The sequence below is a fragment of the Thunnus maccoyii genome, chromosome 7 (genome assembly GCF_910596095.1).
Source record: "Thunnus maccoyii chromosome 7, fThuMac1.1, whole genome shotgun sequence".
NCBI classification, from domain to species: Eukaryota; Metazoa; Chordata; class Actinopteri; order Scombriformes; family Scombridae; genus Thunnus; species Thunnus maccoyii.
Window position 1 is genome coordinate 14,165,342 of NC_056539.1, and position 116,151 is coordinate 14,281,492.

A 116,151-nucleotide genomic window follows, 5' to 3' on the forward strand; every position below is an offset into this window, starting at 1 on the left:
AAAGCCTGATTTAATTTAATTCTTTTAACATATATGCTGCAGTTTAGTCTATATCAGCTGCAAGTCTGACGCATCAACTCTGCAATAAATAAAAAAAAATTAACGATTTTGGGCTTGTTTGTTTTTTTCAAATTCACCAACATTTATTATTCTTGTCATTACAACAAAAAATGACCTATGAACATTTAGGTGTCTCTCTCTATTGGCAACACATGACATACTGTATGTCTCACAGATTCCATTGTGAAATAGATAGGAACGAACAACAATTAAAAGGTTGAGAGAGGTAATGCGACCTTTTGTACCAAAAAAACCACATAGCCTACATGTCCACCGACAACATGAAATGATACTGTCACAAATTCACCATGTAGAGGAGATTTGGGGGGGAGTGATGGTGGGGAAATGGTTAATTTTGTATGTGTGTGTGTGTGTGTGTGTGTGTGTGTGTGTGTGTGTCTGTGTGTGTCAGAAACCCCCTTTTGTCTCCATGTGCTTTCTAAGTAAAACCTGAGTTTGCCGTCTGTCAGAACTATATGTCAACAACAACAGTGCCATTTTTCTCACGACGCACAAAATAAAAACAATATAAATCATAATATAATTCTCAATTATATTTTTTAAAAAAATTGGAAATCATCCCCGCAGTCATGGGTGACACCTTTAACTTATGTTAAAATAACAAGATCTTTTTCTTTTCCCCCCATCGACCATTGAAGGCCACGTGCCAGATTTGCAGGCCAGTATTGTTTAAAAAGATCCCTCTCAGAGTTTCTCTTGCTTTTGTCTCTCAATATTATACACATATTTACAAACCATAAATAAACCTTTCTCTCCTCTTACATTGGGATGAACCGTGGAGAGCCAAAACACTCTTATTTCACCAAGAATGCTCAGCCTACCTTCACATAGGACGATGCCACAATAGGCTTTTTAATAAAAGATTTTCAGCGGGCATTCTTGTTTTTTTTTTTGTTTTGTTTTTTAGAAAGGACAACTGTTCATAGTCGGGGTTTTGCTGGAAAAAGTCTGACTCTGTGGCCCGGGTTGTAATATGCTGTCCTGTGATAGGCTCAAATGGTTGGAAGCAGAGGCCAGTGCTGGGGTCAACATGGCCAGGATTTGAGCCTGGCTGCCCGGCTGCGCGCTGTAGGAAGAGGCGGTGGAGTTGGCCGCACCGATGATATTGTCAATGGAGAATGAAGGCCGGCTCGGGGTGCTGGAGTCTGTCTTGAGAGGCGGCAGAGACGGGCTAAGCTGAGGGTAAAAAGGCTTTCTTAAATCGGCCCCTAAAAGGGAAGGCAGTGGATGCGGCGCAGGGAATATGGATGAGGGCAAGGTGCAGGGTGCGTTAGGGAACGGGAATGAACCACCTGTGTGGTGTGGGTGATACGGGTTGTGGGCTGCGTGAAAGTTCTGCAGCTGGAGTCCATAGTTGTATCCATACGGGCCGTATCCAAACCCGGGAAGAAAGCCACCAGAGTCCCTAAGGATTTCATTACTTTGGTGCCTCTTGAAGCGCTTCCTCCTGCGCAAAAAGCTCCCGTTGTCGAACATGTCTGCGGAATCCGGGTCGAGGGTCCAGTAGTTGCCCTTTCCGGGGTTGCCAGGTTCCCGTGGGATTTTTACGAAGCAGTCGTTTAGGGAAAGATTGTGGCGTATCGAGTTTTGCCAAGCTGGGAATTTCTCCCGGTAGTAGGGGAATCTGTTGCTGATGAACTCGCAGATCTCACTGAGTGTGAGGCGCTTCTTGGGGCTCTGCAGGATGGCCATGGTGATCAGGGCGATGTAAGAGTAGGGTGGCTTTACAAGTGCATTTTTTCTCGATTTGTCCCCAATCACGGTCCCGGCCTCTGCGTTGGAGCCCATCTGGTCTGACGGGCAGTCGGAGCTGCTGAGCCCGGGAGAGGAAGCCCTCTCAGCCGCGTTCTGGGAGTAATTATCGTCCGAGTCATTGTCCAAGTTGAACTCGTGGTGAATGTACTTTCCGTCCTTTCCAACGGATATATCGCCCCCAACCACGTCGATGTCCACATCTTCGGACAATGCAGAGCTGTCGGACATATCCGTCCCTAAAGTCATCCTTGAAGACGCCGCTTCTTTTACCCCTCTTTCCCAGATTTCCTCCTCCTCTGGTCCGATGAAGTTTACTGAGCGAGAGCGCGCACACACTCTGCCTCTCCCCCTACAACCACACCAGACTTTTGCTGCAGCTTTATCTCCAACTACTGAATGCACACATGGCTAGAATCTATTTAAAAGATAAATAACTCTTTGACCTGTGGATTTGGCGAGTCCTGGCCGTCCGAGGCTGGTCAAGCAGGGCCGTGCGAGGTTCTCATCGAGCAGAAAACTTCTGATTTTCAGGCGTAAAAAGACAAGTCAAAAATCATCGATCTTGCTCCGATATGGACTTGTGTTGTCTTCAAATGCGATGGTTCCCGTCTGTTATCAGTTTATGCTGTTGGCCATTTAAAGGGCCACTTTTGGATATCCAAGTACCTTTCCAAAATATCTTTTACGCACAGGATTGGGTAGGTATCCAGCCAGACTGTCACACTATCCTCTTTAGCTCTCAAAAGGTATTTATAGGACCACGCTGATCACGTGGTCTTTGAGTCACTGTTACCAGGAACTGGACGAAATCACCGTGCAAAAATTAATATTTCAACCTGCCCTTGAATCTTAAAACCATATTCGTTTTTAAAAAAGATTGATTAAACTGAAATCACGAAAAAAATCTCGGCTCTGGAAGACAATCTCTGTTGTTTCCATGGATACAGATTTGTTTCAAGAGTTTCAAATTTTCATTTACTTTGTACATGTTGTTGGAGATCTTTCTTATTCTGTGTCCCATCAATATATGGAGAATTTATTGAGACAAACTTTTGGATAAACTGGATAAAAATGCACCAAAAGGAAATAAAATTGTCTCAATTTACAATGATGATTTTTTATTTTTTAAATTCGCACGCATTTAAACTGCGATTTTAAAGCAGCGAGAGGCAGCGAGACTTCTTTAAGTGGACATTTGTTCCTTTTTTTATTTTCTCTCTTTCTTTCTTTCTTTCTTTGCAGTGTAAGGTGAGAGAAGTATATTTTGTATGTGTTGTATTAGCTACTGGATGCCTAAATTTCCCTTGGGATCAATAAAGTTTCTATCTATCTATCTATCTATCTATCTATCTATCTATCTATCTATCTATCTATCTATCTATTTATAAGGTGCACATTGATGGATGACGGTGATTGATCATTATGGAAACAACCTGCAAACACAAGCATATACTGAAGACTGTTATTCATTTTATAATGTGATTTCAAAAATATCAGCAAAATATGTGCATCTTAAGCGCAGGTAATGACATAGGTCAAAAGGCATTTATAACTATTATTATTATTATTATTATTATTATTATTATTATTATTATTATTATTATTATTATTATTATTATTATTATTTTTCAGTTCCCTTTATCAATTTGTGGAATTCAGAAATTAAATGCATTTAATTCGTTATGAAATAATAATGAAGCTTATAATAAATATCACGATGTTGTCAAATCCACTAAAATAAGTCTATAACCATAAACATATGAACATATTTTGTACGTTTTTAAATTATTATAAATGTGTCGTTCTGTTGTCTAATAAAAAAGGCTGATTTAAGCGTATTGAATTCCACCTCAAAGGTTTTGGCCAGCGGCCTAATTCCCTGATCACTTCCCACGGGTTTTGTGTTTTCCTTGTCAAGAAGTCACAACATTATCCATCTGCATTTTCTGAATAATTCACAGGGGTCCGCAGTCAGCTGCAACCTGCTCCAATTCGTCTCCGTCAGGAGTGAAAGGCCAGCAGATGACAATATGTAATGTGTGTGTAATGTGTGCGGGCTTATTTAGAGCAGGCGGACATTCCAGTTCATTACGCTGCAGAAACACTGAGTTATTGTAATGCTTTGACGTCATCACCCCATTCATCTTACAGGTCAAACAACATACAGCTTGTCAGATTTTTTTTTTTTTAATTTTATTTTATTTTATTTGGTTCGTCAGGGAACAACATGGTTTCATTTAATCGCAGCAACAATATTTTGTTCTGTGTTTGTTTGCTTTCGTTTTAAGTCTGCATTGTGTGTTTTTTCTTCTTTAAAGGGAAACGACTGTTCCACTGAGGAAACAAGTTCAAGTCAAGCATGCAGCATCTTAAATATCCCACATAAGCTCTGACTGAGCCTCGTGTCCTCTTCTCTGACCTGTCTGTCACTTTTCAAGACTTTTAAAAATCAAAAATCTGAAATAGACTCGCTGAGACGCGCGTGACAGCTGTCTGACAGAAGTGACACAATTTAAGCTTCTTTTTTTTTTTTTTTAAATTTCACTTTATCATTAGATTTCTCTGAATGTTGTCATGTATCCCACGTTGTGCATAGATTCACATGACAAAACACAACATTTGGCCAGACAACAAAACAAACACATCAGACATTATTAATATTCAGCTGCAGTGCAACCAGTTCTGCTTTCACATCCATTACACCACACAGGCCTTGCGAGAAAAAAGGCTCATCAGCTGGATCCAAAACCAAACCCAAACTCTGATTTAACATTTTGACAGACTGAGGAACAAAAGATTCTGTAATTTGTTCAGTCTAACCCTGTCTGATGAAGCCTGCATTTATAAAACTTGATTCTAATTTCCAGGTTTTCCAGAGGATCTGGCGCCATGGGGAGACCACACTTCCCACAAGCGATTGATTTATCTGTCTTCTCACACTGTTTTCCACAACCTGGACCACAGAGGTAATGAGACACGTGACTAATTTACTAATTAAAACCTCACATTCTCTATGCCATAACTGTCAATTAAGGAGCGTATTGATTTATACTGAAGTGGAATAACAATTGATCTATATCTTATATTGTATTTAACAATTAGTAAATTAAAGATAGACTCCCTTATCCAATTAAAATGATGTTTTGTGTATAATATTAAATTCCAAATTATAAAGCTGCTTTCAGTTCAAACTATTTTTTCTAATATTAAGCATCAACAGTGCACCGGCACAGAAATCTATATAAATGTCATTTGGTTGTGGCACATGGCTCAAAAGACAGATATTGGCCACATTTTATTCTTTTTTCCAATTACTCATATTTCCTCTTGAGTAACCTACAAAACGGACGCTGTGGGATATTTCAGCTTCTTCAAGTTTCCAAAGGTTCAAGAGGTTTTTGGCTCATGAGTTGAGATTTGCGGGGAAAGCTTTCTTATTTTTGCAGTTTGTGGTGTTGAGCGCCCTCTGCTGTCGCTAAAGTACCGAAAATGAAATCTTTCCCAAACACTAAGACTGTCAAAGTGTTGGGTTACACTTGTGCTTTTTCTCACATAAACACAGTGGAAATAATAAAACTGAAACGTTTCTACTGAACTGAAAAAATGAAATGCTGAGACGGTGTTTGTTAAAATGCAGTAGCCTCATGACAATGTGTCCCAGTAGGAAATCTAACTGGAAATATTGACTTTTTTGAAAATATTGAAGCACAGGTGGAGGGCAATAGTATATAAAGTATAGTATATAGTGTAGTATGTGCAGTATTTCTGTATGCACCAGAATTAGTATGACAGAATTAGATTCAGGTGAGATCAGCATTATGCAGCATGTTGCATAGGACGGTTAAATGAAGCAAACTGTCCAACATAGAGTCTAAATGAGGAGTCTGACTGCACTGTGATTATCATCATCTGAATCCTCAAGAAATTAACACAAGTGGTAACTACAGTATCCAAATCTCTCACTATATATGAAACCAAGAATTGGTAAAATTACACAGGAACACCTGAATATTCTATATTCTATATTATTATTATATATATTATATGTGTTTCCCATTTATCCAGGCTAATCAACTAATATACTCACTTAAAAAAAATGCAGTTATGGATGCATTCTGTTGTTTTATGCTGATGTATTTTTCTTAGTCCATCACATTATTGGCCAGATCATATGACATCACACCGAGATATTTCCAATATGAGTATGAATTTTCAGCTATTAGAAATTCTTGAAGTAACCATCAAGTTCTGATGCCAGATTCACTGAAGCTTCAGTCTTGAGTCCCAATTGTATAAATGTCTTTTCATTACAAAAAGATTGAATTTAGCACAAGAAACAAGAAATGATAGAGCCAAGCTTTCATCAGCTTCTTCATGATATTTAATGTAAAATATCATGAAGAAGTTTATGATGATGAATTCTGTCTACACTGCCTCTTTGCACCGACATTCAAGAGTCATAAAGCTATAGCAGTTTTGGAAGAGTATCTTTTTTGCTTGTCTTGTTGTCTTGCTCCATCTGTATCACTATTGTCTCTTTTGAAGTTACACCAAAGCTTAGTACAAAATAAACTCACTCCGATTCCCTGACGATGAACAAAATTAAGAACTAACCAAGTATGAGCAAATAAGGTTGAAACAATAACAACTGTGAAGTCTTTTAAGTCAAATTCATTTAATTCAGCAAAACAAAAATACAAAATCCAGGTCAGGCCTGATTATAGGGTTGCTTGTTTCTCAGGTTCAACCACCATGGTTGTAGATTCAAAATGAGTTTGGAAAAATGATTATCTGCTTATTGTAGTTGTGGTTTTGCTGCTTACTGTTGTCCCTAATCGGTGTAATTAATCATAATCACAACACACTCACAAACTGAAAAAGAAAATCACAGTAAAAGAGTGAAAATCATCCCACAAGCTGAGCATCTTGTTTTTGCTTCCATCTAGTGGTTGAAAATTTGAACCTGCTGCAACTGTATATATGATTCCTTCAGCACTTCAGTGTCGAATTCACCTTCATTCATACTGAACAAACAGCTCTTTAAACAGAAGTAATGATGTTTAGCTAATGAGCAGACCTACACTTTGAACTTGACCTTTCTGACTAACAGCTTAATATATCTTGATTCAAGCTAATGAAATATCTGACCGTCAGAAACAACTGGACTTGCTGTTTGGTCTTTAAGATGTTGTCCCATCCGTCCAAGATTACCTTCAAATCAAACATCCAGTCCAACTCTGACTTTGACTCTTCAACCCAGTTTATGATCATGTGCATAACCTGATAGACCCACCAGGTGGCAAAACTCTGTCCTAGGCCTACTGTACCACAACAGGAGGTGCTGCAGCTGAGACTCCTATGAAAGACTGGAGTTTAATCTCCTTCATTTAAACAGTATATAATACATCCCTTCCATAGGTAGCAGCTCGAGTTCAATAGTTGCAATGGCTAAAGGCCCCTGTGCAATAATGTTGGACTGTGAACGATTTTAATATTATGATCTCACATTATCAGAACCCGGATGTGTCTGAATGTCCCCTGATTGATCTTTTAAGATGTAGTAAGGACTGCCACCAGCAATATCTTTCTGACAAGTTGACAACACACATAGAAAATGGAAACTTACTGAACACATTCATAACCTGAGCAAAATCAAAGTCGGAGATTTTTATAATCAAATAATAATAGGTCTGTATTTTTCTATATTTTTCTATCTCTCTCTCTCCCTATTTTTTTTTATATGGGATAGAATTGTATTTATACTTTTAAATTACTTTTAATTAAGAACATAAAAGTACCTCTTCATGAGAGAAAAGTGTCCCAGTTGAACTTGACAAAGATCTTATTAGCACTTTTCTTCACTGACACCAACTAGATTTCAGCAAATGATGAGGGAAGTAATGTCCATGAATTGTATTTAAACTGTCACTGTTTCTTTTTTATTGATTATGCTTTTCCAGGCTTCACAAATTAATATATCTTTGACAACTAGTAGCTGGAACATAAATTCCTTCAGTCAGAATAGCTACTAGTTGTTGATAAAGTTGCTAATAGTTAAATAGTGAACCATGAATGGATTTGTTCATTTTGTTAATATGATTCAATCAAAAAAATGATGAATATAAAATTGGAGGATTCAAATCTATTTTATTAGTAAGAATGAAACATTTTTAAATAAAGCATCCAGGAAAAATAGGAAAGACAAGCTGAATACAAATTAATGGACATTTTAAAGTGGAAATCTGGAAAAATAAAGCATTGCTATGAGGAAAAACAGATGAGGACTAAACTTTAATAAAGATAATGATGCCTGTAGAGATGTTAAGGTTGTAAAAGAGACTCACACCAGAAATATACGAATAAATATAAGTTTATTCAGCATTCTTCACTTGCCTTTGTGTTGCTGGTAGTTTCTCAGTTCTGACAGTAAGATGTAGCCTGATGCAGGTTTTGAACGCAGTTAGAACTAGAACGTGAACCACTTTGCATTATTTGTGCTACATTTGATTGATTATGGCTAGTTCAGTCAATATGTTCAGTTAATAATTGCTAACGTGGGTTTTCTGTGATTTCTAGGCCTCTTTGCACCGAGGTCACTAAATTGGTCACTAAATTCATGTGTGATCACGATGAATGTTGTGTTTATTTTTTGCGTCTAATTTGCAGAGTTATTCTACTCGATTAGAATAAGGGGGGGATATTTATACTTTTAAAATTCAAAAAGGTTGAATGGTAGTAATATAATTAAATCTAAAATTATGACCCTACATGATCATAAAATAAACCAAAATTAATCAATTGCCTATAACGTGCTCATCGTCTATAATGAAGATTGCTGTTTAGCCTGCTGGTAGTAATATGATACCTGATGACCCTAAAAAAAAAAAAAAAAAAAAGAAAGAAAGAAAAAAACAGAATTACAGTTTTTTAATTGGTCTCGACAACCAAGAAAGGAGCCACTTTCATGAGAAAAAGATTTCAATTGTCAAAAATAAAGACCACGTTTATTTTAAAAAATGAATTTATTTAAACGATCTGTCGTCAGCAATGATAACACTCTTCTTTTAATAAAGATTTTACACCAAAAAGAAACTATTTACATCAAAAAAACAGCAGACATGAGTGATAACAAACACATGTAAACTTGAAAAAAGAAAAAAAAAAACAACTAAACACCAGAAATATGAACGAAATGTGGCACAATAAAAATACATTAACGCTCTCTGAGATACAGTCATGGAATGTGTCAAACGGATCTAAATGGCTTTACACCTTTCAAATAGGAATGTCTTATCATGAGGCTCGGTCATTGTCATGTTTCATGTCGTTTCTGATCTTGGCTAAAAGAAAAAAAAAATCACCTTTTTTTATTTTTTTTTTATTATTTTTTTTTACAGTGACTTATGAATCTGTCCTAATGAGTCCATTGTGACAATTTAGGGCATAATAGGCTGCTGTAATACAAATCCCAATAATATTCTGATAGGAATTTGTTATGCAATTATGTGTCATATTTCTTGAATAAGGGACCTTGCGGCAGCCTAACTTTTTTATGATTAATTATGATCTTTTTTCTCAAGGGATGTCTCACATATAGCGCTCTAATCCTGACGCAAAGTTGGCTTGTCTCATGTAGGAGTTGTTGTAGGAGTTCATGGGGCTGGAGAGGCCCAGCAGCTGCTCCGTGTGCTCGGCGCAGGAGCCCGGGCGCAGGGTGGGCAGGGACAGCCGGTTCCCGGAGCAGTACACTTGAGAGCTCCCCGGTGAGAAACCGGACTGGGTCATGGTGGGCAGGTTTGGGGGAGAGGCCGAAGAGGAGTACGGGTACCCGGCGGCCAGGTTGGAGGGGATGTTCCCGCTGTTTCTGCTCAGCATGTTCGCTGAGGGGTTGACAGTCTGGGTCTGGAAGCAGGCAGACGGGTCGGTGCCGGTGACCGAGCAGCTGGAGGTCATGGTGCCCAGGTCACCTCCGCCCAGCCCCAGCGCCTGGGTGTTGAGCTCTCCCCCGGGGCCGCTCTGCACCGCTGTCTGCTGGCTGATGATGTTGTCGATGCTGAACATGCGCGGCTGTCCTTGGCCGACCCCGGCAGACGTCTGGTAGTGATGCAGCATGGCCGGATGCGGTGATGTGGCTGTCAGCTGTGAGCCATAACCAGAGCCTATCCCGGCGTACAGGGTGTTAGGGTACGAGGGCCTTCCCATCGGGGTTGGGGTGAACGCGCTGGAGCTTTGCATGTACCCTGGGTAGGTGCTCACATCTGTGCGCTTGAACCGTTTCCTTCTCCTCAAAAAGCTCCCGTTGTCAAACATGTCCTCAGCTGCGGGGTCTAAAGTCCAGTAGTTGCCTTTACCTGGTCTGCCGGGCTCCCGGGGGATCTTGACAAAACAGTCGTTGAGGGTGAGGTTGTGGCGGATGGAGTTTTGCCACTTCTTTGAGTTCTCCCTGTAGAAAGGAAAGCGCTCCATGATGAACTTATAAATGCCCCCAAGGGTGAGCTTTCTCTCGGGGGAGTTGGCAATGGCCATAGCGATGAGAGCGATGTAGCTGTAGGGAGGTTTCCCCCTCTGGACGGGCCTCTTCCTGCGGCGGCTCCCGGTGGGCAGGTGCTCCTCAGTCTGGCCCAGAGCGGCTCCATCCTCAGTGTTTGGGCTGTTTCCCCTGGGCTCAGACTTGATCAAAATATTGTCCTTTGACCGGGCCTGCAGCATCAGAGGCGGCGGTGGCAGCGGCGAGTCCAGGCTGACATTTGGAGACATGACAACAGGACTGGCCTCGGCGGGCGAGTGCTGCGTCTCTGCGGTCATGTTGCACATGCCAGAGAAGTAAGAATAATTTGCCAGATTCATAAAAGAAAAATGTAATGGTCTTCTTTTTTTGTCGAAATGGATCAGCCGGAGGAACGTGTCCGTATTTTACCAGTGAGTTATTCCTTTGCTCTGGCCAAAAATAGCCTCTGTCCTGCCCTGGTGTTTGGGGTGGTGTGTGTGTGTGTGTATGTGTGTGTGTGTCAGTCCAGGTGAGAGAGAGAGGCGTTGACAGTTTTATAAGGCAGGGCAGGAATGACGCCACTGGCTCTCTGATGACGATGGAGGCAGCTGGACAAAACTCTAGAGAAAATTTCAATATTCCTCCAATAGACAGATAGGGACCTGTGGTGTAGCTAATAACTCATATTTAAGCGGTTATGGTGTTTTTTGTATGGTGAGGTTTCTTGTGATGTTGTTGTGAAGTTTCACCTAGCTGTCAGTCTTTCAAAATACATAACAGGATTAGATTTATTTATTTTTTTTAAATGTTAATTTTAAAAGGACAATTGCAGCCCAGGCTAAGTGTTGACTGTAAAAGACAGGCTCTTCATTACCCATAAAGTCTGACATGGTGATGTGCTAAACGTCTTGCTTGGCACATCATCGAGACACTCACAGAGATTTACTGATGACCCTTTCTATCTCTCTCTGTCCATCTCTCAGGGCTTTCACCAACAGCTGTGTGTATATCCAGGGCAGAAACAACACTCGCAGAGCTGCTCTGTGCTACTCCAAACCCAACAGCCAATCCACCAATTGAAAAATAATAACAAGCCACTGAAAGCAAGCAATTGAGCTATCAAAGCTTTTGGGGAAGAAAAGTAAATATCCCTTCATTTCATTTTCATTTTTGGAGAGTGATAATCAAACAGTCCCTTGGCTGAAGAAGAGAGGTGTTATCTTATGGATTTTGAAGTCAAAACACAGTTCTGCACACAACTGCTACGCAGACAACACCCTTTAAACACAACCATGTGATAGTGGCTCTAATTGATTATTTAGGCAAAGAGAGGGCTGAAGTTAATTACAAAAGGTAAGATACACAGGGAGATGACCTGCTGCCATCACTTTTAACAACATGGAGATGAGAGGTGTTGTGGACTGCTGTGAATACTACAATACTATCAGTCGATAGTATCAGCATGGTGCATGCACATTCAAATCTAAGTGACAAGGAAGAATATGAATAAATGACAAATGAATATGTTTACATACAGGGCACCATGGGTCACTGAGTGGTTTGATCACTAAGAAAATGAATCCAATGGCCTTACTGGTATTACCAGTCACCACATATCAACCGGAATGAACATTTTTGGGAAATTTTGGACCAAATTGCATGATCAAAATACCAAATGAGGGTATATATCTTTGAAGAATGGTGAAAGATATATGCCAAATTTCACTAAATCTGTTCAGACTGCTAATGTAGGCCAAACATCTTACTAAGAAACATTATGTTTTTTATTTCTTTAAATTGTCTATGATTATACATTCATGTACATGGAAAAAGGGCCAGATTGCCTAAATAGAAAGAAACTGAAAGATAAAGAAAGAAAGAAAGAAAGAAAAAAGAGAGATTATGTCCACAATGTTTATGACAACATAGCTAATCTAATATAAAAAAAATAATGTGGTGCCAATAATGACACCAAAGTCATTAATCATAACCGCCCACTGCTCTACTAGATGCCTGTTTCCCGTCACCCTCAGTCCGCCAACACAAAATAGGTGGCACCCCCCACAGATGACTGGACCCCTCCCGACCCAGCCGCAGCTCAGACAACACTAAGCCCAGCTAGCTACTCACAGCCAGTGGCTAACAGCTTCAGACAGGCGTGGGAGCGGGGCTGTATCCAAGCAGGATCTGCCCCCAGAGCTGCCAGGTCAGGCAGGACAAACAGGGGCTCAGGCCAGGAAACGGGCCCTCTGCCTCGGGGCCTGCGGCCTCTTGCTAATCCCCTCCCCTCCCCAAACCACCCCGCCACCCCACCAGAGCCTCCCTATACCTCTCTGCACCTCTACATTCCCTGTACACTCATCCTGTTCTGTGGTCATTTTATCCATTGACGATCACGTTCACATACGGGCTCGACACTGTACTTTACACATCCATGTACCAACATGCATGTGCATTTCTGTGTGCAGTGCAAACTTGCTTCAGTTTCACCTCGTGTTACAACGATTACAAAATGGCTGACACTGTCCCCATGGCCAATGAGTAGAACATGTAGAACATTCTTGGATGGTCCAGCATCCCAGAGTGCAACTGCCGAAAGAGAGCCTGATATAGCACTTATAGTGAAACTCGTGCAGTAAAGACATCCAGTGTTTCCGAAATACGTACTTAACTCTGCTGTAAAGTTAGAAAAAATAGCTAGTTTCTCTACTAAGATTGACACTATAGGTAAGTTGTGACTTTTTTATTAGATATAACCTTACACAACTGGATGCCAACAGGAAAACTAGCCACCTTTCTAGGATACAAAAACACAGCCAAACACACATATACACACACAGTACATCGCATGGTTCATTACATGTAATTAAAGAAAAGAGGCAATAAAATAATTAGGAAAAAATGCATCATATTATTGGAAACCCTTTAGCTACACTGTGCACAAATAGCTGTGGTTACCCGCAGAAAGATGGATTCACTCAAGTTAAAGAGCTGAGACGGCTGTTTGAGTTTCATGTTGATTATGAGAAATGTAAGAAAGAAGAATATGGGTACACCTCTCTGTAAAATACCCCATAACTCAAAGTATTTTCTTCTCTAATCATAGCTTGCATAGGACCTCTATATACAATTAAAGAGAAATTATTACGAGTGAAATATTTGTTGATTTTTTCACGCTGTGCACAGCCAAATGTGAAATTTACATGGAGAGAGATTCTCATAAAATACGGTTGATGAAAACAAAAATAGCTGAAACTAATGATTAATATTGATTTAGCAAACCAAGGACTGATATGTTTCAGCTCAGCAATAAGAAATAGTTTTAATAAAAGTTTAAAGAAAAAAAAGAGTAAAAAAAACACTTACATTAGATACAATACAAAAGCACAAGCGTCATTTCTATTTCTATGAGAGAGTGAAGCACAGTAATGCATTTCTGTAAAAGCAGTTTGGTTTGTTTTCAAAATATCCCTGAATGCATTAAAGAGAGACTCATTCAAGTGTTTGTGACAGACGCCCATCACAAGATGTGTTTCCTTAAATCTCGACTATGCTTCCAAAAATGGATTTGAAATCACAGTTTCATGGAAAAGCATAGTATCCCTCAACATGCACTTCTCTCCATTGTTAGATTTTCATCCGTGGTCTCTGATGGTAGCCGGTCTGCAGCTTCTCTTCCTCTTTTTGATGAAATCCTGAGAAATACAGAGGATGAGCGGGGACAGACGGAGTTGCTGAGTAAACACTTGGAATCCATTCATTCGCAAAGTGGCTCCAGGGGACGGGGAAGAGGGGGGGGGGGCATGAGAAAAAGAGGGGGAATAAAAGAGTGAGAGACAGAAAGAGAAAAAGAGGGAGACAGAGAGAGAGAGAAACACACGAGAGAGCGCAACCTTTTTCTTGCTCAAGCTCATCAAGTACGGGCCAGGGCTCCTGAAAACGCAGGGATTACCAGGGTACTGGGGCTGTGCTGGCCTGGGCCGCCTCTGCTCACTCCTGCACTGCACGCTACACTGCCCTGCTAAAGCACCGCACATGGTTCTCACACACACACACACATACACAACCAGTCATGCTTGCTTATATGGTGCTCATCTCTCATTCGCAAAAATTCACATAGATACAAAAAGACAGATAATCACACTCACACACAGTCCTCTCATCACTGAGTAAATTAGTTAAAAGTATAGTGCGCTCATCTCCAAATGTACCTAATTTATATACCGTAGATATCTAAGCAACACATACAACTATCTCTAACTTTAAGTGTAATTTATGCCTCAGTTTAGCGTTAGCCATGGAGAAATACTGTAGACTCCACTTGGTACACAACATTTTCTCCTGCAATTGTATATTCATTGAGGAACATTAAGGAATGTTCTGCCTGAATAAACATCCCTCTGCCCCCAGAGACACCTTAGGAAATCCCCCAGACTCCTGCACTGTAGCCGGGGATGCTACCAGATCATCATCCACAAGAGCGAACGCCAAATTGAGGTCACATCCTGCTAAGATAAGCACTGCAATTAAAATATTAAGAAATGAGCGGCACATGCACGAGGTGGAAAACAAGGCTCCAGGCCATCGGAGTCTTTGGTGAGGTGCGTTGAGGCTGCTGATCAAGAGCTGAGGTTCTTGATAATGCTGAGGCAGTTTGTTAGAACAAAACTGTAGGTTCTTAAGGAGGAAAAAGGCAACTGTATTAGCTTTAGGCCACCTTCAAAAACTTCTTTTTTGTGACATCTGAGCTAAAGGTCAACAAAATGATGACTGACAACATAATTAAAATTATATTCTTTCCAGTGTTCATAAGAGTGGATTTTCAATTACATTTTTTTCCCATTTATAAAGTTTCTGTGGCTATCATTATTACACTTTTGCATATTTTTACACTTTTCTTTGTATGTACACTCTATATACTAATAGAAATTGCATTCCAACTTAAAAGATTTCTAAGATAAATGACCGATACAACCAATGTTTGGATTTGGACATTTCAAAAGGCTAAAATGACCAGGAGAGCCGCCAAGATAGTGTGAAGGGAATAAGTAAACACTGTGATAATACTCCACTGCTTACTACAGTGAGCCAACAGAGAGAAGCTTAATGACTTAGTGCTGGGAGCTGTTGTAGCTTGTTGGTTAGGCCCTGCTGCTGTCCTCTATAGCAAGGGCCACCAAGACAAGAGCAAACAGAGGAAATCATACACCCGTTTGTTCTGGAGAGCTAAGGTGGCCCTCAACAAAGGTGCACTGCTGTCCCAAAATGGACAGGACATGTCTGCTGAATCAGAGGAAATATACCCTCTGCTCAACAATGATTTTGGTAAATATATTAGCAATAACTCATTCAGTAAAAAGTTAAAAAAAAAAAAAAAAAAATTAGATATCAACTTGAATGCTGAATAAATGATTGCATATGCACATGAATAAATAAACTGACCAGACAGCTTATACTTGACTACATACCATAATAAAATTTTGAGTGGTTTGATTTAGTTCAGATGTCCATCTGAATGCTGCAAATGCTGCCTGTTGGCCTTACTGTATAAGGCACTGTGTATTTGAAGCATTCCTGGAAGGCTATGTGGACCAGACTGGCAGACTGGGTAGTGATGAGTAACAGCTTACCACAAAGGGAAGAGGGACAGGGGTGTGGGCTGCATGGCTCGGTTGTGTGTATGTGTGTGTGTTTAATGATGTGCACATACATGTGTACGTGTACATGAGCTGAAAACAATTGTCCTGTCACTTCATTCAGAACACAAGTCGTTTCATCTTGCATTTTTATCACCCTAAAAAAGTGGCAGAGCTGAGTATCAGTGAGGTCACAGTGACATAGACGGATCCTTCATTAGACGTCAGAGTTTCGGAGCAGAGAGAAAGAGGCAAGAAAGGTGGGCTCAAAACAGAGACAAGGACTTTCATTCAGTGACTCCATGTCTCCTCACACCGCTGTCTTTCAACGTGCACTTCACCTTCTTTCACTTCAGCTCCTCAGCCTCAGACTGGATCTTTTACTCCACAGAAAAAGTAAAAGGAAACCAGCTATCCAGTAAAACATTTATATTAATTAGTCAAAAGTATTACTGATTGAACCCACAAGAATCCATATTGCTGATATCACATTCATCAACGGCACTTGTTGTGCACCTCAAAGGACCTACTGGTGCTGGCATTGCTTGGTGGTGAGAGATGGACAGCCGGCATGCAGACACACTGCAGCCAGCCTCGAGGCTTTATTACACTGAGAGAGAGAGAGAGAGACAGAGAGAGAGAGAGAGGAGAGCAATGATAAGACCCGGCCTTTACACACCGATAAAGTAGAACACGCACACAGATATACACATACATCCCAAGCTTGTCACACACAATCACACATCACATACTGTACACACACATACACACACACATAAATACAGGCATGTATTTGTGTGAAAGATTGATTTTAGTTCCAAGCCCAAATGTTCAACCTTTATCATGAAAATTCATTAAAGCAGAAAGGTCAGAATAAATCAAGTTTCAAAGACTGGATGTTATCCAGCAGACACACTTTATAAAAATCTAATTCAACTAGTGTTTTAAAAAATCTATTTAAAATACCACACTGGGACACTATGTAGGATATAGAGTAAAATTCCCCAGAAAAAATTTAATATAAAGCCAAGATTAAATTTCCATGATGAATCCTTAGTGGATACCGTATCATTAGGACATCTTTGTCATATTTGTGGATAATTTTAGATTCATCTTAATGTAAATTTCTCAATGTTAATAATGGCTCTCTCTTATTTTTTTAAGTTTTGAAAAGCCACTTACAACCACCAATATTCTCATACTCTCTGGTTTATCCATTCATGTCTGTGGAAGTGACTGTTTACCATCCAGTCCCACACCCGCTCTCCTCCTATTGTCCTACTGTCATCCAAGACCAGCTCAGATGGGTAGGATCAGCACCCATTATGTTCTTTAAGACTTGTGCGCACAAACAGTCAGTACATGCAGGTAGGAGAACTTTTTAAGCAGATATCCACACACATGGGATGAAGACACACACAAATAGGTTCATGCACACGAGTCCTATGTTTACAACACCAAAAAGAAGACTTGAGTTTGCATCTTCTTTCAATGTCTGTGGGTTACTTTGGGTGCTCTGGGTGCAACAGACATGCAACTTAGGTGGACTGGATATGAACAATCTTGCCCGCAGGTATAAATGAATAAGTTATAGTCTTGTCACTTCATCTCCTTGTGATGGCTTGGTTACCTGTTCAGTGTTAGCAAAGCCCTTCAACCATTCATCCTCCATCCACCCCTCAATCCTGAGGAAGGAGAGGTGTAATAATTATATATAAATGCAAGTTGTTTTTTTTCCATTAACATAAAGCAGAAAGATATAGTCTTAAATGTAATTTAAGTTTGCAGTCTGGAATTGTATTTAACTTGAAGAGATTGCCTCCAATCATGTATTTTACCCTGATAGTGAATGCAGACCCTTACACCCATCTAGTGGTTACCAGATCAACTGTAGTTTTCTATGTCCTCTAAGGTCCATGAGCAGATGTTGCATTCTTTCTCTAACATATAACTTTTACTAGTTCTCCACAGAGTGTAGACACAATAATATGAACATCTGTACAATTTAATGTAATAGCCCATCATATATCAATCAGCACCTCTCTGTCACAGTCTCAACAAAAAAACAGAATAAGCCTCATCAATAAGACTGAAGATTGCATTCACTTTATTGTATAGGTGTTATTGCACCCACATTATGTCCGCTACGTGTATGAGAAAGAAAGCAACACTGCGGAAGAAGAGAGACAACACCCATATAATGAACAGTTTAAAGAGTTATTAAAAGTCAGAATTGGGGCTCAAGTATGAGGCTCAAGTATGGGTATATTTCATGGGTCGTTGACACAAAGTTAGAAGAAAAATCAAAATAGAGCTTATCTAATAAGTTTGGGTGGTAAGCAAGTATTGCAATATAAAAACAGCCATCTGCCTAAACCTGATATCAGTAAATCTTGACAAAGTCAGCATCTTCCTTTTTTGAGTTTGAAAATTGACAATGAATTAGTCAGTGGCTCTATGAGATTACTTTAGGTTCGAGGTAGGCTATTACATGTAGGACTTCAAGCAGTGAACTATAGTAAAATCATCATAGGTGCTGTCATTTCTCAGGATGTTCGTTTTTTCTTTTTTTTCTTCTGTCTCTCTGGTGCTCACCATTATGAAAGAAATGTAGTTAATATATAAAAAACTGAGATATAAGAAAAATATCTTTGGTTTTCCTGTTCCTGACTGTAGTGCAAGTGAGTATGTGTGTAAACATCACTGTTATGAATGTAACAAGTTGCAGCATAATTATTAATTGCCAGGTCCATGGACTGAACAATTAAAACAGGTCAAGAATCATAGACAGGAATGGACCTTCAGAGGGCTGCTGTATCAAAGAAAACCTGTTGTGGTGCCATTTGGAGACAAGATTCATATTTATTTATTGTCACAACCCCTCTCTGTCTGTCTGCAGTGGTTCAATTGGCCACTTCCTGCAGGAGCTGGCAATTGGGGAGGATGTAGATTTTATTTACAATAAAACATTCAATTGGCACTTTAACCTGACTTGTCTGTCACATGAACTGAGTTAGTTTGTGACATTATTTATAAACACAATCCAGTTGATTTTGTGCCATCACTCAACTACAGTAGATGTCAGCATACACTTTCAATGTTCACATAAGCTCTACCACAAATGTACGAAGAAGAAGAATGGCACAAATCATCATAGACATGTAGACCCTATTGTTTCTACCATAGTGGGCCTACATGTTCTGTAAAGATGGGAGAAACACCACTGGCAGTTTGGCAAGCAAAATTGCCAATGAAGTACATAGTTAAACTAAGGGGTCATCAAGGAGAGCATAACAGTAGTGTTGAATAATTCTTGGGATCGGGGAGCAGGGAAAAGGAAGAAAGAGTGTTTCATTTTCAATATGAGAAAAGAGGGATTGGGTAAAAGCTGGGATTGGGAGAGGTGGGAGTGGCCCCTCAAATACACTGGTTAGTTATACCACCATGGATTTTACCCACACCAGGAATAGACTTCAGTATGTAAGAAAGCATAAGAACACATGATAGTACTGCATGTCTAGGCATGGTAAAGAAAAGGCTAAAAAAAAAACTGGGAACATTATCTCCAGATTTATACAGATGGGGCCCAAGATCCCAAAAATGGAAAATCAGGCTCTGCCTTTTACATCCCAGACCTTGAAATCGTAAAGCTTAAATGGCTGTCTGAGGGGGTTTTGGTATATACAACAGAGCTAATAGCTATAATGTGGGCACTACAGTGGGTAGAGGAGGTCAGGCTAAGGAGACTCAGCCTCAGTCCTAATGACAGAAAGAAAACAAGTTAGGGGCCCAGCCAGACCTTGTGGTGGAGCTGTTGGTTCTGCTGTATAAAATTGAACAGGCCTGAGGTTCGATGGGTTTTCATCGGGTGCCAGCCCATGTTGGGGTAGAAGGGAATGAGGCAGCAGACATGGCACTAAAGAGAGACATTGATCTGAGTGTAGCTATGCATCAGGATATCTTAAATGTCGATCTATCATCAAGGAAAACAGCTGTGTGGCAGCAACAGTGAGAAAATGAAAAGAAGGACCGTCATTACTTCTCGACAAAAGAGTGTTAAGAGAGAGCGTTGCTATCTAGGCAATGAGAGAAGGCACACTGTCAATATGACCAGACTAAGACTAGGACACTGTAGATTAGCATGGAATCTAGTAAAAATGGGCAAGTATGAGGATGGACTGTGTGGAACCTGCAGAAAACAAAAAACTATTAAACATCAATAAACAATAAACTATTAAACATCTACTGGTTTGAATCCTACTTAAAGGACAGGGACTACTTTGTGTCTATACGTTATAACACATCTGAGCAGTCAAAAATGACATGCCTTGAGTTCCGCAAGGCTCCATTCTGGGGCCTTTTCTGTTCAACATCTACATGCTCCCACTGGCTGAGGTTATGTAAAACAACAAAATATGTTACCACAGTTATGCAGATAACACTCAAATTTACATAACCATATCACCAGGGGACTATGGTCCAACACAGGCACTGAGTAAGTTCATTAAACAAATCAACGATTGGATGTGCCAGAATTTTCTTCAATTCAACAAAGATAAAACTGAAGTAATTGTTTTTGGAGCCAAGGATGAACAATTAAAAGTCAGCGCTCAGCTTCAATTGATAATGTTAAAAACCACAAACCAAGCCAGAAGTCTGGGTGTAGTCATGGACTCAGACCTGAATTTCAACAGCCACATTAAGGCAGTTACAAAATCAGCCTACTATCACCTAAAGAATATATCAAGAATTAAAGGACTTATGTCTCAGCAGGATTTGGAAAAAGTTGTCCATGCATTTATCTTCAATAGACTTGACTACTGTAATGGTGGAATTCGATCAGACAGCTGCAGCTGATTCAGCTCAAGTCCTCACTAAGACTAAGAAAATGGATCATATCACTCCAGTTCTCAGATCTTTACACTGGCTTCCTGTCTGTCAAAGAATTGATTTCAAAATACTGCTGTTGGTTTATAAAGCACTGAATGGTTTAGGGCCGAAGTACATTTCTGATCTGCTGGGACGTTATAAACCAAACAGACCTCTCAGGTCGTCTGAGACAGGCCTGCTTTCTGTCCCCAGAGTAAAAAACTGAACATGGAGAAGCAATGTTCAGCTGTAACTTTTATTCTCCTGTTTTATCTGTTTTATTCTATTTTAGCCTCTTTTTTATTTCAAAATGTAACACTTTTTAATTGTACTTAAATGTGTCTTTACATTGCCTTATGTTGCTTTTATATTCTGTCTTGATGCCTTTTATGCTCTATGTAAAGCACTTTGAATTGCCTTGTTGAAATGTGCTATACAAATAAACTTGCTTTGCCTTGCTTTATTGAATGCAGCCTATATGAAGAGGACAGAGCACAGTTATACACCACATGATCACGTATGGGAATACAGACAGTCACAATGAGGAGCCTCCTTAATCCCACTGAGAACCAGTCAAAGACTGTGAAAACAGGATTACTATTTCCCCCGAACTGCAACCTAATCCTGACCTGCGAGAGGCAGCAATGTGCCGTAAAGCGTCTAGCCTGCCGGAAACGTGCGAGAGGAAGAAGAAGGACCATATTCCGTTTGCAGGCGGGCTGCTTCAAAACATTATGGCGTCGAGAAGAAGAACGACGGCAGTGCCAAGCACTTTCAAAAATGCCTCAACCGAGGCAAAAAGGTAACGTTAGTCCTCGTCGTGTTGTTATTCCTTACGCGAGTGTCTTGTATTTCGCAGATGTGCGGCCAATTTAATTTCAGCAGCTTATATCGTTAATTTATAGCTTAGCTCACTAATATTTCGGGTTTAGCTCGTTTTTTCAACAAAGTAAAGCTTATCAGTTGTAATTTGTGCTCTCATTTCTACATTATTGGCTTAACTATTCAGCTTCTCCATTTGTTTTCAGCAGTAAAAGTGGAAACGCCACTAATAAAGCCAACAACAGTGGAACTGGAAAGAAAAGTGTTAAATGTAAGTATTCACATAAGTTCACAATGCCAAGTCTGTGGACCAAATTATTTGTTAGTTTTAGTTGTGCCATATATTTCATCTAAGTTAGCTCACAATTCCCATGAAGTCGTGTCCCCCCTCCACCTCCACCCCCACCCACCTTTTTTGTTTAAAACAAACAAACAAACAAACAAAAAAACTTTATCTTTCCAAAGATTCTCGACAAGGATGCCCTTGTAGTGACACACCAACCTAAAATCAGCTTGTATTGTGTCAATCATAATATCCCAGTGTGAGAAGTCACAGTATTTAAATCAGTATTTAAGTGTAACACGAATAGAAACGTCTTAAGCCATTTCTGTAACATAATGCACTTCTTTTCTGTCTATCCATGTTCTTAATATGTTTCAAAGACTAGTGTTGTTGCCTAATACAGCTAAATACACTGTTCTGTCTTTGTCATTATCGTTAACTTAAAATGTCTCCATCAATATTTAGCAAGTGGGACTGTTGTCAAGTCCCGATATATGCAGTCTGCTGAGAAGACATCTCTTTCAAAGGTAATGAAATATTTAAATGATTAGTTAAATATTTACTCCTCTGCCTCCCTCTTAGATGCAGTTCAGGTGTTCGGTATATTATCACAGTTGCAATGTCACACATTTTTATTTCATTAGACTCTTGTAACAATTTACAGAGTAACTCACGGAACAATGAATCTGTCGCTCTGCCCTCCTCGCCTAAAACCAGTGGTGTCAAACCAAAGGTGGGCAATCAACCAAGACACACAATGACCCCGCAGGCTCTTGGAACGTGTAAGTGTGTCTATGATTATTAGTGTGAATGTGTAATTGTGCATTATGTTATGTTAGTGAATAGATTATAATGGGAATACTTCAACAGGCTTTAAGCATGTTTTCTTTTGTTGTGTAAACCAACAGCGATGATGTTAACTTACAAAAACTACTGTAAATAAGGTCTCCAGGATGTTGTGGTGGCTTAGTGCTGAAAACTGTGATTATTTGTTCTTCCCTCTGTTTCTCCCGTTATTCACTGTTACTTCTACTGTACACCTTTGAAGGCAAAATGCCCCAAACTACTTTAAAATAAATGTCTTGGACTTAAGTATATTGTTTATACTTGTGAATTTACAGGATTGTGTATGATTCTACCATAGGCTGTATCAATTGTTGATATCTTGAGTTGAAACCCCACTGTGCAATGACTGAGAACTATGAATAACCTTTGCATATGTTCAATGTTATGTTCCTTACAGCAATTATGTCACGTGAAACTGAACCATCACTGCTGGGAAAAAGTGTACTTCAGTCCACTTTCTCAGATGGACACTGTTTTCGCCCAGAATTTGATATTTCAGTCATTAAAGGTAAACTGATTTAAACCCCTAAAATATCAGGATTTATTTACAAATTGGTCTTTCCTGTAACAATTTTCTTATCTGTCTCTCTAAGATAAAACAGTGATAGAAAATGCAGTGGAACCTGAGAGAAACCCAGAGATTGAAAAGAGGAACATAGAGATGCAAACATTCCTACTGGCCTACCTCACAGCTAAGGTGAGCCAGTCTTACAGATAAGTGTATCTGAGAGGCTGAACCCTGTCGCTTTCAGTGTACAGTAAGATGTTAACTGAAACATTATCATCAAAGTAGTTTTTAGTGAGTCCACTGTGTTTTGTGGTGAATTAAACATCTCATTATATTTCAATGTCTTTGAATGACCTGGTTTCTATCTCTTGAATGTTTGACTTTAAGATGGAGAGCAATACTGCAAAGCTTAAGGCCGAGGCAGAGGCAAGGATACTGCAGGTGATGGAGGAAGAAGAAGCTCTGCGTAGTGAAGCCCATGAGAAGAAGCGTCAGTACCTCCTTATGGAGAACAACAGGACAGTGAATGAGTTGCTGGATTTGCAGGTCAGGAAGTGTTCTTTTTGTTTTGACCTTTTTTTTTAGTGTGTGTGTGCAGTTTTGAATGACACTGCAGTTATTTGAGCCTGCTGCATAATTAAGAGACATGTTGAAATTGTTAGGTGAAAACATTAATTTCCTGGGTTTTTCATCAGTCTAGTTGCTCAAGATTGTAATAAAAGACATAATGTAAATGTCCCCTCCTTGCCAAGCAGCCTAGCTGAACATTGAACCCAGCATGGAAATGCCTTATAGCTAAAATCATTGTTTCTTAGATTATATTTATTTAATATGTGCATCTGTATGGTGGCGTATCATAACTCACAATAACTCAGACATTTATTGAGTTATTGAGATTATTTATTTACACTTCTCATACCTTTGCATACACATACTCTGTACTGAGGCTTGCTGATTTGCATCTGTGCTGATTGATAATAATGTCTGTTCAAACAACCTGGCCAATAGTTGGTTTAAATAGTTTAAATAGCTTTTAAAATGTAAAAAAAAATGTATGTACTGTGTGCTTGTGTGTAAGAAAGTGTGAGTACATGATTCTAATCCTACTAATATTATCATTTTCCATTAGATTTCTGCACTGACTCCTGTGGCAGAAGTTGCCAAGCATTTCACAAAGGAATACAAATCTTTCGCCACAGCTATTGACACGACCCGACATGAGCTGCCTGTCAAGAATTTCTACATTGACGGAGACAGACGGGAATTTCTAGGTGAATAATGTTTTTTAAAGTTACAAAAAAAGAAACTGTAGTCATGAATTAATGACTTAAACACTCAAACTCCTAATTTGCTTCATCAGGACTGTTTGCATATGGTTTTGTCAGACTTGATAACTTTTAATGATAATCATCTACTCGTTTTTGTCCATTTTAGATAAAGCTGAGGCTTGCCTGATGGAGAGTGAGACGTTGCTGGTGGAGTGCACAGAGGGAGATCATAAGGACAACAGCACCTCTCTAGATTGCCTTAGGGAGATGAAAATTACTTCAAAGGACATCAGTCAGCAGCTATCAGGGTGGGCGCATATCTATAGAGACGCTGAAAATACATTGTCTGCTCTTGATTTATTTTTCTCTTGTCATAATGCTCTTTCTCAGAGGATATCAATGTATATTATGGCTGCTTGGTAAATAACTGTTTTTGTCACAACGGTGAAAAAAGACAGAAATTTAATTTTAAAGACTTGAATGCTGGCAAGTATTCAGCAACACTTAAAAAAAAAAAAAATGCTGCCTGACTTTGACCAGGTTGCACTTGTACTCAAACGTTTGTTTTCCGTTTTTCAAGTGCATTTTCCGAGCTGCTGGAGCTGTCATCATTGGTCTGCCGCCACACAATCCACGTCCAGCAGGCTGCAGAGGAAGAGCAGCTCGGCATTGCAAGAGCCCAGGAGCTCTACTGCCCGAAACAGTGAAGAATACCACACAGCATGGGATACACAGTACATGCACTTTGGATAACCCCACCACCCTAAATTTCTCTGGTTTGGGTTTATTTGTACCATTTGTGTCTGTTTTTATTTGTACTGTCTGAATTTTGTCGCAGAGAAATTTTAAATGTAGCAGAATAACTGGTATACTGTTGTATAGCTGCAACTTTTTATTAATAAACAGAAAAAAAACAAAATGAAACAGTTGACACTGGCACTTCAATGAAATGAATATGCAAAAATAGTGATTTCCACTTCCATGTTGTGTTAAATGGCAAAATAATATCTGAAGCTGAATGCAGTCTTACCTCTGTAAAAACAAGTATATGAGAGGTTTTAGGCTTTAAATGCACGTCAGATGTATGCTTGATAGATAATGGAAATGAATCATAAACTTACTGATCATTTTAAAGCAGTGTTTTCAAGATTCAAGATGTTATTGTCACATGCACAGCAACACGGGAGATGGCAACATTGAAGCCTTTGGCTTCCTCTAGCTCCAGCTCCAATTAGAGTATATAATAAAATGAGAGAAAAGAGAAACGTAAGAGAGAATTTATACAAATGTTTTAATTCGTGTGAAGTCCGATTTAAAAGAAAAAAAGTAGCTTTTTCTCACGCTTGAAGAGTTCTCTTTATACATCATGGTTTGAAGGGTGTAAAAATAAAAATAGAAAAAAGATGCATAATTTCCTTCAAAAGTTTCTGCTTTCAACTGTAAACAAACCATCGCGTCATATTCCGGATATGACGTAACATTTAAACAAAGACGACTCATTTCTGTTGGCTGATCCCGGAACGTGACCGACAGTGACGAGCTGCATTCTCAGAAGAGCCAATGAACCGCAGGAGAGCACCTCGTCGCATGTGAGTGCAAACAGGATTTTATTTCACATGAATTAAGCATTTCGCAGAAATGGCATTGAAAGCCAAATCTTATATTGTATTGTTGACTTTTTGCTTTGTGTAACTTATGTATTGTTTGGTAGTAGAAACGCCATTCGCGCGTTATGTTGTTGGAAACTAGCTAACTGTCGTTTGTAGCTAATAGCTAACGGCTAGTAATGAACTTGGTAGTGTAGCAATCACTACTAGCTATTAAAGGCTAACTTACTTGTATATGTTGCTGTTGTGTCCTTTGTTGCTGTAGTTTAGAGAGTTCAGCGAAGAAAAATCAACAAATCAAAAATAATGTTAACAAACGAGGTTAACGTTACTAAAACATTGTGCTTATTACCTTCGGCTTTTATTCAATGGCGATTAAACTAGCATTAATTTAACGTTGCGTTTGCGAGAACAAGATGCAAATAAATAATTGATAGGAAGTGATACATAAGAAGTGTAATGTTATAAATGTAGGACAGTGCATCTTGATTTGTACAAAAACGAAAGAACAGGAGATTAAAAGCAAGTTAGAAACAGATAAAAATCTATTTGGTGTTACACAATATCCAAAGCATTTCAAGGTACCTGTACACAGACAAAGCAGGACTCAGTGTACTGGAGCCGTGTGTATGACAGTGGATATACTGTAGGTTGTCAGGTATTGGTTAAGGGTCGATGCACAAAGGAATTGTGTTTATATGATTCATACTAAACCGCATACTTGGCTATTAACCAACATGTCTCCCACAAGCAGCTCCCACTCCCAGAGGAGGAGTGCACCAGCAGGAGGAGAGTGGAGACAGAGGAACCAAGAGCAATGGCGAGGCCAAGAGAAACCACAAGTGAGAGAAGTCGAGGAGGAGGTAAGACCTGGGCAGCAGGGGAAGGAAAATGTGCCCAAGGGGATCTGCTGGTCTATGTGCCCTGCTCGTGAGCAGCAGGCGCGGGAGTCACAGAACCGCCTGCACCGCTTTGAGATGTTAGCAGGCACAGCAAGAGATCGACGGCCCAGAGTTGACCCCCTGCGTGCTGTCAAGGAGTATTCCAGACCAGCAGCGGGGAAAGACGCAACAAACCCCACTGACCTCCGTCCCCCTGATGTGTTGCTGAAAACTGTGAGCTACCTTATTGATGACATTGCTGCCTCCCCTCGTCTGCATCCTTGGACTGAGGTTAGTAGTTTTTACTAATCTATTTCCCATTCTCTCAGTTTTTGAATTAGAGTTAAAGTAGAGAGAAACTTTTGGCATTTTCTAAATGTTTGAAACATCATTGAAGTTTTTATTTTATTATAACACACAGTTAGCTGGCACAGCTTGAAGCATGAAAGCCTCCTCCAAAATAACATAAGTGTCCAGGAGCCTATTCTTAGAGACCTATCCTCTCAGAGTACGAAGAAGGCCCAAAGTGACCATATAGTAATTAATTATTTGACTTTTGAACACGCAGTGCTATCGTTCAGCTTCAGAAAGCTTCTGTATTTGAATATGTAGCACAAGCAGTACGTGGTACCATACAAACATCACCTGTATAGCAACTGAGGCTGACTAGGAAATGGCAACAACTTTCTGTGACTAATGGCCATAGAATGTACTTGTATATCTTTTGCAGAAAGACTGAAGTGACATCAAAATTTAAGGATCTAGATCGAAGACTAGTAGTATAAGAGTGAGAACATTGTAATTCTGAAGTTGCAGTCATAGATGCATAAAAATAAAACTCTCTGCAACTGAAATTATGCCTATCTTCCAGGTATACAGCTTTGTTTTTGATCGGCTGCGTAGTGTGAAGCAGGACATGATCATCCAGAGGGTGAGTGGGTCAGACTGTGTCGCCATTTTGGAGCGGACAGTACGTTTCCTCATCTATGCCTCTTATCGTCTTTGTGGTGAGCCCCTGCGGCTCTATGACCCACGCATCAATGACACACACCTCCAGGAGAACCTGAGCTGGCTGTTGGACTGCTATGCATCTGAAACAAGACCACATCCCAACCAGGAGGAGTTTCAGGCTCTTGGTCTGCTCTACAACTTAGGTTGGTGAATTTGTTTAATAATTTAATACTTGAGAGAGTTTTTGTATTGACATATTTACATGTACGTTAAAGCATCGTGAAATACACAGAAATATGCAAAAGTCTAGTCTAGCTTTTGGTGCAGAAAACTGATGAAAAAGTCAATGGTTTTCACACAGAAATAAGGATTTTGAATTCTTGTGCAAAGTCTTATTTTTATGTTGCTCTCTCTGTTCTCAGCGGATTCAAAACTCCTGGTTTTGAAAAATATTTTAAAGTATGGTCACCTGAAAGGTGTTCTTGCAACATGATTAGGATAACTCCTTTATGCTTGCTTTCTTTTTTCTCATCTCCCCCAGGTTCAACTCGTGCCATGCAGCACGTCATGGAGCTCCCTGAGCGGCTTCGCAGCAGTCCTGCCATCACGCTTGCTATGTCCATCAACCGGGCTTTTCTAGAGCGAAACCCTGTACGACTGCTCCGATTTGCCAAAAGGTTGAACTTCCTGCAGAGCTGTGCTCTGCACCGACACCTGGTGTCATGTCGTAGAGATTTGCTGCTAATATACAGCCATGGATACAGCAGCCGAAACTGTCGCTTTCCCCTGGACAAGCTGTCTCAGCTCTTGGCCTTGGATACATCACTCACAGCTCAACTCTGTCAAGCGTATGGAGTGGAGGTTAATCAACAAAACCAAGTGGTCTTCTCCAAAACTGCTTTCACTGAGCCTGAACAAGGGAAACTGCACTGTACACTATATCACAATATAGTGGCAGAGAAACAAAGAGACCTCACTATTGGGAGCATCATTCACGGTTGTGCTTGAGACAAAAACGTTGTGAATAAATGATAAAATAACAAGCTGTCTATTTGCTCCCGTTCCTCCACAGTAGGCCACAGCTTTTACACAGCCTGTTCAAGACAGGAGTGGTGCGCTGTTATTCCGCCTCTCCATTCTGTATAAAAGGTACAGACATGGAATGGCGGGGGGGGGGCATTGTTGTTCTACCATTAAGCCAGCAGCAGAAGTAGTCACATTGCCGAATTGATGTCTTTGTAAAAGGGACAGCTGGCATGGCGGAACTACACACGCTAGATGCTGACAATGTTACATGTTACACCTCTGATTCTGGAACGTGCATGCTATCTAAAATCACACACAGGGGCGGCATTATGCCGGCTTTGTTTGGTTCAGTGTAAAAAGAGAGCAAAGCCGGCATAATGATGGGTCTTCTTTATGGCAATATTGCAGGATTTCTGTATAAAAGGGGCTAGTGAAACTGGCAGAGATTTAAAGTCTTGTTCAAAGATCTCTGTTCAGCAGGGCAGCTGTTGTGCTATGTGGTTTCTTCTTTCTACTCTCTTCAATACAATATTGCTTCAAAGCACCGGAAGTTTAAGGTTCTTCTTTTCCCTGAGTTGGGCAGGGCACTCTTCTTGGCTGTCCATTCTGAATGTTTTACTGATGAAATGTTTTATGTTCTTGTGTGTTTTTTAAGGTCAGTGTTAGGGCCATTGTCGGGCTATGCTGCCTGAGAGAGGCTCATCTCAGGAAAGAAATGTCCCGTCTTGGTTCTGTATGTTCTCATTCATCCATACACTCATGTGTGGCCATGTACCTGGTGCCTAAAATACTTTAAAGATGTGAATTCCTTTTTATATTGATACTGTTTAAGTGTTATATTAGTGTCATGCTATGTTTTTGTTTTTCAGTACTTCAGAAAACATGTAAAATAAACTGTGCAGCAGTGTTCATTTCATCTAATAAATGCAGTACCTCAGAAACCCATTTCAATAAATTTTGTTACTTAAATGAGATGTGTTGGCCTTTCATTTGAACTCGAGAGACCTCACTGCATCTGAGCCCGCTCACCACTAGAGGGCAGCAGAGATCCTCACAGGGCATCATCGCACTCCAACAAGTAGGAAAATCAGTGACTACATTTTAGACAATTCTGCTTTTGTTTGTGTTTGTATTGTGTTGTCTTTTTTTAGGTTGTGTTTTTCAGCGTGGCAGTCTTGTGATGCTTCCCAAAGCAAAACGAAGTACTCCTAGCCGGTATATCTTTTGAAATGTCAACTGAGTCAAAGGTATGTGAGCTGTGCAGGTAATTTATAGTGATTTAAACTGCAGGGTCCGTGCTGTTCCTCACACTGGGGTTAGTCATGCTCTCGCAGTAGAGAAGTGAGAGGAGGTATTGAAGTGAATGAAGCGCAGCCTGACGCCGATCGCCTCCTGACTCGCTGCTGTAGGAGCGGAAAAAGATCGAGCAACTTCCAAGAGATCACCAGGAACAATCGGGGAAGCGAGAGTTGCACGGATTTTACATGTCAAACATTACTTTACAGTGACATTTCTGCGCGCTGAAGTGGGAGGACGCTTACAATTTGTAATGCTGAAATATGAGAGAACGGAACCGGGGCGGGTGAAGGCACATGGGAGAGGACTGTCCGTGTACTCTGGGCTCTAAAAGGGGAAAAAAAAACCCTACGATTTGCTTGGAACTGGATTTTGCGAAGTGGGATGATTACAAAAAGTTGATCTTTGGTTTTGAACGAAACTCTGCACACCTACCACGAAAAACCAGCCTCCATGGATAGACTGAGAGGGCTGTAGACACAGACTGTTAAAATTTCATTTAACTTTTGATCAGAGTTAGAAGATCCAGCCTCCTCCAGAGGGGAGAGCCGATATCCAGGAGTATCTCGGTTACTGAGGCCAAAATGTTGCGGTTGTCTTTGACAGCCTTTAGTCTTTCATGGACTTTGTTCATCTGCAACGTGAGCAGAGGTTATGCACAAGAACGATTGTAAGTAGCTTATGTTGCATGTGTTGTCTTTGAAGTGTAGTGCAGTGCTTTATACTCACCAGATCAATTTCCGATAGCCACAGTCAGGGAATTTACAAAACATTTAATGCAGCCACACTGTTTCAAATGTGCAGGAAATATGCACTCATTACCCAGTTTATGTGACCTGTGGTCATAGCACACATATCCTTTTCATTAAGTCATGTGCAGCAAGAAACTTGACCATTAATTCCTAATATTTACTGCATTACTCTGTCCGATTACCATAACGTGTGAAAATGAAGGGATTTATTGTCATTTCAGACAATGACATTGTATTATGATCTCAACACCTTGCCATTCATGTTTTTTTCAGACATTCACTGTTATGTTACTGGACCTGTAAGCAGGTAGCCTACATAAATTGGTATATCGAAAGGGAGCTTGCAATGCTGTTTATTGCCCATGAATTACACAGCTTCTTGAGAGGTTTCCCCGTGCTCTTTAAGATAATGACAATATTATAGATACATTCTTGATTTTGGCAATAGATGCCTGTTTTATTCAGCTTATACCTCCAGACCGAGATGCAAAAGAGGTAAAATTGACTTCTTAGATTCCATCAGTCAGGCTGACAGTTGCTTGAGGGCTTAATCCTGACCTTGAGAGCTGTGTTAATAGTAAAGAGTTGTAAACATTTCTTCCAGTGTCCAGGGGGGAGGGAGGGAGGGAGAATAGAGCAGCCCAATGTAGAGCATAAACAAAAACTACTGACGAATGCAGTCTTGATTTACAAGAGAGAGCTTAAATCATTCTCAAAGTATTACAACTCATTTAAGGGTGAATTTTAGGCGAAAATCAAAAGGTTAAGAAGAAAAAAAAAAAGAAAAAAACGAGGTTGAACTAAAAACCTACAAAAGAGAACACAAATCTTTCTCAGGCACTGAACAGCTCCCAGCTTGGGACAAAAGTTGGGCAAAAACAATGAGAACTTGAGTACATCAAGCCATGTGACCGAAATAAGCACGGTCTCCACCGCCTGATCCAGGCTCATCCAAGAGCTGGTTAAACTCACTGTAGATCAAACGCACAGAGTCAATTTCCTCGTATTATCTTCCTTTTCCCCAAGCCTTATTTTCCAGGGGATTTTCTCATGACTTTCTCTCTCAGGAACTGCACTTGCCTCTGGCTGTAATGCTGTAGTGCTGTAATGCCAACCACCTGATCCTTCTCTCAGGCATGCAATTGGGATATGTGCTGGGGGCTTTGCTCACTCCTAATTTGTGTGATCTTCAGTTAAGGGAGTGAGAAGGCCTATTTGCCTTAAGAATTAAAGCTGGAATGGCTGGATCTGGACTAAAATGGTCAAACAAGAACATATTTTGCCCCACAAGTATCTTATTAGCTGCCACATGTGGGTGGTTTAACTGATTTGTGGACTGGGATTGGGTCAAACACAATACATCTTTTGGTAGACACACATACACAGTGTTAGGGTTGCATTTTGCCAGGTGACCCCAGTGGGAGACTCACCCCTAACAGACCACACTCTACCACATTTAGCTAACAAGAGCACCTCTTATTCTCCCTTTGTTACCTGAGAAAGATAGCTTTCTGCGCGAGATGTCATCTATTCTTTCATCCAAATAAAACTTGAATCGGTCTTTTTTTTTTTTTTTTTTTTCCTAGACCGTTCATAAGCATCAAAGAATGACCTTTGCTCCGTGACCTCAGTGACAGGCTCCTTCCCTCAATTAAATGTCAGAGTGACTGTGTGGAATCTCAGTCGTTATTTTTCAAAAACAGACGCCAGGGTTCTGTCAGAGGTGCCAGACCACCCAAAGAAAAACACTAGCAGCAGAAAGCTGATTGGCCGACAGGTACCGTGTCCCTGGTAACCGCGCAATTAAACCTGATCTCGCTGCACAAATCCATGTGGAATGTCGCTGTTTGTGCGCATGTTTTGTCATTTATACGTGCATGTGTGTGTTCGTAAGGGTCAGGGAGGAAGTGAGAATTTACACTTAAGTTACCTGTATGATTTGTTGCAAAGCATATTGCCACAATGAATTAAAGACAGAAATAGTAAGCGATATTAGTCGTAGGATGCAACCTAAAACTGAACAATACATGTGTGCTCATTTGCAGCTTATATTTATTCCTTTCCTCTTCTGTCACTCTTCCTTGTCTGACCTCTGACCTCTTCTTTTATCCCCTCTGTCTTCTTTTTGTTCTGTGTCTTCTTTCCCCTCCACATCCCTCCATCCCCATTACTCTTCCTCCTCTCTTTCTGTCTCTCTCCATCCCCCTTTCTCCGCATCATCTCCTGCTCTCCTCTCAGGGGTTATTTGGTCGCTGCGCCCTCCGTCTTTCGAGCAGGAGTAGAGGAGAGCGTGAGTGTTACCATCTTCAACGCAAAAGCAGAAACACGCGTCCAGGTGCAGCTGTCGGTGAAGGGACAGGCAGTCGCCCACAGCCATGGCTCAGTGCTCGGTGAGAACACATTCTGAAGCTAAGGTTACACTGGCACAATGCGCACTACTTTTGCTGAGAAAACTTGCACTAACAGGTCGCACCATGAGATACCCCCTTTGTGTGATTCATTCAAAGGATGTTCAGATCACACAGGAAGGCAGGCAGGCAGGCATGCAGGCACGCTCACAGACAGAACACACACAGCGTGAGCCTGGTTGACCTCTGCCCTGACTGTGTGCTCCTGACCAGCTATGGTTTTCATAGACATTATCTTTGATTGGAGGCATCAGTTCAGCCCATCCCACCAGCCACACAGTGTATACAGTGTGTGATTTGTTTGACAGCACCATTAATAGATGGTGCTAGCTCTGCCTCAGAGTGGCATGGAGACCGGTTGCAGCTGGATTTCCTGCTAACCCAGGGTGAAAACCTCCAGGCGAACGTAGTCACATTCTACTAGCACTCATATCTACTGCATATTCATAGTATTTTTACAGGTGATACAGATTTGTTTGAGCTGAGATAACACACACAATAAATATCTCATTGTTTCTATTTTAGACAAAGGCACCATCAAACTGAAGGTGAGTCTGACGGCACGTGTTTGCATTTGTTTCCTCAGCAGTGTCCCACATGCATGCTGCTTTCCAGAGATGTTTAAAATGCATGGCGCTGTTTAGCGGTGACAGCTGCACAGTAGTGAGAGCCCCCTTGTCCGTTTGTGCACATTCCTCAGGCAACATGCAAATCAACACTAACATTATTTGTAATGCAACATCTGTCTCTGCTCATTCATTGGGAATAAGGTAACAGCCCCGATATAATATGCAACAGCTGTTGACGTGCATGTATGGTCCGCCGCCCCCGAAGGCTGGAATAGATCAATCTAGTATGCACGACTCGATTCTTCCCCTCTGTCTCTCTCTCTCTCTCTCTCTCTCTCTCTCTCTCTCTCTCTCTCTCTCTCTCTCCCCCGCTTGCTCTCCCCTCTCTGTAACCTCCACCCTCATTCTCGTGAAATACAGTCATGTGTAGTGTGCTGTGTTATAGCTTGGCATCCCGCTCTGGTGTTTAAATGTAGTTCTTTTGTTATGCCGTAGCTTTTGTTCCCTAAAAACGATTTGAAATGTGGAATCTAGGGGAGTAATTTCTGATTGTGTGTCACAACAGCAGTCTAGAGTTAACAGTTCAATCCTTCCCCCATTGACCTAATTTACTTAGAGCCCTGATCCTTCTTGTGTTTGTGTGCGTTTATGTGTGTGTGTGTGTGTGTGTGTGTGTGTGTATGTATGCCACCAGGTTCCCTCTGGGCTGAGAGGCCAGGCTCATCTGAAGGTGTGGGGGAACCGTCACCTCACAGAGGGAGGCTACATCTTCCACAACTACACCACCGTCACCGTGGAGAGCAAGGGCACAGCTGTCTTCATCCAGACTGACAAGCCCGTCTACAAACCCAAACATAAAGGTTCCCTCATAGTGCACCTGGTAGTTAATCAGATAATCACTGCACAGAAATGCAGAGAATTGAGGCTTATTTTAAGGGTTTTGTAGTTAGAGTAGTATGGAAATATGTTAAAAGATGCTGTCATTTTGATGCTGGTTTTGAACTGAAGGACCAAGATAGAAATAAGTAATGTGATTATGTGATATTGATTAGTTATATGCTGCATATTGAGTGGGATATAGCATTTTAATCCATCAAATTAATTCAGACAGGTAAATAAATCAGTTGATCAAACCATATTTGGTCCCTGATGTGGCAGAGATTTTTTTTTTATCGTAACAGAACCACTAGATATTGCTCAAATGGATGAAGGTTTTCATGTTGAAAGGATATAAACCTGATGCATTTTACAACATTGTCTTTCCTTTTCTGTCTTCAGTGCTCATCAATGTCTACACAGTCACACCCGACCTGAGGCCAGTTAATGACAAGGTAATGTGAATTTTGATGTGAATTCCTTCAACACATGCACCTAAAATAATGCAAACATTACACAATAACACTGGCAGAGTTAAAATGAATATGATTTTTCAGGGAAATAGGAAATTTGTAATGCTGCCTTTATCTCAGTATTGCAAAAAGTGCAAATTCTAATTTCCTCAGCGCTGATAAATGTCCACAAATGTTTCTGTTTCTTTTACTTCGTCAATATAACATGCATAACATTTAATACGAACATACTTTTGCATCCCTAATTGGTTGGAGTTAAGAGGAGAAACCTAGTCTGCCCGAGTGCAGAGAAATGTACAGTTACCTGTTTACAGAAGCCGAGCTAGAGTCATTTCTCTTGGAATGTTAGCAATGGCTCCAAATATACTGTGCAACTGTGCAGACAGGCGGTTTATTGATGTTTGCAGCTATAAAGATCTGCTGCTAGTAAAGGGCAGTACTCACTTTCACAGATGGATGATTGTTGGATAAGGATGGAGTGGGGTGAAACGCTGGGAAGAGGCACAGGATCCTCTGTAGTTACAGTTTTTACATCTTGTACTTCATCTTTCTCTTTTTTTCAATTATTTTGCAGATTGAAGCGTATGTTTTGGTGAGTGGAGCCTGGTGGGACCACCCAGGGTTGGCAGAGCCACATCCGGGAGGGGACAGTGGCAATTTTAGTTCCCAGCCTGGTTGGAGATTACAGAGCTGAAGTCAGGGAAGCTCACCTAGATAACAGGGTGCTCTGTGGAACAGTGCAGGGATAAACAACATGAAAGGAGCTTCTTCTCTTCTCTTCTCTTCTCTTCTCTTCTCTTCTCTTCTCTTCTCTTCTCTTCTCTTCTCTTCTCTTCTCTTCTCCTCTCTTCTCTTCTCTTCTCTTCTCTTCTCTTCTCTTCTCTTCTCTTCTCTCTTCTCCTTCTTCTCTTCCCCCCATCCACCCACCCACACACAGTGTATCTCCCTTTCCCATAACTTGCTGACCTTGCTCCTTTACTGTCTCTCTCCCCAGATCCTGAGACGTTTGTAGGGCAAATAACATGCTTCATAAGCAGCTCTGGGAAGCCCATGCATGACTTATAGCTAATGACAAGTGCATAGATGTTTCTTTTACTGCTCTCTTACCTGCAGCCAATGTATCACCTGAGGAAAAGTTGTAAAAGTATTTTGACAGTGGTCTGGAGACATGAGCCAGGTCTCTGGGTCAAGTTCAGTTCAAGGACTGTTAAACTCAACCCAACAATTACAATATATAACATAAACATTATCTCTTGACAATAAGCAATTTAGTGATTTAACAATTTCTGATGTCTTGATTTTATCTTTCAGGATCCAAGAGGATCCAGGATGGTCCAGTGGAAGAGTCTAAAATCTATCTGCTGTGGTGAGCCATATTCTCTACAGCATAGAAGCCTGTGAATGTGCATTTCATTGCAGTGATTCTCTAGATAATAGTTTTTACTGAAGTGGAAGGTTTTCCTCCATTTTTGACGTATGATTCAAAGAATGCTCGTTTAATTCACTATTGAACATTTTTAGAGGTTGCAAAATAGGTGGTACACTTAACAGAAGTCAGTGCTGCACTGTAATTGTCATATCAGGCGTCTATATGGTTAATAACTGTCAAGTACACAGGCATTGAATGTGTTAACCAGATTTCTCTCTCTCTCTCTCTTACAGGGGTTGTAAACATGAGTTTCCCTCTGTCTGACCAGCCTGTGTTTGGAGAGTGGTTTATCTTTGTGGAGGTGCAGGGCCACACCTATAACAAGTCGTTTGAAGTGCAGAAATACGGTGAGGACCTGCACATACAAGAGATTTTCTTTGCACAATGGTTAACAGCATTGTTTATTAAGACTATACTACTATTTTTCTTACTCTGTTTTACATTTTAGGCCCTTAAAATTGTCCTGTAGTTCTTCCAGGTGTTTTATTATTGCTTGAAGTGATATTTCATTGTGCCATGTTTAGTGTTTATGTTCTTGTATGTTTACTTTGTAGAGCAAACTTTGATAGACTCCATGTAATGTTTCAGAAATAAATTTCACTTCTATTCTAAAAGTCATTTTCAGAGACAAGCAGAGGAGCTAGACAGTAGTCTCTTGTATTATCTTTTAGAAGATACTCTTTAGTATAATATTTTATGCATGTATTTTATGCAAGGAGCATACAAGGTAATACAGGAGAGCAAACAACCTGCACCAAAGAAGTAGAATTTGTAACTGAAGTAATATTCTGTTGCCTTCCTCACAGTGATGCCCAAATTTGAGTTGGTTATTGATCCACCACGCTACATCCGTGACCTAAACTCATGCGAGCAGGCCACCGTCAGGGCCAGGTAAGTCATGTCAAATTCAGCATTGTAACATAATAGAACAGAAAACCCCTTTGGCAAGGAGTATTTTGGCTCACTATCTTTCGAAACGTAGTACATTCACAGGGAGGCTCTGTTTTATTACAGTCATCATGATTTGTAATTGTTTCTTGATGCTCTGACTTTGGTTGCCATGTAAATGTAGAGCTCTATATTTACACGTAGAATGTAGGAATCTAATAGGTGTTATCTACAATGTATTTTCCATGGCAATCTCTCACACATTTTCAGCACTGAGTTTATTAAAGATACAATGTTTCAGTCATGGACCTTCGTCAGGCATCCAATCCAAGTGGTTCATGACTGAGATTTTTTATAAACTCAATGCTGACGGGATGCAGAAATTCAACCTTTTCTCTCACACAATTTAACTTTCCCACACATCTCTTTATCAGATTTGCATTATATGACACTTAGTTTTACTTCCCATGTTAATCTCTGAAATGTTGGACAGGTACACCTTTGGGAAACCAGTGACAGGGAAGTTGACAGTGAATATGACAGTGAACGGAGTGGGCTACTACCGTCATGAGATGGGTCATCCTGTGATTAAAACCATGGAGGTCAGTATATTTGCTTATATTTTATTGTTTGTTAATGCTCCTGTTTATGAACTTAGTAGAGATTTGAAGGCTGGTATTGAAACAAGATTGTTTATTGATTGTGTCTGAATTGTTTGTCAGGACTGAAATTATTCTGCCAGGCCCCAAATTACAATTATTATCATACATACATTATAAATAACTATTATTATGGGTGATCCCAACTCTGCATTAGAATTATGTTCTACGTGTTCACGATACCAGATCATTCCTCTGCTGTTCTCAGATCAAAGGCTCTGCAAACTTCAGCCTGTGTGTTAAGGACATGATGCCCGTGGACGTGGCTGATCACTTCAGGGGCACAGTGAACATTTGGGCGTCAGTGACCAGCATAGATGGAAGCAGGCAAACCACATTTGACGATTCAACACCCGTCCATAAACAGCTCATTGACATAAAGTACTCCAAGGACACACGCAAACAGTTCAAGCCTGGTCTGCCTTACAAAGGGAAGGTAAGACAGCAAAAAGTTTCTTTTGACATCGTAGAGAAAGGAATACTATTACATATTAAAGAGAACATAACCAGCTTTAATGTTTATGAACTGATTGCTAAATATGTCGTAAATTAGGCCATTATTGATTTACATAAACATTATTGACCCTCCCTGTTGTTCTATTTGTCTTTACCCCACCTCTCTTTGTTAACACTCTCCTTAGATTGAAGTGACCTACCCTGATGGGAGCCTAGCTGATGGGGTGAGGGTGCGCGTTAAGGCAGAGTTGACCCCCAAGGACAATGTCTACACCAGTGAACTGATTTCCAAGGATGGCCAGGCTACCTTTGAGATCCCCTCCATCCCAACTGCTGCCCAGTATGTCTGGCTAGAGGTCAGTGCCTGTACTGCCAGTAGTTCCTAGTGTTATGTGACATAAGCAGGGAGAAAAATATCAAACTTGATGTGATGGGTAAGGGATTTGAATTATGTGTTTGAGTTGGGATTTTAAGTAAGTCTTACGAAGACTTTGAATGTTTTGTTTTGCCTGGCATAGACCAAGGTCACATCCATTGAAGGAAAGACAGTAAGAGACCAGTACCTGCCCAGCTACCTGTCTATCAGTAGCTGGTACTCTCCCAGCAGGTGTCACATCCAGATCCAGAGCCCCAGCGCCCCACTCAAGGTTTGTGTCGCCTTCTTATCAGGCTTAATTTCTTGGGAAAGCACTCTGGAGTCGCTGATGTTTTGTTTAGCTGTTTTGTTGCCTCAGGTTCAAATCCAATTTTGAACCATGTAAAAAAAAGTTTTAATACATCACAGTGCTACAGTATCATTCTTAATAGGATCATGACAGTGTATTTATATATTTCTGTGTGCATAGGTTGGCCAAGAGGCGGAAGTGGCCCTCAAATCCACCTGTCCTTGTAACTTCACATTGCACTATGAGGTGGCATCCAGGGGAAACATCATGCTCTCAGGCCAACAGCCAGCCAACCTGACGGCCTCACACCGAGGAAAAAGGGCCACAGTCACCTTTGACAAGAATGTTCATACCACCCACCTGCCTCCCTCTGCCTCTGGTAAGTACATGGATCAATTTCCTGTCATAACAGTTCCAACGACATCTTTATCCGGTGGATTTTAATAGGATAACAATGTTAAGAAAACAAATCCTTGGATAAACATATTCTTTGGTTCTTCTAAGGTGCCTGTTAATGTGTTTTTGCTCTCAGCACCATGTGCTAGAGTTTAAAATATTTGAACATCATGTTTTAAGAGGTTTTCCGTAGTTAAATCTTCATGGAGATAATGTCACCTCCCTTTGCCCTCACGTCATGCTCCATGTGTTGCAGGCTCCTCCCCCCAGGCCGAGATGGACAGCTGTGTGTCTTATCTACGTTTCCCTGTTAGCCACAGCATGGCACCCCTCAGCCGTCTGCTCGTCTACTATGTGAGGGAGAACGGCGAGGGCGTCACCGACAGTCTGCAAATCCCTATCCAGCCCGACTTTGAGAACCAGGTTTGCATTATCTTGAAACATGAGGAAAGCTTCACTGCTTCCTGCTGCCCACTGGTTTACTTCACACAGAAGAGCTTGGTAATGACATATGATATACAAATCAGAGTTATTCAAAATGCTTTTACACTACAGTGGAAAAAGAACGCTTAATTTATCCAGAGAAAGATTTTTTTTATCACACATTTAGATATTAAACTGATCATATCTGGGGCTAAGTTCATTGCTCAAGAAGGGATGTTGTTGGATATATATTAGTGAAGTGTGTCATCATAAAAATAACTGCATTATGTAATATTTATTAAAAACTTTGAGAAAAGTGTGCACTTTGTGTATACCTTTTGGAGCTGAGCCCATGCACCAGCTCTGTCCACAGTGTAATGCCTGTAAACAAACAGCTGTGTTGGCCTGGGAGAGCTCCCCAGTTCCTGCCTGCATTAGGTGGAGTTAACTCCCTGAAGTATTTACAGCTCCCTGGTATGCCATTACAACACTCTGCCTGTGTGTGTTTGTGTGTGTGTGTGTGTGTGTTTGTATGTCAGAGGAGGGGGTTGTGAGGGCATGATGAGACAGAGGCCATGCGGGCCGCAGGCAGATGAGTGGGGTCGTGACAGGAGAGGATGACAGGTTACGGAGTGGTGAAAGGAGGGCAGCGGAACCGATTAACAGGGCTAATTTGTGACTGCGCACTGCTGAAAAATAGTTTTGTTGTGTGAAAGTTTACAGCCAACTCTCACCATCCCTTCTCTTTCAAAGGCTGTAGTTTTCCACTCTCTGTCCTGATGTTTCCCACCGCATCTTACTACTTAACCACATAAGATTGTCATTTTATTATTCGGTTGTGATAGTCAAATTGCCACAGAGGAACCATCAGGCAACACAGCCAACTAGCGCTGAAACAATCGGTAAATTAATTGATCATTAGATTAACCGAAAATGAATCACCTAAGAATTATTGTTAATGTCATTTATCATGAAAAAACACGCTTGCTGTTTCCAGCTTATCAAATGTTTTACAAGGATTTGTAGCTTTTCTCTTTTTCATATCATTGTCTTGTAAGGGATTTGGACTGTTGGTAAGAATCAAACAAAACAAGCACAACATCTTGTCTTGTTACATTTGTCTTTAGGAGATTGTGTTGGGCATGTTTCACCATTTTCTGACATGTTATAGCCAACGAGTACTTGGTGAGTCCAAAAACTATTTGACGAATTGAAAACCAATATAATTGTCAGTAAGAGCGTTAGTGACAACTGTTAAGTCTTAATGTACTAGAGATGTACTTGTGATCTAGAGAATTGGTTGTATAAATTCATGCAGGTTTTTAGAAATGTGATTTTTTTTTTTGGTATGCATATCAAATATTGCATTGTGTGTATCTCATGTTGTTTGGATTGCAGGTGTCTGTTTCTCTGTCAACTAATGAGTCCATGCCAGGAGACCCAGTGACCCTGCACGTCCGAGGAGAGAGGGGTTCCTGTGTTTGTGTGGCCACTGTGGATAAGAGTCTTTACCTGTTAAAGCCTGATTTCCAGCTTAGTCCAGACAAGGTTAGTCCTCAGTTTATAGTGGTATAAATGTGACATGTCACAGTAATCTTTTATCGATCCTAATTATTGTTTTTCTTCAAAGACGTAAAAAGAAACTCTGGCATTCAAGTGATATAGTTTCATTTGTGTAGTGGAAAATCCAACTTCCTATATCTGTCTCATTGCTTATATTACTTGACATAATTCTTATCTGCTTAATCTAAAAAGGAATGAATGTATGTTTTTTGTAGTAGTAGTAGTAGTTTTGAATACAGATGTTAGATCAGTGAATCTAAGGGGAAGTATCACATCATTTTACAAACAGAGCGTTTTTTTCTAGCTTTGTATGTAACATGGAGCTGCATTTGTGTGTGTAACCATGTTTGCATGCTTATATGAATGTTTTTCCTTGGCGCAGGTGTTTAAAGAGCTGGCAGACTTTGATGTATCAGACGCCTTTGGTATTCCTAAAGATGACGGACACTTCTGGTGGCCAGGGCTGTCATCAAAGAGACGCAGACGGTCCTCTGTGTTTCCATGGCACTGGGACATCACCAAGGACGCACGCTTCGCTTTCACAGTGAGAACGCACACTCGGTTAACGAGCCTGCAATGATGGCGCAGGACCAAAAAAATAATGATCTTGGTGTGTGTATGTTTTTATTTCTCTGTATGTTTAACACAGGAAACAGGGCTGGTTGTGATGACAGATATGGTGAGTTTAAACCACCGGCAGAGTGGAGGGATGTACACAGACGAGGCCGTCCCTGCCTTTCAGCCGCACACTTCCACCTTAGTGGCTGCCATGCACTCTCGCTCTACAACCAGGTACACGACCCGCCATAGAATTGTTGGAGGCAGTCTCTGATATCCACTAACCACTCTGAGATGCCCACAAATGAGACTATTGTCCTGTTTTAATTATGTGGCTCATAGAAAAGTAAAAATAGAAAATTTATCATTTTAAGTTACTAAAACAAGTCACTATATATAATTTTCAACCCATTGCCTTTCTGTGTGACAATGGGCTCCCTAACCATTAAGGCACTCTATATTTTAATTTATTACTTATTCCACTCTCCTTAATGCAGTACTGGCAGAAAACAAGTCACTGATGAAAATTTACTGTGGTCTCTGACTGGACCACACAGTTATATGAGCATGCACTTTTCTGAAAACAATGAATTTAAAAGCAAAGCCAGAGCAGAGAGCAATAACTACTTCAAAATCCCCCAAAATATATTCTAGTAGTACACATTTCAGTATTTGTAATGTTTGGGTTAAATGAGGTCTCCAAAAGGAGAAAGAAACAAGCAGAGAAAAACATGACAGAAGAAAATAGTTTTGTTGGTTCGTCCATATTGTAGGCCTACATTCCTTAATGCCACAAATACCACTCATTCTAGTGATGAACATTAAACACATGATGTGACTTTAGAGAATGTCGGCGTGGGATTCAGAATAATACATTTTCCAATTATGGTGTTGTTTTATTGTGAGCAGCTGAAGCCTTTTATTGATGTCAGCTTGTGTTTTGGTTGCAGAGCAGAGAAGCGTAGGCGTACATTTTTCCCAGAGACTTGGGTGTGGCACTGCCTCAATGTCAGGTATTTAAATCTTATCTTCATAAATATTGTGTGAGTGTGTATATTTAATGCCTGGGAGAGAAGAGAGAGGAGAGAAGCAAACATGAAGAAACCTGGAAGAATGAAAGAGACAGAAAGAAAGAATGTAGGAAAAGGAGAAAAGAAGGTATGAAGAGAATCATATAGGTATGTAGAAGAAGAAGAAAGGTGAGAGGGAAAAGTGCAAGGGAAGATTGAAAGTGGGGTTAAGAAAAGAGTTTTAGAAAAGAAGGAGTGAAGATAAGAGATAGAAGGAGAGAGAAGAGGGGAAAGGTGCGACTCGGACCTGTATGCAAGAAGACTACAGCAGCATTTCCCCCCTCAGGGTGTGAATGTGCCTCATTTAAATTGGCCGATCTTGGAACGGACTGTCACTTTCTCAACAGCTCCTTCTATTCATTTTCAGCCAATATAAATGAACTGCCCATAGATTTCCATATGCTTGATTCCTTTGGAAGGGACTTCAGCTTTGCCTAATTTCCTGTGAAGTCCAAAGCTCTGATTTCCCTTAAAGTCTATTAAAGTGGATTTTGGGCAACTTTGATCAAAAGGAAGGGCGTACATGCAGTTTTTCAAGTTTATTATGCCCTGTGACAGTTTGCCAAGACCAACATTGAATATGTGTTGCCAATAATGATCTCAGACCATTTCATTCAAAGAAACAGATTGGGTCAACACCTGACTGTCCCTCACACCTATCCAGTTTAGAGTTGGTGCAGCTGTTGATGTTGACACAGGTGTGACTAACATAAAAGTAATCTACAGTGTTTCATCAAGCCTGTCCTTGTAGTCTGTGACTTTTTTATTGCTTGTGTTAAGTCTAAAATCTTTTTACTTCACTGTCCAGCAAAATTTGCCACTCAAGTTGCATCTCAATGTGTGTCACTGACAGCGCTGAAACCGGGGAAGCTGAGCTGCGACTGGACGTGCCCGATTCGATCACCACGTGGGTAGCAGAAGCCGTTGGCCTGTCTGAAGAGAAGGGGCTGGGCTTAGCAAAGAGAGCGGAGCTTCGCACCTTCAAGCCCTTCTTTGTTGACTTTACGTTACCCTACAGCTTAATCAGAGGGGAGCAAACCAAAGTCCCCCTTACTGTCTACAACTACCTGCCAACCTGTTCTGAGGTAAGATGATGAATGACAGCACAGATGGACAGGAAGCAAACAAGTTACTTTTCTACAGTGCAGTTAATGTGCATTAACAAACAAACTTTACATAAGTCAATTGAGTCATATTTCAATTCAGTTATATATATATATATGTGTGTGTTCACTGAAGATGGTAAGGGTAGCATTCATTTGCAGGTATGCAACCCTGGCATAAGGGCCATGTGTATTTCACACTACTGTTGACCCTTTTCCAAAGCAAACTACACATTCTCAGATAGATTACAATCCATTTATTTCAAAATGGAATGAAAATCAGTACTAAAAATGCCAAAAGGAGGTAATCCATCATAATAAGCATCTTGTTATTAATTGCCACATGATAAGATGCATAGCTGAGTAAGAAACTGTAAGAAATCAAAATCACTGTCATTATCAACTCCACAGCATAGAGAATGGTTTGATGTTGACCTGGTCACAATCATTATTCTTTTCATGAGGTCCATGTTTGCCTTTTTCCCCAGTTTGGTTTTCATACAAGATGGTTTGTCATATGAAGCTGTATATGAACTCTTACATGTCACTACTGTCTACATACCATCAAGGAGTCCATGAACACATCACTAAGTAGAGTCTTCAAAAGGTCTTTGCACAACTGCATTATCACATGGATATAACTTTGACATATGCGACTGTGTAGTTCAGTTGTGTTGCTGCCAGCTCCACTGTTGATATTCTTCTTGCAGTATCAGTAAACCTGGTTGGTTGAGGCACTTGTAATGTGCAGGTAACATCTGGCAGGATATCGTCAAACTTAGTGTGTGTTATGATATTACTCATGCATTTAGACTGGAAATCAGGAAGAGCACTTTTAAGTTTAAGTTTATTTATTTGTAAAGTCCTTTTCATACTGTAACTCAAGGTGCTGTGCACATAAGAAAAATAGAAAAACATTAAAATACATTGAAAATAAGAGAACAATACATTAAAACTTATTAAAATCAGAGATTAAAGTGCACTTGCATTTAGTATTCCAAAATAGGTTTGATGCCAAAACATTGTGACAGACAAGACGAGCCTTGTTTTGGGATAAGTGTCGGTAGGTATAGGCCCAGGGGTACTGAGGGATGGGACATGGTGGCCAAAGGAAGCACAGGTTTGTAATGTGAAGATATGTGATTAGCCCAGAAGTATGTTTCTAGCGCTCACTTTGAAGAGCCCTCTAAACTCCATCTTGGCCTTAAATGGGTCCATCCTGCGCTCCACAGAGATGACATCATGATGTTTGCAGATGAGCCTGTTAAATGGCTTGTGCGTGCGCTGCCCTGATGTCATGTTAGGTGAATATGCAAACCAGTGTAGCCCTTCCTTTGATGTCCACCCCAGCAACATGTGATTCCTATATTTTCTGCTCAGTTATTTACGACTTGTGGCGTGTGGATGAATAACAGTTAAAAGATCCCACAGCATTACTGAGCCCTCTGCGAAAATTGGACGATGAGTGGAACTTAATCCTTCAGGGACCCTGAGAAGCATGAGTCAGTCAGCATGAAAAATTCACAATGTGATTTAAAAATTCTCCCTCGCTTGTAGAGCATTGAGGAGAACACGCTATATGAGGGAGGGGCGTGGTTGGCAGAAATTATGTCATTGGAGCCTGTCAAAAGAGATCAATTGCCTCTGGTTTCTCTCCTCTCCTCTCCTCTCCTCTCCTCTCTCCTCCTCTCTCCTCTTCTCTCCTTTACAGGTTCATGTGAAAGTCTCAGTTCCAAAGGGCATCAAGTTTGTTGGCCATCCTGGAAAGCACCACCTTACAAGGAAGAAGTGTGTTGCTCCTGGAGAGGCTACACCCACATCCATTGTTTTGTCTTTCACTGAACTGGGGCCTGCAAACATTACAGGTACTCATAGAGCACAACCAAATAAATAACCTCCTTATTTCTTGATTCCTTTATTAACACTTGCAATTTTATTGTTTAGAATACTATATCAACTGGGTGACAGCAAAATTTTATTCTTCCTAAATGATTTTTCAATTAGGAAATAAAGCAACTTTGTATATGTGCAACGCCATGATGATAAATTATTGTATGAATTCAGGATGAACTATTTTATGTCCCACAGTTTTCATCACATGTCCAGAAAGAAGAATGAGTCATGTTTTGATGCTCATATAAACGATGCAGATTACATTTTTCTGGATCATGGAAATAGCATCATTTGAATTCTTAAGTGGCGTGGCACTTCAAAACAATAACAGCCTTTCACAAGGACACCCAGCCTCCTCAGTGTGATGCCTTACAGAAAGCCAAGCCTTTGACTTAAGAGAGAGCTCTGCTGGCCAAGGAGCTGAGCTGTGTGTGATCTGGTCACCCACCCAGAGTTACAAACAGTCCCCTCCAGAGCGCATGTGAGAACAAAGCTGGCCAGCAGTGGGGGAGCAACCAGAGCTGTGCTGTGACACTCAGTGGCATGTTGATGAGTTTGCAGGTCACTGGCGGTCAATGGGCCCCCCATGGCCCCACTCCTAGTCCCCTGGCCCCTTGTGTTTCCCTCTCACTACACACACACAAAGAGACGCCACTGGCACAGGGCCACATTTCCAATGTGCTCCCCCTAGGCAAGAGAACTGGGAGTCCTCTTACAGACATGTTTGTCCTCTATAATGTATGTTGCGAGAAATGACCACAAATTACATTAGAGATGTGGCATTATGTGGGTATACGTGATTTTTCACTTCAAAAAAACATGTTGATGTTTTCAGTAAATCCCACGACAATTTGCCCCTAAATCCCCCCATAAAGAGTGATTTAGAAGTATTTCAGTAGGATGAGCCTCAATATCTAGATTGGCAAAGGTCAAAACGGTATAATCCAGCAGTTACACACTGCAAGGTCTCTAAGAAGTACTTTGTAATGATAATTATAAACAATTTGAAGTGTCACAACTACCAAGCAACTCCAGACAGACTTTTTTATACAAATTTCAAGGGCTCGGGCTTACAGGACACAGCTGCCCATGAGCTTTTTGGCAACCAGGACAGTCATGTCCTCTGTTCGCCCCAGTGCTCCAAGCTGATAGGAGTATTAGCATTTTATTTACTAACACGTACTGTATATAGACGTGGACAATAACTCAAACATACATTTCTTCTTAGTGAGTTCTTTACTGTAATACTGTTTTTAGTCAAGGAAAAGGGATGATCATGTGCCATGACAAAAATGAAAGAGGGAGGACTTATTCTGTTCTCTGCTGCCCCAATAGCCCGTGCCATTGCCTACAGTGAACCAAGCTGCTGTTCAGATGCTCTCCAGACAGGCAAATTAGGAAATGAAGTGGACGAAAGAAGGACCCCAACTGGCCTGGACTATGTTCGTAGGACAGTCCTGGTGGAGGTAAGAATGCTGATCAATATTGATCAATGTCACATGATAGGGAAGACTTGCTTCACACATGTAGATTGTATTTATTTAACAGTAGATTAGAATTTTGCTGAGATGATGCGTCAGATCTTTTTATTTCCTATCATCCCACTTTTCCTTATTCTTTCTCTTTCCTGTGACTCTCTCATTCTCCTTGCAGCCAGAAGGCCTTCCCAGAGAATACACCTACAGTGTCTTCTTCTGTCCCAATGGTCAGTGTATATATATTTTCCTAATATTATATTTATATGTTATTATATTAATTTGATAATGAAGAGATTCATGGGCTATCATAGTTTTCCTGCTGGATCCTGTCCCTTTTTAAATTACAAATCTAAAAAAACTTTTTTTTAGATTTATTTATAAATCTAAAAAAACCTTTTAGATTTATACATAATGTCCATACTAGTACAAAAACTTCACTAAACCCAAATGCTTGAAAGTATTTCGTATTCTCATTGTCAGAGAGGATCCACATTTCCACCCCCAACAAGTATGAATATCAATATGTGAAAAAGCCAGCCAAGATGAACCAGTTCCAGGTGGCAGTGAAGACCCACAACGATGCCCATTTCGCCCTCTCTGCCAGCCCACATGACAGCGCAGAGATGCTCGAGATTGTACTTGGGGGTAGGCAGAACACTCGCTCCTGGATCTCTTTGGGCAAGATGGGCGATCCGCTAGTCAGTGCCCTCACACAAGACATTCTTTCCTGGGACGAGTTCCGCAGCTTCTGGATTAGTTGGAAGGGAGGTGTGGTACAGGTAAGAAGATAAGATTCTTCTACATTGTACATTAAGAAGATGTCTAAGGCTTTGGATATACAACAACTGATATAAAAGATACACTGTAGTTTTGCTATTTGAAGCTGCAGTAAATGCTTACTTCTCCAGCATTGAGGCTGCAGTGAGTCAGGGTTTGGATCAATATATTGATTGATTTGGCATACAGAATGATGAAATATCCTGCACTGACAAGGGTAACGGATTTGTGTTCCGATCATAATTGGATGCTCCGACACCAAGAGGAGAGAGTGAAAAAGACTCAGCAGGCCACAGGGTCTGTGTGTTAGGAGGACTGGCGCCACATTTACTGGCGTGCCTTCCTGTAAGGTTAACGGGCTGATGTCACTGAGGACACTCGGTGATCCATGGCCTAGTGCTCGCATGGCACTCACTGGCTGGCACACTGCTCCCCGGCCCCAGCATTAGCCTCGCACCATTCACCAAAGAGAGCAATTAAAAGCCCGCAGTAGAGCAACCGTATATTACAGCCCAATAGGATTCATTTATTTTCTTGGGGACGGTGGCATTTTGGGTTGGACGTGCTGCAGGGCTCAGTTGTTCATGGTCCTTGGTTTAATGTGATTATGAAATGAAAATACCAGAGTAGGAAATGTGCTCTACATGGGCCTGTTTGTATGTTTGTGTTAGCGATTGTGTGTGGGAGGTGGGTGAATCAAACTGGCATTGCCAACACTTGGCAGAGGGACATTATTAGTGCTCTGTATGAGGGAATCCAAAAACAGCACCAGTTGCTTTCTAAGTGGATTCATTGCTTTCTAATGTTGTCCTGTTGACTGCTATCTGTTTGTGCTCTGATTTTTACAGGCTGCTGGAGTTGTAGTATGACCAAAGAATACAAACAGAAACAATATGATAGAATATTAATTACAAATCTGTATTCTTCCAGAAGTGTTTACCTTTAGCCTGTCCACCTTATTTTCTTCAGGTGGGCCATGGTTTACATCCATCCAATGAGTCAGTGATCCTCCAGTGGGCAGGCCAAATTCCTGGACAGGTTTGGCTCTTTTATTTTTTAATTTTATACTAGTTGCTTTAATTTATCTTTTAGAGATAATTTAATCAATAATTCATTTGTCCATCCAGGTGCGACACATAGGCTTCTCAACAGGCTGGGGCTCAGTTGGGGAGTTTAAAATCTGGAGAAAGGAAGACTCTGATGAGAACCATAATGAGGCCTTCACTCTGGGTGTCCCACACAACATGGTGCCTGGATCTGAGAGGGCCACTGCTTTTATGATTGGTAAATTTTTTTTATGCATGCATGCATATTAGTATTTTTGTACACAAGAAGCAACAATTACTTATTGTTTTCATCATACTCCAAATTCTTAAAGCTTTAGCGTTGATTAGTCAGTTAAGCATACGATCCAACTAAAGTGCATTTTGCAGTGTGAATAACTGGTGTGTTTGTGTGTGTGTGTGTGTGTGTGTACGCGCACCTGTATCAGGGGATGTGATGGGGCCGACTCTAAATAACCTGGACAAGCTGTTGCGGCTACCATTTGGTTGCGGGGAGCAGAACATGATCCACTTTGCACCGAACGTCTTTGTTCTCAAGTACCTGCAGAAGACCAGGCAACTCAGTCCTGAGGTTGAGAATGAGGCAACTGACTACCTGCTGCAAGGTACGAAATATGAAATATGAGTTTTGCACACTTTTCTCCTTGTAATTTAAAAACATATCTTTTAGTAAAATGTTCTCCTGATATATTCACTGCTATTTGATTTCGATAAGATGTCTGACAAAATTCTAAAAATGTAAAGATAGTAATTGGAAGCTGAGTATCAGGAGCACCTGAGCTCTGATTTCATACACACAAACTGGTTTCTTTTGGACAAACCTGAATCAGTTATGCAATATTGACACTAAGTTGAAGGATTGACTCTGGTACCACAGTTGCCACCCATCCTTCCTGTGTGGACCACTGGTGATACACTGATAATGGGTTTTGCCCATTGATGCCCTGCATTTCAAAATTCCCACTGACCTACCTTCAGTTAGCTAGCAGCTGTTTAAGCAGTGGAAACAAGATGGTCAATTAAGTTCTCAGCGTGTGCCGTGAATCTCAACAATTTGAATCCCTTCTTGCCCTTCTGTGCAAAAAGCAGCTTCATACTGAGCGGAAGGAATGTTTTTTAATTGCTGGCAAGTTGTATACTGTTGTTGGGTTTTCTGGAAACTACTGGAGTTAAGTTTACCTTGGATAATAGGTTTTGTTTTTGGAACTGTGGATTTCTTGACAGAGGAACCTTGGCCTGGCTGGCACTAAATACTTTGGATCATGGATTGGAACATAAAGCTGGATGTTGTTACCCAGAGCTCCCCTCCTCTGTTTTCTCCACTTATGCCCTTGCAAAAATCTCCTGTTGTTGAGGAAAACCTCACCTTCAGTTAATGTCACCAGACTCTCATAGCGTGCCATACCAGGGACAAGCCACCTCGCAGATGCATGTAACAGAGTTGTGCACAAGAACTGGACAGGAGGCACGAGTCCAAGAGTTATTCTTACCGTCCTGACATTGGAAAAGACATTGAGGTTGACCTTGAGCTGGCAGAATGAACTACGCCAAAAGAGAATAAGCCAAAAGACACATGGAGCATTCATGCGCCAGTTTATGATGGGGAGGCTCAAAGAACTTGTTTAAATGTGTAAGGAGCCTGAAGAGCCCAGAAAAATGCAAATATGTAGACAAGGAAGTGGTGATAGTTTTCACAGATAGGCTCATCCTCCTCAGCACCACATACCTTATGAAGTAGCAGAGGTTTTGCAATATTAGTAGGAAGTAGGAATTCAGCTGTTGGGTTGAATAAAGTACAGACACAAAGCACTATGATTTCCATATTAACCAAATGTTGGATTTTTATTTACAAAATGAGTGGCTTGTGTTGGAATTGGCCTGTTTCATCACAGCGTGGAGCACCTTTGCACAGCTGCTCTTGCACAATCACAATGACCAATGCAAAACGCTACATCATGTAGCTACGTAATACCATATGGCAGTGTTGCCAAGTGTTGCCTCTGCCAGTGACCACCTTGAAAATGTAGCCCAGAGTCCAATCTTACCCTGTTACTTCTGGTCTCCTCAGTCTGGACCCCAACTAAGATTACTTGATGAAAGAAGAACTCTTAGTTACCACCCAAGCCATTTGTCAGAACATTAAATAAAATCCTCTTTTCCTTAGCTTTGTTTACCCTCATTATACGTGCTTTGCCTGAGTTCACCTTAGAGTCTGTTTTCTAAAAAGTATCTACTGTGATTGACAAAAAAAAAATCTGTCAGAGTTCCCCCATACTTTATAGGCTCTGAAAAAATATGTAAATGTTTTTGGTAATTCTATTCAACTTTTGTGACTATTCTTGCTCAAAGTGGTCCCCCACCACCTCTCCCATTCTTTATTCTTATCCAGGCTATCAGAGACAACTGACCTACAAACGACAGGATGGATCCTACAGTGCCTTCGGAGAAAGGGATTCCTCTGGCAGTATGTGGTAAGTCATTGTAGGTATAGCTGTTGAAGTTTACACAACTCATACCAGCCAATCTATGCTTAGCTGTGGCCACATTCTTCAGCTTTAACTGGGACATAGGTTGCTGGCCAAAGCAATGAAGGTTTTATCAGCATCTCAGTACGCTGTGCTCAAATTAATCCATTTCTGTTGGTGTGTTTAAATCATGGGTGAGTTTTTCCTGAGTGTTTATTTCATGTTTACACTCCCTGGGGGCAGGCAGGCAGACAGAACCATCTCATAATATTTATAAAACTGAAATCAATGCTCTCAATGGGGAGCTCCAGTGCTTGCATTTTGAGGCCCACGCACAATGTGCATACCTCTGGTTGATTTATGAGCTGAGGTGGATATTATGATATTTAATAGAGCTAAGACTGTGAAACAGCAGGTTACATAAACAACAGAGAATCATAAACAAACTGCATAATTGGATCCCTGAGGTAGGCAAAGCTGTCAAGATTTATTTGCAGTTAATCAGGGTTCATATCCGTGGCACTGAGTGGACCCATGCTGCTTTGGCCCCACAGACGAGCTGTTAATGCTACTATTGGAGACAGTGTTATAAGTTGTCTGGAGCCACTTCACCAAATGGTTCTCTACCTTTTTTTTTTTTGACATGGCCTAGAAAATCGAAGTGGTGCATGCCTCTTAATGACTCACTACCTGGGCGTAATTGGTAACATTAAACTGCCATGGAAACCTTGAATTCTTCCCCTGATGACTGTGAGAGGATATGAGGATGTAACAAGCAGTGGTTTTCCTTGAAGCCCGGGGCAACAAGTGTGGGTTGTGGGCACAACACAGATGGTGAACCTTCAGTAAACCTGTATCACACTTTATGAATCCATCAACAACATGCTTGCATCCAAAACAAGCTCAGCTTTTGTTTTAGTTCCAGAGTTCATGGGTAGAGCAGTACATTTACAGCCTGCTTAAAAGCACCCAGTAATGCAGTGTTAATGTATTCCAGCTTGTAAAAATGTATCTGAGTGGAAATAGACAGGATCTAATGAAAAGATTGAATATAATGATACAGTGGCTGGCGGTAATAGTTTACTGAGCAGTGCTGGCCACACACACAAACACATACAAATACATGCTCTTTAAACATGATCTCAATTTCAACCTTCACCTTAATTCCAAACTCAAGGCTTAAATTTGTTCTTTGGTTTTGTAATCTTTCTTTTAATCTTGTACCATTATTTTATGAGCAAGCCGCATGAGGTTTTTGTAGGATGCGCACACACAATGAACATCCCGGCTCCTCATTTTCATTGTATTCCTCAGCCCTGCTGGCCTGTACTACCCTTTATAAGATCAGCTCAGGGTAAGAGTGCATGAACCTCAACAGTAGCATCAAAGTGAAGGCTCAAGTGTCTCTCAAACTTCGATAAAAAGACAATTTTCTAATAAAGGAAGCCCTCAAGTCTCAAGCACAGTATTAGCTTTAACTGACAAAACTGAGGTCTCTGCTAAACTGAAAATGACTTTTAACAAACCCCTCCTTATATAATAACCTCTGAGAGTGGGGCAGCATTTTTTTTTTCATTTTCTCTGACAGTCTCAGTCCTTGGCTATACATGTTGAGGCTGGCATGGCATTTGTGTCTGTCCAAAAGGACTGATCTTACAGCGTTAGCAGGGTTGGGGGGCTGAATACCAGAGATTGAAAGAACTGATATCTGCTTCTGCATTAAGCCAGTATCTATTTCCATTTCTGCACCAAACTGGCAAGCCAATGTTTTTTCTTTTTTTGTTGTTGTTGCTATGGAGCCATTGTAGAGGTTTGTATTTGTAAAAATAAAGCCCTGCATGGTTTGTACATTCATTAAATATTAAGTCAGGAATGTTTGTCACATAATTTGAAGAATTATGTGACAATAAGCTTTCATCCACAGACCGCTTCAAAGACGAATTATTAGAACTGAAAATATAGACACTTCCACCATGATGATAGAGAAACTGATTAGCCACAGCCAGACATATGCTAACATTTTACTGGTGCCTTGATTTAATTTCCCAAAAGAGTTGCAATAGTAACAGCTGTATCACCTGATCCATCTTTTCAGCTTCAGTAGTCCCAAGGCAGCTAGTTAGCAAACGCCTTCATAGTAATATGCTGTCATAATCCAGTTTAATCTAAATTTAAGTGATAGATCTGTGAGTGCTTTCCAAAACAGCATACCCTCATCTTCTCAATAGTGGAAGGCAAAGTCCAGCTCATAACATTCCCCGTTAAGCTTGTCAACCAAGGCTTTATCATGGAGCACACCCATGTATTGTCTTTTTAAAAAATCCTTCAGATCTACCCTTTGAAGTATGGCGCTGGATAAGGGTAGCTCAAAGAGGGGATTTGGGGGTGGGAAGTTAGAAAACAGGAGAAAAAATAAAAGAGGGGGGAAAATCAGGAGTGGGTGACCCCAGCCAAGGCCCTAGTGGTGGAAGTGAGCCTGTCGAGTGCTTCCTTCCTTCCCCAAACTAAATCATATTTACACTTTCCAGTACCTTTCCCTGGGGCCAAACATTTAAAGCCTGTGACACAATATTACTTAACATTATAAAAATTCCAACGGGCTTGCGGCTTTATCCCTACTTTTGTCTCCAGGGAGGAATAACATCCAGCCAGGTTCCAACCAGGGAAGATTTAATGTTTTGCTTTATGAGAGCAGGGTTCTTTTTTTTCCTACTCATCTCCCCTGGTGCTCTTTCTTGGATTGGGCTCTCACTTACGAGCTGCGTTGAGAAACCAGTGCACGACCTGTTTGTTTATTTCTCTATTTCCATCATGTGTTTCTTTCTTTTTATGGTAAGCAGCTTGCCTCATCCTATAAGTCAGTTGTGGTCAGGGGGTGCTGTAATGGAATGTCTTGCTGTCATTGAGGAGATGTTGGCCAACGACTGCAGCTTTTGACCACTACCGGGAGGTCTGTTGTTTATGGATGAGTGTGTGTTTATTAGCTCAGCCGTGTCCCCCAGGGCTGACCTTGGCCTTTCTCCGTGGTTCCCCTGGTACCTCTCCACCACGGCCCACTAAAACCATGGCTCATAAACTTTCAGTTGCACTCCCAGGCCAGCCAGATTCACAACCTTCGTCCCTGGGATCTGTGTTTGTATAAGTTGCGGAATGCTTTTGGGGAATCTCCGACTCGCATGCAGAAACACACTTGATTGGCCCGTGTGAGATTTCACATTCTCAAGAGCACAGCTGCCGCATCCTGTAGCGGTGATCAAACCCTGCCGCACCCATCTGCTCCCCTCCTCACTTCCTTTCTCTTTTCCATTTCATCAGATCCATCTATACATACCAGTCCTCTCTCCCTCTGACAAAAACATCCCCTCCATCTACACTCTTCTCCATCAGCCCCCCTCCCCCCTCTGTTGACAGATTGAAAGAGTGTGACTGGTTAGAAAACCTCACACTCAGCTGAAAAGTGATTGCCTCCCAGCTCTTGTGAAGTTTGATAGTTAAGTATTTTTCAGAATTTGCCAGCACATGTTTTAAAGGATCTTTGATATCTCCTCTCTCTTATCTCCTTCCCCCTAACCCATCTTTATCTCTCTCACCCCCTCCACCTCCATCTCTTCTCTAGGTTGACAGCATTTGTGCTGAAGTCCTTTGCTCAGTCTAGGGGTTTCATCTTCATTGACCCTGAGGAGCTTCGTGCTGCCAAATCCTGGCTCATTAAACATCAGCGAGATGATGGCTCCTTCCCCGCCATGGGGCGCATCCTGAACAAAGACCTGCAGGTAGGCCTGGGTCTGCATGGGGGTGGGGTTCAGGGAGTTCCTACACTTACAAAGCAGGATGAAATGTGAAAGCAAATCTTTTTATGGAGTCCTGAAATACTATCCATCGTGAAGAGAAGGGATTGTTTTTTCATTCCTGATATCATCAGGGTTATCTTGAGTTAGATGTCAAATATTTGACAGAACTTGTGTTATAAATTGAGTACATGGAATATGAAAGATGAGAACATTTAATATGCATGGAAGATCTAATGAAACATGATATTGAGTTGCATTATGGGAAGTGTATGATCCAGTGTTACTGTTTAAGCTTGGATCATACAATGGACTAAAAGTCAGGATGTCTTGGCCTGTCAGACTGCTTCAATTTTGACCATGTTTTTAAAATCTGTCTCTCACAAGCCACTCAACTTTATGTAAATGCAATCCTAAATCACTCAAGTGCCTCTTTAAACTGTATGAATCAGAATTCCTGTCTATAATTGTGTTCTCAATGTGTTTGTGTGTCAGGTGAAAGCAGTAATTTGGATTTTGACAAGATGGAGGTCTCTACATCGTGGAATTAAGTTAAAGCTCATGTTTGCTTTCATCTACAGGGAGGAATCCATGGGAAGATCTCACTTACAGCGTATGTGGTAGCAGCTCTCTTGGAGACAGGGATAACAACAGAGGTAACCAGTCCAACAAAGTCACTGCAGTCTGTGCTGCTCCATCACAATCACTGCTTAGTGCTGAAACTAAACAGTTTTAATTTAACAAGCTCATTGAAAAAAAAAAACTTTTCCTGATCTGTCACCTACACTTGATGCAGTGGTGGAAAAATTGATTCATAATTTCAGCGGGTTAAAAGGAGGCAGTCTTTTAATCATCAAGAGCAACACGTAGTTCACTACCTGTCCCACTTGAACCAATTACTCCTGTAGCCCATCCTACCAGCCTGAGTCGTGTGTGAACTTATCGCTGCATTCCTGTTAGTTGTGAAGATGGCTGTGCTGGCAGTCAGCCTACTCATATTTGTTATGCCCCAGTGCTGCTAATCTAATCACGTTTTGGACTACATCATAAGATTTAGGCTGACGTGCAGAGACAATTAGGTCCCGTGAAAGACACCTCGGTTGCATTCCTCTCTTTCTCCTTTCTGCTTTTTCCCTCAGCACTCTACTTTCCTCTCTGTTCTAGACTTGATTTTGTCTTTACTCTCCCACTGATAGCCCTCCTCAATAATTAAACATCATATGTACTGTTCAATCACTAACAAACATGGTAAAAGGACAAGACCTAATTCTGTTGACATTGTCCTCAGCATTATGTAAGCTTCTAAACCTCAGATTGTTTTTGTCTTTGTTCTCAATTTGTCCACATAGTTTACTCTTTATTTAGCATCTCCTCTCCCTGGCTCCTCTCCATCCATCTGTCTCCCTCCTTTCTTCTGTTATCTATCCCAAAGGGTTTCTTCTGAGGATCTGTCCTTTAACAACTGATAAAAACTGAAAAGGTATCCCTCACATCAAAGCAGACACTCCATCCCCCTTCCAATTTCACTTAATTAAAAGATGACTGCTGCAATTACAGTGAGTGGCTCTGGAGGCCTATCATCTCATGGATGAGAGGGGGAGGTCACATCTGCATGAGATGAAAGTCTACTCTCAACTTTTTAATGGCCAAAATGAATGTTTATTCAATAACTGCATGTGAGCAGAGATGGTTGTGAACGTGGACGGGGACAGGGCAGCCTCTAAAATAGAGATGGTGAGGGTGACAATGATGTATGTGTGTGTGTGTGTGTGTGTTTGGAAAGGGTATGCCAAAGGTCATGTCATGTAAGAGGCATATCTGACAATCCCAGTAGGGAAGTTCGGTTGCTGTCGCTAGAACAGTCAGTACTGATAAAGATGAAACAGACGCTGTGTCCCAGTTCTATATTGTAAACAACACTCCCACAACAAAAATTCCACTTTTGAAAAGTCCACCTCTGCAACATCTTGTAAGCTACTGATCATTACTATTGTCACATGCTCATTTGCTTTTGTCTAATGTGCTGTCTGGCCCAGGAGGAGAAAGTGGCAGTGGCCAAAGCCAAGGATTTCCTGGAGAGTAACACCTACTCTGCCGATGACCCTTACACCACAGCCCTGTCTGCATATGCCTTGGCTCTGCTACGCAGCCCTTACGCCCCGTTCGCCCTGCGCCGCCTCAATCACATGGCCATCACACAAGGTACTCATCACTGTGAGATCAACAAGTGGCTGGAAGCGCATTCATTGTCACTAGATGTTAATAACCTAGGAAACAGATGTATGAACAGTTGACAAGCAACAACCAGATGTTGTTCTGTAATAAGACATAGAAAATCACAGTGAGAATATATTGAATGTATAAATACACAGCTTGTTTCTTTGGTTATATTTTTATAGCAGCACAAAACCAATTGCGAAAGAAGCTTCTTTAGTGCTCAGCTGTAGTTCAATCCGCTCCTCCCTTTTCCCTTTTCCCTTTCAGTTTCTTATCTCTGTGTTGGTTTCCTTTGGCCATTTCCTTCTCTTCCTCTTGACGTAAACTTTCTGCAAGTTCTGGCAGATTTGTCTGAGTTTAGGGGAAGTTGGAGGACAATTGATCACAATTATTTTAGTTGCCAAGCACAATAAAGGCACAGGACTTGGTTGCATGTTTGTTGAAAGATACTGAAAATTAAAATGTTATTTCAGTGATTCATATGATACAGGATGCTCCCTCCCCCCTCTCTGTATTTATCTCACTTTGTTTGTCTATGCAGACGGACTCACCCACTGGAGCCTGACTGGCAGCACTATGACAGATGAAGACACTTTCATGGGCTTCAGTGATGGCCTCTCACAGTCTGGTACACTGTACAGCTATTAGAATTGATTAGAATTGACTATCTATTGGAAATAGTACATAGAGTACAGATCTATTATCCCATTATATTAGTTTTTCCTCCTGTCATCCTGGTATACAAATACTCAGAATCAAAATAAGAATCCTGATAATTAATTATTGTTTGTTCACAGTGGTGTCAGCAGAGGTGGAGATGACAGCCTACGGTCTTCTGACCTACACCCTCCTCGGGGATGTAGCGTCTGCCCTGCCTGTGGTCAAATGGCTCTCCCAGCAGAGGAATGCCCTGGGCGGGTTCTCTTCCACACAGGTAGCCCTTTTTTTCCTGGCTTGTCTTTCCTTTTTGGATCAAACACTTGCAGCAGCAGCATCAGTGTAAACTTGACTTTTCTTAAACCCCCTGTACCAGGACACATGTGTAGCCCTGCAAGCTCTATCAGAGTACGCCATCCTGTCCTACGTAGGAGGGGTCAACCTCACCATCTCACTGGCCTCCACCAACCTCGACTTCCAGGAGACGTTTGAGCTCAACAGGGACAATAAGAAACTCCTTCAAAGCGCCAAGGTAAACACATACTTTGTGGGGCTTTTTTTATGGCTGCTTCCTTTGTGTTTTTGTGTGCAGACATAATCCATTTATTTAATATTTAAAGAAGTGAAACTGTGATACAAAAAAATGGCAGCTTCGTAAATGATTTCAGGCACTTCAGAGTGGTCGTTTCACTAAAGAGAAACTGCACTTTAATACAATTTAGTAATGTTTCCCTCTTAATTACAGTGACTGATGAGTGCCTATTTACCAGAGCCACACTCTGGCATTCAACATTAATCTCTGTTTCCAGGTCCGGCTGTTTAGTAGCCAAAACATACTGCCAAACCAAACCGCACTTAACTGGGCTGGATTTCCCAAAAGCACCTTGTTGGTCTGTCTGATTTAAGAACTGTGCTTTATTGGCCTGTTTGCCCACACATTACAAACTTTACAATGTGGGCACGGCACAGACTACCTCGGTCAGGGCACTGTGGTGTGAGGTCAGCCAGAGCAGTTCAGGTGAGAGTGCAGTACGTCCTCTCTGCCGGGCATGTTCCTCTGCTGAGATTAGTGGTGTCAGCTTAATTGGGGGCAATTAAGGCCTGCTGGTTAGTAGCCAGGGAACCACTAGTGGCAGTGCAGCAGCCTACAGCATTCATTTGCTTGATAAATGACTCATTCACCTCTCCCTGCCCCCTCTGACTGTCTTTGTTTCTCCTCTTTCTTCTGTCTGTCTGTGTCTCTCTCCCCCTCTCTCTCTGTCTCTCTCTCTCTCTCTCTTTCTCTTTTTTTCAGATCCCCAGTATCCCCACAGGCCTTTTTGTCAGCGCTAAAGGAGAAGGCTGCTGTCTCATGCAGGTATTGTAGTGCTACACACACAAGCTCTCTCTCACACACACACACACAGACACATTTGCAGTCTTGAACATTGCTCAAAAAGGAACTGTAATGTTGCGCTTACTTCATCGGCTCACAGCAAGAATTTGCCGGCAGGGGAGAGTCAGTTGCTGTTGCCCCATAATGCCCAAATTTCTCCCTGTAAATTGGAGTAATCTGGTAGAGCTTAGCCAATTGTTTTGTTATGTGTTGATCATTCCTGTTGATTCTTGTGGTCCCCTGGACAGGATGCTGTTTACGTCCTACCTTGTCACGGACAAACAAAAGCCCCTTTCATAAACAATAGAAGTCTTTTTTTTTTTCTTTTTTTGCTGGATGATGATCTGTCCTCTTTTCTTATCACCCATGTTTAAACGTTTGTCCGCTTGAAAACCAAACAAGGCATGAATGAAAAAGCACATGTAATCAAAGATGTTTACAGTCCCATTTTCGGAAACATGTATGTGAGATATGACTGAGATTTGACTGAGGCTGAGCCAGCTACAACAGCGGATGTTGTGTTCTGCTGTGCAATGCCTAAAACGTCTTCCAACTTGTTCTCCACAGCAAGTTTCTCACACACAAACACACAATTTCTTTCTTCAGACCTTTCTACTTTCCCTCTCTCCCCTCTTTCCCTCCATCCACACCTCTCTGTGCATCAACACACCCCTCTGACAGCCCCTCAGGGCAGCAGCACCTGGGCTCTAATGAAATACAAGAGCGGGGCAATCAAAGAGACCCGCCTGTGTGTATGTTTGTAGACATACAGTATGTGATGAGTATATATCCTGTGCCTCAGGATTATCATTTAGTAGCTTTGCAAAGGTCTCAAATCAGACTAGATGATTTATTCAGAATGTGTACAGTTCTGGGAATAATAATCTTCTGTGAAATTAAAAAGCACATCAAAGCAGCAAGTTGTCCTGAGGCTGAAATAGTAGTCTGCTGAATGCATGTCTTGTGTCCAGTGAATATGATTTGTGGTTTATGCTTCAAAGTGCTGCCTAAGTTTTTTTTTCTCCTGACTCTCTAGGCCGGAGGTCCTTAATGTTTGCATTCTAAGTAGTTTGTTGCCAGTCCTCGGTGCCAAAACTTGTGTTTTTCACATAGTTTTTTAAAATTTTATGAATTAATTTTTTCATGATTTTTTTTTTTTTTTTTTACAAATTGCTGCCTCAAACACATACCAAACATCTGGCAAACAAATGAAGACTGCCTTGAGTGCAGACATTATGACAAACTATCAGTTGATCTGACATACAATATGTCTCTATGGGTGTCAGCTTGTTATTGGTCATATCCTCCATATCCCAAATTGGGAATGCCGCCCCAGGACCTAATGTGCTAATCACAAAGGGAAATATTTGCTTAGAAAGAACATTGCAATACAGGGGATTACAAATAACCAAGGCAGTGAAAGCAAAGGTGACTTTAGCAGGCAACAATCTCATCAAAAACTATGATCACTTTATAGCCGGGAACCTTGATCACAAAAGTCTGACCGTCTTTGTTTTCTTTTTCCTCTGGAAAATTTTCCTCTAGAAAAAGCCTGGTTTTAAACACACTTCAACCACTGCTCTCTGTGTGCCTGTAGATTGATGTTTCTTACAACGTACCCGACCCAGTATCCAAGCCAGCCTTCCAGCTCAAGGTTGACCTGAAAGAGCCTTTTCAGGAGCGACACCTACAGCCCCCCTCCTCCCGTCATCCTACCTCGCGTTCCCGGAGCCGTGCCGACAACCGCTCTGAGCTCAACCGGAAGCGGCGGGCGCCCATCGACGACGACGACCCAGCAGCCCACCAGGACAAAATGGACTTCCACATCTCATTAGAAGTTTGTGCCAGGTAGAATGCACACACACACTTTGTACAAGTACAGAAACTGCGCATACACATATGCACAGCTCTGCTGCTAACAGCGCCCCATCCTCATCCTGACCAATTCTCTGTCTAGGTGGCTGCATTCAGGCTCATCAAACATGGCCGTCATAGAAGTTCCCATGATTTCCGGTTTCCGGGCAGATGTGGAAAGTCTAGAGAGGGTATGTAATCACATTAACACACATGCACACACTTAATCAAAGGTTTTGGGATTGGACATCCATTGTTGTTGGTCATAGTGGCTCACAGATTGCTAGGCAAGTAGTCAAGTAAGTGGCCAAACCAGAAGGCAGGTAGGAAGAGACAGATGCATCCACATCTGGAGGCCATTTGACAAAGAGCAGTATGTCATGGAATTTATCCTCCTCCAGTTTCCTTTGCAGACTCCTTTGCAAACCCCAGGCTCATGTGTACACATTCACACCTACACAGGATGCATCCCTTAACATACTGACATAAACAAACACACATGCTGGATATTATTCTTGCCGTACAGGTGTTTTGATGTAAATATTTGTCAGAGCAGGAAGCAGCCAAGTGTTTACCTGACATTCTCGTCGTTGTTAGAAGTAATGTGGCACAACAGGAAAAACATTTCCTCTGTGATGCTCCAGAGGACTTCACTTCCTTAAAATGAGGACAAGGCCTTCTAAGTGCTGGATGTTACGCACATGTGCAACGTGCACGTGTTTGTACTCTAGCAGTCACGGGAGTGGTCATTAAGATGAGGGTCTTTTTTTATGGTGTTTTTTTTTTTTGGTATGATAAGAAAAAGAACAGCCAACTCAGGCCATGTAGAGTTACAATGTCTTGGGGCCAGAGGCCACTGGGCCTCTCTGAGCCTGCAAGTCTGAACATACACACACACACACACACACACACACACACATACACCTCCTTGTGCCATGTGAGGTTAAGACGTTGGAGTGTGTTTCTGTAGAGTACATAATGGACAGACATATATTTTAGTAACAGAGAACTGGATTAAAGGAGTAACAGAGGGAGGATGGATGGGTCAATTGAGGAACGATTATACTGATGGAAAGAGAGAGAAGGAGGAGGGAAATTTAAGGGCTAGATGCAGGTCAGCTCCCCAGCCACCCATCAGAAGTTTGTCCCTCATTACTAGACAGTTATAGGGCCTTAGTCTGCAGGCTTCCACCTCTAAAAGAGCCACCTCTGTGGCTACCTGGGGAGATGTTAAACACGCATACACATACGTGCACATATATACTACAGGGTGTGTGTCAGTTGAGGCTGACCTGAGTTGTAGTGGCTAACAAGCTCAGTTTACACCCCTGCTGGCCTCCCTTGGAGTTTTACTGCTGCCTACCCGACTGCCACTTACATTCCTCAATTTATGGTGGCAAGCTTGGCTTCTATAGTCATGTCTAGTTGCTTGCATGGATGCTGTAGTCATGAATGATTAGTCCAGTGACTGACTGGGTGCTACCACAGCCATGGCATCTTATCACCCAATATAATGAGCTTTGTTTAACGACCCAGAACACACTGCGGGTATAACATTTGAGCTATGGGAGTTCATTGGCAATTTTTTGTTGCTAGATAGACAAACAATGCAGTCGTAAACAGAGACCAATTGTATAGTGCGTGTGTATGTGTGTTTGTGTGTGTGTGTGTGTGTGTGTGTGTGTGTGTGTGTGTGTGTGTGTGTGTGTGTGTGTGTGTGTGTGAAAGAGAGAGAGAGAGACAGAGTGTTGTGCGTGTGTGTGTCTCGGTGGCGCCAGCTCAGGCTGAGCACCTCATAAACCCCTGCTGTCCAAAGGCTGCCACCTTTGACAGAATGAAAAATCCCCCTGTGGGGGGAATTAACTCCGCTGGCTCTCTATGCACACACTCAGATTTGCAGTAAACAGCTTCCTCGTTACTCATTCATACACTCCATATTTACTAGATATGGTCATGCATGTCTGACCCAACTATACATTTGTGTACATGGTTCACAAAATACCAGGTACACACTAAGTAGAAAACACTGAGCAGGTGATCCCAGAGGAAAACTACAATACCTTGTTGATTTCAACTATTATAGTCCCAGTCCTTGATTGGTGACCAATACATTCTGCACCCCAGCCGTCACGTTATGGCGGAATGCATATGGTTTACATTCCAGTTGTGGCCCACAGAGCAAATGCAGACCATGTGGACTTTGACTGTTGGGTGGTAAGGGCACTGTACAACATAATGCATTTTAATACACTTGAAGTATACATGTAGGCGAAGGGGATTAAGGATTTATGATAGCAGAGATCCTGGAATGTGCAAAGTGGGATTTCCTCATACTTTCTCAGAGCATTTGGACACGTTAATCCAGGGTTATCTTTAGTCTAGGATTAACATAACCCAGTGTTTTTGTTAGATGTTCAACACTTTATATTTAATCCTGTGTAAATATTAAACCTTGATTAGCATGAGATGGAGCTGTCCAGTCCACTGTGGTGCTGATTGCTATTCATGTCCTTGTCAGTGGCTACCATCCATGTTCATTTATGTTGTTTGGAATCAAATGTACCACCAGCTGTAGTCACTACAAGCCAGGATGTGTATTTTGTACTATTAATCGGTTATAATTTTAGATATTTAAACCATCCCATAGATGTAATGCACAACGGAGAGATATGTTCATGTTCCTTCTTGGTTTTTATGAATAGATTGTGGCTTATTTAACTGTTAGTATGTTAAATGAGGAAGTTGGCATGTAACATGTTCAGCTGGTGTACAACACTATTAATCACTCACAAAAATGTTTCCCACCTTAGATAACAACACACACACCACAGAATTTCTAAACAAATTCCAGGACACAGCAAAGTCAAAACCTTTTAAGGCTACAAAGCAGAATTGCTTAAATCCAACTGTGTTTGTTTGTTTGTTTGTTTTTCTATGTACTGAGCCTAGTTTATTGTGTCTTCCTCGACAGCTGCTGATGGACAAGAGAGTGGGTCTGAAGAGATACGAGTTAAATGGGAGAAAAGTGTTGTTCTACTTTGATGAGGTGAGTTCAGTCCAAATTCTTCATTGCTGTGTCAACTACAGCTGTGCACATGTGAAATCATACTGAATGTGTGATGATGCTGGATGAGGACAGTGTTAATCATCAGTGACTGCATAAGGGTGGGGAGAAACATTTGTTTATATCTGTGCATATTTGCATCTATCACCAATTGCATGTTTCCTGTTTTTTGTAAGTGTTTTTTTCCGTGTTTGTCACCCCATCTCAGATTCCCAGCCAGTGTATGACGTGTGTGGCCTTTCAAGCTGTCAGGGAATACATTGTGGGCAAGACAGCGCCTGTTCCGGTCAAGATCTATGACTACTATGAACCAGGTGTGCCTCTGATGAATATTTTAAGTACTGCTCTTTAAAGAGTTACAGAGCATGAAAACCGTCTAACTCACCATGATTTATGAAGTGGCTTTTTTTTTGTGGAAATTGGAATTTTTCTAGTTTATGAGCTAGTTATGGTGAGCGTCATCATTGTTTTGTGTGTGTGGATGTGTGAACGTGCCGGTGTGGGTCTGTGCTTGTTATGCAGCCTTCGAGGCTACCCGGTTCTACAATGTGAGTGAGAGCAGTCCACTGGCACGGGAGCTGTGTGATGGACCCACTTGCAACGAGGTGGAGAGCTCAACCAACCAGTGGATAGGTGAGATGTGTGCTGTGCCCTTAATGATTCACTGACACCCACTTCCATCAGTCTCTAACAAAAAATGTTTCTGCAGGTTTTGTGCAGGCGAACCAGTGCAACAATGTGTTTGGCTGTCTGGAGGAGGAGCAGTTTGAGCGTTGCACTTGCTACAGGGACTGCGGTTACGATGGGGAACCGGTTTGTGGGTCAGATGGGCAGCTCTACCAGAACCAGTGTCAGATGGAAGTGTTTGCCTGTCGAAACGGGACACGCATCAAGCAAGTTCCACTGTCACAGTGTCCTAACAGTAAGAACTCTCTCATTGCACATCACTTGATACGTGGTTCAGAGGTTTGGGACTGCTGCCTCACACAGTCCATTCTCTCATGCTGATGCTTGTTCACTACTATAGCCTGGTTCCAGACCTTTGAATGTCCAACTACATCTCAGATTAGTTCAGTGATTGGTGTCGGTCACTTTGACGACTGTTTCCACCAGCTGGAGAAACAGTCGACCAATCAGAGTTTAGTAGGCAGGATTAAGAACTGCAATATTATCTTCCTAGATAGATAGCTAACTACCTACTGTAGAAAAGTTCATGAAAAATAGCAAGAGAAAAATGTGGTTGTAGGTCCACGTACATAAATAATATCCAGAAATAACTACTCGACATATTTCTTTGATAAGCGTAAAAAGATATAAATATCAGTACTTGGTTTTTTTGTGATTGTTGTCACAAGCTTTTCTCCAAAATTGCAATGCAATTTGCAAAGTTTAATCTGATTTTTTTTTTTTTTTGTAAAATTGCGGGAGTTGGCAAAGATTGCAAGGTAAAAATCGCAGTTATTTTCATTGGCAAATGAGAGAGGTTTGTTTTCTTTATCGTGTAATTTCACCTGAATGTGTGATGCGATAACATGTCATGTTGGTTGTTTTGATTAGACTGGCGCAATGATTGGTAGCCTAATTCTCATGAGAAGACTACATATCCCATGCCTTATTTTTTTCTCCACCTGCATTCTGCGAAGACCCTCCCTATTCTGCCTCTGATTGGCTAATACCCATTGCCTTCATTGGTTAGGTTCAGGCATGAGGACTAAGATGGTTAGGATTAGGTTAAGAATATCAGAGCCAATCAGAGGCAGAGTAGGGGCGGGTCTTCGCAGAATGCGGGTGGGGGAAAAAAAACGCATTTCCCATAAACCCTGTCACTTCCTGTTTTGCCGTTTTTCCAGTCAACCGGCATGGATTTTGTTTTGATGAGGAGTCCGGGGAGAGGTTAAAGAGCCTTGCTAACTGTAAATGAGGAGTTATTTTTGTTGATAAAGCAAGTTTTGTTTGGAAAGGCTTACTTTGTGCCATAATGCCTTCAGCAGAACTCCTGTGAATCTGACCCAGGCAAACACAATATCAATACAAAATAGAGGATATTGATGTACTGCATGATATATTGATGTCAAAATCTTCCTAGTAGCACTTTTAATGCGGAGAAATCGCAGGAATTTTGCAAAATTGCGGAGATTGGTTGAATTTGCATTAATTATTAAGATCGCAATTTCCTTGGCTGATAAAATGTCAGGTTGAATTGAAATGAAATCAGGCTAACACTACTAGAATTGGATGGAAATAATCACTTAGATGTGAAACAGCTAAGATCTCACACCGCTGCTTATCAGGTCCGCCCTTAGTTCAGTGAAGATCCAGAGCAGGAAATAGCTGGCAGGAATTTCTACTGAAGCTAAAGTATACTGTTCATTTATACGGTAGGTTGGCTGTAACTCACGGACATTGACAGCATTTGCCTGAACTTTTCCTTCTTACAGAGGAAACGAGTGTGTGCACTGTAACTTACTGCGAGTGTGTAATTGGACATGTGTGTCTGTTTGCTAGCATCTCCAAGTGTCTCTATGCTCATTTGTGTGTGCCGTGATCTGAGCTCTGGAAACAGCTGTTCAGGTGTTGAGCTGATTACTGGATAAGTTTTTTGAGGAGAGCTACCCCGACGCAACCCCCCCACTACTGCCACCCCCCCTCTCGCTCTCTGCTGTATTACAGGGCTCTCTCCAAATGACAGAGTGCTTTTGTCCAGCCCTTTGAAATCCTTGTCACATTCCTTTCCGACGCACAGCCCAACAACAAAGGAGCCTTCATGTTCTGGAGCAGATTGGGAAAAGGCATAGACAAAACTTTGGTGGGAAAAGACCTCACTTTGTGCCAAGTGGGTTCATGCTGTAGATTATCAAAAGGATCGCATTTTTGTTTAGAGCTCAGCTCCCTGACCTTGTTTGTTTATGTATGGTTGTGTGGTGGAGATCCATGCCACCATTTCCCCATTTTGAAAAGGAAAAAGATACAATTTGTTTCCACACATGGCCCCCCCTGGCCGTGGTTTGGCCCCTGCTATTTTTAGAAAGATTTTAATGCAGGCCTCTGTTGAGGCTGAGCGTACATCATTGTTTTGCCAAGAAGTGTTGCTCAGTGGGGTGGATAATGCTTCTGGGCAGTATTTAGATTATGCAACACTGAAACTCTGTTTAATTCATGACCATTTTTTAGGTGTTGTGGTGGCCACATAAATGCCAGTAATCTAATGTGTGTGTGTGTGTGTGTGTGTGTTTGTGTTTGTATTTCCAGTGGAGACCACAGTGGAGGACAAGCAACGAGTAGCGAGCCAGGAAACTGAGCAGCCCTCAGTGCCTGTACACACAGGTAATTTCATCTACCACACTTTACCTCCCATCTCCCACATAGACTCTCCCTGCAATTTTTCCACATCACCTCTCTCTGTCTCTCCACTTTCCCTCCATCTCCCCGCTAAGGCTAAGGCCGCTGAGTTCTCTGTATTTCCTACATACATTTTATTTTATATTTTATTTTATTCCAATTTTAAGTTGCCTCTTTAACATCTGGCCAGGGATAGCAGATGAAAATTAGCCTAGTGTTCTTTTTTCCTGTTGATTAATGAGCATTGTCCCTGTCATACAATAGCTTTTACCTTTTTCAGTAAGTGTTCTTTCAGCAACATGTTCTGTCCGTTGTCTAGATGCTGCAGTTCAAATATTCCAGGAATCTAATCTGGTTCTGCGTCCATTATAGGTCAATCTGGGCTTGTGTGTCAGTTAAATGTAAATATATAAAGTCAAGATTTTAGGCATATTGCCTGCATGTGCAAATAGCTGGTATGTTATGTATAAGCATTTGCATATTGTTTTAGAAATGTGTGTGTGTGTGTGTGTGTGTGTGTGTGTGTGTGTGGAGAATGGGAGTTTACAGATTTACAGAGTGAGAGACAAAGAGATGAAAGAGTGTGAGGGAGGGGGTGTAAAACTGAGAGAAGAAAGGGGAGAAAGCTAGTGAAAGAGGGATGAGTGGGAGACAAGATGAAAAGAGAAAGAAGAGCAAAGAAAGGATGTGAGGAGGAAAGTAGATGCGTAGGTGTGGTGTGTGGCACCACATTCCCCTGGCACCACATCATGTCTACGATCGTTGAGATAAATAGGAGGATAGGTTTCACACTGCCGGCTTGATTGTTGCTCTGCCATGAGCTTAGATCAGCTGCCACTTCCAGAGAGGCAGCCAGAGAATTCCTGATAGGATGTTTGGCCGTGTGCGGAGGGAGGATGTAGCTGTGTTACATTTGGCAATGAAAACAAAAAAGGCGCTGCAGTCATTCACAAGTTACAGAAGAGTGCGTGCATGGATTGCATGCGGTAATGTGTGAGCTGTTACAGATTAATTGCATTAAGGTCTGCCTATATGAATGTTTGAGCTGTGTACAGGTGTGTGTGTGTGTGTGTGTGTATGTGTGTGTGTGTGTGTGATGTGGCACAGCCTGCGCTGACTTGTTTCTCAGCCTGCAGCTCCCAGTAGCTACAGCCCACAAAGCTGCTCTCAGTCAAAGGTCTCCTTAGTACAAAAGCTAACGCTTCACACTTACCACAGGAATGCTGTTATGCACTCAAACACACACACACGTATAACTATATATGCACACACACATACGCATATTGCATGCTCGCACAGGCAAACACACCTACACAGATACACACACTCACCTACAATATGATAACCCTCGGGTGATTAAATTGAATAAGTACTGTAAAAACACTGTCATTGTAAACCATTAGAATGTTGACGACATGCCCGCTAAGTGCACTGAGAGTGTAATAGGTGAAGGCGGGTTGTGCCAAGGAACTGACACTTTCCACTGGAACAGCGGAGGAAGCTGAAGCTCTGGAATTAGCTTCCCTGTGCAGACTTGTCTTATTAGTGAACTTGTACCAGAGGACAACATATAATGGATACACAGACTTGCAGGCTTCATATGAGTTGACATTTTTGTGTTATTTGTATACAGTTTGGTGTAATCTTTTCATTTCCCATTCAAACGATCAAATGTTTGCAAATTACTTATGTGTGTGTGTGTTTAGACATGATGGTAAAGTCCAATGTGTGCCACAAACTTTAAAGAAGCAAGATCTGATAGTAGGGGACTTATATTAAGTGTTTATGTACAATGAACATCTAATAAAGCTATACCATCATCTAAAAAGAGTGATTTTGAAGAAGCATGCTATGTGAGAATGCAACATTTTAAGCAGGGAGGGACACCTACTGTCTGTGATGGGGTATTGCTGCTGAAGAGTGTGAGATATACAAGCCATTAACATCTCCATGAACACTTTAGCAATGGAATCAAGAGTGTCACATTGTATGTCAGATATTGTGATCTACCATTAAAGGGCTACCTTGTCAACCTTTGGTTAAACGTGTCTCTTTTTGTCAACCCGTCCCTGATCTTTCCAGGTGAAGAGGAGCAAGGGTCCATGGCGGAGGTGTCCTACTACTCCTATGAATATGACCCAGACACTGAGCCTTTCCTTGCTGACGCAGAGGGAGGGGACCATTTTGACCTTCCTGAAGGCGGGGAGGATGTAGAGCAAAAGGTGCTCCTGCCAGCAGATACCCAGCTACCCACACTGGACACAAGAAACAGCCCTGAGCGATGGTACAAGCTGCTCTCTTGATGTTTTTTGTTCTGTTTTATTATATTCTATGCATTTTCATGACCAAAACCAACAATATGTTTGTCCGCCTACTTCTATCTGTAGCACTGATCCCCAGGCTCAGTTGTTCCTTAAAAAATAAGGGCAACAAATATATTGTTTCATATTTTAGAGAGGCTAAAGGATATACTAAAACTGTTGGGCATTGTCATTATTAGCAAAAATTGCTCAAAAGAAGAGTAAATACATTCATTGGGGACTATTTTCAGACACAAATGAAAACACATTTGGTTCTCTAGTGAGTATTTACAGCAGCAGAAAGATGCATGTAGGCTTGAAAATAAACAACAGTACCTATATTCAGCTTAATGAAGTCAGCCAGTACAAGAATGTGGCTCACTTATGTGTTTTTAATAGTTTTTTTTGAGAATAATGAGCTCTATAGCACAGAGGAATTAGCTATATCAGGCTTTAAAAGCATTTATGGGTCAATTTTTTGTCCCTGATAATGAAGTGAGAAGAATGAACTGTTTGCTACTGTAGGGCAATTGAATATCATGGTTTCTCCACAGGTCTTGATATTGCTCAATGAAGAAACAAACAGTGTCTGAGATTCTCTTATAACAAAAGTGTGTCCTGTTTTCCTGTCATCCACAGAAACGCTCACAGAGTGAAGCCATACCCACCTCCAAATTGTACATTATTTGTGAATATGCTAGTGAATGGAAAGAGAAGAGAGACTTGGGACTTCCTCAGCCTGAAAGGAAGAGACGGTGGAGTCTGGAGAATGAGAGTGTGACTTTGTGTGAGAGTGTATGTGTATTAGGTGATAGATTGTTTTGAATGGAAACAAGTTAGTGTGGTTGCTTTCATAAGTTTGTGTGTGTGCGCATGTGTGTGTGTGTGTGGTTGAATGTTTGACTGTGTGTGAGTGTTATTGAGCTAGTGTCCTCCAGACTTTCATTTTTCTTCCTCCAGACTCCTAGTCACCAATAGGCACCATAGCGTCTTTGTTATTCACTGTACTGCCTTTATAATCACTAGAAGAAATAATCAAGTATTTATGTTTGTAATTACACCTGACTTTAAGCAAAATATTTTGTTATATTTTCTATCTGTGGTATTTATTTGTAGCTAGAGGTCATATCATTTTTATTTTTTTGTCATTGCCCACCCATACAGTTTACTTTTCGCCCTGTTACTTTGTGATTCTTTCAGTTCAAAGAAAAGATTTGCGCTGTCAGAGGCTTTTTTTTTTTTCTTTCATAGCAAGCTTTAACCCAATTACTGAAATGTTTGATGAAATTCCTGTACTGGTATCCTGCTGGAAAAAGACATATGCTACCCATATGCTTTACAGAAACATAAGCTGAAATGTTTTTCATTTTTAAGATTTTCTTGGCTTTTTGCCTTTATTAGACAGCACAGTAGAGATTGACAGGAAACATAAGGAGGGAGAAAGAGGGGAACTGACATGCAACGAAGGTCCCTGGCGGACTCGAACCATGGACTTCACAGTTACTTCACAGATATGCATCTTAGACCACTGGTTCACCAGGACGCCCCCCCACCCCCAGCTCAAATGTTTTTTCACAAAGATACCAACATCTACTCTCAAGTCATCTTTCACCATACCTACCTTGAGATTTGATTGTACAGTTCATAAGCTATTTTGTTTATGTTAAATTTTGATTCTTGAAGCAATCACCTTAAAAAAAAAAATCAAGAATGAAGTTTTGGATTTCTGTAAATGTACCAAATTTGATTAAATGTAGCCCATATTCATATCAAATATTGTGCTTTTTAAACAAACGAGAATAAAATTTGTATACAATCCAGGGTTTTGGTTTCGTTGCCTTTACGCACTCAAGTGTTGATGCTGTTGTCAAGCAAGCAGAACTTACAGTATGTATCCAATCAGTAACATGGGTTGCCCAGGTTTAATCTTCTTCCTCCTTCTGTATTTTCCTTTGGCCAGTAAACTTTGTATAACAGCAGGAAAGAAACACCATAAGCCTTGTTACTTTTTAGAACAGTGCAATCTCTGCAGATGCACTATAGTGCATGTATCTGCAGTGCAGTTTATGAAAGCTGTGTTGCTCCATTTCCTTTGAAAGGCTAGTTAAGTCTGGAGATAATTTCCTGTCAGCAGTGAGCTGTATTACAACCCTGCTTCAGAGGGCCCTCTGCTTTGATAACTGACTCTCTGACCCTAAGAGACAGAAAGCATGTATCTGTGCGTATCAGTTTGTACATACTGTATACATCTCTTAAAGTTCGGATGTGCACCGAATGTGTTTGTGTCACTGCCAACAACAGATTCGGGTTACCAAAGCAGCAGCCGGGAAAGAGTTAGACCCTGTTAAAGTTTAATGTTTGTTTTCTGCACATGTCACTTGTCAACCCTCTCGGTTACTGTGGCCTCTGGCAACTGGCAGCTCGGGCCTTGAAACGAGTCCTTCAAATCCCAACTACAAATCATCACCGGGATTAGAGGAGATCAAAGAGGGCTAAACTGTAACCGCATCTGGGTAATCGGTTTGACCGATGAGAAACCAGAGGGTTGCTAGTTTAATTTCCAGCAGCGTATTCCAGCTGTATGTTGGCAATTTATGACTAGATCAATGGGGCCTGTAACTGCTCCAGGTGTGCTGCACTGCATCTGACCCTGCATCTGTGTTGAGGCTTTATGTGTGTTTGTAGGGGGAAAATAATCATACAGTATAGTATGTCATAAAGTGCATACTCTTACTTTGAGGTAAAACTTATGGAACTTTCCCTCCCTCTAAGCTCTTAGTAGATGCACATGCAGTTACCCATCCAGTCTGAATGGAAAAAGTTTGTCTGCAGTGACAATAAAGCCAGCAGTGCAGGGGACCTTGGCTGTAAAGACTATCCACAGCAGTCTCCGTGGCAACTGCATGCATGGCTGAAGAGTGATATTGCGTCTCCACGCTGCGATGAGCAGAAAGAGTGAAAAGAGAAAGGAGGGGAGAGGGGGATCTTGGTTTCACGGTTTGCAGGGGGAGCTAGCGTTACATGAGAGTGAATCGGAGTGATGACATTGTTCCTAAGTACCAGCTGAGTGCACCTATACATCCACCTCTCTGGAGGAAAGGGCTATTCACCTGTCACCAGCATTTGGACAAACAGGCAGATAGATAAACCCTATCCAACCTATCCAGAACGTAGTCTGCTCTGTTGTTGACACTTTGATATGTGTTATAGGTCTCAGGTGTCCTGATTGTTTCAGAGGAAATGAGGGATTGATTCTGGATCGTCAGGGTTCTGGGTTTCAATGACAGCCAGTGCATGCCTCATGCTGGATCCTGGACAAACATCACTGTGATGTCTGAAGAAAGACCATCCAGGTGGGCACGCATTAAGGAGTAAGGTGTTTCTCCTGATGCTCATCTTATTACTTTCAAATTTCAAGTATTCAGCCTGCTTCAAGGGGATATACTGTATCTGTGGTAAGGTGCACACACACAAAAAAGAACAGCTTTAAGGTTTTTCCATGATTTTACAATAATCAGTCAATATCTTCTTATTCTGCTTCTTGTTATGATTTACATGCTATGGGGATTTTCAGGGAAGTATTGTTGAATATTTTTGTAGTATTGCTGTCACTGTGGGATTCCTGAAGGATCATTCATCACTTTTACAAAGAGCCAAATGGAGAAAAAATATCCAGCGATTGCAGGCAGAGAAAAAGGTAAGTCGATTAATGGAAGATGAATTCTCACAAATGTGAGACCATGTTAAGTAACTTAACACCTCATGTAAGGACATAAATATTGTGTGCACCATTGCTATTGGTCATTTCATCATTTCAAAGGGGGAACACTGACTTGAGCAGAGGAGAGGATTTCTCAGTGTGCAGACTTGCCAGGACTCGCTCTTTTTCTGTGAAAAATGCTCCCACTTGCTCCGCTGAACACTTGTATGCTGATGTAATGCTTTTCCCTTGGTTGTCTTGTTGTTGTGTGCTGCCTGCAGCAACATCCTTGTTTGTGTTGTGCCTCTCATATTGCTATTGGGATTATCAGTATTGGAGTTCACAATGGGTCATCCAAAATGTTATTTTGCAAATTTACAGACATTCCACGTTCACTGTATTACTCAATGACTGATGCTGGAATATATTTACTTGCACTCAGCCTTATTTTTCTATTGTACACAAAGCTGTAGAGGAACTACAGCTGCTTCTATAGATTACAGAAGCCATGATTTAAAGAAAAACTGTTGCCACTTTTATATCTGTATCATTTATGCGATGTAAATTTTATTTATGGCACCTAATGTGTATGTGAAATAGTGAATAAGTGTGTAGGCCCTTCATCTTTGTGATATCCTTCCCTCTTGTCTCTAGGACCAGGTCCTGGGCGCTATGGGCTTCCTCCCACTATTGGATTTATGGGCCATGACTTCACCAAGCCAACAAGCCCTGCTTACTCTTTCCATGGCAGGATGAGTGACAATAGTGAGTCCTTCTCTTGCTTGTAACAAAGATCATTATTAGCTACAGTGGAAGGTTTTATTAATATTGTTTATGTAATTAAATGCTTTGTTGTTGTCTTGGACCAAACATTGATCTCAAAGACCGAAAACAGCATTACAGGTATCAACAGAATCATTACAAAGCATTTTATAGTAATTTATATAGTAACAATAGTTGACATATATCTTTGAAAATGATTTCATCTTCTTAAATACATCATATGGGCTAAATCAGAGTGGTATGATTCTTGTGTGGTGTAATGTCATGTTTGAGCCACTAGGGGGAGACAACACCTCATAATTGTGTAGTTATTTCTTACATTTTGCTTCTAAAATTAATTCAAGTCTATTTTAGGAGTACTGCATGATCAGACCAAACCAACAGAGGAGGAATGATATTGGACTTATGATAAATGTTTACTTTCCTTGCAGTGTATTGTGTTGACTCCAGTCCAGGGCCTCAGTATCACATTGATGCAAAAATGACCCGCTTTGGAAGAGATGGCACACCTGCATACTCAATGTTGGGCAGAATGAAAGCACAGAGTAAGTTCCTGTTCATAAAAAATATTTATTTTGGGTGCATTTTTTGAAAAATTAGTTATGTTATAATTAATTTAATAACAGCCTAATTCCTAGTTCCACTATTGTGACAGAATGAACCGTTATACAAGACATCTGTTTTTGACACTGCTAATAGAGATCCATTGTCAGCTGCTGCAACTGACAATCTGAACCCCCCTTCGCAGGCAGACTCTAGCAGATGGTGCTGAATTGATGGTTTATACTTTTCAACTGTTTTCTCTTCACTAGAGGAGCTCTTCCAGACACCTGGACCAGGTTCATACAGCCCTGAAAGAGCTCCACCATGCAACCTCCAGCGCAGGCCCCCATCCTACACAATGGGCTCTCGCACACGCTACCGCAGCATCGATTCAGTACCTGCTCCGAATAAGTACTGTCTCCCTCCACTAATGGGCCCTCAAGTACCGAACAAGCCAGCCAGTGCAAGCTACACTATGTCAGGTGCTTTCAGTACAGGAGGACCATCTGTGGATTTAGCCAAGACACCAGGGCCTTGCAGGTACAACAGTACAGACCCAAGTGTTTATCTGCCCCGACAGCCAGCATTTTCCATGCTGGGGCGTCACAGTTTTCCAAGAGATGCCACCAAGAAACCTGGTCCTGGAACTTATAATCCAGAGAAAGTGTCAGTTCACAAAGCTCGGGCCCCAGCCTACTCCCTGGGAATAAGACACTCAGAATTTGTCACCCCGCTGGTTGTCAGTGTTTCTGATTGAACATCATCCTCTCCTACAAAAAAAAGACTCAAACACAATAATGTAATTTTTTTAGAAAAATATGCAAACATATGTGAAGAAGTACATTTTATTTTGTTCTTTCAGCAACAAAGAACTTGTTGAATCAACCACGACTCACGGTCAAAATTTATAATACTGTATCTAGAAATAATATATTTACATTAAACGTACACAAGTTTAAAGAACAGTAAGTGTTCAAACACAGAAAGCTCTTTTAGGAAAAATGTGGGCTTGAGAAAAATAAAACCTCCTGCCTGTATGACCTCTCAGTAAATAAATCAATATCTCAACAAAATGACATCAAAAGACATTTAAAAAAAATGCATTAAAATGTACAATTGACAGGCAAACTTTCACCATCGTGTTGTTCATAAGGTTATCATTCACAGTGGAATCAAGCTATTTGCCTCTCTCATTACCTCTATAAATTGAGGGAGTTTGAAAGGAGAAAAAACAATACAATTAAGGCTTTTCTACACTATACATTAGAACACATGTAGAGATGTATATGGGAGAGATGTATGGTCCAAAGACGATACAGATCAGCACAGATAATAGCAGGTATGTTACAGATGGTTCCCATTTAATCCTTTGGGAGAGGTCTTCTGAAAAGCAGTATGTGTGGCTCTGGAGAGTGAAGCAAAAAAGAAATGTCTGTCAGCATTGTCTACAATACAGTGGTTACACCATACAGTATATTGTCATGCACACAGCTGTGATCCACGTCCACCTAACTTTCAATACAGCCTAATGACACCTGCTAGGAGCTATTAAAAGGATAGGGTCAGATATGTAGAGCTGCAAAGATTAGTCAATCGACAGAAGGTTAATTGACAACTATTTTGATAATCTATTAATCATTTTGAGTCATTTTTATTTTAGTCTTTTAGTCTTCTATGATAGTAAACCAAATGTCTTTGGGTTGTGGGCTGTTGGTCAGGAGGAAAGAAGACATTTGAGGACGTCATTTTGGGCTGTGATCAACATTTTTCACCATTTGTTTTATGGACCACACAACAACTAATTGATAAATCAAGAAAATAATCAACAGAGTAATCAATAATGAAAATAATCATTTGTTGCCACCCTACAGATATGTTTCATGTCTATCTTAATACAATATTCAAATGCCAAATGTAGGCCTACATAGAAAGAGAAACTGGTTGCTGTAATGATTTCTCCTCTCCATACTGGTCATTAAGGGATCCCTTCCTAACTGACTACAATGTAAGAGGGCAGACAAAATACACCGTCTTTATTCTGCGCAAGAATGAGAAGTCAGAGTTTGACAAAAAAGTATTTATCTTCCATAGTTACAGTCATTTTAGTACAAAATTCCCTCATTGCATTTCCCCAGATAGTATTTCCTTGGTGAACTGCAGTGCGGAAATAGTGACAGTAAGAGGCAATTTGGTTCTAAAAATACTGTTGCTTTGGAAGATGCCTGCTTGATTTGTCTAACAGACCGCTGAAACTATATCTGTCCTTTGGCTGAGCTTCACAATACATTTATTGCACTAATAAATGACGACGGTGGATTTTGTCCCATATCTCTTGTAGACGTGCCAAATAAAGATCCCTTCACAACACCTATGAACAGGAGGAATGACTGCAGCCATCAGTAGCTCTTTCAATATTCATATGGGATTGTGAGAATTAAAACATTTTAAGACAGACTTCAGAAAATGTGAATCTCTCCTTTAAGTCAGTGGTTATTCACCTGGTTTGTGGATCATGTAGTGAATCCAGCCCTGGCTCTGTTGCACCCCGAGTCCCCTCCACTCGTCTTCTGTCATGAGGTGGGAGGAGGGCACCAGTTTAGACAGCTGCTTTGGAAGCACGACATGCCTATGGGACGAGAAATATGATTTTCAAAACTGACCCACCAGGACACAGAAAATGTGTTATACAACAGGTCGGCAAAACAAACCATTTCAGGCAGCCAACTTCAATATAGCATTAACGCACGAAGCCTCAACTTACGATACTACTAATACTATGCTTGACTCATTTTTTAACCATTAACTTTAACGCATATGAATTGCAGTAGCCGGACAACATTCAAACAAACCGAGTTTAGACGTGTGCGTTAACGTTACAGTTGCCATGGCTAACGTTAATTGGGCCAGATGTTGTTTGAGTCATGTTAGCTTAACTTAGCTAAGTTATCAGTTAGTCAAGACAAATAACCTACTTACCCTTGTGCTGTCTTTTACTAAATTGACACATCAAAATTAAGCAACCAGCAGTTATGTTGTTATGTTGAGCCACCATACTACTATCTTACCGTAGTTTGATGGTGGCTTACTTGAAAAGACGTTAGTTGCCAATAATCATACCTGTACTCGAACTCCTCGTCGTTGTACTTGTCAGAATAGTAAATCTGTTTTTTAGACATTTTCAGTCGACGATAAGAGTCAAAGTTGGTGTACAAAAAGTTGTTTTCAGGTGATGTGAGGTAGCCAGCTAACGAACAGATTGCAAATCTAGCTACAACGATGTTGACGAGTGCCACAAGCTCCTGTCATCTGCCGCTGTTTTCAGAGGACAATTCAAACCTCAACGGTTCCCCGCAGGCCCCGGATTGGCCGAGGCGGCCCGCCCTCCCCTGTAAGATCGTCTATGTTTGGGAAGATGACCCACTAAGCATTGAAACTACAACCCAATGAGGAAGCACGGTTTGCAGCAGTGGGTGTGTTTCAGCAGGGATGCTTATGGCAAAAACGTAAATTTCAGCTAGTATCTTAACTGTCGGTATCTTACTTGGGTGTTTGAATATGATATCTGATGTATTTGAAAACGTTTCTGGTCAATCACAGGACTTTACTGAAACCGAAAATAGGGGCTCAACGAGAGCTCTTGGTTATTTATTTTCTCTGCCACGTTGCGTCTGTTTTGTCGACGCAAGGGTGCTCGAGCTTGACGTCGCTCGAGCCTGACGTATGAGGTAGAGGTAAAATTGAAGCAGCAGTAAAGTGGAATAAGGATACTTGTTAGTGAAATTTGTAATTAAAACATTACTTTTGACAATGACATCCCTCCATTTAAAAGAGGGCACCAGACATACAAAGCTAAAACATTAGGTAGTTTGCAAATCATGGTTGGAAATGTCTGCTTGAAAATCTATTCAAGGCCTACAGAAAAATGTAGCATTTTAATGTTTGAAAGTTGTTGTCACTCTTGTTGCCAATCCAAGTTATACCTACAATAAAATAGCTTCATTTTAAGTTTTGCTACCAAATAATTGATAATTATATCTTTAATAGAAAACATACAGGCTTGTGTTGTTGGCTGATTTGAGGCAAAGGAATGAACACTTTCTAACTGATTTAAGCTATTTCACTTATTTATTGAATAATGTATTCAATTATACTTTTATTAGATAGACTACAAGTGACATTTTTCATCTTTGGGATTTCACTTTGGATAATCCAGGGACTGGAGTGACCGGACGGTTTTATAGTCTTGTTTTGGTGCATGATGGCTCCACTGTCATACTGTCATGACTCACTGGGACACTTGAATAGAGGAATAGAGCTGAGCCATCGTTTACGTTATTAATGACACCTGTGCTTTCCTGCTATGACAAGTCCTGTTACTGCTACTCAATAATATGCATTGAAAAATGCATAAGTCACCTGGTATATTTTTGTTGGCCTTACACAGGGTAAATATGTTACTTTCTCAGTCAATAATTTGTTAGTACATTAAAAAATAAACTCTCTTTACATTTTAACTGAACAGTATTGTTTTGAGGTCCTGTGCTGCAAGCAACCCGTGTTGTTGTTCTTAGTTGTAATCGCTGTTGTCAGGGTAATGGCTGCTAATGAGTGGTGGTGTATTCACAGCATGATTTGTTCCACTTGTATATGCAAAATACCAAAGTGAGGAGGTAAATATGTTAACTCTTCACACACAGAGAAACACATTATTGTTGAGTGTTTGAAACTGCAGTGTAACATCACATGCAATTAAGTAATGCATTAATGTCCAATCAAGCCTAGTGCAATCTTTGTAATGATTGTTATTACATCTATTTTAAAAACACTTTTAATTAATTTGGTTTTAATTAATTCTTGTATATTTTACTTATGTGTGCATTATGTCGTCAGTGCAGTCATTTGTCATGTGACAGAAAAAAAAGGGACAGAACATACTGAGGACGGTGCATGTATCGATTACATCTGGTTTATCAGTAACTTTTTATACTCCGTAGCAAACTAACAAGAAGTGATTGGCTGTTTGGAAGAAGGTGGGGTGGCAGTAGTGGTGTCACACGGTTTCTGATGGTGGTTTGTGTGTGTGTGTGTGTAACCGTGTGTATGGTTTGTTCTAAAATGGACTCCTGACCAGTGATAGGAAACAGTTCTCTCAACCAATAGCTGCAGCTGCTAAATACTACTATAATTGAACCATACACATTGCTTATCTGTGATAAAAGTCATTGGATGTTCACTGGGCTGGATCTTATTTTCATCCCCTTTCTCCTCAGAGCCTGACATATAGGTAAGCTTCCTGCCATGCCTTTCTGAATAAGTTTTAATACACCAACTTTATCATTTCAGTAGCATTTGTTATAGTTGTACACATTTCAGTCAGGATCATGTTGTATGAATTACAGTTTGTGTAATGTGTTGTTTCTGGAGTCACATTTTGTTGGACGGAGAACATGATGCTCCTCTCTTACACTACTGTCTAAACTGATTATGGGAGTAAACAAATCGAAATGATTTGCTTGATTGAATTTAAGCAATTTACCTCGTTTGACAGGAACATAATGAGCTTTTCCTTGTGTGTGTGTGTGGGTGGCTTTATTTAGTCAGTTGATTACCCCTCTTTTTGCGTAACAGATGACCCTGACTATTGGCTTATTTCACAATCAGTGCAGACATCATTCACATCTATTTGTATTTTGCAGCTGCTTGTTTTTTAACCATTGAGGATTCTTTTTTCTTTGTTGTCCCAAAAAAATAATCTTTTGGATCATTCGTGACACAATACATTAGCCATCTTTTTTTTAATACACTGTATTCACTCTCACCTATGTGCATGATTTGACCACCACAAAAAAAGAAGAAAAGATTTTCAGTGTAAATCCCTGCTTAACCCACTTTGTGTTTCACACCATGAATCCTGAATGCTGTTGCATACAGTACATTACTTTTGGGTGAGGTGGGAAAATATCATTGTTAAATAGTGGATAAGAAGCGAGAGTTAAAATGATTCAACAGGGAGTGGGGGAAAGGCACGAACGAGGGTAAAAGAAGTAGGGAGCTAAAAGGATCGTGCTGAGATGGCTGATTGCTCTCTGGGGAGTCGGATGGGAGGGGAATTGAGAAGAGAACTCAGGCAGATGGGATAGGGTGGATGTTTTCAGAAATGTAGTCCCTTATGAGTGTGGCTGCTTTGTTTCCTTTATCAAGTTTTCGTCCGTCTATTGCCAGGGCAAATGGAATTACACACACACACACACACACACACACACACACACACACACACACACACATCGACTCACACAAAATACACTTTAACTAATTGGATGAGGCTCTTGCCTGCATTTATTCACCTTCACTATCAAATCTTCAGTTAATATTCTGTTTTGGGTTTCAACACAACCCTATCAGCCTGTTTCTGTTTTTCCAGAGTAGAAATATCCTTGTATGCATTTTCAGTTCAGTTTTCTACACATGAACAACATTCCCTTAATAAGACTCATTATGCCAGATGCTTATTACAAATAAGCAAAAAGCATTGATAGATGAAAAATACAAAATATAATGATAGAGGGAATCAAGTACTGGGCAACCAGGTCCTTGCTGGAAGCCAGTAATGCTTGCTTATTCTGCAGATGTTTAACTTTCAATTCAAATAAGCTTTATTAACATGGATTTTAATGTTACATTATTGAGATGATTTGATATGAATTATGTTTTACACAAGACAACAAAATAGCTACATAGATAGATAATTACAAGACTACTAATCATACATATCATCTTGAAAGAGAGCGAGATAAAAAAAGAGAGAAAAGAGTGTTGACTTTTCTTTGAGGAACCAAATAACTTGTCTGTCTATATGTGAGTGGTTTGGGATATTATTCCTATTCTAGCCAAAAGATAATGTGCACTGACGCAGATTGTTAATTTGCTTAATAGTCTTTATACAAGAAGAAATAGCTGCTTTGTGTGTGTGTGTGTGTGTGTGTGTGTGTGTGTGCAGGGTGGTTCAGGCAGATGTGTTTTAGCTAATACAGCCTGAGAGCAGCTGAGCAGGGCAGGGCTGATAGACTCAATGACATCATCCAAAGAGGGAGAGAGAGAGAGACACACTGGGAGCATACGAGCGAGCTTGCCTAAGGCAGTGAAAGGAAGCAGGCCAGCTCAGATAGAGAGGAGAGCGGCATGAGAGTGGGACAGTGTGTGTGCGTGTGTGTGAACGGGAGAGGACCAGACAGCATTCAGTTGACTTTGACAGGGATATAGGACTCCGCCTGGAAGATTTTCTCTCCAGTTTTTGCCTCCTCTTCCATTACACCTTTCCCCCTCCCCCTTCCCCCTTTCCCCTTTCCCCCCTCATCCTCTGGCAGTTATCCCCCCCTCTCAGCTCCTGCTTCAGGCGGCTCCTCCGGGCATGCTCCTTAAGCCAAAGTATGGCCGCTTTCGCAACGAGTCTGTGACCTCCTCTGACGACCTGATGCAGAGCTTAGCCATGAGCGGCAAAGTTGTGGCCACACCGGTGGTCCCCTCCTCCACCCCAAGCCTTCCTCTGCCTCCCCTGCCTCCTCTGGATCCCAGTGCCAGGTCCTCCTCCTCTGCTGGGGCTACAGCCCTGGCCGACTCCCCTTGCATGGATGGAGAACAGGATGCCACCACGACCTTCTGCATGCTCATTCCTAAGATGCCCCAGTGGAAGTTCTCCAACTCCCTGCTCAGCCGGAGCCCATCCAACTCCAGCTCCAGCTCCAGCTCTAGCAAGGACTCGGGCAAGGCAGCAGCAGCTCCTTCCCACTCCTCTTCTTCATCATCACACATGCCCAGTGGTGTAATCTCAGCTAGTGGCCCAGTAGCCAGTTTAGCAGCGGTGCTTAACTCCTGTGACCCTGTGTGTGTCACCCCCTGTTCCCTACAGGCCATTCGTGGGCAGAGAGCAGTAGCAAACTCTGCCAGTCCAGGGGGGCATGGATTTGGGGCCACAGAGGCAATGGCGAGCCCTGGCGGTTCCAGCAGCTCCAGATCAGGAATGAACCGCAGGACAAGGGTGGAAGGCATGTGGCTGGGGGGAGAGGACTTCAACCAGAAGGGCAGCTTCATCCACAAACCCTCCCAAGGCTGGCTGCACCCTGACAAGAAGATTGCAGGACCAGGGGCCTCTTATATTGTCAGGGTGAGTCACTTTGCTCTCTTACAGGCCACCTTGTTTTGAAAATGTGCACAACTAACTTTTCTTTTTCCGGCACTCACAACAACTGCCTCCTCACAGAAAACAGCCAATCACATAATATTAATGACCCCATTTAAAGGCTTCACTATCTGGGTGGGAAACAAAAGGACACCACGGTGCCAGGCAGTTTGTTATGCAGCTCATGTGGCGAGGGCTGGGGAATACATAATTTAATCCAGATAGATGGCTTGGTGTGGCTGGTTGGGAGACTGCGTCAGGAGAGCACACAGGCGTCATAGTAGAGAGAGATAAACCATGAAATTATGTGTACAGACTGAAGTATGGATTGATATTCTACAGCATTGTTTACCATAGGTTGAATGCATCATACTATACTTAGAGCAATAACCATCTGTATTCATAGTGTTTGTAACACACCTGATTGTAAGCTCCCACTGTAAGCTTGTGGGAGTGGTGTTCTTTGTGTGGGTTCAGGATTGTTTACATTCATGGGTGGAACAAGACCATAAGATTTTATCTATAAAAATGTATTTACAATTCTTCAGCACAGTGAATCTTAATCTTCTAATTAGTCTTGCCATTATAATATAATTACATAATATAATTAAATTATCTTAATTCAGAATATTTTTTCAAATATTACGTAAACTCTTTGTGTTTTTATCAAAAATAAGATACAGAAAAGTGTTGGGGTGTCCCACCAAAACAATGACAATGATTATAACTGAAAAAAAATTGTATACTTAAAAGATATATCTATCGGTGTGTATTACTGATTTGTGTTTACAAAGGGTTGCCATACCAAGCAGACTGCTTGACGTCAATGTCAATGATCTCCCCTTAGTAATCCCCCACGCCTGTTCACCTCCGCCCCTCTTGGACTGCTCTTCTCCCCTCTCCTCCTCCTCAAACTAATGACATGGCTCTTGATTAACCCAGTCTGAGGCCCAAGCACGCTTTCTAATGGCATTATACAGGCACCATTCATTCCTATATTCAATTACATTTAATCACAGTCAGCATCATGTGATGTGGAGGAGGAGGACGGTTGGACCGGTATGGGAGGGGTCCATCTGGGATCAGTGATGAGTACGTAGGAGCTCTCATCACCATGCAAGGCTTTCCTTACACAAGTGCTCCTCTCATATTTGATTGATATCTCAGTTAATTGCCAAGCTTTTAACAGCTTATTGTTGTCAATTAGCAATCATTTTAGATGACCTATGTGAACTAATGCTTGAAATCTATTTCATGGCAGTTGAAGCTATACTACATGTGTGATTCAGTGGTGAATCTATGCAGGGAGGAGTACTTGCAGCATGTATTAGTGTCAAAGTGACAGTAGATTTCTGCTGTGCTGTGCCATTTTTAATCAGCTACCATAGTGCACAGCTCTCTCTTTCTCTCTCTATTTCTGTTTCAGCGCCTCTTTCTCTCTCACTCAAATACAGATGCACCAACACACAAACACCTCTCTGCTGGGAAAGACACATATATGATTCTCCAGTTTCCTCCTTTGCACTTTCTCTCTGTCCACGCAGCCGTGTCAGGCTCTGTATCTGGCCAGCATCTGCCGTCTTCCACAGCCAGGACACTGCAGCAACAATCAGACAAAGCACTGCAGCTGCCAAAGCAGTTATCATTTAGAGAGCTGTATCAAAACCAGACTGCTATCATTTTTTACTGTTACCGTACAATCTGCTGCACAGTATTTGCCCGTCAAATTACAAAATCTGTAAACTGTAATGTAATTTTCTGTTGCTATCGGTGCAGTTTCCAGAAAGTTCTCCTACCATGCAGTGGATGAGTAGCTCAGTGTATTGTAGCATGTGCCACAATATGCTGGGATGAGTGCACAAAAGTGTGAAATTAGAAGAAACTTAACTTTCAGCAATGTGGAAAATTTATCGCTTTAGGCTGTAGGCTACTGAACTTGAAAAAAATAACAGAATAATTCACTGTCTACACTATTCAGAACATATATGTGTCTTGGTCTGACCTACATTAACAGTACATTATTGGTAAAATGGAAATTGGATATGTTCTGCAGAGCTGACAGCGATAATACATAAACTTTAACATAGCTCTTGGAGGAAAGTTTGAAAGTGGATGCCAGTGTTATTAAATTTCTGAAGAATGCTTCTTGGAAAGTCAAAGTCCCTGCAGCCATAAGAAATAGCACGCTACAGACTTGGCCAAAAGGATAGGAGTGCAGATAGGGTGATAGAAGACGGGATGCGTTGCATCAGCAGATGAGTGTGTGACAATGGAGGCATTGGCAGAGAGAGGGAAAGAAAAAAGAGAGACAATTTTCCTGATGGAAGACTTCCCCCGTCTCCAAATCTGGTTAGAAAGCTCATTAAGCTCTCAGGCTCAAAGGCTGCTCTCTATCGCTCTCTGTGTTTGTGTGGCCGCTGTGTGGTCTGTCTGCTGTCGGTTGCAATCACAGTAACAAACCTGAAAACTACACTAAATATGACATTGACTGAGCTAAAGTACTTATTGGATGGACAGGATATGAATTATGTAGCACCATATTATTTTCATAAAGAGTTTGTAAGATCGCTGAAGTGTTTTATATCACAAGATTTGTATAAGATTTAAGATGAGTTTTGGGATGTCTTTTCAAGCAGACCAAGCACTTGGGCAGCGATCAAATGATAGATATAAACACTCAAAGAAAACAAATTCCAATCCAGTGACGGTAATCAGCATTAATGGACAAGTCCTAATATTGCTTCTCACTAAAATAAAGTGTAATTATTACACTTTATTTTAGTGAATCAGTTTATTCACTGTGTTTACTTACAGAGACAAGGTACATTAATGAACACTGTTAATGTTACATAGTGAGACAGAAGGTTTTCATTAGTTGTTTCTGGACAGATGTACAGTACAATATATAGACGTTTCATTAAACATAATTTTACTGTATAGGTATTATATTTATATCATATTTATTTAATAATGATTTACAGAAATGTGTAGTCAGGTTTTACTCATCACTACATCTTATCATGTAAATTCCAAAGATATTGCAAATAAGTACAGGATATTCTCATATGCATTGACTGTATACACAAACACACTCACTCATAGCATCCCCCCAGAGGCCTAGGAGGCTACAGTTTGTCTATGATTGGGAGCTCTGAGTGCTACTAATCTAGTCAAGGTGCCATTAGCACCCCAACCTGACAGCCATTATGAAGCTGCTCAGCTGGCTGCTAGCCACTGGAGTACACTTAAATGCCCTATATGTGGATGTCGGTCAGATTGTGATGCTTGTTTTAAATTGTTGTAAATAGTAATTGTTGCCAATAGACAACAATATATTACACTCTCCAGAAATGTCTTTTTTTGAAGAAGAAGAAGAAGAAGAAGAACTGCAATGCCACTGAAACTTTTTACTGCATATGCAGCATTTTCTATAAATATTTAAAGTGAAAATATAAAGTTTTAATACTTTTTAAAAGTGCACTGTGTAGAATTTAGTGGCATCTAGCAGAACAGACTTGGCAGAAATTATATATAATATTCATAAGTATGTTTTAATTAGTGTATAATCACCTGAAAATAAGAATTGTTGTGTTTTTGTTACCTTAGAATGAGCCCTTTATATCTACATAGGGAGCGGGTCCTCTTCCATGGAGCCCGCCATGTTGTCCCGCCATGTTTTTACAGTAGCCCAGAACGGACAAACCAAACACTGGCACAAGAGAGGGCGTTTCGTGTCTCATGACCACCATAGGTTCTCCTACATGCTTGGAAGGGGAGGGGGAGGGGAGGGAGCATATGTTTTTGAAATTAGTCCACATTTGAGATAGTGAATCTCTAATTTTTGAATAAATGACAAGTTCACCTGTCCATAGCCATATTTTAAAACATATTTTAACATTTTTCTTGTTTTGTGTGCTTGTCTTTGCAGTACATGGGCTGCATTGAAGTGTTGAAGTCAATGCGCTCCCTGGACTTCAACACGCGGACCCAGGTGACGAGGTAAGCTGGTAAACAACTCGCTTGATGGCAGTGAGTCAGAAGAATTTGATCTAAGATGTCAAATTGCTTTCAGTTGTGTGTCAGTTCTGGGCTGGTACATAGTGTAGAGTAGGAGTGGATATTTTAGATTTTCATGTTCACATTATCAGGAAGTCAGTGTGGTGTGAGACATATGTAAAGTATGTTCCTTTTGTTGTAATAAGCTTAAAAAATATAGTCACACCTGCAGCTAACATTTGGGGAATGTAGGAAAACTTTCTTGTTTTTTAATTGACAGCAACACAACTTTTCTAGTCATCTCACCAAAACCTGCTCAGTCAGTTCCTGTGGAAATGTAATGCCAATTCAAATATTTAAAAAATTAAATCAATACTAAAGTCACAAGGTGCACAATGGCAGCAATATGGTATGCGTTCTGTATGTCTGTGCCGTTGTTTTTTTTTTGCCCTACACGTGATGTTATTGTTATAAAAGCATGGGAGAAGTGCACTCCTCCTCACTCTCTCTCCTCCACAATCGATCAGCAGTAATCTGAGCCCACCAAGGCTTAAGTGCAGGGGGGAGGAGGCAGCTGAGATGGAGTGATAGAGAGAGAGAGATCTATTATTGATGATGTTTGCTAATGACTATGGAAAGCTGCAGTGGTCCCCATGAATGCACCCTGCTGGATAATGTCTGCGGCTGTAACTTCTTGAGAAGGGGGGTGGGGGGGGGGGGGGGGGGGGGGGGGGGGGTTCTAAACAAAACATCAAATCAAAACATTAGCAAATGGAGACACCATACTGACTGTAGCACATAGCCTAACCCTGCATATGGCTCAGCTGCAGTATGACTGATTGTATGACATCAACTTAGTTACGATTGTTTTGGTGCACTGATGATGAACAGATTTTGTATTTGGACTGTTTTGCACTTTCCCTCAGTCAAATTCGCTTTTTCTATCCAGCAGCTTGGGTGAGGCAGTTTATCAATGTCTGCTTTAAAAAGCTTTTAAAAAAGATGTCCAATATTTTCAGTTTTTTGCTAACGACATGAGGCCTGGGTCTCTGGCTCCCTGGGGAACATGGCACTGCCCATCTGTCCCACAAGGCCAAAGATCAATGATTGATTGTCTCAGTCAATCTAGCTTCACAGGATATTTCAATGTGTGTGAATTATTGTAAACACAGCCTGGATGCAATTCAAAATCAGCAATTTAAAGTTAAAGCCTATGCATCTAGAACCGTCCTTTTGTGTTGTTTAGTTTACAGACTTAATGAAAAGTTAATTTTTGCCTGGAAAACTACAACAAATCATTCAGTGGTTGTCAGAATTTCAAAAATGCACTTCAGCTCCTGGATGTTACAGAAGGTACATCCTATCAACAGTACTCTCTGTGTCATAGTGTGAAACAGCAACATAAGTGATAACGAGGCCCAGCATTTTATGGCAGAAACTGCAGACAAAAACAATAACAACAGCCCATTTCCTCCTCCCTTTGCCCATCAGCATGAGTCATTCCAACTATTATGTTGTTTTTCAAAAATCCCTGAGAAGACCTTTACTCGAGATGGGGCCTGGGACGCTGCTTTTTAAATATTTACGAGTCACTCGATAGGGGCAACTGGGTTCTCGACTGCCGTCCCCACCGTCCCCTGGCAGTGAGAGCATGAGCTCCAGCCTCAAATTCACATTATGCCTTACTCCTGCCATCAGACACACAGGGGACAGATGCCTTAAACGCCCATTAGGCTGTCATTCCTGGGAGTTTTCACAACCACACTGCAAAGCTGTATCATATCAGCAGAGAGAATTGCACTGAGAATAGTGATGCCTTGAAGCTGCAGAAGAAGATGTGGAATTGCACAAACCCTTTATTTTCCTCTTCCCTAATTTAAAAGGGAGTAAACAGGAGCTTCATAAACAATCACTGGTGATGACTGTCATTGTTTTCTGTGTATGATCTTTAACATCAGCGGTAACCAAGGCCTGTTTAGTGCTTGTGAACTGTCCTGCTGGAAACCTTTTCTTGACCTTTACACTTTGACCTATAACCTTAGCCTAAGGAGGGAACACAAAGCTTCTGTTCATGTTTAACCTCAGGTTTTTCCATTATTGTGATGCAGCAGTTTTGTGTAGCTCTGGACACCAGGCTTAACCTTTAAAACAGTTATACTTACAATACTTATTGTTGTTGCTGGGTTGTTAATATTTGGGTACACAGTCAACATTATTCCACATGAGTTTTAGATCATAAATGTTTCCTTGTTGCATCAGTGTCCCACTATGGTTTGACCTCTGACCTTTTTTCATTCCTGTAATTAGGGAAGCTATCAACAGGCTCTGTGACGCTGTGCCAGGCGGAAAGGGGGCTTGGAGGAAGAAGGTCAATAGTAAACTTATAATCCTACTGTGCATGTTTCATTGTTTCATTATCATATTTGCAAGTAATCTGTATAGAATTTATGACACAGAGCAGAGCAATAATTGTAAGAAACTTAAGACTGTGTAAGAGAGTCAGCTTGGTAGAAATAACTTCTCGTGTGATGCTTTGTGAATCTTTTTGATATGATAAAACATGACAACTGTAAGCTAAGCAGGTTTAAGCAGGTTTTCTCTCATGACAAATACAGTATATGTGACATTTCCTAAGTACAACTGTGGTTTAATTTTGTGACTGTAATTCAGAATTTCAACTGTTTCTTTGTCATGCAGGCCCTGAACAAAGCTCTCCAGTCCATCATGGGGAAGAGTAACCTGCGCTTCGCAGGAATGAGCATCGCAGTCAATATATCCATAGACGGCCTCTGTCTGCTCATCCCCACCACACGACAGGTATGATGCTAAAGTTGATCTGCAATCATTTCGTTTCTTCTGTGACTACAACTAAATTAACAATCATATATTTGTGAAAAAAATATTATTTTGCCATATTTTTAGTTAACTCCTCCAAATGTAGCCAAATGTATCCAACACTTTCCTCAATAAATACTGTAGGTGTGGTTGGTCATGAGTTAATTGATGAAAGGAATCCATAAGTATGTGTTTTACTGAAGCATGTCAGTGCTCCATGATGTTTAGGACATTTCTACTCTCTCTAATGTCTGTGAAATTATAGGTATGAAAATGGTTACATTTTACATTTAATGGGTTTAAGTCCAAAATTTGTATTGGTCAAACTCTAATCTGTATTTCATTGAGGCATTTGACCTATTGTCCTCTGGTCCATTTATGTTGTCATATATCCAGTAATCAATAATAAAAATGAAAAAAGGGAATACTGGAAAACCTCCACCTCTGTTTTATCCACTTATCTCTTTCAGGTGATAGCGCACCATCCCATGCAGTCCATCTCATTTGCCTCAGGGGGAGATACAGTGAGTGAAGTGTATTACTCCTTGCCCTCCTTTATGTTGTTGGAATGGACATCTTGGCTCCCTCCACGTATCTGACTGGATTGCATTTTACTGGTTTCCAATGTGACTGAAGAATCAATAAGGGCTTTAATTTAGTTATACATATGTTTAATTTATCTAGTCTGATCAAATTTTCCTCCTGTCTGTTGCAGGACACGCCTGATTATGTTGCATATGTGGCCAAAGACCCAGTGAATCAGAGAGGTATGTACTGAAAAGCTTCTCTTTCAGGTTCACTGCTTGTTTCATAACCACGCACATACAACAGCTTATTGTGTCTTAAACATGGATTTCTCAGACAGTGCTGCATTATAACTGCAATGATAGTTTTACCATTTAAATTACCCACAGTTCTTGGTATAAAATACAAATATTTTGAGCAAGATATCACCCCCGTTAAAAAGAAAAAAATCAACATTTAGTGTTTTGGGAAGAATATCTTAAAATAGAAGGATTAATACAAGGCCAGGAGCTTTGTCCTAAAAGTATGTAGAAGCTGGAAAAAACGTTTTTATCTCACTAATTTTTTTTTGTCTCTCTCAGCATGCCATATCCTGGAGTGTTCAGATGGTTTAGCCCAGAGTGTCATCAGTACTATCGGCCAAGCCTTCGAGCTGCAATTCAAACAGTACCTTCACAGTCCTCCTAAAACCATGGCGTCTATGGAGAGGTAACATCATGATTTACTGTATATAAACAGATGAAAAGTCAGAAGATGATGATCATCTGTCATAATAAATCAAGGAAAGTTCACAAAAGTGTTACTACAACCAAACAAGCTAAAACTGAAACTACTACAGTAGTTTAACAAGTATAAAAACTAATAATACAGCATTAATGTACATTAAAGCATTACAATTGTACACAAACAGTTGTTGACACTACAAGAAGTGAGAATTCACTTCAGAGGCTCTCGTGAATTCAGATGATATTTTAGGGAATAATTCTACCAGCTCTCTTTGGTTATCATACTCATTTTGACATTATAAATACTGTGACATTGTACTGTCCAGACATCCTACATAAAAGCACTTAGTCACATTTTCCACCACAAAAACCCGATCCTCTGTACAATTCTCGGATTTCTTTGTTATTCATTACAAGCAGACGTGATCATTTGTTCTTGTATTACCTCGAAATCCATTTTATAATATCGATCCTTACAGATCCTCTCACCCTATCGCCAAACCTCAGGTGTTTCAGTGATGCCACTGCAGGACACAGGAGGAACTCCAGACGGTCTTTCTGTTCTGGTTTCAAATGAACATCTTCCTGCTGCCAGCATAAGCAGCTCTGGTGATCTATATAAATCTCCAGCAGATTTATATAGATCACTTTCGGATATGGAGATGTCATCTGATCGGACATAATCCATTTGAGAACCTAGATCTCCTTGTCCTATCATTATTATTACTATTAATATCACATATAAATAATAATTATAAATATAAACATAATTGTCGTTTAGATTATAGAAGTAGTAACTTTTTACTTTCCCCCTTAGATCTTAACATTCTGGTTGTGTGAACTTCTTAAGGTCTGTCAGGACAGAGGAGCCCATGTGGGGGGAGGATGAGGACTTCTCTGAGCACGATTACTACAACAGCATCCCAGGGAAGGAGCCTCCTGTTGGGGGAGTGGTGGACTCGCGGCTAAGGCCCAGTGGAGCCCTCCTTGGTCACATCCACACTCAGCCGCAGAACAAGACAGCAGCGCAGGTGAATCTCCAGGAATGATTTTAGAAACAACATGAAGTTAAAATTGTATCTACAGAGTCACTGGATTCTGGTACGGTAGCTTTAGCTATGCAATTTTTTCCTCTTAGACTTAGTATTTCCTCCACTAATATGTATGCACAAATCATTTGCAATGTTTAACCCCCAACTTCACCTTCTAACTTTATTACAGACACAGTTAAGGCTACATCTGGTCATTATCAAGTGATGTGTGACTCAGACACAGGCGTATCTCCCTCATAAACTGGTGACTGATATGTTTTGCTGCTCCTTCCCAGTATTGTTTACATAGAATTAAACTGTAGGGGCATGAAAACATACTCCATAACTGTCCCCCTGATTTGCCTGCACCATAATTGCCAAAGACAGATATGATTACATAAAGAGTCTCGGCTCTTTTGTTACCTATTGCGTGAGAGAAATCACCGCTCTCTCTGCAGCTTGTTCAAAATATGGTGACATGCTGTAGCTAATGTTTCAAATAGAGTGCCTCAAAACTACATTATGTGGGGGCAAGAGATCAGGGAGTTGTTCATTCAGGTAGAGATACAAATGTATTTAGCCTGTGTTCTTCTAGTGTGTATGTGTGTTTGCAGATGGGCTCACTGGTTAGAAGGGAGCAAGCATCTTACCCTCCTGGTCAGCTCTGCTATGAACTTCACTGGGACACAGAGACAAACAGCAACTCAGGTGAGACACCATGTGGCAGCACTTAGGTATAACATCTAGAAAAAAATAAACTTGTAATCTTTTACACCAGTTTATAAAAGAGAAGATTTCTCGCAGCAGTTGATATGAAATTTTATCATTTAAAAGAGAATAAACTGAAGGCTTTTGAATGGATTTTAAAGATGTGTAGGTGTGTCACTCTCTCTCTTTCTCAAAATGTTCGAGATTTTTCTGACTTATTGTGGTACAAGTTCAGTCATCAGTGCACTTTGTGGCCTGGATGAGAGTTGTTACTTACATTCTAGCACAGACAGAAGCTCAGTGTTTGGACACTTCTCAGGATCGTCCTGATAGCATCAAGGTTCTTTGGATCTTTAATCGGGATGACCTTCCATGAATCGTGGTTCACATTGTCTGTCAGTTTCGATAGGAGGGAAGCTTAGGTTGTCCTCATAGTTTTCTGGATTGCATTCGCAGCCTATTTGTTTCCACAGATTTCCATAATGGCCTTCAATTCTGAAGTAATCCATTATTTTCTGACATTAACACAACCAATTAAGTTATTCAAAACCATGAAAGTTTGGTACGTTTTGTTGCAGAAGTTATCTGTATGACTCTTTACTGTTGATATTAAACATTGGATTTGCAATTGAAAAAGTTGAGTGAAGTTAGAATATACTGTAGATTACTGTACTGTAGAAGTTTCATTGTGTACAAGGTTATCTACAACCCTTTTAGCTCAATTGTTACAATCATATAAATCGTTGCAACCATACAGGTTAGTGCAGTACTTAAAACTAAATGCAGAAATAATTGTTAAAACAGCCCAATAATAAGTTAATGAAAATAACACATGATATAATGGTTAAGGATTAGACTTAACTGGGTCAAAAAGATTGTTTCCATTTGGAAAAATATACAATAAACGCCAGCAGTTAACATTTTATATTTGATATTTATATTGTGAAAAGATTGTTTGGATTTTAATTATGACATTTACCATACACCTCTGGTTTAGTTTATACTGAAACTGGCTTGATTATTGAAACTTATTTGTGGAAATAATTTGTATACATACTGTAGTTGTATGCTGTAGCACTGTAGCTGACAAAACTCAATGCTTCCAATTGGGTTTTCTACCACTAGAGGGGGCCATATAATAAGGCACATAAAAAATGTATCACAAAGATATACACATACGTGACTGCACACCTACACGAGCAGCTAGAATTCAGTAGCATTTTTAGAGCACCTGTCTTTTTCAGGTCTGACATCAGATGGTTACCTGTGTGCTGATGGCCAGCCACCAAGAGACTATGAGGAGCATCAGTATGTCAACACCCAAAGTTTGGAAAACCTGGATTCACTGGCACAGGGGCCCGATGGACACAGAGGGTCCAGGGCACCCGACAGTCCCAAGAAGGACCTCTTTGACATGAGTAAGTCCTTAGATTTGGCATGATGTATTCTGATCATGGATGATGTGGAGATGAACTTGTGTTTTTTATTTGAAAAATACTGTAGTGCTCTCATTTTTAATTGGTGAAATAGAGGTGTCTTTAAGGTCCAATGATTGAAGAACTTCAGCAAGAACTTCTTTGTTTGAATATCTGACCTTCAATACCTAGAAAGTATGCAACATGACATCTGATAACAGCATACAGCTTGCTTATAGTTATCTGATCAGTTAGCCTGTGTGTGTTAATTTTATACCAAAGGAACAAGACAGGAAAAACATCTAAGGTCCAACTTTATACAGAAAAAGCATTCATTTGCTGCTACATGTGAGTTTGTTTCACTCTATTATCACTTTCTGTGGGCAGAGAAGGGTCCTTACCCAACTTCAGACATTAATTTCAGCAGATATTGGAATCTATAGGGTCAGGGATGCTCCTTTTTATTGTAATTTAACTTACTGATTATGTGGGTATGATAAGACTTTTTATAAAGCTCATTGTTCCCCATGTAATGATTACTAACCTTTACTGTTTGATGCTCTATTAGCCCTACATGAGTGCTTTAGATTTCACTATTTTTTACTCCTGGACTGCTTCATGGTCCCCAACAGGGCCCTTTGAGGATGCCTTGAAGCTCCACGAGGCCAGTAGCGGAGCTGCAGCTGGAGGTTGCAGGGCTCAGGCTGGAGGTGGAGGTGTGCAAGTCCTGGAAGACCAGTGGCCCAGCCCTCCACGCCGCCGAGCCCCTGTGGCCCCAAATGAGGAGCAGCTCCGCAGGGAGACCTGGTACCACAGCCGCATGAGCCGACGAGATGCAGAGAAACTCCTGGTCCGAGATGGAGATTTCCTCGTCCGGGAGAGCACGACCAACCCAGGACAGTATGTGCTAACTGGCATGCACTGTGGCCTGCCTAAACACCTATTGCTAGTGGACCCCGAGGGAGTGGTGAGTCTGGCAGCAAGCCACAATAGTTTCCCAAAAATATGTTTACCACCCATCAAATATACTGATCCTACTTAATTCATGATTTTTGAAAAGTTTTTTAGCTGCACTGTTTCTCATTGCAGATTTGTTAATTTGACTATTGTCTGATTCATTCGATGTATTGGTCTGCATTAAAAAAAACACTTTACATTGATCACAGTGACTGTCATTCAGTACTGTATGGCAAACACAATCACTTACACTCCATCTCTTGCTCTCCTCTATAAAGGTCCGGACCAAAGACATGTTATTTGAGAGCATAAGTCACCTTATCTCATATCACCTGAAGAATGAGCTGCCTATTGTTGCAGCAGAGAGTGAGCTCCACCTCAAACAGGTGGTCAGGAGGAAACAGTGAGCCATCTGGACCTGCATGGGACGGTAAGCATGTAATGTATGTGAAACTTTGTGAAAATAATTTGTGATGATTAAGATGGAATTGGGGATTAAAGACAAATATTCATATTTATGAAGATTCTCATTAAAACCTTGCATATTTTCAATAAATCTTAGCTGGGTGTTGTTCACCTGAGCAATACATTCCTGCATTCAATAATGCAGACAGATTATCTAGTGTCAGACATTTGACAGTTGTATCTATGAGACCTTTAGCCTGTGTCTAAAACAATGTCATCCTTCTTTCTCTCCCATATTCCAGCGCTGAATTATTCTGTGCCCATGGAAACCACAGAAAAAAACTGTATTTGGAAATCATTCATTCATCATCTAGGATGGATACTTGTCTGCAACAAAGGATATCACTGATATTTTCTTTTCACAGACAAGTCTACCAAGGAGAGTGAGACATCTCCTTGTACTTTGCTGCCTTTTGGCTAGCAGGATCAACCAAACTGTCATAAACTCAGCATGCAGCTATGAAACTAACAAACCAACCGGAATCCACAGCTTGACTTATCCCAGAGCTGGAAAATTGTCCACCAAAAAAGCAGAAATTAAAGAGAGGACTGTTTTGAGAGGACCCGACTTCAATAAATCTCAGAGAGATTTGATGCACAGTGACGAAATGTCCTACAATGCCTGTCATGTGCTTCCAGTCTACCCGGCTTTGCCTGACCAGTCAGTCACACAGAGCTGCTCCTGTGTCGTTCACTGAACATATAATGCACATTGCCAGAACAAAACTGTCACTGATTATCAGGTGCAGACACAGTATAACATATAAGAGGTGTCAGGTTCCATATTCAGTGGTTTATTACAGTAAAAATGCAAGAAGTGACATTACTGTGACAGCTGAAGAAATGTACGTTTCATTGGGATGTAAAGACTGTTACATGTTCACAGGTCTGCAGTACCTGACTCTGTGATGGCACAATGGATACACACTAAGCATGATTCAGTGCTGGATTTATAAGATGCAACCTAAACTACAAATCCACTATTTTTATTTCTCCATAATAACCAAAGCACCAAAATCCCACTTTTGTTATATGATGCTTTATAAAGTTGTGTTGAAAACATAGACCTATTATTAAACATAATTACTTGCTGGGTATAACCTTTCCCATTCTCTACAATGCAGTCATACTATATCTACATGTAGACAGCCATGTGTACACACAGACTATTGTCTTAAAAGTGGAAATTTTCATCACATTTACCAAAAAATATCAGTGTTGTGTTTGTTAGGGGCAACATACTGTATGTGTTGTATAAACCTGTGGACATTATTGCTCAGACTCAAATGAATACTACATCATGGGTTAAAAACAACCACTCTGCATACAAACTCAGTATATCCATGCCTGTATTTTCCCCAGCCCATCCAACTTCAGTGCCTTAGTAACTACAGATACAGGCATTTGTGTCAGAGTGTATATAATGTGCATTTATGTATGCTCCTATTGCAAAAGATGAGTTTTCTTGCAATGCCAATGAATGACTGAACAAAAAATCAGGATGATTAAGCTCTTATACTTGTGAACAGTAATGTAAGCTGCTCTTGTTTTGGGGTGAATAATGTTTAACACTGTCATATTATGTCATGATTGTCATTGTCTGTATGAGTGTTTAGTCCCTTCACTCCATAGAGAGCACTTCTCTGCAGTGATTGATTCGAAAAACCAGGGATTTGGACAGCAAATTAAATCCTTTATTTGTCCCGGCTCAGGGAAATACATCACTTTATCGATTGTCCTATCCCACGTCTGTCTTTACATGTCAGTTATCCTGTCTTATTTCTGCTCCTTGGTTGAACTGACAATAAGTTTGCCATTCAATTTTATCCAGTCTAATACTTTTAAATCTTAGCAACATATCTTTAATCAGGCCCTCCGCTGTTCTTAGCTGCAGCCTCACGAATGCACAGAGAGATGAGGTGAGCTTCAAGGCTTCTGGTGAGGGACAAACGATTAATACCTTTTTCAGACCTCCCCTCTTTGCTTTCTCAGGAATTTCTTGAATCTTTTCTTCTGAAATTAACCTTATATGCTTTTTCTCAATAAAATTAACTGAAACATTCATACAATTCATGGAGTATTTTGTCTAGTTTGAGAGTCTTTGTATGTGCCAGCTTAAGTAGCAGCTCCGCCGTGAGCCCAGCTGCCTAACTTTCCATGCACTCATGCTACAGCCAAATTAAGACTTCAGATTTCCATCACCCAAAATAGATGTGAAGGACAGTGTAGAAGTTGTATTTGTGCATGAAGCGAGTTACAAAGAACAGGATCAACAGCAGAGCAATTTGTTTTTCATTTTTATTATAACAATATTATATAAAATCAGTAGGCTCATCACACAATCAATGTACCTGATTCTATCTTCTAAACAACTGCTCTGTATCTACATTCACTTTCCGCTACCATAAAACCCTGACAAATAGGTTGCTGTCATTGAACTATAAAGGCACTCCACAGTTTGATTTTTTCACTGCTTGGTTATCAGTCAAGCCTTAAGGCTGCAGTTTATTTAACTGTATTATATGCATGCAGCTATGTCTGACCACAGATCAGTTGCATTTGGCTTTCTAGAGGAGGTCTCTGTGATACTGGTTCCACAGGTTGCTGTGCTGGAGCTGCTTTATGCTGACCTGTGGAGAGACTGGAGATGGAGAGAGACTCGCAGATGCTGTAAGGTTCAGTGTCCCTGCTGTGTCATCCTCAGGATCTGGAGTAGCAAACCCTGCACTTCTTCATCCATTTGGCCCTGTTGGGCAACAGACACAAATGTCAGAAAATGAAAGTTTCACATTGTAATCTAGTTGAGTACAGTCAGAGCCCTCATAAGAGGCTCTCTACAGGTTTACTGCCCTTAGCAAAACAGCAGACTGACTGATTTGTAGGTTTGGCCAATCAAAACAGAACAACAAGCCTTCAGCAGCACCCACGTTTTTAGAAAAACTCCCATCTTTGACCTCCATCAGTAGGGAGCAAAACAAGGAGGAGTCCGCCACACATCTGTCACCCCCTGATGAAAGAGCCCACTTGGTCACCAGAACACTAACTAACATAAACACTAACTAACACTACCATTGTAAAAAGATGCTATCTCAATATGGCTAGCAATCAGCCAGCCACTCATCATGCTGACTAAGAGGAAGTGGAGGCTAATTGCTTTTGCTGATTATACGATTAGATTGTTTAGATCAACCGCAAATTGATGGTGACACTATAGACCTCTTTCAAAATGTAAAAACACAGACCCAGGGGAGCTTATGTGCCCATGTGCTCTCTAGCTAAGCTGGCACCAGACATCTTTAATTAAATTAAATACATTTGTCAAGCAGAAATCTATCGGAGAAATTGTCTTTCATTCTGAATATCAAGCAACACTGTGCCCCAAGTAAGGACTGTGACAGCCCACACAACTGAAACAGAATCCTCTGACCTGTCTGGCACACTGGTGAATGCCAGATGTACCCCGAACAGTGGACAGCCTACCCCATACCCAACCCTGCCCCACATTAATAACAGGATTGAAAGGTTCGAACACAAAGCTTGTAAATATTTTAACATGACAACCTCTACACGCCAGGGAGTAGCCAACGGTTTTCTTAAAGGTGAACTACACCCACACGATCTCTCATTACAACCAATGTGTCAAAAGGAAATGACTACTAAATGTGACTTAAGTAAGGGAACAAGACAGTGGATTGAGACCCTTTTCCCTGTATCTCTTCTGAAATTGAATCCACTTTGTCTGGTAAGCAGAGATGGTTGACAGAGCCTGCCTGCTCTTTACTGTCTGTGCCACAGATGGGGACCGACCTATATTCAGCTATCGCTATGAGGAGGCTGTAGGGATGATTGTGAAAGAACAGCAAACAGACACACAGTATATTTGCTCAAGTGCCCACATATTCACACATGCACACATGGAAATACTGAATGGAACATTGCTTAACAAAAGTTTTAGTCTAAGTAATTTGTGCTCTGGCATGCTTGTGTCCAGCCCTTTTTTGACTGTCAATGTACCTTCAACTGACCTGTACGGCTGACAGTAAATGGGAACGATATACAGTCACCACCTGTTTGTGCTTTCTCTCCCAATCCTGAAAAAGGGTCACAAAAAATGTTATTGTCATGTGAAGATCGTAGATAATCGTGATAACCTATGCTGATATAGAAGATTCAAAATCATATTTTTCTCACACTAGTCTAAATTCTCTTCCCACCTGGAGCTGCTGGGTAAGTATGCTAATCCTGTTCTGCAGTGCCATCTGCTGCCCAGGGTTACCATGATGGGTGGATGAGGAAGAGGAGGAGGAGGTGATGCCAAGAGGAGGTGACAGAGCTCCCAGCGCCTCCTTTAGCCGGAACACCTCCTTGGATAGCTCTGTTATCTGTGCAAAGACAGAGACTTGAGTTTGGTCACTTCATTGTCACCTCACAGGTGCTTCAACAGCAGTTGTCTGAACTAGCCTTGCAATCTCTTACCTTGCGGTCCTTCTCCTTGACCAGGCCTTGAGATTCCTGGATGTCTTTGTGGAGCTCCTGGATGTGGCTGGATTGGGACTGTAACTGCGCTAGCTGCTGCTGCACTGTGGCCAGCTGGGACTCTGCAACTTGCCGCTCACTCTTGTTAAAGAGAGCCTCCCTCTGCACCTGGAACACCTAGACCAATAGAACCACCAGCGGCACCGTGTCACTATAGCAATGGTGTCTACGTTCAGTCATGTCTCACAGCCTGATGCTTCTGGCTTATATTGAAGTGTAGACTGAGCCACAAGTAATGACATAGGTGTAAAGTTTGATATTTTCTATAAATGGGCAGTATAGTTGCGGAGGTAATTAATATGGACAGTTTCGTAGAGATGGAAATATACACTTGCAGGAAAAAAAACAAAGCTCTTAATCTGTTTTAGATTAAGTGGGTACCTACTTGAATGTGTACTTGTCAAACACCAGCCTCTACTACATGACATCATGGAAATTAACTGAAGTTTTATGTGTTTAGTGGATGAAAATACCATCTAACCTTCCATTCTTTCTGTTTTTTATTACATTTTCTCAGCAAAATTTAAAATACATCATCTTCAGAATTGTTATTCCCACAACCACTGCTGTAGTTGAGTTTTCGCTCATGGGAATTTCCAGTTTCCCTTGGAAATAGTTTTCTTTTTGATCTTCATACACCCACGCTGCAGTGCAAATAAATGCAGTAAACCACTCATGCACATTTGCCTTTGGTGCCATGTTCAACAGTGTTTTGTGTTACAGGAAAGTACAACTTTGTAAGTATATTGTGTCATTACCAAGTAAAACGTACATGATAGTGTGTGTGTGTAAGCGCCTAGCAGCATTACATTCTTATGGTTGGATGTGTGCCAACAATGTTTTTGTGATAAAAATGTTCTCCACTTTTAGCAAGACTCATTTCATGAGGTACACAGAAGCCCATTATGAGATATTGTCTGTCTATGGAGGGACTTTGCTTTCCTCAATGCCACTACACAGATGGAAGGATAATGGCAAATGGATCATCCTAAGGAGCCTATAATGCACATACAACACTACTCCAGTGCATCAGTAAGCACGTATACAGAGAGATGAATGAAGCAGATGGAGGTACTGAATAGAGAAAGTAATACACATATGAATAATGTAGGTACAGGAAAGAGGCCTTCATGGAACACAGCTCTCTTTGAGGCAGACACAATAACATCTGTGACCTAAGATGGCATTAGGAGAGATTGGAGAAGGCAGACAATATTACAACACATGCATGCATGCATGCGTACACACACACACACCTCAGTGCAGGTCTTCTCATGTTTGCGGGTGAGATCGTTGAAGCGGGCCGTGATAGCGTTGATCTCAGCCTGCATAGAGAGACGCAGGCCCTCGTGGTCCTCCTTGGAGATCAGACCCTGTTCTGCCGCCTTCTGGGACTTCAGCTCTCTCAGGTCCATCTCTTTCTCACTCAGAGCCTCCTGAGCTGCTGCTGCACTGCTCTCGCTGGCCTGCAGGGAGCGTTGGAGCTCTGCCTACAAGGTGGGAAGCAAAGGGATTACTTTCTGTCCCATAACAAATTAAAAGAAAATATGTCAGCAAAATGTACTCTTAAATGAAATGTTTTTAGTTATTTTAACAAATTCGCTCTATTTACTATTGTTTATGTTATGATTTATTTATCAATGTATTTCCCTGTATCTACCTTTCTTAACACAAATATAAAGAATCCCCCATATTTTTATGGAATCTAAATAAAGTAAGAACAATCAACCGTGTACTCACCTGTTAATCTAAAGTAGACAATGCACAGGAATGCATAGGAACATTGGTTACTTCATATAATTATAATGTGCTTCCTTACAAAAGCAAGAGGCATGTAGAGCATGAGAAATTACCTAAAATGAAGTAGAGGCAACATTAAACATTGTTGTAATGTTGCAGTAACAAATCAGCCCCTCTCCTCTGTACAAATGCCTGATTTTCCCCCACCTTTTTTGAATTTTCAAAAATCTTCTGCCTCAACTACTTCTTTTGGTCATTCTTATAATTTCCCAGCTGACCTTGATTTTCTCATGCTCCTCTTTAGGTATGGCGTCCTGCATGGCCTGCAGTTTGGCCTCTACTCTGGCAGCCTGCTCCTCAGCCTGACCCCGAAGGCTCTTCTCCTCCTGCAGCTCCTGCAGTGTCTGAGCTAGCTGTTCTGACACTGCAGACAGTGCTTCCTTGTGTTTTGAAAGCGGCACCACATCTTTCAGCTGCAGGGCATCCTGTGCCCGGCCCTCCCGCTCGGCACACAGGCAGTCCAGAGCTTGGGCTGCTTCCTGTCTCGCCACCTCCAGTTCTTCTCTCACTGCTGCCAGGGTGCGCCTGGAGTGCTCTGATTGGACAGAAGCATAATCATTAACAGAACTGACCAAACAAAATAAGTATTTGGATTACTGTAATTAGAAAAAAAAATACACTTCACACCTGATATGACTGAAGGCTCTGAGCTCTCTGAGTGTTCCTCTTCTTCTTCCTCCTCCTCATCCTCACCGTGTGGAGGAGGCCTGAGTCTCTCCAGCTCTAAGAGAGAGTCGTTGAGTCTTCTAGCCACATCTGCCCTCTCCCTGGCCAGCTGCTCACACTGGAGACCTAGAGTCACCTGCACCTCCTCCAACTCTGACCGGGGCACACACTTCCTCAGCTCCCCCTCGAGCTCCGTCACACGCTCCTGAAGGCGATGTACCTGACCTAAATCTCCTGCTGCTCCTCCCCCTTTCCCAGATGTCCTGCTCTCTGCCAGGGCTGCCTCCAACTCAGCCACTTTATCATGGAGGCTCTTCACTGTTTCCGTCTCTTCCCCTTCGCTGTCTTTCTCCTCTTCTTCTTTCACTGACTCTTTCTGGGCCAGAGCAGCTTGGGGTCCCTCTTCTTTCTCCTTCAGCTGTTTGATTGTGTCACTGTCCAGGCTGCTCTGACCACCTGCCTCGCCCTGTCTCTTAGCAAGCTCCTCCTCTAGCTCCCTCACCCTCACTCTCAGCTGCTGTGTCTCCTGGCTCGGACCCTCATTTGCAGACCCTCCTCCTGTCACAGCACCTGTCATGGCAGTATCCCCTTCATCGCACTCCACAGAAAGCACCCCAACACGCATCTGCTCCTTCAGCTCCTCCAGCTCAGATTGGGAGGTGGCCAACTGCTCCTCTAGCCCACGCAGCTTCTCCTTCATCGCCTCCATACTCTCTGCATCCACACCTCCTTCCTGAGACTCCTCTTCACCACTGCAGAACAAGACAAGGATTATCAATCTTGACAAAGAAATGTCTCAATCGTCAAATCAGCTGCACCTTGTGAAACATGGCTAAAATCATGTAGCCCTGCAACTCATTATTTCCAATATTAATTAATCTGCAGATATTTTTTGATTAATTAATTATCATTTAGACTATTAGATGTCAGAATGTAAAAAAAGCAGTCAAAAACCCAAAGATTTTCAATCTACAATCATATTTAACAGCATTCTATATGATTTTCCCATTGGAGAAGGTAAAAACTAAGAATGTTTGTAATTTTCCTGATAAATGACTGAAATGGGCAAATGATTATCAAAATAGTGCACAAATTATTTTTTGTCTATTGACCAATCAACAAATCAATTAGTCAACTAATTGTTTCAGTATTACATCATACAGTGTATGACACATTAACACTATCATTGAAGCATACAACTGCTGAGGTTTGGGAACTGATACTTGCAAAGGTGTGCACATCTAACAATAAAGGCCTGATTCAATATGGGAGGATTCATGTGAATGTGAACTGATATGGTTACTTCAGTTTGCTAGTGGTCAATCAGCTTGTATGATATGAATCAATCTTACCGCTCTTCCGCCACACTGGAGGCCTCATCTGAAGCCTGGGCCTGAGAGAAGCGCTCCTGAAGGGCTTCAAACTCCTTCCTAATGGTTTCATACTGAGCTATGGGGACAAAGTCTGGGCTGGAGCTCTGCATGTCTGTGTCATCCTTCTCAAACATCTCCAGCATCTATAAACCACACAGTGAAATATACAGTAGCTTGTGGAGGTTAACAGCTTTTAATGACTTGCACTGTTTTTCCATCAACATTAAAGCTATGTGAGATAAAAAATGCACAGAATTTACATATACTGTATCAATAAACAAAATATTTTTGGTAACAGAAAGAGTATTACTGCCAAGAACCATCATTACTTTTTTACAATTTAGTATTGCACTTCCATATAGCTGTGGGACAGATTTAAAAGACATTGCAAAATGAATGCAGAAAAGACTGAGATATTCTTTCTTTTAATCCCTATGTGTCAAGCTTCAAAAAACACTGGATCCTACTTTTCCCATAATGCTAATTAATAGCATCTTTACATCAGACTCTTCCTGCCTGGCAAATTCCCAAACCTTTCAAACCTCATGCCTCCAGTGTGTAACACAGGCTTTCTGTTACAAATCTGTAGTCTCAAAACCCAAGCCAAGATAACCCTCGCAATATCATCAGGGGTTATTTTCTCCTACTTGACAGAGGTCCCTGCAGAATCATAGAGGACAATGTAGTACTGTATTCACAGCCTAAATAGTACTCTCAATGACTAGGAAACTTGATTCTTTAAGTGTAAAACTGGTGGAACTTCCCTTTAATGAACTTACATCACTATGAGTTATGGACTCCTCCCCTGCCTGTCACCATTTAAATCACATTGTGAGGTTGTGTCTCTAGTTTTCTTCCCTTCTAACCTTCTTCCACAGACTCCATCTCACTCTACTTCCATTCCCACTTCAACATCTGGCTCTTTTTAGCGATGCTAGCAGCATGATTCTAGGGATGGTAATGTCTGTCGGTTCACCACTTTGGTCCAGACTGAAATATCTTAACACTCGTGGTTTGCCATGAAATATGGTACAGATATCAACATTGCCCAGAGGATGAATCCACTGACTGTGATGATCTCTGACTCTTCCTCTAACACCTTCCTTGGATCAAAATACTGTCCAATACTTTGTTTTAACACACTAAATTAAGATGTTCAACATGGTAAACACTATACCTGCTAAAAAACAACATGGTAACATTTCCATTGTGAGCATGTTAGTATGCCGAAGTTAGCATTTAGCTCAAAGCCTATGTGCCTAAAGTACAGCCTCACAGCTACCAGCATGGCTGTATAGTCTTGTTTACAGCAGGGATGATCAGAACTTCTTGGCCTAGATCGCTGCTCTTCATACTTCTAGTGGTGATTGAAAAACCACAGAATCACAGGATACTTAAAACTGACATCAGAGCTAAAACGATCTGCTTACTTTCAACCAGCATGACCCAGTTAGTGAAGAATGTCCACAAAATGCCCCCATGTCTGATGCTGCTTTGTTCTATTTATACCTTGTCATACACAACTGCCTCAGTGCATTAGTGCACCAGAGTCTGGCGTCATAAACTTTAAGTGGTCATGGCTAATGCTTGAGTCAGGGACACTCAGCTACTCTTCAAATAGCATCTTTGTCTTACCGACTGGGAACCATTTAATAATCACGTCACCATCAATTTATACTCTTTAAAGAGGCCTCGTAGTGTGTGTGTGCGTGTCTGTGCGCAAGTGAGTATGTGTGATTATGTTTGTGTGCTTTTATGCAGGACATGTTGGGTGAATGAGTATCTTTTCTGTCTTTTTCTTTCAAGTTCATGTTAGTGTGTACTATGCCTGACCTTACCTGCACTTTGAGAACAAGTTCAGAGTTCTGTGAGGTAAGTTCCTCTATTTGTTTGCGCAGCTCTGCCACAGTTCCTACATCTGAAGGGGCGGGTGAGGGGCTGGATGTGTCTACTTCCCCTTGAGAAGTGGCCTCATCCTGAACAGGGGAGGCTCTGGAGCGCTTAGAGAGCAGCTTCTCTAGGGGGAAAGTTCAAAAAAACCACAAAAAATATCAATCAGTGTATTTCCTGACATTATAGACACATATAAAAACTTTTGTAGCAGTAATGCCCATATGGTATAACAGTGACACATGCATGAAATAACATGCATGCTCTGTAGAGTATGCTATTGCAAGTACATGTTCACACAGATTGCATACCTGGGAAGTCCAACATTTCATCCATGTCCTCAGAGTCACTAGCCCCAATACCATGGAGTCCCTTCATCTCCTCAAGAAGCCTGTCCCTCTCTGCCTCTGCCTGCTCTAGACGCTGCTTTAGTTGTGATAACTAGAGTGCAAAAACATACACACACACTGTATTGTCTCTGATATAAATGCACACCGAGAGCTCTAATGACTGGTTACAGGTTTGAATAAAACATGAAACATTTTGCAGAGACATGAATAAGAAGGGGAATATGCGTTGCCTGCAGTACAGTACCTCTTCCATGGCAGAGAGGGCGGTCTGTTGTTGCTGCTCCAAGGTTTTAATCTTCTGGAGCAGACGGCCTCTCTCCAGACGCAGCCGCCGGATCTCCTCAAACACCTCCTCATCTTCCGCCTTACACAGACAACCATAAAAAATATGACAATGAAATAGAATCTGCCAGCTAAATAAATATATTATATGAAGCAGCAAAACAAAAATAAGTCTAAAAAGGAACAAAGACTTACGCCGCTAACCTGGGCTGATTGCTGTGAATCTGGAGGCTGAGGAGAAGGAGAGGGAGACCGGGACTGGGGCTCAGGGGACTGGGGAGGGGGAGCAGAACTCCGGGGCTGTGGAGAGGGTGGCAAACCCTGGATGATGGTGATGGGATAACAGAATGAAATTAATCTTTATTAGTCATTACAGAGATTATTCTGTTCAGTTAATCTCTTGAGAAGCAATTATCTTTTACAGAGATATTACCAAAGGAATGATTGTAAAATAAGCATACATCTTGACACCCTTTAATCTTGTTTTCTATCACATACTGTAGAGCCACATAGATTAATTGTTCCAAAACTAGGAGCCGCAAGATAAATATTTTATAATTGTACCTCTTCTCCTTCTAAAATTATTGAAATTAAACAATCTAATAAGGAAAATAACTCTTCACAATGCAGACATAAGCAACATGTGATAAGAGGCAGACACTGAAGTAGTAATGGACATTGGTTCTTTTTAAAGGAGCACTAAATGGTTGGGAACTATATATATACGTGAATGTATATATTGTAAAGCTTTACATCAAATGAAATGTTTCTCACAGTACCTGGAGAGGAGAGCGTGGAGGTGGAGGAGCTTTCCGTTTGCGGGGGGTAGTCCCCCCTTGCACCAACGAGGCGCCTGAGGGGACTTGGGGGGGCTGCGTGGGGGAGGGAGGGGGATCACAGACATGCAGAGGTCAAGCTCAACTTAAATGGGAAAGTGGAGGAAACTAAGATAAGACACAGGGGTCAGCAACAAAGGGGAACGAAAGCCAACAAAAAGAAAGCAGCACACAAAAACAATGACCTCATATTGGAAAACATGCACAATATGATCGGCCAGAGCGGGCCATGATCTCATTGATGGAGGGAGTGATGTAACACGCAACTATGCAACATTACCTCCTCGCCTGCACCCTCCGAGACTGCGTGCGCAAAGGGAAAAAAGACAAAACTTTAACATCCACAGCAAGAGGTCCGTGCGAAGCACATACACACGTATATGCACGCTCACTTCCTCTCACATTTTTAACATGTAGTTTAATTTGTGCCATTCATATGCGGTCAGGCATTATGTGCACACCATCTCTCCTTCATCTCTTTTTCTTACCAGCCACACATCTGTTTTTCATATATCATCAAAGTCTTTGTTATGAGATAAAAGTGGAGCAAGCCTCTATTCTCTTTTTTTTTAAAACCTCCACTTTATAATCACACCCAGCTGTCCTCCTGATCCACTTCCTTCTATTACAGTAACTTCCTGGGGGAGCAGCAAAACATCTAGAGCAGAACAGCCACAAACAGAAGCCAAACACCGGGTCTGATGCTGTCATGAGCTGTTTCGTTCATTCCACTCAATTTAACAAAACTAACTAGGATTGATTTATAATGATTCGATCATTGAAAGAATGAATCGTCAAGAGAGCTGCACTCTGGTTGGGAAGGCCTTGTGAGATCTTCATACTGTACCTGGAGGTGCTCCATCCTGCAACATCTGCATGATACGTTGGTTGCTTGTGCTTGCGGCGTAATCAGTGGCTTTGTGTCCAAGGGTGTCCTCCAGTTGTGTGTTGGCTCCACCTCTCAGCAGAGCCTCTACTGTCTCAACACTGTCACTCTCACAGGCCAACATCAATGCGGACCTATAATTTCAGACACAACATCACAGTACAACAGGAAAATCAATTACACTGAGCAAACTAATGATACAATCACAAGTCATCAAAACCAAATTGTACTGTAGAGTTTCACAGTGGTACTTATTTGGCCTCTTAAACCCTACTGCCATTGTTAGCCAGTCAGTCATTACTAACTTACGCTAAAACCCATAGAACTTAATTTCTACTTATAGTCAAAGATTCTGAAGATATGAAACAGGCTGTGGTTTAGGATGAACTGCATCAAAATCTGTGTAAAATTTGGTGCATATCATCAAAAATGAATGATGCAGCCAGAAGAGATTATGTCTTACACCTTGTTAATGTTAAGCAGGCAATAATTCTCTAATGGTCTTCTCTAAGAAGTTATCCAAAGCCAAACTGAAAGCTGTTGCTCCCTGCTGGAGGTCTTGACCTACATCCCCCCAAATCCGTAGGAGATACTGGAGACTTCCTACATGAATCCTTCCTCTATTCTGACTGAGACAACCCCACCACTGTGACAATAATCCTGTTTATTTATTTTTTTGGTTTGGTTCTAGAGGCTGCATCATGTCACAGTCTGCCTCAGCAGGCCTCCCACTGTCCTGACACTGTATGTCACTCCATCTGTCAAGGTTTCAGCAGCTGCTACACTGAGACGCTGCCAGAGGACGCAGAGGAAGAGTCAAGCACCTTCCCTGGTTGTCTTGTATGTTTGCGTTGGCACCTCGACCCAACAGAAAGACACACAGCTTCACTCTGCTCATCTGGGCTGCCAGGATGAGCGTGGTGGCCCCGTCCTGACAGAGAAACACACATGATCATCCAAACATCATGGAGCAATAACACAACTCTCTATCGGTGTTGGACAATGTAATTGACACGAGCAAGAGCAAATGCCAATCACTAATAATCTTTAATCTATTTATCTCACATTAACAAAAATATCTGATCAAATTTCAGATAATTAAACCTACCGCGTCCTGGACATCTAGACTGGCTTTAAAGTCCCACAGGGTCTCAGTGCAGGATAAGCAGCCACTGATCGCTGCAGAAAATGATCAAAATTATTGTTTAACATTTACTGTACTTACATCATTAAATGCGATTGAATCATTGAGCACTATTTTATTTAGTTTGAACATAAGATAAAAGACTTGGTAAGTTGATCTTCATTCTTAAATGTTCCTAAACAACTGATTACTTTTAATGCTTAAGGAATCTGTTTTATGCCACTAATATGTAACCACAATGATTTCATATTGTAGTGCTGTAACTTTTACCTGCATGATGGAGTGGTGTCCTGCCAATGCTGTCGGTGCAATCTACTGCTAATCTCTCCTGTCAATGAAAATAGCAGAAAAGTAATAAGTACAGTTTAAAATTCATGTCCTTATTCCATTCATAATTTAAGGTATTCATTCATTAATCTAACTATGTTATCACTCTGTGTTTTACCTGTAAGAGTCTCTTTAAACACTCTGACTGACCATTTTTGGCTGCAAGGTGAAGGGCACTCAAGCCTGCAGTCAGTCAGTTAGAAAAAGACATTTGTAAAGAGTCAATGACACATGTGATTCAGCAACCTTGACTCATGAAATAACGTGTATTTGTTAATAAAATACCGTACCAGCACCATCAGTGATGTTGAGGTCTGCTCCGTGAGAGATTATGACCTCCAGACAGTCAAGCCGCCCTCGAGAGGCACACAGATGGAACCTGCCATGTGGACAATATTGTACATTACCATGCATTATACACACTCAAGTCATAAGTATTCATTTACTAAATGATTAGTAGCCTTGCTTTCTAACATTGTATATGTTGTATATCACACAAATGATTCAAGATGAGAAATGCTAAAAGTTTCAATTTAGATTCTTGACTGCAAATTCTACTCATCCGTTTCATTTTAGTTCAAGAGAAAGTAGGCAATAAAACTTTACCGTTTACCAGAAGAGGCTATATAAACAAACTGTTAAGAAATTGGATTCATAAGCGTAATCCATAATGGATCATTTCATGGCAAAACTCTTAAAACGAACTGTTTGGTAGGTCTTTCCTGGGAAAAAGAATTTACTGTGCAAAAAATGATGTGTTTTACATCACCAGAAGCAGCAATAAACAACTACAACACTAATGAGTAAAATCATAAGGAACATAAACTTAATGGAACATTGGGAATGAAAACAACTACTTCAAGTGACTAAGATTGATAAAAAAAAATGAGGCAATCAACTTACGCTGACTTGCCCTCAGCATCCAGCTTGGTGGGACAGAGGCCTTTTTTGACGATGAGAGCAGAGACTTTGTCAGGTTCATTCTGCTCCACAGCCTGCAGGAGCCTCTCATCACTCTTACTCCAGTCCTGACTCTGAGGGGGCCAAGCCAAAGGACAGGTCACCACCCCGAAGTGCCCCAATGGAAACTGATACCCCACTGCATATCTCATAACATACAACAACAGATGACTGGGCAACAACCAGTGATGATGTTAAAAATATTATTTAGATCATTGAGAGAATACAAGAGTTTTACAACTACTTTTAGGACAGAAATATTACAAACAGCAGGGTAAATCTGATCAATTCTTATTCCTATAATTATTGGATATATAGAGAGGATACCTACAGGCAGCGGCAGCAGGCTGAAACAAGGACACAGCTGCTTCATCAGGCTAAAAAGAGGCTGCTGAGGATCCATTATGCTAGTAGAGCATCACACACACACAAGTACAGCTACAGAGTACCGAACCACCGCTGTGTGTCCTGCCTGACAATACACACCGCCGCGTGGCTACATAACAAATATACAGACTCACACCAGATAGTATAGAGCAATCAACTAGGTTTCTACCAGACAGCTACCCTTCAGAGGTCATAGCGACATCACAACACAGATCTACGTGCCAGAAAATGTTTGCTATCCTCAAAATCACACCTGTAATGAAGCTGAGTAATACTGCTATTCTCTCTCCTCAAAACAATTTCTCCCCGTCTGCATCCAAAACAGCCTCTTCTTGTTCTGGTCTAGTTGCTAGCAGGGACATATAGCCAGTCTCTCCACTGCACTCTCTCTCTCTCTCTCTCACAGACACACACACACATACAGACAGGCACTGACTTCCTTTGCTCACTGTCCTCCTTTCTCTAACCTAGTAATTTCTCTGCTGCCTTCTTCTCTGTTGCAGCCTCCCTCCTTCTCTCTATGAGTTTTTGTCAGGTCCTGCACGGCACCCCCTTCGCAGTGTCATAGATCTGTTTCTCTGCAGTTATAGACCGGGGGCCTGTGCGATGTGAGGACTCAGCAAAAAGAGGAGAAACAAGCTGGCAGTGCGTTCTGCTCTGCTGGTTCAGATGGTCATTCACTGGGCAGAGGGGAAACAAGCTGAAATCTGAAATAGTCACTTAGGCTATGGAGAGTTTTATGTATGTGAGAAAGCCTGGAAAGTGTATGTATGAAGGATATTTATCAGTCAGTCTATCTTATCCCTTTTACCTAAGTGAAACCACTCATCAGCCTCATCAAGATCAGCATTGTCACCATTGTTGTGGTGATCATTATAGTGTGCAGTCCAAGGGAGGTAGAATTTTTCCTTGAGACATCTAAAAATAACAACCATTTTCTAACAGCTTCACCAGGATCCAAATAATAAAACCACATCACAAGGCTGGCGGGCTGTTCAGAAAGGCCGACTACAAGTTGAAAGGTTGCTAGTTTATCCGCTTGTACCAATGCAAGGACACGGACACCACCATACCAATCTGCTCCATGCATGTGGCTGCCAATCATTTCTTCTATCTGTCCTTACAAAAAAAAACCCAGTTGAATCTTAGAAATACTGAACCACTTTACAAAACTCTTTATAATCGCCTTAAGATGACAGCAGGAAAGTAGGAATTCTTTGTGTGTGTCTGCGTTTGTGCATGTACGTGTGAATAATTGAACGCCACCTGAGATCTCTAGTTATAGCAGCAGTCTGGAGGCAGCCCTGCTCTCCTGCTGCTGCTGTGACACTGAATCCCAGGCCCCCCATACACACACACACACACACACACACACACACACACACACACACACACACACACACACATACACACCGGGCAACCTGCGACTTAAAGTATAAAAATGGCTACTTAATTCAAAACAAAAGTGAAATGTATACCCAACTGTAAAGCATTACAAGCCCCACAGCAGATGCCTCTTACCTCAGTCTTTTTAAACTTTGCCTTCAGACTCTTCATAGTGGGTCAATCACCTCTGTCTCAACAGGAACACTGCAATGAATAAAGTAAATAAACACACTTAGTGTTACTGTAAGTTGCTGCTGATTCAGTGTGTTTTGAAGGAGCTGTAATGGTTTAATGGCTCAGTTGTCACTGGCAATGTAGGTGTATCACAATTTTAGAGAGGCTAACATAATCCCACATTAATGCAGTTCACACACAGCTGCCCTGGAGGAGCAAACATGCAGACTTACCTGTGGAAGACAGTCGTGCTCCAGGTAAATGTTTTCTCTGTCCCATCAGCTCCTCTCAGCAAAATACTGATGTCACTGCTGCCTGGCGGACAGCAGGAATGCACCCGCCCTCATCGTAAATCAACCAATCGGCAATGCGCAAAACGCCGGATCAGCGTTTGATTGGCGATGATGAATGGCATATTGTTTCAGTCACGTGCACTAGCAGCACAACGTGGAGCTTTTTTTGGAATTGTAGGCAAATAACGCTCTGCAGTAAAATAGTAGAAGCTCGTCTTAGTGTTACAGCTACATTTGGTCGCTGTCCTCCGCTGTAGGAGTCTCTTCTGCTCCCAGTATTACAGTGAGATTATGTGAGAGTTTCTTATTTTGGAGATTTTAGCCAATCAGAAAAACGTGAAAGTGAATTCAACCAATGGCAACACTGGAGGAGCTGACAAAAATAATTAAATTGCTATTTAATTGAGAAAATGCATACTAAAGCCTCTGTAAATATTAATCTGTACATCCTGGTACTTTGTAATTCATTAATACTTCAATTTATTTATGTATTTATTTATTTCACAAAGCAGTAAACCTGTCTCTGCTGTTATTTCCAAAAGACACAGTTACAGTACACACGAAGCACCAAATGAGGGCAGTAAATGCATGGGAGACAAAACTATGGAAATCAATTATTCCTCTTTCCCAGCTCTTTAATCCAATCCAAAGAGTCATGTTCATATTCAGATTATGCTTTGCTGATGTGCGTCAGGTTGTACACGAATGTCTACAGCCGCTGATGCTCTACAGAGAGAACAGCTCTTTTTTTTGTTTGTTTGTTTTGTTTACCTTTTCATATTCATAAATGATGTTGTTCAGCTGGGAAAGAGCAACATCTGAAAGCGTGAAGTTCAGAGAAAATGTCACATCCATATTTAGCCCTTTATAATGAGGGAGTCTTATTAATTCTCTGAAATATTCCTTCCAGCGCTTTGTTGTTTTTCGTCTGATTCAATTAAATATTTGGCTCCCGTGCGATAGTGTTTATTTTGCATGAAAAACACAATGACTTCATACCTGTCCTTCTGTTTTATGATTATCTGTCTCTGTGAGAGATCCTGAATTTCAATTTCTGTTTTCCTCTCATCTCCCTCTTGCTCTCCATGTGTCTTCCTCTTGCTGAGTCTGACAGCATGCCCCCTCCCCTCTCTCTCTCTCTCTGATTTTCCATCTTTTGCTCAGTTCCAATCTTTTCTTCCATACAGTTCACCCAGGCCAGGATGGAAAGAAAAATTAAATGTATGCTCAATATGTTACTGGCTCGCAGGAGGGGGTTAGAGGAGGTGTTGGACTGAGCGGATTGTGTGGATGAAAAAGGAGAATGTGTGAGCGCGGGGAGAAGGAAGATTAGTGGTACATTCAAAGATGACAGGAGATAAAAATGCAAAGGTAGAAAAGAATGGCAGAGAAAGGGTAGAAGGAGATACACGAAAGCCCCAAAGATCAGAGATTATCATACAATAACAATCATCCTAACTTGTGGGAAGAAGCTGTTATCTTGCAGGAGCAACATTCATTTATATTGTGTAAACAAATGATCTTGTTGTATCAAGTGCCAACAAGATCTCTATCAACTTATTGAATTAATGCTGTAGATCTTATCTCTACAAGATAAGACCCTTAGCACAGCATATTGATCTTGTTCCCATATAATAATGACTGGCTCTCACAATATGAATGTGAGTATTGTTCTTGTGAGATTTTATTGCTCCCACAATCTACTTCTGTTATAAAAAATTTAAAAAAAAAACTTTATAGTGCAGCAGGAACTTCTTTTTCCCAGAAACAAAAACTACCTTGACAGGCTTTCATATTGGCTGATGTCATGAAATTGATATTTAAGTTTACTACTTCACCACTATTGAACTGCTGGGACCTGCAAGATACCATATTTGCAATCACACACCCACAGTGACATCAGATTTCCTTTACAAACAGTCTGGGACCAGTTTTACATTCTCCTCTATGTCTGGCCTGAAGCTTGGTGAACCCCTGGTGCAGAGCAGGCAGGAGGAGTGTGATGTGAAGGTCTTGATGGGATCGTGTTGATGGCTGTGGTGATAGTAGTGGGGGTGGGATTCTAGCCCGATGACCTCATCCAGTCTCCCACCGCTGGGAGAAAAGTGAGCTCATGAATGTCGTAA

The 116,151-nt window shown here is 41.2% G+C and overlaps 9 protein-coding genes across 18 annotated transcripts; 5 read left to right on the forward strand and 4 right to left on the reverse strand.

The window, feature by feature from the left end:
- Positions 1-170: 170 nt before the first annotated feature.
- Positions 171-2,746, reverse strand: foxd2 (forkhead box D2). Its single transcript, XM_042417237.1, has one exon. It carries the CDS (start codon positions 2,080-2,082, stop codon positions 985-987), a length of 1,098 nt encoding a protein of 365 aa, XP_042273171.1. The 5' UTR covers positions 2,083-2,746; the 3' UTR covers positions 171-984.
- A 6,292-nt stretch (positions 2,747-9,038) lies between these two features.
- On the reverse strand, positions 9,039-10,822 carry foxe3 (forkhead box E3). Its single transcript, XM_042417383.1, has one exon. It carries the CDS (start codon positions 10,681-10,683, stop codon positions 9,424-9,426), a length of 1,260 nt encoding a protein of 419 aa, XP_042273317.1. The 5' UTR covers positions 10,684-10,822; the 3' UTR covers positions 9,039-9,423.
- A 10,636-nt stretch (positions 10,823-21,458) lies between these two features.
- Positions 21,459-25,480, forward strand: haus8 (HAUS augmin like complex subunit 8). Its single transcript, XM_042417591.1, has 10 exons — positions 21,459-21,631; positions 21,858-21,922; positions 22,400-22,461; positions 22,599-22,716; positions 23,178-23,288; positions 23,374-23,477; positions 23,676-23,834; positions 24,418-24,559; positions 24,723-24,864; positions 25,137-25,480. Exons 1-10 carry the CDS (start codon positions 21,474-21,476, stop codon positions 25,261-25,263), a joined length of 1,188 nt encoding a protein of 395 aa, XP_042273525.1. The 5' UTR covers positions 21,459-21,473; the 3' UTR covers positions 25,264-25,480.
- Positions 25,481-26,039: 559 nt separating this feature from the next.
- Positions 26,040-29,995, forward strand: sac3d1 (SAC3 domain containing 1). Of its 2 annotated transcripts, XM_042417589.1 has the most exons (5): positions 26,040-26,145; positions 26,918-27,335; positions 27,916-27,975; positions 28,102-28,198; positions 28,537-29,995. In XM_042417589.1, exons 1-5 carry the CDS (start codon positions 26,117-26,119, stop codon positions 29,001-29,003), a joined length of 1,071 nt encoding a protein of 356 aa, XP_042273523.1. In that variant the 5' UTR covers positions 26,040-26,116; the 3' UTR covers positions 29,004-29,995. The 2 variants fall into 2 exon arrangements, with proteins under 2 accessions (XP_042273523.1, XP_042273522.1); XM_042417588.1 differs by having other exon boundaries at positions 27,916-28,198.
- A 124-nt stretch (positions 29,996-30,119) lies between these two features.
- cpamd8 (C3 and PZP like alpha-2-macroglobulin domain containing 8) lies at positions 30,120-72,697 on the forward strand. 2 transcript variants are annotated; one of them, XM_042417060.1, is made up of 44 exons: positions 30,400-30,987; positions 33,308-33,459; positions 34,003-34,025; positions 34,741-34,906; positions 35,325-35,377; positions 35,970-35,987; positions 36,707-36,761; positions 37,058-37,171; positions 37,631-37,715; positions 38,206-38,314; positions 38,580-38,807; positions 39,013-39,183; positions 39,346-39,474; positions 39,673-39,871; positions 40,145-40,311; positions 41,710-41,859; positions 42,257-42,418; positions 42,524-42,666; positions 43,383-43,445; positions 44,356-44,587; positions 46,317-46,470; positions 47,834-47,964; positions 48,152-48,203; positions 48,457-48,755; positions 49,723-49,791; positions 49,881-50,037; positions 50,246-50,422; positions 52,207-52,288; positions 55,899-56,055; positions 56,652-56,726; positions 58,107-58,272; positions 58,829-58,915; positions 59,085-59,221; positions 59,321-59,476; positions 60,239-60,301; positions 61,917-62,167; positions 62,277-62,364; positions 65,145-65,219; positions 65,446-65,551; positions 65,760-65,870; positions 65,947-66,159; positions 68,487-68,561; positions 70,659-70,860; positions 71,516-72,697. In XM_042417060.1, coding segments are annotated over exons 1-44 (5,589 nt in total). In that variant the 5' UTR covers positions 30,400-30,901; the 3' UTR covers positions 71,517-72,697. The 2 variants fall into 2 exon arrangements, with proteins under 2 accessions (XP_042272995.1, XP_042272994.1); XM_042417061.1 differs by lacking the exons at positions 30,400-30,987; positions 34,003-34,025 and adding an exon at positions 30,120-30,268.
- Positions 72,698-74,533: 1,836 nt separating this feature from the next.
- Positions 74,534-77,011, forward strand: odf3l2b (outer dense fiber of sperm tails 3-like 2b). The gene is made up of 4 exons (XM_042416948.1): positions 74,534-74,573; positions 75,231-75,341; positions 75,791-75,904; positions 76,172-77,011. The coding sequence occupies exons 1-4, from the start codon at positions 74,534-74,536 to the stop codon at positions 76,657-76,659; spliced, it is 753 nt and encodes a 250-aa protein (XP_042272882.1). The 3' UTR covers positions 76,660-77,011.
- cks2 (CDC28 protein kinase regulatory subunit 2) lies at positions 76,732-79,207 on the reverse strand. Its single transcript, XM_042417321.1, has 3 exons — positions 79,020-79,207; positions 78,401-78,528; positions 76,732-77,307 (listed from the first exon to the last, which is right to left on the reverse strand). Exons 1-3 carry the CDS (start codon positions 79,076-79,078, stop codon positions 77,264-77,266), a joined length of 231 nt encoding a protein of 76 aa, XP_042273255.1. The 5' UTR covers positions 79,079-79,207; the 3' UTR covers positions 76,732-77,263.
- A 122-nt stretch (positions 79,208-79,329) lies between these two features.
- shc2 (SHC (Src homology 2 domain containing) transforming protein 2) lies at positions 79,330-98,464 on the forward strand. 5 transcript variants are annotated; one of them, XM_042417318.1, is made up of 15 exons: positions 79,330-80,347; positions 83,267-84,063; positions 88,007-88,077; positions 90,382-90,442; positions 90,772-90,891; positions 91,380-91,433; positions 91,625-91,676; positions 92,016-92,142; positions 93,010-93,190; positions 93,805-93,898; positions 95,143-95,316; positions 95,596-95,661; positions 95,946-96,280; positions 96,549-96,700; positions 96,978-98,464. In XM_042417318.1, the coding sequence occupies exons 2-14, from the start codon at positions 83,311-83,313 to the stop codon at positions 96,675-96,677; spliced, it is 2,217 nt and encodes a 738-aa protein (XP_042273252.1). In that variant the 5' UTR covers positions 79,330-80,347; positions 83,267-83,310; the 3' UTR covers positions 96,678-96,700; positions 96,978-98,464. The 5 variants fall into 5 exon arrangements, with proteins under 5 accessions (XP_042273252.1, XP_042273250.1, XP_042273249.1 ...); XM_042417316.1 differs by having other exon boundaries at positions 79,330-79,633; XM_042417315.1 differs by lacking the exon at positions 79,330-80,347 and having other exon boundaries at positions 80,364-84,063.
- Positions 98,465-99,019: 555 nt separating this feature from the next.
- On the reverse strand, positions 99,020-114,342 carry ankrd24 (ankyrin repeat domain 24). Of its 4 annotated transcripts, none has more exons than XM_042417815.1 (23): positions 113,966-114,338; positions 113,694-113,762; positions 111,729-111,859; positions 111,116-111,204; positions 110,944-111,008; positions 110,769-110,826; positions 110,463-110,533; positions 110,179-110,285; positions 109,316-109,488; positions 108,749-108,771; positions 108,412-108,504; positions 107,828-107,953; positions 107,595-107,714; positions 107,312-107,441; positions 106,949-107,127; positions 105,090-105,253; positions 103,699-104,489; positions 103,290-103,606; positions 102,528-102,761; positions 101,212-101,388; positions 100,950-101,117; positions 100,761-100,826; positions 99,020-99,481 (listed from the first exon to the last, which is right to left on the reverse strand). In XM_042417815.1, exons 2-23 carry the CDS (start codon positions 113,727-113,729, stop codon positions 99,413-99,415), a joined length of 3,387 nt encoding a protein of 1,128 aa, XP_042273749.1. In that variant the 5' UTR covers positions 113,730-113,762; positions 113,966-114,338; the 3' UTR covers positions 99,020-99,412. The 4 variants fall into 4 exon arrangements, with proteins under 4 accessions (XP_042273749.1, XP_042273751.1, XP_042273750.1 ...); XM_042417817.1 differs by having other exon boundaries at positions 100,750-100,826; XM_042417816.1 differs by having other exon boundaries at positions 107,837-107,953; positions 113,966-114,337.
- Between the last annotated feature and the right edge of the window lie 1,809 nt (positions 114,343-116,151).

What these genes read in the sequence shown, in the direction of transcription:
- cks2 (XM_042417321.1), bottom strand. Translation starts at nt 79,078, where the DNA reads ATGTCTAAAAAACAGATTTACTATTCTGACAAGTACAACGACGAGGAG. An exon ending in GACGAGGAGTTCGAGTACAG is followed by an intron (nt 78,529 to 79,019) that starts GTATGATTATTG and finishes CTCGTCCCATAG; the next exon opens with GCATGTCGTGCTTCCAAAGC. An exon ending in CTACATGATCCACAAACCAG is followed by an intron (nt 77,308 to 78,400) that starts GTGAATAACCAC and finishes TTCACTCTCCAG; the next exon opens with AGCCACACATACTGCTTTTC.
- foxd2 (XM_042417237.1), bottom strand. Translation starts at nt 2,082, where the DNA reads ATGACTTTAGGGACGGATATGTCCGACAGCTCTGCATTGTCCGAAGAT.
- foxe3 (XM_042417383.1), bottom strand. Translation starts at nt 10,683, where the DNA reads ATGAATCTGGCAAATTATTCTTACTTCTCTGGCATGTGCAACATGACC.
- cpamd8 (XM_042417060.1), top strand. Translation starts at nt 30,902, where the DNA reads ATGTTGCGGTTGTCTTTGACAGCCTTTAGTCTTTCATGGACTTTGTTC. An exon ending in GATTCCTCTGGCAGTATGTG is followed by an intron (nt 52,289 to 55,898) that starts GTAAGTCATTGT and finishes TCTCTTCTCTAG; the next exon opens with GTTGACAGCATTTGTGCTGA. An exon ending in TCATTAGAAGTTTGTGCCAG is followed by an intron (nt 62,168 to 62,276) that starts GTAGAATGCACA and finishes TTCTCTGTCTAG; the next exon opens with GTGGCTGCATTCAGGCTCAT.
- sac3d1 (XM_042417588.1), top strand. Translation starts at nt 26,117, where the DNA reads ATGAACCGCAGGAGAGCACCTCGTCGCAT. An exon ending in GTCTGCATCCTTGGACTGAG is followed by an intron (nt 27,336 to 27,915) that starts GTTAGTAGTTTT and finishes CCTATCTTCCAG; the next exon opens with GTATACAGCTTTGTTTTTGA. An exon ending in TGGTCTGCTCTACAACTTAG is followed by an intron (nt 28,199 to 28,536) that starts GTTGGTGAATTT and finishes CATCTCCCCCAG; the next exon opens with GTTCAACTCGTGCCATGCAG.
- shc2 (XM_042417318.1), top strand. Translation starts at nt 83,311, where the DNA reads ATGCTCCTTAAGCCAAAGTATGGCCGCTTTCGCAACGAGTCTGTGACC. An exon ending in GGGCCTCTTATATTGTCAGG is followed by an intron (nt 84,064 to 88,006) that starts GTGAGTCACTTT and finishes TTGTCTTTGCAG; the next exon opens with TACATGGGCTGCATTGAAGT. An exon ending in TCATCCCCACCACACGACAG is followed by an intron (nt 90,892 to 91,379) that starts GTATGATGCTAA and finishes TATCTCTTTCAG; the next exon opens with GTGATAGCGCACCATCCCAT.
- haus8 (XM_042417591.1), top strand. Translation starts at nt 21,474, where the DNA reads ATGTGCCGTAAAGCGTCTAGCCTGCCGGAAACGTGCGAGAGGAAGAAG. An exon ending in AGAAGACATCTCTTTCAAAG is followed by an intron (nt 22,462 to 22,598) that starts GTAATGAAATAT and finishes AACAATTTACAG; the next exon opens with AGTAACTCACGGAACAATGA. An exon ending in TGGCCTACCTCACAGCTAAG is followed by an intron (nt 23,478 to 23,675) that starts GTGAGCCAGTCT and finishes TTTGACTTTAAG; the next exon opens with ATGGAGAGCAATACTGCAAA.
- ankrd24 (XM_042417815.1), bottom strand. Translation starts at nt 113,729, where the DNA reads ATGAAGAGTCTGAAGGCAAAGTTTAAAAAGACTGAG. An exon ending in TCCAGTGTGGCGGAAGAGCG is followed by an intron (nt 104,490 to 105,089) that starts GTAAGATTGATT and finishes CTTGTTCTGCAG; the next exon opens with TGGTGAAGAGGAGTCTCAGG. An exon ending in AGGAGCATGAGAAAATCAAG is followed by an intron (nt 102,762 to 103,289) that starts GTCAGCTGGGAA and finishes CCCACCTTGTAG; the next exon opens with GCAGAGCTCCAACGCTCCCT.
- odf3l2b (XM_042416948.1), top strand. Translation starts at nt 74,534, where the DNA reads ATGGAGAAAAAATATCCAGCGATTGCAGGCAGAGAAAAAG. An exon ending in GATTGCAGGCAGAGAAAAAG is followed by an intron (nt 74,574 to 75,230) that starts GTAAGTCGATTA and finishes TCTTGTCTCTAG; the next exon opens with GACCAGGTCCTGGGCGCTAT. An exon ending in GGGCAGAATGAAAGCACAGA is followed by an intron (nt 75,905 to 76,171) that starts GTAAGTTCCTGT and finishes TCTCTTCACTAG; the next exon opens with AGGAGCTCTTCCAGACACCT.